This window comes from Salvelinus namaycush, chromosome 34 (genome assembly GCF_016432855.1).
Source record: "Salvelinus namaycush isolate Seneca chromosome 34, SaNama_1.0, whole genome shotgun sequence".
NCBI classification, from domain to species: domain Eukaryota; kingdom Metazoa; phylum Chordata; class Actinopteri; order Salmoniformes; family Salmonidae; genus Salvelinus; species Salvelinus namaycush.
The window spans coordinates 9,176,469-9,296,774 of record NC_052340.1 but is presented as its reverse complement, the minus strand read 5'-3'; the positions used below and the strand labels follow the sequence as shown (position 1 = coordinate 9,296,774).

Here is a 120,306-nt window from a genome sequence, read left to right as displayed (position 1 = left end):
GCTTGTCGTGTGTCATATTTCACAGGGAAGAACAATACACATACAGTGAGGAGATAAAATCAGTAGGCTTGACTTAAAACTCCACTTTTTCTCAGAACTCAAATATGGAGCATCTCTGTTAGAAGTCTATGGATGGAGTGTTTTCAAAATGAAAAGCTGGGAAAGTAATTAGTAGGGTTGTTACAAGCATAACTCAAGTCCAAGGTTCTGACAGCCAAATACTTTCCAGGGCTTTTGTCTTAAAGTACCAGGCCCTTCTAGTAAGTGCCAAGCCTTAATTAAATCCAACGTGAGGATACAAGTTTGCAAACATGCTGCAGCACTGCAGATGTAGTCTTGTTGAAAGCCCTTTGCTCTTGCAGATGGAGGAAATGTCTCCATTGTGGCATGTTCTTTGTTCCCTCTTTCTCTTTGTCTTTGTCTGTCAACAACAGAATTCCCACATCAGTCAGGGCCAGTGGCACTCAGAGACACCCTGCTCTGTGGCCATTTGATAAAAACCACCCATAACTCCCCTCTGCTTCCCCCGAAACCCTAATGACGCCCTCTCACCGCGGAGGGCAGCCACGAAACAAGCCTCGTCTCCGAGGGAGGAGAGAGCGAATGGAGGGCTGCGCTTTCACTCCGAACTTTTCCCCCCGGTCATATGAAGGCGAACTCCGGGTGTTTACAGAGCGCCTCTCTGTTTTCCTTCGGAAGAGGGGGGATCCCGGGAGACTGGCCAGTCCGGCGGCCCTGGGCCTCTCAGAGATGCAGGGAAGTTGGGCTTCGCTAATGAACTGAGTGCGGCTGGGCTGCTCATCACGTCGTGTAACCTCAGATACGGGCTGATGGGACCGCAGCGAACGACACCCTCAGTTTCAGCTCGCTGTCCAGGAATGTGAGGCTAGTTGTCCCTTTTGAGATGTCCCAGTAACCACTAGAGACGGCCATTACATTAGCTACATCAACCTCCATCCTCTCCTAATCGGAGTCAGAAGTCAAACCGCCATCACTATCCCCACTCCCTCAAATCTCCCCTCCTCACGACTATTCCTTACCTTTTCCACACTCTCCCGCCAAGAAAATCTTTCACCGATAATTTTGATTAATTCAGATACTGAAAAGAGAGACCCTCCGCTCTCTCCCTCCGCTGACGTTCACGAAGTAGGATGTTAATCAAAAGTTACCGGGTCCTGGAGTCGAGGTTGCGTATGTGTTTCATAAGACGTCTGTCCATGGTGATGAAGAGGCTAGGGTGAGCTCGTGGCACGGGACCAAAGGTGAAACGGGTGTACGTGGTTATTTGACCCCTGAAAGCAAACGCCCACCCACTCTCCCCTGTTAAAGGCAGTCTGATTCAGGTCTGTGTTTGTAAGGTGCGGGTGTTGCGGAGGGGTGGGGAGGGGGGCGGGTAGTGGGACAGCTGGAAGGGGGTTCTGGTTGGGGTTGGCTGATGTAGAGCCAAGGCTAGATGTGTCCCATCTGCATGCATTTAGGAGATCGTTTGGAAGGATCGGAAAGGGAGACATAAATGAATCCTTTGTGGAAATGGAGTTGGGATTTGGGATCCATCCCTGCCAGGATCGTCTTCAACACCAGCTCCAAGAGCCTCGGTGGAGACGGAATAACAGTCTCCAAACAAATGGGGCTGCTCAGTTCTCATGAACTGTCCTAGACCTTGACAAACTCACATGCACTCATAAGCACTGCACAGTGTCTACCAAGCAATATCTGTGCTGTCCATTTTACAAAGCAGTTTATGTGCTCATCATTATGTGTTATGAGTAGTTGTTACATGGATGTTACGGTATTTGACAGTGATATATTTTATCATGACTGAGAGCTGGTGTACTGACTCGTAGAGCATGAGTCCCAGGAATGTAGACAAGTTCCATGACCTCTGGTGGTGTTCTCATGGCCCATAACTGACCTCTGTCTGTCTGCCTGCCTGTCTGTCTGCCTGTCTGTCTGTCTGCCTGTCTGTCTGTCTGTCTGTCTGTCTGTCTGTCTGTCTGTCTGTCTGTCTGTCTGTCTGTCTGTCTGTCTGTCTGTCTGTCTGTCTGTCTGTCTGTCTGTCTGTCTGTCTGTCTGTCTGTCTGTCTGTCTGTCTGTCTGTCTGTCTGTCCCACAGCGAGCTTCTGGAGGACCTGGAGAGGAGTCCTCATGCAGCAGCCATCGCTGAGTGCTTTGTTGAGAGGGTGAGTCACCACATTGCTATGATAAAGCACAAACAACCAGTAAATTCACATTGCACATTTTTGGTGGGTATTCCGATGACCTCAACCAGTGTTTCCCGAATGGTTGGTCACAGCCAGCCCCTGTTGGGTCATGGCTTAAGACTGGCTCGCTGTGTAGGCTAATATGGTGCTTGTATACAGTAGCTATTTTGTTCTTTGGATGCAGAGCGCTGTTAAAATATCAAGCAAGCAGATTGTGTGAAACAAACTTTTGTTTTCGGCCAAATAGAGAACCACAGCTGTTTGAAGTGGGCCGCTGACATTGGGCAGTGTGTCAGAGGAAATGTTTGTACTTGGGCTATGTGAGTGTGTGCAGGCCCGTGACCAGAGAGATGTCTGGATTGGTTCTGGTTCTGAAGCGGTGGTGGCGGTGACCATTCAACTCATGTGCTCACTACAGTTGAGTGGGTCTGCACACCCTCATGGTGCTATAATCTAGTCGTCTGAGTAATGACACTGAACCACCGCTGACTAAACAGGAACAGTGAAGGGTCCAACCAACCTGGGGAAACAGGCTCTCCTTTGTGTTGGCTGGGAGAATGGCCAGCGTCTATGTCCCTGACTCCCAGGGTATGCCTCCATATGTGGGGCTGCAGACGGACACGTATGGCCCTGCCAAAGCCGGACCAAGACACAAGAACCAGAATCCCATTTGCGGTCCAGGATCCAAGGGTGCCTATTCTTAGTCCAGTCTCCAGCCTGTACTTTCCTCTTTGGCGCCCAAACCCCCTTATCCAGCAGGTCGCTATAGTTCTCTGCTATTGATTGGGCTACTGTTGTGGCCAATTATAGATGGCTGCGGAAATGCAGAGTACATTTGATTAATCCATTACCGGCAAGGTTATTCTGGGTTTTGCGATGCTTCTCTGAGCTAGACTAACCTCTCTAAACAGTGTGAGGACAACGGCCCCTCGCTACCGCGGAGTGGAACGTGGGAAACGCAGTTCAAACGTGACCGTTTCTGCTTGGAATGAGGCCGTACGTGCTCTTAGTTTAGGTGCAGTAAGACACTGGGTATGCATGGAGTCAGCTGTAGCCTGTAACAATTCACCATCTGCTAAGCTATGAATCTCAAACCCTATACCTGCTGGCCATATGTACGACTGAGTGGTAAAGACAAGTATACATACATACACAACTGTTTTGGAATGTAACATTCAGTTGACCTCACGGAACCATTATCTAAACCTACTTAAATATAAAATGCAATTATTTTCTCATTCCTTTGCTTTCTTAGATGAAATGTTTAGATGAGATGTTTAGATGAGATGTTTCTTGGATGAGAATACATGTTTACATAAGTCAGGGAATGGGGTTTTGCTATGAGATAAAAACAAAGTGTTTATTTCTGAGTGAGACCTGGAGAATGACCCTCGTGTGAGGAGAGGTGTCACATGATCACAGGGGGTCTCTCAGATGGCAGTGATTTGTGGCAGAGGGAACATGGAGACCAACGCTCGGTGTGGCTGGTCTTTCTCACCTGTCTCTCTTCTCCCCACTAATGTAATCTTTTTTTGGTTTCTCTTCCTCTTGTTTAGAGCGAAGCCTTCGACATATATACCCTGTACTGTATGAACTACCCCAAGTAAGTCACACAAACACACATGCACGCGCACACATGCACAGACAGACAGACAGACAGACAGACAGACAGACAGACAGACAGACAGACAGACAGACAGACAGACAGACACACAAACACACACACACACACACACACACACACACACACACACACACACACACACACACACACACACACACACACACACACACACACACACACACACACAGCAATACTGATGTGCCCTCGGGGCTCTCATTTGACCTGGATCATTGAATGATAGCTATAGTGAAGTGACCTGGGGTGAGAATGGAATGAATTCAATACAGTGGACAAGTAAAGTTCAAAACACACATTTTCATGAGTTATTTCAATAAGTATACAATTGTATATGATGGTGGGGGGGAAAGAGTAAAGTTGTAATCACCATCCTTTGTGGAGAGACATTAGTGAAAGGAAAATGACTTTTATGGACATTGAGCACATTTACATGCACCAGTAATAATTCGATATTAAACTGATTGTGGCAGTAGGTCAAGTATGGCATTAGTCGTGTAAACACCTCACTCTGCTGATCTTAATCGGAGTGCGGTCAAAACCGAAGTAAGCATAAGCCGATTAAAACACCTGATTTTCTGAGCAATCTTTCAAATGATTAGAACATGTAAACACCTTAATCAGCGTTCTAGCGGTGTATTTGATCTGTCCATGTGCCAGCCCCGGGTAGCGGGGCCTCCCTCTTATGCGGCAGTGAAGTGAGTCCTGAAAAACTGAACGTATGCATCTTGTAAATAGTTTTGACATACAAAAGGTCTTTGCAAAAAATAACATGGCCACTGTGGTAGAACGTATTTTGATTAGCTATTTTGTGCATTAGCCTGATTTCAGATGTGTCATGTAAACAGGATTATTAGGGAAATCATTCTTCTTGAAATGCACGTCAACGTTTTAAACAAACTATTATATTAACCTGACTATCCACAATAATCACATTATTGTGTGCATGTAACCGTGCTCAGGGTCTTGATTAGCTTGAACTACTCAGTGGTCGGACAGACAAGTGAAACTAGGTGAATCCAATGAAAGACTATAGTGACTGATTTAATGATCGCGGTAAAGATGCGGTCACTGCTCAATCAGGATAACTTACAGTATATTGTGCGTGTAAAATACAAACACATCACGAGCCTTTTAGAAGCAGCATCTTTCACGGCACATCAGTTCTAATCCCACGGGCCACTACTATTTGACTGGCAGATGTTTGAAAAGCATTGGATCGCTGCCCGTCACCATGAAGATGTGGTGTTCTACATGTGCTCTGTATAAACAGCCTTTCATGTGTCTGTCACAGAGAACAGAAACAGAATTAGATTTGTTATGAGACTTCGACGGTGCCCTGACCCTGTACCTGAGCTGTGTGCATTCATCCACTGATGTCTTAAAAAGACCACGTTCGTAGCTCATCCGAAAAGATGCTGTTAACAGATATCAGAGCTTTTGCCTAAGAAAGACATCACAGTCGGACAGCAAGGCGAATGAAGCAGAATGTTCTAGTGGATGTAAAAAGTTGCGTTCAGACAAAAAGAGGCCCCTCTGAAGGGGGACCGGAGGCATACGCTGAACACATTACTGTACGCTTCACCATAAGATGAAGTGCTGTCTGGCATAGCGATGAGCCAACTGATGAGTCTTGCTGTGGACCCCCCCTCCTCTTCCACCCCCAACATCCACCTCCACCCCCACTCCTCCTGGATCTCTTTCCCCAGCTCGGTGGCTGTTCTGAGGGACTGCATGAAGAACAAGAGCCTGGTGGGCTTCTTCCACGAGAGGCAGACCACCCTGTGCCACTCCCTGCCCCTGGAGACCTACCTGCTGAAGCCAGTGCAGAGGATCCTCAAGTACCACCTCCTGTTGCAGGTCAGTATGGGTCATGGACTGGGTCAGAGAGACAATATGATGATACTGATCCAATACTATCAATGTCAAAGTTATTCAGAGAATATGTACAACTCCTCTATATTGTACACAGAGAAAAGGTACAGGTCCCATTGTAGACTGTTTCCCTTCAATCCAAATCATCAGAAATCATCCTGCTTCTTACTCTGCACTCCTTGCCTTTATTGGTGTGTGATACTCAGCAGACCAAGGGTTCAGCTAGCGAGTAAATGAAGCATAGAGATAAGGATTCTATGTTTAAACGCACACTCACAGCTCATGGCATTTAACTAGCTGTGTTTGGACACATGGGGTTAAACGACCTAGGGTTCTCTCTCCAGGCCCACCTCTGTGGTGGTTATTCTTAAGTATGGGTAGCTGCAGCCCAATATGGTATGGGCGAGTGGGTGTGTCGAAAGGAGTATGGAAAGAGAATCAGCTCATTTCAAAGTTGATAAACCAGTGCGAATGAGGGAGTTATATTAACCTGAGCAACGGTGCACTGGTCTGTGGCCCCATTGGCCAGTGACATGAACGGGCAAAATCGAACAATAATCTATGCCGTTCTATCATGTTGTCAACAAGACAGCATGGTGCATCGTCCAGAAACATACATCTCTTTTCCATAAAATATATGTTTGAATTTTCAAACTAGTTTTCATTTGGAAGGCAGATGAAGCGTTTTTATCAAAAGCAATCACTTTTGCATGTGAAAACACAAAATCCTACTCATTATCCACATGCTTAATCTAACCTAGGCTAGCCACTTTTGTTTTGAGAGAACTTTTCCGTGGGCTTTGAATGGAGCATCTTAATCACACCCGGGCCAGATAATCGAATCCCTTCATTGACTAGTGCACCGGTGTTGTGCGGAGCGGCTTGCCGACATGAGGTGCTTCCCACTGGGCAGCTGTACCACAGTGTTGCAGGCGGTAGCTAACGTGGCCATTTTGTTTTTACCTCCTATGATTTTATTTCAAGTAGGATAGCAGCCTACACAAGAAATAACTCCTATTGAAAACCATCTAGATGTCAGCTTGATACAAACACACAGTCGGCAAAAACACAGAGACACAATGCCCTTCGCTCTCGCTTGCCAAGCACTACTGTCCCACAACGGTGTGGGAAGTAGATGCCTAGTAGCCAATGTTAGGGTGACAGTCACAGTAAGAACACGCGTACAACGCCTACAAGCAACAACACACACATGATCAGTACTTTTAATAAAAAAATAAACAATCATCAGTCTTATAACTGAAAATGTTAAATTACTGGTGTAAAACTAACAGTGAAATACAACCCAGCCTCATCCTCTGGCTTCAAAACAGAAGTTCAAACTCTTGCGGTACAGTAGTTGCCTTGTTACTCCTTTCCTTTCGACACACCCACTCATACTCCGGCCGGTCGCCATATTGGGCTGCAGCTACCCCCTTCTCCTTATACTGATACTAACGCTTCGAACACACCGACAGCATCATTGCGCAAAATAGTACGCAGCATCATCTGGATGTGTATGTAACAAAAGTTTAACATTCCCCTCCTGCTACCATTTCTGTCAAGCCGTCTACGCATACAGTTTGACGTATACGTTTGATAGATCCAACGTATGCCCCACACCGAACGCACTGCAACTGCCTCTGCAACGCAATGCTGCAAGGCAAACGCAGCGTTTCATTGGAAATGAATGTAATTCTGGTGTACCAAAATGAAATGACGCTGTCAGTGTGATCGAAGCATAATAGAAGCCTAACCTCACTATCGCCCCCGTGTGGCAGGAGCTGGCCAAACACTTTGATAAAAGTGACCCTGGCTACGAGGTGGTGGAGGATGCCATCATCACCATGACAGCCGTGGCCTGGTACATCAACGACATGAAGAGGAAGCAGGAGCACGCCGTCAGGCTGCAGGTATGGACCACCAGTCAGGCTCTGCTCAGTCACTCACTACAGCAGTTCTCATTGAAAATGTAACAAAGAAGTTAGCTTTTGTTGCTGATCATAATCTATGACTCTGAACTGGCTGTAGAGGTCAGGGATTAAAAGTCAAAAGAGGTTAGAGGTCGCAGAGGTCTTTGGACACCTCAGTCTCCACTACATCTGGAGGTCTTTGGACACCTCCGTCTCGACTACTGTTTTTGAAGGTCAGAGGTCAAGCTTGGGTTAACACAAACACTGTTTTTCTTTTGGCTCTGGCAGGAGGTTGAGAGCTTGTTGACCAACTGGACAGGTCCAGACCTGAGTGGCTTTGGAGAGCTGGTGTTGGAGGGCGCCTTCAGGGTCCAACGGGTCAAGAAGGAGAGGGCATTCTTCCTCTTCGACAAGATGCTGCTTATCGCTAAAAAGAGGCTGGAGCATTTCATCTACAGCACCCACATATTTGTGAGTGACGTGCGGACACCGGAATGAATTGATCAGATTATTGTGTGTCTGTAAATGCTAGGAGCATGTATCATTAGAGATGACACCTACACCAATCAAAAAAGTATCATGTTTTCGTTTTTGATACTTGATTCTCTATCATGTACTGACACCCTTATTTCCCCCCCACTGTCTTTCCTCTCCTCTTTCACTCTCCCTTTTCCCTCATCTCTCTACCCTTCTCTCCTGTCAGTGCTGTAATCTTCTTCTCGTAGAAACCATGAAGGACCCCCTGTGTTTTAAGGTGTCCGATCAGACCATCCCCAAACAGCAGCACATTGTACAGGTACGAGTAAACCACTATCAAATTACAAGTGAACCACTATCAAAGAACAGGACATTGTATTGTGTCAGACCAGTGTACTTAAACTACCCTCCTACCCATGTTACAGACCAAGAACCAGGAGGAGAAACGCCTTTGGCTGCACTACCTCAAGAGACTGATAGTGGAGAACCATCTTGCCTCTCTACCCCAGAAGGTAAGGCTTATGGTACATTACTGTAAATGTTGCCGATATGAATGGCAATACATTTCAGCCAATGTAACACTGAAGGCTGTGGCTAAACTGAAACAGAGAATATTGTAATCACTCTGTTAGGGTGTGCTGCCACCTTGTGGTTGTTTATAGTTACCGCAAACACTGTCACAAGTTGAGCAATCGTTGAAATACCATACATGTATTTTTCAGGCAAGGCAGGTACTCGGTGACAACTTCTGTCAATGTGAGTTTCATGTCATTTCAAACCATCATACATTCATACACCTACACTTTTCACTTTCAATTTACACTGTATTTGACACCAATTGTGCACAGTTTACAATCATGCACAACTCAGTAACTCGCAATTTCTTTTTCACAGCTCCTCAGTTTGATCAGGATCATTTAAAAAAGTCATCTCCAAGATGCGATGAATACCATCGAGGGAGACGCCAATCAGGTCAGGACAAGCCATTCTTACCTGTAATGCACCTAGTATCTCATTTGTGTGTGAACGACTTTTTGTTTTCGTTCAAAACACTTTTATTTCTGTTGGATATCTTTACTGGTTTTAAGCACATTTTTTTACCCCAAAGTCGGATGAGGGTGATGGCTTCTTCTTTGTCATAAATCGAACAAATAACAAAGCCATTTTGCCATATGCCTGTCTGGTCTGTGTTTGCTGAGTTAAATTAATTCTGTGTGTGTGTGCGTGTATATGTGTGTATGTATGTGTGTGTGGTGTGTGTGTGTGTGTGTGTGTGTATGTGTGTGTATGTCCAGAGCCCCCAGAGTTCATCTACACCCCAGAGAAGGCCAAGAAGAGCCTTCCCCTGCTGCTGGAGGGGAATCTGTCCTATCGCCGCGGCAGGAGGCAGTCTGGTGAGACTTCATGTCTATAGTCCAGGACCTGTGTCCACAAAGCGTCTCAGAGTAGGAGTGCTGATCTAGGATCAGTTTAGCCTTTTAGATTAGAATGAATAAGATTATATGGACAGATCCTAGATCATCATTCCTACTCTGAGACACTTTGTGAATATAGGCCCAGGGCCCACATAAGGAGGACCTGATCCTAGATCAGCACGCCTACTCTAAGACGCTTTATGAACAAGGGCCCAGAGAGGAATCACCCACTGCACAGGACATGGAGTAAACATACGGAGCTTGAAAATATGAATTCATAAATGTAATAATTGGAAATGACTCATTATTGAATGCTTATGGCTGTTTCTCTCCAGCTCCAACTAAAGACTTCGAAACAGCATATCATGGTGAGAATTTTCTTAAAGGATTTTTGTTTATCTTGTTTCCTTGTAGTGCTTCAGTCTGTCAGGGCTGAAAGATTTGGTACGTTTTTAATGGAAAGTAAACACACCTTTGTTTGTTTCCCCCCAACCATTCCTATCCTCCTCTCATGGAATCCAGTCTCTTCAAAGGTAAGCTTGATTCAGACTGGTTTCGCCCCTATCCACCCACACAACTGTCATGCACATCAGATGGTATCTCATTTGCAAGAATGACTTGACAATAATTACTATAAGCAATGCCTTGTTGACAATGCTATCGAGTAGTACACCTTCCCTTCCTGACATTCTCCATCTCAGTGTTGATGTTCATGTCCATCTCCACAGGCTGGCAGCGAGGGGGAGCTGTGTCATGGGGCAGATAGCCTGGGATCCTCAGGCAGCACCAACACCCTGGCCTCCTCTGTGATGGAGGTGGAGGCTGAGGCAGAGCGGCCGGATCCCTTTCTGGGCCTGGAAGAAGAGGACCTACCCCCCCTGAGCGCCCCGCCCACACTCTCCATCACCGAGGAGATCATGCAGTTCATTAACCAGAGCCGCGTGCGAGAGGGCATGGCCGAACTCAAGTCTGACATAGTATGGGTGGGCTATACTGTCTTTCACAATTCACACACTATTAAACAGCTGCCATGGATTTGAAGCAACCTGTGTCACTTGTCTAGTCACTAGACGTTAGTGTCTAGTTTTATGAGCTATTGATTTAGTGCTGCATTACTTCCCCATGTACGTATAGTAGGAGCTGCGGGGATGACTGACTTTGTTTTGTGTCTGTTTCTGTCTCTCCACAGGATTCACCCCTGGATGAGTCTCTGGAGGACCAAGCAACTGAGCCACATCCATATCCACTTGCTCAGCAAGGAAATGACCTGCTGCTTGCTTCCCCTACGGAGGAGACTTACGAGTCGCAAGACCCCCATCCCAATAGTCCAGAGGAGATAACAGTGCAACTGGAGGAGCGCAGAACCGAAATGGAAGACCAAACTCTTCCACCGTGTCTGTCCAGGGAATCCTCAGAGGAGGGTGGTTGTGAAGAGGGAGAGTCAACACCTTTGCCAACTGATGTTTTAGAGGAGAGGCCTCAGGAGGAGAGCACATCAGCCAAAGAAACCGGGACAGTTGGGGAAAGAAATGCCTCAGAGGTGGAGGACGAGCAAATGTTCGAAACCTCGACGCCACTCTCTCCTGTAAACCTCCCAGACGAAAGAGAGAGGGAGAAGGAACTCTGCTCTGACCTCCCCAACGAGAACAAGCCCTCAGAAGCTCCTCTCTCTGGCCCAGAGCAGACTGTACAGAGCCCTCTGGCGCCCAAGAAAGAGACCCAGCTCACCAAGTCCGACAGGCAGATCATCGAGAAGATCCGCAGCTACTACGAGGCGGCTGAGGCCGAGGCAGGAGAAGGTGATAGCAGCCCGACCCCCAGGAGAAACAGCTTCTCCCTCATTATCCCCACCGGCTTGGTCAAAGACTCCGTGTCCCGATTTGCTGTCTTTGGCCACCAGGACAGCCTGTGTGACTCGGAGAGCGGGCGCTCCGATGGGGGGGCAGAACCAGAGCCTGAGTCAGAGCTGACCTCCCCTCTTCCGTCAGTGCCTGACCAGGGAGAGGGAGCCCTCAGCTCAGACTGTTCCTCCACTTCTGCTGCTGGTTCCCAGGAAGAGCACAGCCAGGCACCAGGTCAGGGTGAGCCTGCTCTGGAGAAATGTAGCAGGTTTGAGCCAGGGAGTGAGCTGCCCTGCACAGAGCTGACGAAGGATTGGAAAGAGAAGGAGAAAGTAGGAGCCCCTGTTAGCACAGAGAGGGAAATCATACCAAACCTGTCAACAGACATCACCAAAGAGCCCTCATTCAGCGACGAAGCAGCCAAAGCGATCACAAAAGACCAGCAGGTAATCAATGGCCACGGACCAAGTCCAAGTGATCTAGACGCAGAACCTAAAGAGGCCCAGAAAAACTCCACTGTCCCTCCACCTACAGGTCTTCATGACAGTAAGACCGCCCCAGTGTCCCAGGCTGGGTGGGGTAGAATCAGAGACAGGAGCTCCCTCACTGGGAACCTAGAGGGCCTACCCAGCCAGATCAAGGTGGGCCGCTGGTCCCGCCACTGTAAGATGGTGTCCTCCAGCCGGACCCTGTACGAGGGAGCAGCGGTCGCAGACGTGGCGGGGATAGGCCTGTTCGAGGCCAGCCCCGGTGATCCATGTCTGGTGGAGAACTCAGAGAGAATCCTCAGTAAAGTTCAAATGCTGGCTCGAATGTACAGCGCCAAGGCCAGCATCATGAAGGTGCCACTTCACCACAAGAGGGTGTGTGAGGGTCGTGCACCGTGGACCGTCACCACCAGGCACAGTGTCCCTCCTCAGGCCCAGCCGCCACAGCAGCATCAGGAGGAGAAGATTACAGTAAAAAGAGCTCAGAGCCATTCCACTGGTCAGTACCTTTAACATCCTGTATAAATGGCTATGATTTGATTAGATAGTGTAATAGTGAGGATATCTAAAGACTTGCTGGTCTTATTGGTCTTATTGTTGAATTGAGTTGTTTTAGTAAGCACTGCTAAATAATGGAAGAACACATATAAACTGTGATTTACCATGTTTGATAGTGAAAGTAAAGCCTTCATATGGTTGGTCAGGAAACACAACAAATAAAACGTGACATGCAAAGCCTCCATATTGTGTATCAGTGAATGACAGTGTTTGGGATGTTTTTTGGGGGGTTTTACAGGTTGCCAGGAGATGACTTCAGGTTCCTCAGAACCCCAGCTCTTTGGCCACGTCCTTGTCAGCGAACAGCTTTCCCCCACCTACCGCCAGCAAGAGAACAGCTGCGCCCTGTCCGGACTCAGGGACATTGTTTCCAACCTGGGATCCACATCCATTGCCTCTCCCACCTCCTCCCCTCTGACCACCCCACCAAAAACCACGCAGGTTGGGCCTGAGGAGGTAGTGACTACTGCTGTGGAGGGGAAGCTTATGGAGAACCAGTCTGAGGAAGTAATCTCAGCAGCTGAGATGCGAAGGCCTCACCCCAAGAGGGCCTCCCCAGTCCAGGAAGGCCCCATCCAAGGGGTAGGGGTGGAGGTTCCAGCTGATGGTTATCCAGGGACCCCAGAGAGGTCTGTGAATCTCAGCAGGACTTGGGTTGAGCAGAAAGGACATAATCTGTACTCCATTAGGGAAGATCCTGCTCTGGGGGCAGCAGCAGCCTCTTTAGCAGACCCATGTGGGAACCAAGACAGGTCTCCAGGGTTTGGAGCTGCAGAGGAGCTGCTGAAGACCATTCAACAGCAGGCTCCAACTGAACCAGAGACAAGCCAGGTGGTGAACCCAGACGAAGCCAGTTTAAACACCAAGATAATGTCGCCTTATGTGGCCAGTGGGGCTGAGAGGGGGAGTTCACCCCAGATGGCCCCTGGTCATCAAAGCAAAGCTGAATCCACCAAAGCCAAGTCACAAGATGGCACTCTAGATGATCGGGATGTTTCACCTGCAGCACCAAAGATTTCCACTCACATCTCCGACACATCTCCCACACAACAGAGGTCCATCTCTGGGCTAACTGAGGGGTCAAACCCCTTAGTGTGGCGTGCCACTCAGTCAGCTATGACTGAACCCATGCAAGCAACACATACATCTGGTCAGAGAGTCAAGGAGAGTCAAGTCCCAGAGGATTCCAAAGGAAAAGAGGGGGACATGGTTCCCCGTCCGTGGTCATCGCTCCAAAGCCTGATGCCTACACCTCCGCCAGGGGTGCAGTCCTCTGACTGTCTGCCTAAGTTCACCAGCCAAAGACCACCCAACCTGCACCTGCCCACTACCAAGGGCAGAAGGAGCCTTCCTATGAATTGGAATGGATCAAACAACGCCACACTCCCCAGCCAAAGGTACAGTATTTAATAGGAGTTAATACAGTAGTAACACAATTTCACCAGTCCATAGCTTCATTCTTCCACTAAGAGTTCTTGTAGATAATAGGCAGAATCTACTACATACCCTAAACCGATTTGTGAAGGTGATGAGGGCAAAATTTAAAACTGGAGAAAGATTAAAGGAATGTGCCTCTGACCGGAAGTGTGCAAATACTGTTTCCTGTTTCGCCACTAAGAGTTCTGAAAGAAATTCTATGAATCAGATAAAACAGTGTTATTCACAGAGTAGATGGAAAGAAAGCATTTTACAGTGCCTTCATAAAATATTCATACCTCTTGACTTATTCCACATTTAGTTGTGTTACAGCCCAAATTCAAAATGGATTAAATTCATTTTTTTCTCACCCATCTACACACAGTACCCCATAATCATAAAGTGAATACGTTTTTAGAAAGTTTAGCAAATTTATAAAAAATGATATACAGAAATATCCAATTTACATAAGTATTCATACCTCTGAGTCAATACATGTTAGAATCACCTTTGGCAGCAATTACAGCGGCGAGTCTTTCTGGGTAAGTCTCTAAGACCTTTGCACAACTGGATTGTAGAATACTTGCTAATTATTCTTTTAAAATTCTTCAAGTTGGTTGTTGATCATGGCTAGACAGCTATTTTCAAGTCTTGCCATTGATTTTCAAGCTGATTTAAGTCAGAACTGGAACTAGGCCACTCAGAAGCATTCAATGTTGGTAAGCAACACCAGTGTTTTAGGTTATTGTCCTGCTGAAAGGTGAATTTGTCTCAGCGTCTTTTGGAAATCAGACTGAATTAGGTTTTCCTCTAGGGTTTTGCTTGTGCTTAGCTCTATTCCGTTTATTTTTATTTTAAAAAAACTCCCTAGTGCTTGCCGATGACAAGTCTACCCATAACATGATGCAGCCACCATGCTTGAAAATATGAAGACTGGTACTCAGTGATGTGTTGTGTTGAATTTGCCCCAAACATAACGCTTTGTATAAAGGACATAAAGTTAATTTCTTACCCACATTTTTTGCAGTATGACTTTAGTGCCTTATTGCAAACAGGATGCATGTTTTGAAATACTTTTTATTCTGTACAGGCTTCCTTCTTTTCACTCTATTATTTAGGTTAGTATTGTGGAGTAACTACAATATTCTCTTATCACAGCCATTAGACTCTGTAAAATCACCAAATCCCTGAGCGGTTTCTTTCCTCTCCGGCAACTGAGTTAGGAAGGACGCCTGTATCTTTGTAGTGACTGGGTGTATTGATACACCATTCAAAGTGTAATTAATAACTTCACCATGCTCAGAGGGATAGTCAATGTCTGCTTTTTTTTATCCATCTACCAATAGGGGCTCTTTGCAAAGCATTGGAAAACCTTCCTAGTCTTTGTGGTTGAATCTGTGTTTGAAATTCACTGCTCGATTTAGGGACCTTACAGATCATTGAAATCATGTTGAACACTATTATTGCACACTATTAGTCCATGCAACTTATTATGTGACTTGTTAAGCACATTTTTACTCCTGAACTTATTTAAGGGGTTGAATACTTATTAACTCAAGACATTTCAGCTTTTCATTTTTTATTAATTTGTAAACATTTCTAAATTCATAATTCCACTTGTATATTATGGGGTATTGAGTGTAGGCCAGTTACAAAACATCTAAATTTGATCAATTTTAAATTCAGGCTGTAACACAACAAAATGTGGAAAAAGTCAAGGGGTGAGAATACTTTCTGAATGGACTGTAGATGCAAAGTATGTGAGAAGGCCCCTGACATGGAAATCACTGTGTTTTGTCATGAATGTCCATCGCTTTAGAGGTCGCATCGAGTGGGAAAATGTTCAAGAGTTCCTATTTGGCTGTATAATAAAAATAAAAATAAATTGATTTATTTTATTTTGTGTACATCGCAGCTAAGAGCTAAATTGCATATAGAAATGTACTAACGTACTATCAAAGTAGCTTATTTTCACAACACTGAGTAATCGCTGCTTGCACTCCTGTCCTCTCCTCTCAATTTTGCTTCTCCTCAAGCCAAGCCAAGTTTTGTGGCAGTGGCATTAATCAGTCCCTCCAGGGTTTCACAGGGATTTTCAGTGATAATATGCATGGCAATATGCGATGATTTAGTTGAATTTGTAGCGAAAATGCACTGACGAGGAAAAAAGTTTGTTAACGTGTGGCTTGATTTGAAACATATTATGTGGTAAAAGTGCAATGATTGGTTGAAATTCCGAGCCCTCTTTTTGTACTGCGTTGATGGGTCAGTTCTATGCGATAACATTGTGATGATTTGGATTTTCTATGCTGAAATAGTGCAGTGATTGGTCAAATTTGCAACCCCTCGCATATTGTGTGTGAAATTGTTGATTTTGCATAACAAATTGCCATCACAGAATCCTGGAGGGACTGATTAATCAAGTCTATTCATTTCCTCTTCTCTATGCTTTCCTTTGGTTATAGACTACCACCTTCTCCACTGAGGTCCAGAGAGCCAGTCCAGGATCCATTACTCCCATCCATCCATGCATCAGGGTTGTCCCCCGTCAGAAGGCCTTCCTCCCAGCCCTCACTGGAGAGATCAGCCACCATGCTTCCAGGCATTGGCCAACCCATGGATGCCAAGCCCCCCTCTGCCTTCAGCCCCAGTCTCCACCAGCACTCTCCCTCCCCCATCAGGGGACTCCCCTGCTCCTCTCCCACCCCTTCTGCCTTGACCAAGTCCCTGGCTGCCTCCTGCATCAGCCAGTCCATCAGCCAGAGTCTGGCCAGGAACAACGCTCGCTTCCAGGACCAGGCCACCCCTCCCCCAGACAGTCCAGCCCCTCTGGCTCCCGCTCCCACTGCATCCCCACTCAGGATGAGGTCTCCCTCCCCCAAACTCACCTCTGGCCCCAGCGGCCCCCCTCTGAGCCCTGGCTATGCCCATGCTTCTTACTCCAGAGATGGGAGCCAGCCACCTAAATGTCCCCCTTCCCCTCTCCGGTCTACTTCACTCCGCTCCAGCCCATGCGCATCCACAGCCCCAGCCCTGTCCCCCCCACCGTACCGCAGCCAGCGCTCAGTCTCCCCAGCCCCCCCAGTCAGCCTGCATCACACCGCCTCTTCCTCTGCCTCTCCCCGGCCCAGGCCTGCTGCCCTACACCAGCCACGTCATATTGGTTTGAATGGAAACAGCAACAACAATAATAACAATAACACCACTAACGGAGGATGGGTCGCGAATCACCCGAAGCCACCGTTAGCGAGTGCCAATAGTATACCCCATCCCCATGATCCTCTTTGGAGTGGTTCTACTCACACACTCAACAGGGTGGCAAGGCCCTTCTCTGCCTCGGAGCCCAGCTCACGAGTGCAGTCCCCGTCCCCCTCTCCCTCCCCATCTCCATTCAGCAGGATCTGCTCCCCTCCCCCAGTCCAGAATCACACAGGCCCCTTGATGAACAAGCCCCCCAACCCTAGAAGCACCCGGGCAGGAGGGGCTTGCCCCTTCAATCACCTGGGCCTCTCCCTGGAACTCCCCAGGGCCTCCTCAGCCTGCTCCTCAGGCATAACCTCCCCTCCGCCCATTGGGGTTCCTGCCAATGTCTGGGGAGTTGCCGCTCCTCAGCCGCGGAAGGCCAAATTAGCATTTCCTTTCTCCTCCATAGCCTCACCCACATGGATAGATGTTTTTCCCCCCTCCATTCAGAGAAGCTCCAACACCACCTCCCCTCCCCCATCTGGTTTCTCCCCATGCTCTCCAAGCCATTCTCAGAACCTGCGGAGGACCAAGGGAAGCAGCCTGCCCTTCCTTAGCCTGGCTGACCGACCACCCAGTCCAGTCAGGAATGGGAGGGGGTCTTGGGGAGAGAGCGGAGGGCGCAGGTCTGTGGGTGCGGAGCAGGAGTCTGGGTTGATAAGCCCCCGAGGGGGATCCTGCTCCTACAGCAGCTCCTACAGTGGCTCCCCATCCTGCCTCAGCCCCGGGGCCTTGTCCCCTGTCAGACTGGCCCCTGGGAAGAGCACCCACGGCGAGCAACACTTCACCAGCATTGCCTGGCCCGACGTACGAGAACTCCTGACCAACTATGACAGTGGGGACAGCCCTGACCAGAGTGCTCCGACCTCCCCTGTCTGGCCTCAGGATGAATGGGGTGACCCAGACCTTGGGGAGGACAGTTGCCGGAGCCGCCTGATCTGTGCCTATGTGCCTCGGGCCTCCCCAGCCCCAGACATGGGCGTGCCCATCCAGTACCCTCACAGGAGTGAGCCAAAGCCAGAGGACACCTCAATGCAGGCAGCCAAAATAACTCTAAAGACTAGCTATGCTACCACTGTGAACCTGCAGATTGCTGGCAGTGGACGTATCACTTCCTTCAGCAACACCCAGGTGAGCCTGAACCAGACCTTAGCCCCTGTGGTAGACAGCCAGGGCAGACGGAGGGTCAGCATCAATGCCTGCAACCTTACCCTTCCCGTTCCCCAGAACTGCAAGAGGCTGTGAGGAGCTACGACTGGGGAACTCCTCCAAGGTGCCTTATGCCTCACTGAAAGTCTAAATAGGCACTTTACCCTGAAACAGTGGTGTTCATCGGGATCCTATGAGATATAACTCCAGGTAATATGGTAATGAATTACATTAGACTTAATTGGACAGTAGACTGAATCACCTGTTCTTCCAGATGACAATCTGACAATGTCAGGGATTCTGCAACCAACCCCACATATCACCGTTCGGCCACCTATATCACTGTCCAACAGGACACCGACTGAACCCACAGACAAATTAGTTTGCCAGTGTCGTTTTTATTAGTCTTTTTGTTGTTTGTTCTTTCAAAATAAATTCTGTTTATTCTGTTCAACAAAAAAACGATGTCTTGTTTATCAAACTCCTATGTTTGTGCTTGTGGCTGGCATGGTAAAAATGGTCAATTCTTTTTATTTATGAACTAGTCTTATTTTGTCTGCATTTCTGGCACTTAATTTGATGTCTTTATTTTGCACAATGTCCTCAGCTGTGTGTGTAGTTAAGACGTGTCTGTGAAGGTAGCTTTTATTTCAGACCAAATCATGATGTTGATGTTTTTATGTGTTCTTTCCTATGTAGTTTTATCAGTGGTTCATGTGGAAAAAATACATGATTTATTTGGTTACACAAGAGCAGAAAATAAGGGAAAATAAGAGCAACAAATTTCAGGGAAAACAAAGTGCAAGAAAATGAATGGTGACAACCAACATGCATTTTTATTGCTACACAACACAGTGTCTTCAGGCTACATTGGCCCGTTTTGATAGGCCTATGCTAACTACTTTTTTAAGTACAGTATTTAAATATCAGATTTGAAATTATGTTAACTCCTGTGGTCAAAAGACTCAAAGAACAACCACTGTGTCTATTACTGATGTGCATTTCAGTTATTTGTACTCCAATAATAATAATAAAAATATTAAAGACCCTTTGATGTTGTCTGTCTCCTTTATAAATCCTCCAATTATACATTATGATATTGATTAGTCAATATCCTGGAAAACATAGCTATTGTTGTGGAAATGCACCACTAAGGACTCAAATTCAAAGTAAATTAAGAAATCTTCATTATCACGGCCCGGAGAGGTTCACGAACTCAATACAAGTCCAATGAGAACTCTGAAAAGGGGGTTCCCTTTCAATCCTTATATACTGCTACACATACAAGTTATATAACCATGATTTACATTATTCATCATTAATGTTGATTCCTGCATGTGACTGACTGATACCTGACGAGGCTTCTTCTCTCAAAGCTGAGACCTTGTATCGCATATTTAGTCCCAGATATTTAAAAGAATAATTATTTCACCTTTATTTAACCAGGTAGGCCAGTTGAGAACAAGTTCTCATTTACAACTGCGACCTGGCCATGATAAAGCAAAGCAGTGCGACAAAAACAACACAGAGTTACACATGGGATAAACAATTGTACAGTCAATAACACAATAGAAAAATCTGTATACAGTGTGTGCAAATGAAGTAAGGAGGTAAGGCAATAAATAGGCCAATAGTGGCGAAGTAATTACAATTTAGCAATTTACACTGGAGTGATATGTGCAGATAAGGATGTGCAGGCAGAACTACTGGTGTGCAAAAGAGCAGAAAAACAAAAACAAATATGGGGATGAAGGTAGGTACTTGGTTGGATGGGCTATTTACAGATGGGCTGTGTACAGCTGCAGCAATCGGTAACCTGCTCTGACAGCTGACGCTTAAAGTTAGTGAGGGAGATATAAGTCTCCAACTTCAGTGATTTTTGCAATTCATTAAAATCATTGGCAGCAGAGACCTGGAAGGAAAGGCGGCCAAAGGAGGTGTTGGTTTTGGGGATGACCAGTGAAATATACCTGCTGGAGCGTGTGCTACAGGTGGGTGTTGCTATGGTGACCAGTGAGCTGAGATAAGGCGGGGCTTTACCTAGCAAAGACTTATAGATGACCTGAAGCCAGTGGGTCTGGCGACGAATATGTAGCGAAGACCAGCCAACGAGAGCATGCAGGTCACAGTGGTGGGTGGTATATGGGGCTTCGGTGACAAAACGGATGGCACTGTGATAGACTGCATCCAATTTGCTGAGTAAAGTGTTGTAGGCTATTTTGTAAATGACATCGCCGAAATCAAGGATTGGTAGGATAGTCAGTTTTACGAGGGTATGTTTGGCAGCATGCGTGAAGGAGGCTATTTTGTAAATGACATCGCCGAAATCAAGGAATGGTAGGATAGTCGGTTTTACGAGGGTATGTTTGGCAGCATGCGTGAAGGACGCTTTGTTGCGGAATAGGAAGCCGATTCTAGATTTAACTTTGGATTGGAGATGCTTAATGTGAGTCTGGAAGGAGAGCTTACAGTCTAGCCAGACACCAAGGTATTTATAATTGTCCACATATTCTAAGTCAAAACCGTCCAGAGTAGTGATGCTAGTCAGGCGGGCGGGTGAGGGCAGCGATCGATTGAAGAGTATGCATTTCATTTTACTAGCATTTAAGAGCAGTTGGAAGCCACGGAAGGAGTGATGTATGGTGTTGAAGCTCGTTTGGAGGTTTGTTTAAACAGTGTCCAAAGAAGTGCCAGAAGTATACAGAATGGTGTCGTCTGCGTAGAGGTGGATCAAAGAATTACCCGCAGCAAGAGCGACATCATTGATATATACAGAGAAAATAGTCAGCCCAAGAATTTAACCCTGTGGCACCACCATAGAGACACCAAGGATGTTGAGTCTGCCGATAAGAATACGGTGATTGACAGAGTCGAAAGACTTGGCCTGGTCGATGAAGACAGCTGCACAGTACTGTCTTTTATCGATGACGGTTATGATATCGTTTAGGACCTTGAGCGTGGCTGAGGTCCAACAGTGACCAGCTCGGAAACCAGATTGTATAGCGGAGAATGTACGGTGGGATTCGAAATGGTCGGTGATCTGTTTGTTCACTTGGCTTTTGAAGACTTTGGAGAGGCAGGGTAGGATGGATATAGGTCATATATAATCAAGATGGCGCCGATAGATAGGGTAGCCGTGCTTCTAGCTCCTAAGCAACTTTGCAGTATTTTGTTTTTATGTGTTATTTCTTACATTATTAGCCTAGAAAATCTTTTGTGTTACATACAACCGGAAAGAACTTTTGGATATCAAAGCATCGGTAAATTCCCAGCATTACCAGCATTACGACCAGGAATACGACATTCCCAAATTGGATCCTTTGTTCGTACCCCCCAGAACAATTGAACTGATCCAAAACACTACCTGGCGGAGAAGAGGTAGTTCGACTCAGGAGGCATGCACACCACCCACCGCTTCCGAGTATATTACTCGCTAAAGTTCAGTCTCTGGATAATAAAGTTGACGAGCTCAGGGTGAGGATCTCCTTCCAGAGACACATCAGGGATTGTAACATACTCTGTTTCACGGAAACATGGCTCTCTTGGGATATACTGTCTGAGTACGTACAGCCAGTTGGGTTCTCAGTTCATCGCACAGAATGGAATAAAGATTTATTCGGGAAGAAGAAGGGCGGGGGTGTATGTTTCATGATTAACTACTCATAGTGTGATTGTGATAACATACAGAAACTCATGTCCTTTTGTAAACCCAACCTAGAATACCTCACAATCAAATGCTGACCGTATTACCTCCCAAGAGAATTCTCTTCCGTTATAGTCACAACCGTGTATATTCCCCCTCAAGCCGATACTACGACAGCCCTCAAAGAACTACACTGGACTCTATGCAAACTGAAAACCACATATCCTGAAGCAGCATTTATTGTTGCCGAGGATTTTAACTAGCTAAGCTAATCTGAGGAAAATGCTACCGAAGTTCTACCAACACATTGACTGTAGCACTCGCTCTGAGAAAACATTGGACCACTGCTACTCAACTTTTCGAAATGCTTACAAGGCCCTCCCCCGCCGTCACCTTCGGCAAATCTGATCATGACTCCATTTTTCTCCCCCCTTCCTATAGGCATAAACTCAAACAGGAAGGACCCGTGCTACGCACTATTCAATGCTGGTCTGACCAATCGGAATCCATGCTTCAAGATTGTTTTGATCACGCGGACTGGGATATGTTCCAGGTAGCCTCTGAGAATAATATAGGTGAATACATGGATACGGTGACTGAGTTTATCAGGAAATGTATAGGAGATGTTGTACCCACTGTGACTATTTAAACCTACCCAAACCAGAAACCGTGGCTAGATAGCAGCAATCGCACAAAACTGAACGCGCGAACAATCGCATTTAACCATGGCAAGGTGACTGGGAATATGGCAGAATATAAACAATGTAGCTATTCTCTCCGTAAAGGCAATCAAAAAGGGAAAACCTCAGTACAGAGACAAAGTGGAGTCGGAATTCAATGGCTCAGACACGAGACATATGTGGCAGGGTCTACAGACAATCACGGATTACAAAAAGAAAACCAGCCCCGTCGCGGACCAGGATGTCTTGCTCCCAGACAGACTAAATCACTTTTTTGCTCGCTCTGAGGACAATACAGTGCCACTGACACGGCCCGCTACCAAAACCTGCGGGCTCTCCTTCACTGCAGCCGAGGTGAGAGAAAACATTTAAACGTGTTAACCCTCGCAAGGCTGCAGGCCCAGACGGCATTCCCAGCCGCGTCCTCAGAGCATGCGTAGACCAGCTGGCTGGTGTGTTTACGGACATATTCAATCAATCCTTATCCCAGTCTGCTGTTCCCACATGCTTCAAGAGGGCCACCATTGTTCCTGTTCCCAAGAAAGCTAAGGTAACTGAGCTAAACGACTACCGCCCCGTAGCACTCACTTCCGTCATCATGAAGTGCTTTGAGAGACTAGTCAAGGACCATATCACCTCCACCCTACCTGACACCCTAGACCCACTCCAATTTGCTTACCGACCCAATAGGTCCACAGACGACGCAATCGCAACCACACTGCACACTGCCCTAACCCATCTGGACAAGAGGAATACCTATATGAGAATGCTGTTCATCGACTACAGCTCAGCATTTAACACCATAGTACCATCCAAACTCATCATCAAGCTCGAGACCCTGGGTCTCGACCCCGCCCTGTGCAACTGGGTACTGGACTTCCTGACAGGCCGCCCCCAGGTGGTGAGGGTAGGTAACAACATCTCCACCCCGCTGATCCTCAACACTGGGGCCCCACAAGGGTGCGTTCTGAGCCCTCTCCTGTACTCCCTGTTCACCCACGACTGCGTGGCCATGCACGCCTCCAACTCAGTCATCAAGTTTGCGGACGACACTACAGTGGTAGGCTTGATTACCAACAACGACGAGACGGCCTACAGGGAGGAGGTGAGGGCCCTCGGAGTGTGGTGTCAGGAAAATAACCTCACACTCCACGTCAACAAAACAAAGGAGATGATTGTGGACTTCAGGAAACAGCAGAGGGAGCACCCCCCTATCCACATCGACGGGACAGTAGTGGAGAGGGTAGTACGTTTTAAGTTCCTCGGTGTACACATCACGGACAAACTGAATTGGTCCACCCACACAGACAGCGTTGTGAAGAAGGCGCAGCAGCGCCTCTTCAACCTCAGGAGGCTGAAGAAATTCGGCTTGTCACCAAAAGCACTCACAAACTTCTACAGATGCACAATCGAGAGCATCCTGTTGGGCTGTATCACTGCCTGGTACGGCAACTGCTCCGCCCACAACCGGAAGGCTCTCCAGAGGGTAGTGAGGTCTGCACAACGCATCACCGGGGGCAAACTACCTGCCCTCCAGGACACCTACACCACCCAATGTCACAGGAAGGCCATAAAGATCATCAAGGACAAGGACAACAACCACCCGAGCCACTGCCTGTTCACCCCGCTATCATCCAGAAGGCGAGGTCAGTACAGGTGCATCAAAGCAGGGACCGAGAGACTGAAAAACAGCTTCTATCTCAAGGCCATCAGACTGTTAAACAGCCACCACTAACATTTAGTGGCCGCTGCCAACATACTGACTCAACTCCAGCCACTTTAATAATGGGAATTGATGGAAATGTATGTAAAAATGTATCACTAGCCACTTTAAACAATGCCACTTAATATAATGTTTACATACCCTACATTACTCATCTCATATGTATATGTATATACTGTACTCTATATCATCTACTGCATCTTGCCATCTTTATGTAATACATGTATCACTAGCCACTTTAAACTATGCCACTTTATGTTTATATACCCTACATTACTCATCTCACATGTATACACTGTACTCTATACCATCTACTGCATCTTGCCTATGCCGTTCTGTACTATCACTCATTCATATATCTTTATGTACATATTCTTTATCCCTTTACACGTGTGTGTATAAGGTAGTAGTTGTGGAATTGTTAGGTTAGATTACTTGTTGGTTATTACTGCATTGTCGGAACTAGAAGCACAAGCATTTCGCTACACTCGCATTAACATCTGCTAACCATGTGTATGTGACAAATAAAATTTGATTTGATTTGATTTGAGAAGGTGGAAAGTTTCATGTTCCTCGGCGCACACATCACTGACAAACTGAAATGGTCCACCCACACAGACAGTGTGGTGAAGAAGGTGCAACAGCGCCTCTTCAACCTCAGGAGGCTGAAGAAATGTGGCTTGGCACCTAAAACCCTCACAAAAGTTTTACAGATGCACAATTGAGAGCATCCTGTCGGGCTGTATCACCGCCTGGTACCGCAACTGCACTGCCCGTAACCGCAGGGGTCTCCAGAGGGTAGTGCGGTCTGCCCAACCCATCACCGGGGGCAAACTACCTGCCCTCCAGGACACCTACAGCACCCGATGTCACAGGAAGGCCAAAAAAAGATAATCAAGGACAACAACCACCCGAGCCACTGCCTGTTCACCCCGCTATCATCCAGAAAGCGAGGTCAGTACATGTGCATCAAAGCTTGGAACAAGAGACTGAAAAACAGCTTCTATCTCTAGTCCATCAGACTGTTAAATAGCACCTTAGAGGCTGCTGCCCTATATATATAGACTTGAAATCACTGGCCAATTTAAAAATGGAACACTTGTCACTTTAATACTGTTTACATATTTTGTATTACTCGCCTCATATGTATATACTGTATTCTATTCTATTCTACTGTATTTAGTCTATGCCGCTCCGAAATTGCTCGTCCAAATATTTATATATTCTTAATTCCATTCTTTTACTTAGATTTGTGTGTATTGTGTGTATTGTTGTAAAATTGTTTGATATTACTTGTTAGATATTACTGCACTGTTGGAGCTAGAAACACAAGCATTTCGCTAAACCCGCAATAACATCTGCTAAACATGTGTATGTGATCAATACGCCAGAACAACAACTGCTCCCTCAGTGTGATCAAGACAAAGCAGATGATTGTGGACTACAGGAAAAAGAGGACCGAGCACGCTCCCATTCTCATCGACGGGGCTGTATTGGAGCAGGTTGAGAGCTTCAAGTTCCGTGGTGTCCACATCACTAACAAACTAACATGGTCCAAGCACACCAAGACAGTCGTGAAGAGGGCACAACAAAACATATTCCCTCCAAGGGGACTGAAAAGATTTGGCATGGGTTCTCAGATCCTCAAAAGGTTCTACAGCTGCACCATCGAGAGCATCCTAACTGGTTGCATCACTGCCTGGTATGACAACTGCTCGGCCTCCGAGCGCAAGGCACTTCAGAGGGTAGTGCGAACGGCCCAGTACATCACTGGGGCCAAGCTTCCTACCATCCAGGACCTCTATACCAGGCGGAGTCAGAGGAAGGCCCTAAGACTCCAGCCACACTAGTCATAGACTGTTTTCTCTGCTACCGCAAGGCAAGTGGTACTGGAATGCCAAGTCTAGGTCCAAGAGGCTTCTAAACAGCTTCTATCCCCAAGCCATAAGACTCCTGAGCACCTAATCAAATGGCAACCCAGACTATTTGCATTGCCCCCCCCCCTCCCCCTCTTTTACACCGCTGCTACACGCTGCATAGTCACTTGAATAACTCTACCTTCATGTACATATTACCTCAACTAACCGGCTCTGTACAGGTACCCCCCACTGTATGTAGTTGTGCTATTGTTATTTTACTTACTTGTTACTTTTATTTCTTATTCTTATCCAGTTTTTTTTTTTACTGCATTGTTTGATTAGGGGCTCGTAAGTAAGCATTTCACTGTCAGGTCTACTACACCTGTTGTATTCGGTGCATGTGACTAATAAAATGTGTTTTGATTTGAATACAATTTGATTTGTTTTGTTTATAACATTATTCTTGGCGTACTGCCAATTGCTTGCGAGTGATAGTGTGGATTCCTCCTCAATCAGTCACTCGCATGAACTCAGCCAAGTTGGTTATTTGAAGATCAGCATTGTGCTAAACATACGTTCATACACACAAAGAAATCACACTATGCCCATATTTCCATACTTGCATACATTGAAAAATGAAAATAGTTCCCTGCTCCTGGTTGATGTGCTTGTGTCAAGATCGATCAGAAGTGGGTGAATGATTATGAAGAACAATTGTGGAAAAAGTACCCACTTGTCCTACTTGAGTAAAAGTAAAGATACCTTAATAGAAGTAAAAGCAAAAGTAACCCAGTAAAATACAACTTGAGTAAAAATCTAAGTGTTTGGTTTTAAATATACTTAAGTATGAAAAGTGATTGTAATTGCTAAAATATACTTAAGTATCAAAAGTAAAAGTAAAAGTGTGAATCATTTCAAATTCCTTACCAGACGGCACAATTTTGTTTTCATATGTATTTTTTTTTACGGATAGCCAGGGGCGCACTCCAACGCTCAGACATTATTTACATACAAAGCATTTGTGTTTAGTGAGTCCACCAGATCAGAGGCAGTAGAGATTACCAGGGATGTTCAATTGATAAGTGCGTGAATTTGACCATTTTCCTTTGCTGCTAAGCATAAAAAAATGTAACAAGTACTTTTGGGTGTGAGGGAAAAAGTATGGAGTAGAAAGTACATTGTTTTCTTTAGGAATGTAAGTACTTTACACCACTGATGAAGAATAGTGATGGAAGTTAGGCTGTTTTTACTGAGTCGGATCGTTTCGACTCGTTCAGTCAAAAGAACGAATCTTTCGACTAATTTCGTTCATTTGAGTCACCGGAAATGCCTGTATTAATCCTGATGTAGAGTCAATCAGAAAAATGAATCATGACTCTCGATTCAGTAAGATTTTTTCAAAAATAGAGGTGGACTCAAGTGCTCTGAGCATGTGACATTTCAGGATTTTGTTGCGGCAGCAACACATATTATACATTTTTGCTAAACAAATTAAACTTCAACTGTGGATTTTAAAAAGTGTTCTAGGTCTGCTTCTTGACGGAATAACTTTTGTTTTCACTTTGTACCTACCTATGATGCAAACTTCAAAAATCGCTCAAGCTGATTTACCATGCCAGGGTAAGTTTTTGCTATGTGTATTAACCAACAGCCTACTGTAACAGAGAATAATTTGTATTTCTTGAGAGTACCTATCCCAAATGCCACTGAAAAAAATGAACTATCTTCTTTGCATAAATCGCTCTGTGACTCAGTTTTACAGTAGGCTAGGCTGTATGAGATTCTTATAATTTCCCATACAGTAGCATTCATGAATCCTGTGGTGTTTAGGATCAGCTACCAGTTGCGCACTGCTTTCAATTGAATGTTTGAAGTTCAATAATAACCAATAAATTGCACCAATGGCAATTGCTTACAGATCTATCCTATCGGATTATAAAATGCGGGATGATCACTCGTAAATTCATAACCGTTGTCAGATTGTCCATTCATAAATGTTCGCTTTCGGAGCGTTCAGAGCGCACAATGGAAGCTCTGGCCGCGAAGTAGAGTTGATCCGAGCGCTCTGACCTCACAAGCTAACTGGCTAAAGATGGCTTGCTTGCTAGCTACTTTTAACACAAATGAGAGAGAACCTCACACTGACCATTTTACTCGCCCTAGCAAAGCTGGTAAGGCTGTTTTCATGTTATCTAGAGAGTTGGTGACTGTGCTGCTGGCAACAATTGAATTAGGCTACGTTTTTTGGCGACGTTTTTACTGACACCGGTCAACGGGGGTTGTGCGTTCGTAAATTCATCAGTTATTCTGCGCTCTGGCACACGCAGACGAAAGTGCACTGAACTCGGAGTAGATACCCAGAGTGAATTTACGAACGCACCCTAGATAAAAGCACGGGTCCAGCAATGGCCAGGCACTTCTCTCCCAGTCCGCAGAAGGAAAAGAGCCACTCAGACGGTGAGGTACAACAGGAGGAGACCATAAGTCCTTTACTAACCATCAGCTAACCACCCTCACTAACCATCATTTGGGCTGCAAAGCTCACTGGGCAAAAGTGTTATAAATAAAAATGAGGGTTTTTTAACTAACTTTGACGACTAGATGGGTATTTGTTTATTTTCTAAGCTGACATATGGAGTTGTTTTAAGATGGTCATACTATGGATCATTAAGCTATTAGATTTAGAAATGTAGGACCCTTTTAGGTATAAAAAAATAAAAAAAAATACATATTTGATAAAATATTGAATTTGGTCTTTACTACTATAGCCCAGAGAAACGCATTGAATAACACTGAATAACATTGAATAACAATAATTCATAAATGGCAAAAGAAAGACAGTCAAAAAATTATTCATAAGAAACAAGGATTTTAAGTGCTTGTTCTATATCTAGGAGATATAAGAAAAGCTCAGGCACAGGTTTTCATCAAAGATCTCTCTGTCCTTTGCTCAGTTCATCTTTCCCTAGATCCTGACTAGTCTCCCTGTCCCTGCCGCTGAAAATCATCCACACTGTAATGACCGACGCTGGAGATGTGAAGCAGGTACGAGGAGTCAAACATTTAATCAGGAACAGACAGGTAACAAAACAGGAACAGCGTAAGCACACGGATAAACAACAACAAACAACAATTAATGTTGAAGCAGGGAACAGAGCGGGGAACCAGACATATATAGGGAAGGTGAAGACAGAGGTGATTGAGTCCAGGTGAGTCCAATAATCACTGATGCGCGTGACGGGGGGAAGGCAGGTGTGTGTAATGATGATGGCAGGAGTGCGTAATGCTGGGGAGCCTGGCGCCTTTGAGCGCCAGGGAGGGGGAGCAGGAGCAGGCGTGACACCCACAGCACGGTGCTGCCACCACCACGCTTCACCGTATGGATGGTGCCAGGTTTCCTCCAGACATGATGCTTGGCATTCTGGCCAAAGAATTCAAACTTTGTTTCATCAGACCAGAGAATCTTGTTTCTCATGTTCTGAGAGTCTTTAGGTGCCTTTTGGCAAAATCCAAGCGGGCTGTCATGTGCCTTTTACTGAGGAGTGGCTTCCGTCTGGCCACTCTACCACAAAGGTCTGATTGGTGGAGTGCTGCAGAGATGTTTGTCCTTCTGGAAAGTTCTCCGATCGCCACAGAGAAGCTCTGTCAGAGTGACCATCGGGTTCTTGGTCACCTCCCTGACCAATGCCCTTCTCCCCCGATTGCTCAGTTAAGTCGGGCGGCCAGCTGTAGGAAGAGTCTTGGTAGTTCCAAACTTCTTCCATTTTAGAATGATGTGTTCTTGGGGACCTTCAATGATGAAGACATTTTTTGGTACCCTTCCCCAAATCTGTGCCTTGACACAATTCTGTCTCGGAGCTCTCGGAGCTCTACGGTTTTTGCTCTGACATGCACTGTCAACTGTGGGACCTTATATAGAGAGGTGTGTGCCTTTCCAAATCATGTCCAATCAATTGGATTTACCACAGGTGGACTCTAAGTTGCAGAAACATCTCAAGGATGATCAATGGAAACAGGATAAACCTGAGCTCAATTTCGAGTCTCATAGCAAAGGGTCTGAATACTTATGTAAATAAGATATTTCTGTTTTCTATTTTTAATAAAAAATGCAAACATTTCTAAAAACCTGTTTTCGCTTTGTCATTATGGGCTATATATATTTTTTTCTTCTTTACATATTTAACCCCTTTTTGGGTGGTAGGCACAAAACTACCTTCATACTTCCATAAAAAAATTCCCCCGGTACCGGTTAACTTCAGATGAGCCCCCTGACACTTGTGGGGGTCGTAGAGCCGTGTTCGGTAGAGTCTCCCCTATCCATAGAGTGGTCATAGTTTGTAGGCTAGACGTTTTCGTGAGAAGATTGATTTTCGGGATGTGTCATGGTCTGACAAACACTGTTGTAGCTCGGTCACCTTTCACAGCAGATGCGGAAGTCCGACATCGGCAGATGCAGTGGATTGAGGAAGCCTATATAATGAGTCAAATAAGCACTAGGACCTTAACATAGGCAACAAACGTGAGTTGGTAGACACACTGGAGAGGTGGAAATTACTACACTTCCACACTTGGATGTGGTCGCATCCGTGCGAGATACAAATTCTAGCTGGTCGCTTCACTCAACTTTCTAGTTTTGGGGGCAGCTAAAACCATAATTTGGTCAGTGGAGTCTTGATTCCTGCATTAAAGTGTTTGCCCTGCCCCTGTTTCTCCCTGTGCACTCCGAGTATATGGAGAGAACATTTCACAATGCAATCACACAACAAAAACAGTAGGCTACAGTTGTCGTTTTGGTTTCAAAGTTTCCCTTTCCTCAGTGATTAGCCACAAGTGAATTAGCCTATGTGACAGCCTATTGGTACACAAAATATGTAAGTATATTAATCTCTGTTGAACAAAATAAATGTGCAATTCTGGAGCCCTATTTTGACAGCAACAAATTCATGCCAATCACTGGTTTCGGTATTGCACAACAAAATATCTGTATCGTGCATTCCTGCTTGGACATGTTAGATTAAACCATTTATTTATTGAATAAATCTTAAGTCTGTAGCCCTCCTATACTGTTTTTTAAATATATGGATAACATGGGTTGATGGTAGGCCGACACTGAATTGTATAGTCCTATTCCAGTCTCCTTTTCACCTAATTTAAGACCTGATTTACTTAACCAAAGTGATATCTCAATAGGTGGTCCAGGTCAGACGTCATGGCACAAGTGGGGGGATGGATGGGCCTTTCCTCTATTCTTCCTCAAGCAAGGGGGAGGCTGATGACATCACATTTGACCATCAGGCCAAATCCTTGAATGCTCTACTCCTTGAAGCTTGCAGTTGTGTCTAAAAAACACACATATTTCTTTACACTTTAGTGTATGTACTTTATAGTATTTATACTTGGGACATTGCTTTCAACAGGAAAAGTTTTTTTTTAAATCAGGAGTATGTGCCATGATCCCAAGGGAAATAGGCCAATGGGAGTTTTTGAAATTCTCCTGAATTGAGAATATTGGTATATCCAACAAGCAGCAAATAATCTCCAGACCTGCATAGATGAAATCGAGAAATGGTACAACAAGTGGAGAACACAACTAAACCCCATAAAAACCCAATTTGTACTCTCAATATGTTGAACTAACAACAAAATTAAAACGTGTATGGACAAAACCAAAAGACAGAAAAAATTGCAAAATTCCTGGGGGTGACATTCCAGCAAGATATGAAATATACAACATACATTCAAAACCTTGAAACAGAAGGAAAAAAGAGAATTACCCCCCCCCAAAAAGCACTGTGTGGGAGGAGTACTGGAGCAGCGCCAACTAGGCTACAGTCCTGAAAGTGTACCAGATCTACATCAAATCAAATCCCATTTTATTTGTCACATGCGCCGAATACAACAGGTGTAGACCTTACAGTGAAATGCTTACTTACAAGCCATTAACCAACAATGCAGTTTTAAGAAAAAATTGAAATAAAAATTGAAATATTACAAATAATTACGGAGCAACAATAAATTAACAGTAGCGAGGCTATATACAGGGGGTTCCGGTACAGAGTCAGTGTGCGGGGGAACCGGTTAGTCAAGGTAATATTTATTTAGTTATTTATTTATTTTTTCCCACCTTTATTTAACCAGGTAGGCTAGTTGAGAACAAGTTCTCATTTGCAACTGCGACCTGGCCAAGATAAAGCATAGCAGTGTGAACAGACAACAACACAGAGTTACACATGGAGTAAACAATAAACAAGTCAATAACATGGTTGAAAAAAGAGAATCTATATACAATGTGTGCAAAAGGCATGAGGAGGTAGGCAATAAATCGAATAATTAGAATTTAGCAGATTAACACTGGAGTGATAAATCATCAGATGATCATGTGCAAGTAGAGATACTGGTGTGCAAAAGAGCAGAAAAGTAAATAAATAAAAGCAGTATGGGGGTGAGGTAGGTAAATTGGGTGGGCTATATACCGATGGACTATGTACAGCTGCAGCGATCGGTTAGCTGCTCAGATAGCAGATGTTTAAAGTTGTTGAGGGAGATAAAAGTCTCCAACTTCAGAGATTTTTGCAATTCGTTCCATTCGCAGGCAGCAGAGAACTGGAAGGAAAGGCGGCCAAATGAGGTTTTAGCTTTAGGGATGATCAGTGAGATACACCTGCTGGAGCGCGTGCTACGGGTGGGTGTAGCCATCGTGACCAGTGAACTGAGATAAGGCGGCACTTTACCTAGCATAGCCTTGTAGATGACCTGGAGCCAGTGGGTCTGACGACGAACATGTAGCGAGGGCCAGCCGACTAGGGCATACAGGTCGCAGTGGTGGGTCGTATAAGGTGCTTTAGTGACAAAACGGATGGCACTGTGATAAACTGCATCCAGTTTGCTGAGTAGAGTATTGGAAGCTATTTTGTAGATGACATCGCCGAAGTCGAGGATCGGTAGGATAGTCAGTTTTACTGGGGTAAGTTTGGCGGCGTGAGTGAAGAAGGCTTTGTTGCGAAATAGAAAGCCGACTGTAGATTTGATTTTGGATTGGAGATGTTTGATATGAGTCTGGAAGGAGAGTTTGCAGTCTAGCCAGACACCTAGGTACTTATAGATGTCCACATATTCTAGGTCGGAACCGTCCAGGGTGGTGATGCTAGTCGGGCGTGCGGGTGCAGGCAGCGAACGGTTGAAAAGCATGCATTTGGTTTTACTAGCGTTTAAGAGCAGTTGGAGGCCACGGAAGGAGTGTTGTATGGCATTGAAGCTCGTTTGGAGGTTAGATAGCACAGTGTCCAAGGAAGGGCCAGAAGTATACAGAATGGTGTCGTCTGCGTAGAGGTGGATCAGGGAATCGCCCGCAGCAAGAGCAACATCATTGATATATACAGAGTGCTAGGGTTCGTTTCTTACGTCCTTCTTTGTCAATCATTGGTTCATTGGTGAAATTAGCATTATGACAATATCTTTAATTAAATCATTCAAAAACCTTTATTAATGCAATTGCAGACAGAAGTTGACAAACAGGAACATAGCACGCATGTTTCTGAGTAAGTTCTGCATCAAACAAAAGGTCTCCAGTGGTTTTATTAAACCCAAAGTCGCGCCCTGGTGACGTCACTGCCTAAATCATCATCCTCTACCCCTGGGACCAAAACCATGCCTACAAAGCTGTATAAACAGGGCCCTTATTGTTAGCTAAACACTTAGCAGTAAATGTCCCCTTCCCCCAAAGTTGACCCATTGTGGAATGTTTACCTAGTCTTATCTCCTTCACTCCCCTGCAGAGTTCTGTCTAAGGGCCTCTTTATAATGAGGCAGAGAGAGAGAGAACTAAAATACAAATGTAGAACAATACTAAACTTCTACAATGACTATATCTATTGTTAATCAGTAGTCTAAAATCCTATAAATGTAAGGAGGGAGGGGTCTTTTAACCCCTCCCCTTCTATTAATATAACATAAGCATAATCAATTATTCTAATACACCAAACATTTGTACAGCCCCAATCATGACCCCTAGGTAAATCCTAACATTTCCCCCTTTGAGACTAATTAGTCTCACAGCTTAAATCATAACATTCTCCTCTGAAATCAAATAGATTAGGCAAATCCCCCGATCCATTTGATCCCAGGGATGACCTTCTAAAGGGTGAAACAATTCCTGAGGTTCCTGGAATGCTGGTGGAGGTGGGTGAATCTGGCTATACTCCCATTCCTCTTTGGTCCTGGGAAGAACCACAGAGTTAAATAAACAATGGGATTAAGAGAAATTAGAAATGCATCAGTATCACCTTCAGCACGATTTGTATCAGATCACCAAACCACCAGTATAGGAATAAACAAAGAAAACATATCTTTTCCCACCACATTTCCAAATTTAGCATTAAACCAGTCACCAATTTTGTCAAAACCTGTAAACCTGTATCCTTATCACTGCATACTCACATTCATTTAAAAAGTGCTCCCATGCCTTCCTCTATCCTGGAAATATTTACACCGGTCATCTGTTGCTGTAAATCTAACATACTAAAATCCCCTTTATCATAGTTTCTCCTATCACTATAATCTTTCAGTTGACCCACATATTTATGACAAGCTCTAGTATCTCTCATATCTTCCCTCTACCACATTAGGTAAGTAAGTTTGCTCCCTTCTTGTGACTACCCCAACATACATGTGTCCCATAATCCCCAAATGTTCAACAGTCTTTCTAGCCAAGCATTTTATTATACATAAATCAAAAGCAAAACACAGTAGTCCTACCAGGAGCGAAACAATCATGGCAAACAGGAACATCATTACCCTACCCATCACGTTTCCAAATACACCATTAAACCAGTGTCCAATTTGGTTAAAGATGGTATTTTCAGTTTTTCACAGAGTACCTTCTAATTTAGCCAGGTCATTAATAATAACTGTCATGTCAGAGGAGTCAGGAAGCAACATGACACAGTAATCCTCATCGTTTATTCCAAGGGACCTGTAGGCCCCTCTGTCTTTAGCCAATTTGTGCCATTTCGTCTCTGGTCACTACTGCCTTCAAATTCTGCACATTTAGTGACAACTGAGTAAAACCCTGTTTTATCAAATTAGTAAGGACCTGCATGGAGTATGTCAAATTATTAATCCATTTACTTATTACTACAACTTCTCATGCTGCTTCCTTCCCCCTTTGACCAACATCAGAATAGTATAATTGCTTTTTCTTTGTCAAGCCCTTGTATTGTTCCTTTTCATAAAATGGAGTAATCTACACCCAAAATCATTCTTTCCAATTGGTACTGCCTGGGTTCCACATAGAAATGCTGTGGAGGTGGGTTTATGGAAAATCATTACCTGTGTGCCAGATGTATTCCCCCTCCCCTGTAATCCTATGTACATCACTATTTTCACCCATTTATTATTCTCCACATCCCCGTCCACAAAGGGAACGGGTAGATTTGGAGAGCAACAAATACCCTGCATGTGTATTTCCATGGTTGAGATTTTCTTGTTTCACAACCATAATGTGTGTGTATATAATGATTTCCTCGACATCTAATGATTCTTCAGGTTCTGTTGCTAAACCCTCTGTCGGTTCTTCTGGCCTTTTGTCTCGGCTTTCTGCTCCTGTCCTTTGGCTCGGACCTTCTTCCTCCTTCAGATGTTCTTGGGGCCCTGGCTCTCCCTCCCTGCAGTCGCTCATCCATGGCTCCCACTCTGGGAGATGCTTGCAGTGGGAGAGATGATGCCAGCCGGACCTCTCCTCTACCCGCAGGGCTGGAACAGACCCATCTGTCGTGGTTGGTTCCATTTTCGCTTTTGGACCCTGAGTTTCACCCATTCTCCAACGTTTATGGGTAGCTCGTCAGGGTCTTCACCTGGGATTGGTTCTGCTGCTTTCCTAGTGTGAAAGTGGAGAAAACTTACAACAGAAGTTAGTTCCTTCATGTACTCAAGATGGTCACACTATATCTCAGTTATGTCTATCTGTCGGTCAGTCATAGGTCTCACCCCTGGGGTGTTCATTGGTCGTCTTGTTAACATTTCATAATGTGTACTTTCATGAGGACAAGAGGTAATCCCTCTACCCATGTCATTCCTGTGGAATAGCATAGTTTGACAAGGGAACATTTAATTTTCTTATTAGCCCTCAGTAACTCTCGTTACTCCACGGTTGATAGATGGACACAAACTTCTGGTCAACACCCATCATTTTGGCCATTTGGGTAACCACATCTCCTATGAGATGGATCCCATTGTCTGCAGACAAACCTCAGGCACTCCGAACCTGAGTATAATTTCCCTAACTAGCAATTTTGCAACTGTTCGCGCAATACAGTTGGATGGTTCCACCCACCTGGTAAACCTGTCAATTATCACCAGGCAGTATCTCTTTCTTTTCGCTCTATCATGTCTATAAAATCCATAGCTATGTGGACAAAGGATCATTTTGGAGTGGGGAACTTCCCTGGTTGCAGTGGAGTTCCCTAGTCTATATTATATAACAAACATGTTGCGCAACGATAAATGAACTGTTTTACGTGCTGATTCAAATTTTGGGTCAAATTTAAATTTTCAAACATTCTCCTCCTCCTCCATTCTCCTCTCATATCCCCCTTTTGACGAATGGCTCACTCCGTGAGCCAATCGGAAAATAATAAAACCATGGTTGATGGTAAACAGGGCATACCAGACAAAATATGTAGCCATAAGCCAGACCTAGGACAGAGAGCACACCCTCTCACCCTCCACACCTGGTTATTTAGAATATCAGCCTGCTGCTGTTTCTTAAGATCAGTAGTTTCAAATGATACAACCAACTAAAAAAATTAAATGCATGACAAAAGGAAACAGCAATTAGGCGGCCTCATCAGCTATGCTGTTACTTAACCTAGCATTATCACACCAACCCGTGTATGCCTCAACCTTAACAATAGTCAATGTGTTAGGTTTTCACATAGCTTCAAACAATTTTTCTACAAAAGGTCTGTTTTTAATAGGTATGTCTGTGGTATTAGTAAACTGTCTTGCTCTCCAAATCCTACACCATGACAAATAAACCCCAATAACATATGCTGAGTCAGAGTAGCCAGTAAAGGCTTCCCTTCCCCCAATTCACAAGCTGTGGTCAGAGATAATAAATCTGCCTGTTGCGCTGATCAATGGTCTGGTAGGGGCCGTATAACCTCAATATCACCTCCCACATCTACTACAACCTATCCTACATGTTTCTACCCTGTGCTTTGATCTATATAGGCAGATCCATCAACGAACAGCATCATGTCAGAGTCAAGCAGAGTTTCTTCAAATAAGTCTTAGTCCAGTACACATTCCTGGGCTGTCCAGATGTCCCTGTTATTGTTACTGATGATTTGCTCAGGGATGCTCCAACAACTTGTCCAGGTTTGCCTAAACAGGAACAGTGAGCTTTAGTGTCTATTATAAATGATAGGTCATGTCCATAACATTAAGAGTAACCATTGGCTCTTCTCTTCCATCATTGAATTCGTACTGGAGCAGGGGAGTCGGGCATCTTCATTGTTGATTCTGAGGGAAATTAAAACTGTTGGTGTTCTGATTTCCCATTGGCCATGGCTGTCCTGTCATTGTCAGTGTCCTCTTCCAGGCTTAAATTGTCCTTTGCCCCTGCTATAACATCTTCCTCTTCCATTTCCCCCACACTGTGAACTTAAATGCCCCAAATGCCCACAGGTCCAGCATTGAGTGTTGTTCCATTCACGAAGAGCTCTGGCGGGCCCACATCCTCTCCCAGTCCATGGTTGTGGTCACCATAATGTTGAGTGGTGAAAAGCACATACCCTTCAGGCACCAGGTTCACAGGTGTGACATATATGACCGTGGGGGAGCTGCAGGCTGTGGTTGTGGTGAGCCTGTAGAAACAACTTGAGCAGATGCTTTTTGTCTTCCAGTCTGTCCGTTTTGTAGAGTGAGTTTGGGTGGCTAGGGAAAACTCCCTCCAGGAACTGTGCCTCTTTTTTTTCTTCCAGCACCATCATCCCCATCACAGTTTCTGATACAAGGGAACTTCTTCTTCATCCCCTTCTCCTTATCCATTCTTCCTGTCTGAATTATCTCCTTGACTAAATCCAACCTAGTCTTGTTGAATGAACCAGCCATTGGATATCTATTTTCTCCTGCCATCTCTGTCCAGACATGCCATTTCTTAAAAGTGTCTGTAAATTCCACAGCAGGAAACTTCTTTTGCATATATTCAACAGGTGTGACAGGCTTCACTGCTCCCATCTCCTCATTCTGATTTGACTGTGCCATGATGCTCCGGCTTTTTATTTAGATAGTCTGTGTGTAATGTGTTTTTCTAGCCTCTATAGGGTTATCCTAAAGTGGGTGTAGTATGTAGGAATATGCCTATATAACTTCTTGTCTATCTTCATTCAGTGTGTTGTAAATAACAGTGGGTGATACTGTAATCCTAATTGTACTCTCACTTGATCCTGGCTATAATAAATGGCTCTATTTATACTCAAATATATTTCCCACACGGCCTCAGAGACAACCGCATGGTAAAATCCAATTTCTAATGTTTTATCTCAAGAGTGTAGAGTAATAGTTAGATGTTTTACACCAGTGCTCCCTGGTGTAGGATCACAAAATAACTTTTATAAAAATGTTCCCAATACTGTTCCATGGTAGAAAAGTGTCATTATCAAATAACCTTTATCCAAATAATTTCTATCCTAATCCTAACTTTTTATTCCACCAGTTGGCCATTGCCCAATAACTCCCGCCATATTCCACAGACAAACAAACAATGAAACATATAACGGACTATACATAAACAACTCAATTCACTCACTTGGTAAATTTCACACAAAATTACCACTATTCATAACCAACTCAACTCATTCGCTGGGTACCTCTACAAAAATAAAATAACTAGTCTTTACTACTCAAAATAAAATAGATGATTAACACTGAATCACCTCTGCAAAACCAAAAGTAATGATCGCTGCATTACTACTCAATATATAATAGATGATTATCACGGAATCACCTCTTCAAAACCAAAAGTAATGATCACTGCATTACCTCCCAATATATAATAAATGATTATCACGGAATCACCTCTTCAAAACCAAAAGTAATGATCGCTGCATTACCTCCCAATATACAATGGATGATTATCACTGAATCACCTCTTCAAACATTCAATTCATTCATCATATATTGACATCATGCATTTAACCAATAGTCCGTTACGTAATTTCTCCAAACTAAAATCCGACTGTGTCATATTCAAAGTGTATGTCTATAATTTAGATTGAGTGAGGTGCCACTTACTTGTTAGAGAGAAACCACACCAGTAAATGCCATTTAATTACAGACTTAGATTAAACGGGTGTCTGCTTACCTTATTTAATTTTGAGCTCTGGCAACGTGGTGTGGAATCTCTACCAACCGCGGTGACACTCACTCCTGGCAAGCTCGCCAAATGCTAGGGTTCGTTTCTTACGTCCTTCTTTGTCAATCATTGGTTCATTGGTGAAATTAGCATTATGACAATATCTTTAATTAAATCATTCAAAAACCTTTATTAATGCAATTGCAGACAGAAGTTGACAAACAGGAACATAGCACGCATGTTTCTGAGTAAGTTCTGCATCAAACAAAAGGTCTCCAGTGGTTTTATTAAACCCAAAGTCGCGCCCTGGTGACGTCACTGCCTAAATCATCATCCTCTACCCCTGGGACCAAAACCATGCCTACAAAGCTGTATAAACAGGGCCCTTATTGTTAGCTAAACACTTAGCAGTAAATGTCCCCTTCCCCCAAAGTTGACCCATTGTGGAATGTTTACCTAGTCTTATCTCCTTCACTCCCCTGCAGAGTTCTGTCTAAGGGCCTCTTTATAATGAGGCAGAGAGAGAGAGAACTAAAATACAAATGTATTACAATACTAAACTTCTACAATGACTATATCTATTGTTAATCAGTAGTCTAAAACCCTATAAATGTAAGGAGGGAGGGGTCTTTTAACCCCTCCCCTTCTATTAATATAACATAAGCATAATCAATTATTCTAATACACCAAACATTTGTACAGCCCCAATCATGACCCCTAGGTAAATCCTAACAAGAGAAAAGAGTCGGCCCGAGAATTGAACCCTGTGGTACCCCCATAGAGACTGCCAGAGGACCGGACAACATGCCCTCCGATTTGACACACTGAACTCTGTCTGCAAAGTAGTTGGTGAACCAGGCAAGACAGTCATTACAAAAACCGAGGCTACTGAGTCTGCCGATAAGAATATGGTGATTGACAGAGTCGAAAGCCTTGGCCAGGTCGATGAAGACGGCTGCACAGTACTGTCTTTTATCGATGGCGGTTATGATATCGTTTAGTACCTTGAGCGTGGCTGAGGTGCATCCGTGACCGGCTCGGAAACCGGATTGCACAGCGGAGAAGGTACGGTGGGATTCAAGATGGTCAGTGATCTGTTTGTTGACTTGGCTTTCGAAGACCTTAGATAGGCAGGGCAGGATGGATATAGGTCTGTAACAGTTTGGGTCCAGGGTGTCTCCCCCTTTGAAGAGGGGGATGACCGCGGCAGCTTTCCAATCCTTGGGGATCTCAGATGATACGAAGGAGAGGTTGAACAGGCTGGTAATAGGGGGTGCGACAATGGCGGCGGACAGTTTCAGAAATAGGGGGTCCAGATTGTCAAGCCCAGCTGATTTGTATGGGTCCAGGTTTTGCAGCTCTTTCAGAACATCTGCTATCTGGATTTGGGTAAAGGAGAAGCTGGGGAGGCTTGGGCGAGTAGCAGCGGGGGGGGGCAGAGCTGTTGGCCAAGGTTGGAGTTGCCAGGAGGAAGGCATGGCCAGCCATTGAGAAATGTTGTTGAAGTTTTCGATTATCACGGATTTATCGGTGGTGACCGTGTTACCTAGCCTCAGTGCAGTGGGCAGCTGGGAGGAGGTGCTCTTGTTCTCCATGGACTTTACAGTATCCCAGAACTTTTTGGAGTTAGAGCTACATGATGCAAATTTCTGCTTGAAAAAGCTGGCCTTTGCTTTCCTGACTGACTGCGTGTATTGGTTCCTGACTTCCCTGAACAGTTGCATATCGCGGGGACTCTTCGATGCTATTGCAGTTCGCCACAGGATGTTTTTGTGCTGGTCGAGGGCAGTCAGGTCTGGAGTGAACCAAGGGCTATATCTGTTCTTAGTTCTGCATTTTTTGAACGGAGCATGCTTGTCTAATATGGTGAGGAAGTAACTTTTAAAGAATGACCAGGCATCCTCAACTGACGGGATGAGGTCAATATCCTTCCAGGGTACCCGGGCCAGGTCGATTAGAAAGGCCTGCTCGCAGAAGTGTTTTAGGGAGCGTTTGACAGTGATGAGGGGTGGTCGTTTGACCGCGGACCCGTAGCGGATACAGGCAATGAGGCAGTGATCGCTGAGATCTTGATTGAAGACAGCAGAGGTGTATTTGGAGGGCAAGTTGGTCAGGATAATGTCTATTAGGGTGCCCATGTTTACGGATTTAGGGTTGTACCTGGTGGGTTCCTTGATGATTTGTGTGAGATTGAGGGCGTCTAGCTTAGATTGTAGGACTGCCGGGGTGTTAAGCATATCCCAGTTTAGGTCACCTAACAGAACAAACTCTGAAGCTAGATGGGGGGCGATCAATTCACAGATGGTGTCCAGGGCACAGCTGGGAGCTGAGGGGGGTCGGTAGCAGGCGGCAACAGTGAGAGACTTATTTCTGGAGAGATTAATTTTTAAAATTAGAAGTTCGAACTGTTTGGGCATAGACCTGGAAAGTATGACAGAACTTTGCAGGCTATCTCTGCAGTATATTGCAACTCCTCCCCCTTTGGCGGTTCTATCTTGACGGAAAGTGTTATAGTCGGGTATGGAAATCTCCGAATTTTTGGTGGCCTTCCTAAGCCAGGATTCAGACATGGCAAGGACATCAGGGTTGGCAGAGTGTGCTAAAGCGGTGAGTAAGACAAACTTAGGGAGGAGGCTTCTGATGTTGACATGCATGTGACCAAGGCTTTTTCGATCACAGAAGTTAACAAATGAGGGTGCCTGGGGACATGCAGGGCCTGGGTTTACCTCCACATCACCCGAGGAACAGAGGAGTAGTAGGATGAGGGTGCGGCTAAAGGCTACCAAAACTGGTCGCCTAGAGCGTTGGGGACAAGGAATAAAAGGAGCAGATTTATGGGCGTGGTAGAATAGATTCTGGGCATAATGTGCAGACAGGGGTATGGTGGGGCACGGGTACAGCGGAGGCAAGCCCAGGCACTGGGTGATAAGAGAGGTTGTGTACATGTATGTACATGTAGGTAGAGGTAAAGTGACTATGCATAGATAATATACAGAGTAGCAGCAGTGTAGAAATGGGTGGTGGGGTGGGTACAATTCAAGTAGTCCGGGTAGCCATTTGATTAACTGTTCAAGGGTCTAATGGCTTGGGGGTAGAAGCTGTTAAGAAGCCTTTTGACCTAGACTTGGCGCTTCGGTACCGCTTGCCGTGCAGTAGCAGAGAAAACAGTCTATGACTAGGGTGGCTGGAGTCCTTGGCAATTTTTTGGGCCTTCCTTTGACACCCCCTGGTATAGAGATCCGGGATGGCAGGAAGCTTGGCCCCAGTGATGTACTGGGCCGTATGCACTACCCTCTGAAGTGCCTTGCGGTCGGAGGCCGAGCAATTGCCGTACCAGGCAGTGATGCAACAAGTCAGGATGCTCTCAATATAATTTTTTGAGGATCTGAGGACCCATGCCAAATCTTTTCAGTCTCCTGAGGGGGAATAGGCATTGTCGTGCCCTCTTCACGACTGCCTTGGTGTGTTTGGACCATGATAGTTTGTTGGTGATGTGGACACCAAGGAACTTGAAGCTCTCAACCTGCTCCACTACAGCCTCGTCTCCTTTATCTCCTTTATCTTGATCACATTGAGGGAGAGGTTGTTATCTTGGCACAACACTGCCAGGATTACCACAACACTGCCATGGCTCTGACCTCCTCCCTATAGACTGTCTCATCATTGTCGGTGATCAGGCCTACCACTGTTGTGTCGTCGGCAAACTTAATGATGGTGTTTGAGTCGTGCTTGGCCATGCAGTCATGTGTGAACAGGGATCACAGGAGGGGACTGAGCACGCACCCCTGAGGGGCCCCTGTGTTGAGGATCAGCGTGGCAGATATGTTGTTACCTACCCTTACCACCTGGGGGCGGGTTGTCAGGATTTCCAGGATCCAGTTGCAGAGTGAGGTGTTTAGTCCCAGGGTCCTTAGCTCAGTGATGAGCTTTGAGGGCACTATGGTGTTGAACGCTGAGCTGTAGTCAATGAATAGCATTCTCACGTAGGTGTTCCTTTTGTCCAGGTGGGAAAGGGCAGTGTGGAGTGCAATAGAGATTGCATCATCTGTGAATTTGTTGGGGTGGTATGCAAATTGGAGTGGGTCTAGGGTTTCTGGGATAATGGTGTTGATGTGAGCCATGACCAGCCTTCATGGCTACAGACATGAATGCATTTAGGCAGGTTACCTTGGTGTTCTTGGGCAGAGGGACTATGGTGGTCTGCTTGAAACATGTTGGTATTACAGACTCGGTCAGGGACAGGTTGAAAATGTTAGTCAAGACACTTCTCAGTTGGTCAACCATTGCTCGGTGTACACATCCTGGTAATCCGTCTGGCCTTGCGGCCTTGTGAATGTTGACCTGTTTAACGCACATTGGCTTACTTACATCGACTATCGGCTCGTGTGTCTTCAGGTACTCCTCGCTTGGACTCAAAAACAAACTACCAGTCATACAGAACACAACAATAGGAGCAGCCTAGATTCTCCCAAGCTACCCGTCACCTACATCCATGATACACTATATATACACTATATATACAAAAGTACGTGAACACCCCTTCAAATTAGTTGATTCTAACATTTCAGCCACACCCGTTGTTGACAGGTATATAAAATCGAGCACACAGCCAAGCAATCTCCATAGACAAACATTGGCAATAGATTGGCCTTACTGAAGAGCTCAGTGACTTTCACCAAAACCGTCATAGGATGCCACCTTTCCAACTAGTTATTTAGTAATATTTCTGCCCTGATAGAGCTGCCCCGGTCAACTGTAAGTGCTGTTATTGTGAAGTGGAAACATCTAGGAGCAACAACGGCTCAGCCATGAAGTGGTAGGCCACACAAGCTCACAGAACTGGACCACCGAGTTCTGAAGCGTGTAGCACGTAAAAATTGTCTGTCCTCGGTTGCAACACTCACTCCAAACTGTCTCTGGAAGCAAAGTCAGCACAAGAACTGTTCGTCGGGAGCTTCATGAAATGGATTTCGGCTGGAGTGGTGTAAAGCTCACCGCCATTGAACTCTGGAGCAGTGGAAACTCGTTCTCTGGAGTGATGAATCACACTTCACCACCTGGCAGTCCGACGGACAAATCTGGGTTTGGTGGATGCCAGGAGAACGCTACCTGCCGCAATGCACAGGGACAACTGTACAGTTTGGTCTGGCTAGGCCACTTAGTTCCAGTGAAGGGAAATCTTAACACTACAGCATACAATGACGCTCTAGACGATTCTGTGCTTTCAACTGTAAGGTTCAGAACAAACAGAGTAAAACTCAGGACAACTAGTAAAGCTCCAACCAAGTTCACCCAATGGGTCAAACAGCTGAAAAGATAACGACATGTTTCCACCAGCACAAGTATTTATACCCTCAATTTTGGTGGAGACAACTCCTTGCACATCTTGATAGCCAATACATCTCTGTTGCTAGGCAGGAACTTAAGTGGTGTGTGTAATAAAACTGTATCTGACCTGACCTCAGCCCAAATTCCTCACTCCTCCCTAATCCACGGCTATTCAACTTTATCAGTGACCGCAACCGCAACCGCAACCGCAAACCGCAAAAAGTGTTTGCAGTTTTCCTCACTCAGTAACTTTCCATATCCCTAGTGCTTTTTCACTCTCCATTGATCCCGCCATATACATTCCTTGTACATGTAATCATTAACTTCTAGTATAGCAAGTATTTCAAGCTAGAATCAAACACAACTTTGTGGCAACAGTTTGGGGATGGCCCTTTCCTGTTTCAGCATGACAATGCCCCTGTGCACAAAGCGATGTCCATACACAAATGGTTCGTTGAGATCGCTGTGGAAGAACTTGACTGGCCTGCACAGAGCCCTGACCTCAACCCCATCGAACATCTTTGAAATGGATGAAATGGAACGCAGACCGTGAGCCAGGCCTTATCGCCAAACATCAGTGCCCGACCTCACTAATGCTCTTTTGGCTGAATGGAAGCAATGCCCCGCAGCAATGTTCCAACATCTAAAGGAAAGCCTTCCCAGAACAGTGGAGGCTGTTATAGCAGCGAAGGCGGAACCAACTCCATATTCATGTCCATGATTTTGGAATGAGATGTTCGACAAGCGAGTGTCCACATACTTTTAGACATGTAGTGTAGTTTCCAATGTTGCAAAAGTAGTGAATCTTAGGAGTCGAGGAGTCGATTCCTAACAGAATCGAAGCTTCACACCCAGAAATGGGACTCCACACCACTTATGCACAAGTTTGAAAATTCTGTTAGAATGCCCTGTTTGTGTTTCGTCACACACACAACTGCAAGCTATTTTCTGTAATTAGCTCACCATTAACTTGTAAATAATGATCTTGTTGTAAGTTTATTTTCCTGTAATAATAAATACAAAGCTGTTGTCAGCTATGATGTGGTCATTATTTGAACTGGCTAGCTAGCTAACAAGCTAGAAAATAACCAAAACATTGTTTAGACAGTTGCTTTTAGCTGCCTGGTTTGCTATTGACATAAACTTAATTTATTTTTAAAAGGATGGGTTTATTGGTGTTAAAATACAGCAATTATGCTATTTTGGACCACCAGGCTGCTGATGTCATGCAGCCGGTCATTTTTGTGTTTATTTTCATAACGACAACGATAAGTATGATGACGGATGACAATAGAATGTTTATGATGTCACTGCATGTCGACAGACATGTCGATAGACAAACTGAAAACCTGCCTTAAGCTGTATGGCAGGACAGTAACTTTTGCAACCAAATAGTTTTACTGTGCATGGTCGCGCACAGACTTTTATGGTCACATAAGTTGCCAACGGTGGATTCAAAATATATTAGGCCTATTCCTCATTATGTCATTTATATGCTCATTTGAGTCATGTCTTTGTCCAGTGTCCAATGTGTCATGTCTCCATTCCATACCTCTAAATAGGCTACGGGGCTCCCGAGTGGTGCAGTGGTCTAAGGCACTGCATCTCAGTGCAAGAGGCGTCACTACAGTCCCTGGTTTGAATCCAGGCTGTATCACATCCGGCCGTGATTGGGAGTCCCATAGGGCGGCGCACAATTGGCCCAGCGTCGTCCGGGTTTTTTCATTGTAAATAAGAATTTTCTTTTTAATTGACTTGCCTAGTTAAATAATATATATAAAATATATATATATATTATAGCCTTATTATTAGAAAAGTATTACACATAGTGATTCATGTTCATGTTATTCATATAAAACAAATGTCATTTCTCAAGAACATTCAAATTTCCATGGCAGCCTTGTTCTCCTTTGAAATGTGATTTATTTTTTCAAGTAGATAACATAGATAACAATGTAAATGTTGTACCTTTTATAATCAGTGATAAATTATGTATGACATCTTTCATAAATGTCAGCAATATTCTCTTCATAAGCATTGTTCACTTAAACAGTTACTCTTTCTCTCTCTCAACAGTGAGGAGCCTAGCCAAGAAAAAGGAGGCAGATGCTGAAGACCTGACTCATTTCTTCTGCTGCGTTCCAGTACACACAAGAAAGATGCTGCATAATAAGTCACCAGGAAGATAGAAGATAGGACGTTTTACCCTTCTTCCAAAAGTGGGGAGCCTACTGGCTAAGGAGGAGGCATATAGCTGGAGTCTTGACTCATCTCTACTACTGCTACTACTACACACAGGGGATATACTGTGTCACAAAGAAGGCTGCAGATGACATGGACAAGAGGCTGAACCCCAAAACAATGGAGGATTTTAAACTAATTCTACTAATTTAAGCGACTTTCCCACTGATCTGAAGCTCCTGTGACAGAGTGGACCCATGCCATGTTGAGGAGACAGAGGACTGACTCTCTTCTAAACGTTTTGCTGTGGTTTCTCTTCTTCATTGGCATGACAATGACACAGGCTTATGGACAATCCATTAGCACTCCAGAAATTCACCAAATTGTGCAAACATTTATTAAGGAGGAAGTTCACAAGATGGTATCAAGATGTTTTCAGTATTTAAAAAAATCATATTACCTCATGAAATATACACTGTGTGTACGAAATATGAGGAACACCTTCCTAATCTTGACTGGGGCCATTTTTTGCTCTCAGAACAGCCTCAATTTGTCTGTGCATGGACTCTACAAGGTGTCGAAAGCGTTTCACAAGGATGCTGGCCCATGTTGACTCCAATGCTTCCCACAGTTGTGTCAAGTTGGCTGGGTGTCCTTTGGGGCGTGGACCATTCTTGATACACACGGGAAACTGTTGAGCGTGAAAAACCCGACAGCGTTGCAAGTTGACATACTCAAATCGGTGCGGCTGGAGCCTACTACCATGATTGAAGTGTATTTAACAAGTGATATTAATAAGAGATCATAGCTTTCACCTGGATTCACAGAGTCAGTCTATGTCATGGAAAGAGCAGGTGTTCCTAATGTTATGTACACTCAGTGTGTGATGGAATACATTGAAGTCACTGTACAATCAACATCCATCTGTTACAGCACTAATTTTCAATACTTTTTGACTGTTTGTTTTTATGTTTACATTATCTGTGTTGAAGCCTGTTATTTTCTGTTATACCAGGAATCATTTGATTGCAGACTGTACACCCCAACTTTAGCTGATTATAAGGTATGTGGTTTCTTTTTATGTGTTATTTCTGAATACCTAATACAGTCGCTAGTGAAAGCCTACACACCCCTTGCACAGTCTTCACATTTTGCTGTCTTAAAATTTTATCTAAAAAGGGATTCAACTGGATTTTTTCCTACAGATTTACACAACCTACTCCACATTTTCAAAGTGTAAGAAAAAAGTATAGAACATTTCCCAAATGAATTAATCATAAAAAAAAGAAAATGTATTGATTGCGTATGTCTTCACATCCCAGAGTTAATAATTGGTGGAAGCACCATTGGCAGCCATTACAGCATTGAATAATTTAGAATAAAATTCAACTAACCATGCACAACTCTTAGGGCAACATATATCCATTGTTTTTGTCCAAATTACTCAAGATAATATAAGTACATTTGGTTGGGAATTGTTGACGGACAGCTGTACTCAAACCTTTTCTCAGATTTTCAAGAAAATTTAAGCCAGGTCTGAGACTAAACCAGTCATAAACACTGGTTTAAAGCCATTCTGGTGTGTCTTTGGAATAAACAATCATACCCATACCACGATGCTGCCATCATAATACTTGAAAATACAGAGGATCAACAATATTGCATTCACTTAACATTACAGGCCTGTATGACAAACTGAAAAGAAGGAAGCCTGTGTTAAAACTTCTTATGGCTGCAATCCCGGTAACGGGATGATATGACAACAGCCAGTGAAAGTGCAGGGCGCCAAATTCAAAACAACAGAAATCTCATAATTACAATTCCTCAGACATACATGGTTCTTATACCATTTTAAAGGTCATCTTGTTGTTAATCCCACCAAAGTGTCTGATTTCAAATATGCTTTTCAGCGAAAGCACTACAAACGATTATGTTAGGTCAAAATCATCCATTCTGTTTGCAACAAGGTCGTTAGGTAATACTGCAAGACAACTGTCATGGAAATTCCGTACTGAGAGAGACTTGGTCATTTCTTCAAACAATCATCTTTATTTAATATCGATAAATTATTGCAGTATTGAGGCCGTCAATCCAACAGTCTTGACTGTCAGACTGAGTGCTTAACTTTTACAGAAATGCAAAGTTGTGTATATAGTAGACCTAAAAATGCATTCATGGCTCCACCCTTCCCATGCAGATTAAGGGCCATCAGACTAAGGGCCACTCTGGGTTCATCTCCTGGTCATCTGCCTCTGGTGTTATTATTAACCTCACCTTGTCTTAGTTTCCCAGATGCCAGGATAATTAGGAATACTGAGGCCTTTGTTCTGCTCCTCCAGGATATCTCTATCTCGGCTAAACATACACCATATCTTGTCTATGGAATGCAGGCTTAATCAGACCGGAGACATATGTCTCACACGCACCACTAATCCTAGAATGAAATGTGGCTGTTTGGTTTTTTATCACAGAGACATCAATCAATTGTCAGCTTCAAGCTATCTCTAGTAAAACCCATGTACTCGACACCCAGACTAGCTGCAGGAAGCTAGAGTGGACACCATAAAACTCAGCCTTAGCAGGCCAGTCTTTACTCTTAGTTAAATATATAATCGTTAACTATTAATTTCAAACAAAATCAGGTAATTATTAAATTTTTCTATCCCACAACACAGAAAATAACTTTTTGGCCTGAGTTAAAAATTATAGTTTTGGGTCAAATCCAATACAACAAAGAGTGAACCCTATGTATTGTAAAGTATTGTGGTGGCAGCATCATGTTATTGGTATGCTTATCACCAGCAAGGACTGGGGAGTTTGTCAGGATCAAAATAAATATGAAAGAAACAAAGCCCAGGTAAAAAGTTAAAGGAAAGCCCGCCTCAGACGTCTGAATACCTAACCCTGGGATAGTTTAATTTTGCAGTGGGTCAATTACTCAAATTGTCGGCATCAAGTAATTGTCTCTGGCCCCCTTAGGGGGAGTGATGAGCTCTACAGCAGAGTCTTACAATTCAATCGCTGGTTGAAAACTGTTTTCTGCCCCTCCCGAAAGATAGAATTTGTAGATAATTGGCCCTCTTCCTGGTCTGCTGAGGAGTGACGGACTCCATCCTAGCTGGAGGGGTGCTCTCATCTTATCTATCAACATAGACAGGGCTCTAACTCCTCTAGCTCCACAATGAGAGAGGGTATAGGCCATGCAGCAGGCTGTCAGCTTAGTGGAGTCTGCCACTAGCACAGTCAGTGTAGTCAGCTCAGCTATCCCCATTGAGACTGCATCTGTGCCTCGATCTAGGTTGAGCAAAATTAAACATGGCGGTGTTCGTCTTAGCAAACTCACTGGAATAAAGACCTCCTCCATTCCTGTCATTATTAAAAGAGATTGTTTTTATTTAATTTATTTATTTCACCTTTATTTAACCAGGTAGGCTAGTTGAGAACAAGTTCTCATTTACAACCGAGACCTGGTCAAGATAAAGCAAAGCAGTTCCACACATACAACAACAGAGTTAAACATGGAATAAACAAACATACAGTCACTAATACAGTAGAAAAAGTCTATGTACAGAGTGTGCAAATGAGGTGGGATAAGGGAGGTAAGGCAATAAATAGGCCATGGTGGCGAAGTAATTACAATATAGCAATTAAACACTGGAATGGTAGATGTGCAGAAGATGAATGTGCAAGTAGAGATACTGGGGTGCAAAGGAGCAGGATAAATAAATAAATAAATACAGTATGAGGATGAGGTAGTTGGATGGGCTATTTACAGAGGGGCTATGTACAGGTGCAGTGATCTGTGAGCTGCTCTGACAGCTGGTGCTTAACCTCTCTAGGGTATGTGGGACGGTAGCGTCTCACCTCGTCAGCAGCCAGTGAAACTGCAGGGCGCCAAATTCAAAACAACAGAAATCCCATAATTAAAATCCCTCAAACATACATGTATTTTACACCTTTTTCAAGATACACTTGTTGTAAATCCAGCCACAGTGTCCGATTTCAAAAAGGCTTTACGACGAAAGCAAACCAAACGATTATGTTAGGTCAGAGCCAAGTCACAGAAAAACACAGGCATTTTTCCAGCCAAAGAGAGGAGTCACAAAAAGCACAAATATAGATAAAATGAATCACTAACCTTTGATGATTTTCATCAGATGACACTCATAGGACTTCATGTTACACAATACATGTATGTTTTGTTCGGTAAAGTTCATATTTATATCCAAAAATCTGAGTTTACATTGGCGCGTTATGTTCAATAGTTCCAAAACATCCGGTGATTTTGCAGAGAGCCACATCAATTCACAGAAATACTCATAATAAACATTGATAAAAGATACAAGTGTTATTCACAGATTTAAGATATACTTCTCCTTAATGCAACCGCTGTCAGATTTTAAAAAAATAATCTGAGTACGGCGCTCAGACGACAAATCAACCCAAAGAGATATCCGCCATGTTGGAGTCAACAGACATCAGAAATAGCATTATAAATATTCACTTACCTTTGATGATCTTCATCAGAATGCACTCCCAGGAATCCCAGTTCCACAATAAATGTTTGTTTTGTTCGATAATGTCCATCATTTATGTCCAAATTCCTCCTTGTTGTTCGCGCGTTCAGTACACAATCTAAACTCGTGATGCACGTGCAAGTCCAGCGGAAGTATGGACGAAAAGTCCAAAAAGTTATATTACAGTCTGTAGAAACATGTCAAACGAAGTATAGAATACATCTTTAGGATGTTTTTAACATAAATCTTCAATAATGTTCCAAGAATTCCTTTGTCTTCAGAAATGCAATGGAACTCAAGCTAACTCTCACATGAACGCACATGGTCAGCTCGTGGCACTCTGGGAGAGACCTTACTCAATCCCCTCTCATTCGCCCCCACTTCACAGTAGAAGCATCAAACAAGGTTCTAAAGACTGTTGACATCTAGTGGAAGTCTTAGGCAATGCAACATGACCCCATTTCCACTGTATCTTGGATAAGCAGAGTTGAAAAACTAAAACCTCAGATTTCCCACTTCCTGGTTGGAATGTTTCTCAGGTTTTTGCCTGACATATGAGTTCTGTTATACTCACAGACATCATTCAAACAGTTTTAGAAACCTCTGAGTGTTTTCTATCCAAATCTACTAATAATATGCATATCCTAGCATCTGGGCCTGAGTAGCAGGCAGTTTACTCTGGGCACGCTTTTCATCCGGATGTGAAAATACTGCCCCCTACCCCAAAGAAGTTAAAGCTAGTGAGAGAGATATGTCTCCAGCTTCAGTGATTTTTGCAGTTAATTCCAGTCATTGGCAGCAGAGAACTGGAAGGAAAGGCGGTCAAAGGAAGAATTGGCTTTGGGGGTGACCAGTGAGATATACCTTCTGGAGCGCGTGCTACGGGTGGGGGCTGCTATGTGACCAGTGAGCTGAGATAAGGTTGGGCTTTACCTAGCAGAGACTTGTAGATAGATGACCTGGAGCCAGTGGGTTTGGCGATGAGTATGAAGCGAGGGCCAGCCAACGAGAGCGTACAGGTCGCAGTGGTGGGTGGTATATGGGGCTTTAGTGACAAAACAGATGGCACTGTGATAGACTGCATCCAATTTGTTGAGTAGAGTGTTGGGGGTTATTTTGTAAATGACATCGTCGAAGTCGAGGATCGGTAGGATGGTCAGTTTTACGAGGGTATGTTTGGCAGCATGAGTGAAGGATGCTTTGTTGTGAAGTAGGAAGCCGATTCTAGATTTAATTTTGGATTGGAGATGTTTAATGTGAGTCTGGAAGGAGACCTTACAGTCTAGCCAGACACCAAGGTATTTATAGTTGTCCACGTATTCTAAGTCAAAACCGTCCAGAGTAGTGATGCTGGACGGGCGGGCAGGTGCGGGCAGCGATCGGTTGAAGAGCATGCATTTAGTTTTACTTGCATTTAAGAGCAGTTGGAGGCCACGGAAGGAGAGTTGTATGGCATTGAAGCTCGTCTGGAGGTTAGTTAATAACACTGTTCAAAGAAGGGCCAGAAGTATACAGAATGGTGTCATCTGCGTAGAGGTGGTTCAGAGATTCAACAGCAGCGAGAGCGACATCATTGATGTATACAGAGAAGAGAGTCGGCCCGAGAATTTAACCATGTGGCACCCCCATAGAGACTGCCGGAGGTCTGGATAACAGGCCCTCCGATTTGACACACTGAACTTTATCAGAGAAGTAGTTGGTGAACCAGGTGAAGCAATCGTTTGAGAAACCAAGGCTGTTGAGTCTGCCGATAAGAATGTGGTAATTGACAGAGTCGAAAGCCTTGGCCAGGTCGATGAATACGGCTGCACAGTAATGTCTCTTATTGATGGCGGTTATGATATCGTTTAGGACCTTGAGCGTGGCTGAGGTGCACCCATGACTAGCTCTGAAACCAGATTGCATAGGTACGGTGGGATTCAAAATGGTCGGTAATCTGTTTGTTAACTTGGCTTTCGAAGACCTTTGAAAGGCAGGGTAGGATAGATATAGGTCTGTAGCAGTTTGGGTCTAGAGTGTCACCCCCTTTGAAGAGGGGGATGACCGCGGCAGCTTTCCAATCTTTGGGAATCTCAGATGATACGAAAGAGAGGTTGAACAGGCTAGTAATAGGGGTTGCAACAATTTCGGCAGATAATTTTAGAAAGAGAGGGTCCAGATTGTCTAGCCCGGCTGATTTGTAGGGGTCCAGATTTTGCAGCTCTTTCAGAACATCAGTTATCTGGATTTGGGTGAAGGAGACATGGGGGAGGCTTGGACGAGTTGCTGTGGGGGGTGCAGGGCTGTTGATCGGGGTAGGGGTAGCCAGGTGGAAAGCATGGCCAGCCGTAGAAACACGCTTATTGAAATTCTCAATTATAGTGGATTTTTCAGTGGTGACAGTGTTTCCTAGCCTCAGTGCAGTAGGCAGCTGGGAGGAGGTCCTCTTACTCTCCATGGACTTTAGTGTCCCAAAACTTTTTTGAGTTTGTGCTACAGGATACAAATTTCTGCTTGAAAAAGCTAGCTTTAGCTTCCTAACTGCCTGTGTATATTGGTTCCTAACGTCCCTGAAAAGTTGCATATCACAGGGGCTAATCGATGCTAATGCAGAATGCCACAGTGTTCTTTTGTGCTGGTCAAGGGCAGTCAGGTCTGGAGAGAACCAAGGGCTATATCTGTTCCTGGTTCTACATTTTTTGAATGGTGCATGCTCATTTAAGATGGTGAGGAAGGCACTTTTAAAGAATAACCAGGCATCCTTTACTGACGGGATGAGGTCAATATCCTTCCAGGATACCCAGGCCAGGTCGATTAGAAAGGCCTGCTCGCTGAAGTTTTTTAGGGAGCGTTTGACAGTGATGAGGGGTGGTCGTTTGACCGCAGACCCATTACGGATTCAGGCAATGAGGCAGTGATCGCTGAGATCTTGGTTGAAAACAGCAGAGTTGTATTTGGAGGGCAAGTTGGTTAGGATGATATCTATGAGGGTGCCTGTGTTTACAGATTTGGGGTTGTACCTGGTGGGTTCATTGATAATTTGTGTGAGATTGAGGGCATCAAGCTTAGATTGTAGGATGGCCAGGGTGTTAAGCATGTCCCAGTTTAGGTCACCTAGCAGCACAAGCACAAGAAGATAGGGGGGGCAATCAATTCACATATGGTGCCCAGGGCACAATTGGGGGCAGAGGGTGGTCTATAGCAAGCGGCAACGGTGAGAGACTTGTTTCTGGAAAGGTGGATTTTTCAAAGTAGAAGCTCAAATTGTTTGGGTATAGACCTGGATAGTAAGACAGAACTCTGCAGGTTATCTCTGCAGTAGATTGCAACACCGCAATCTATCTTGTCGGAAAATCTTATAGTTAGGGATGGAAATTTCAGGGTTTTTGGTGGTCTTCCTAAACCAGGATTCAGATACAGCAAGGACATCCGGGTAGCAGAGTGTGCTAAAGCAGTGAATAAAACAAACTTAGGGAGGAGGCTTCTAATGTTAACATGCATGAAACCATTGTGATATCTCACATCTCAAAATAGGGCTACTTAATGTTAGATCCCTCACTTCCAAGGCAGTCTTAGTCAATTAACTAATCACTGACCATAATCTTGATGTGATTGGCCTGACTGAAACATGGCTCAAGCCTGATTAATTTACTGTGTTAAATGAGGCCTCTCCTGGTTACACTAGTGACCATATCCACCGCGCATCCCGCAAAGGCAGAGGTGTTGCTAACATTTACGACAGCAAATTTCAATAATAAAAAAAGACTGCGTTTTCATCTTTTGAGCTTCTATGCACCCTACTCAATCATTTTTTATAGCTACTGTTTACAGGCCCCCTGGGCCTTATACAGTGTTCCTCACTGAGTTCCCTGAATTCCTATCGGACCTTGTAGTCATGGCAGATAATATTCACATTTTTGATGACTTTAATATTCACATGGAAAAGTCCACAGACCCACTTCAAAAGGCTTTCAGAGCCATCATCGACTTCGTGGGTCTCCGGACCTACTCATTGCCACGGTCATACCCTGGATCTAGTTTTGTCCCGTGAAATAAATATTTTAGATATTCATGTTTTTCCTCATAATCCTGGACTATCAGACCACCATCTTATTACGTTTGCAATCGCAGCAAATAATCTGCTTAAACCCCAACTAAGTATCATCAAAAGCCGTGCTATAAATTCTTGGACAACTCAAAGATTCCCTTCCAGACTCCCTCCACTTACCCAAGGACATCGGAGTACAACAATTGGTTAACCACCTAACTGAGGATCTAAATCTAACCTTGCGTGATACCTCAAATGCAGTCGCACCCCTAAAAACAAAAAACATTTGTCACAAGAAATGTTCTCCCTGGTATACAGAAAATATCCGAGCCCTGAAGCAAGCTTCCAGAAAATTGGAACGGAAATGGCGCTCCACCAAACTGGAAGTCTTCCGATTAGCTTGGAAAAACAGTACCGTGGAATATCGAAGAGCCCTCACTTGTGCTTGATCATCCTATTTTTCCAACCTAATTGAGCAGAATAAGAACAATCCAACATTTCTTTTTGATACTGTCGCAAAGCTAACTAAAAAGCAGCATTCCCCAAGAGAGGATGGCTTTCACTTCAGCAGTGATGAATTAATGAACTTATTCGAAGAAAAGATTATGATCATTAGAAAGCAAATTACGGACTCCTTTTTCAATCTGCGTATTTCTCCAAAACTCACTAAAAGTGGCAGTCATAAAGCCTCTCTTGAAAAAGCCAAACCTTGACCCGGAAAATGTAAGAAAACGATCGGCCTATATCGAATCTCCTATTCCTCTCAAACATTTTAGAAAAAACTGTTGCGTAGCAACTCACTGACTTCCTGAAGACAAATAATGTGTACAAGACGCTTCAGTCTGGTTTTAGACCCCATCATAGCACTGAGACTGCACTCGTGAAGGTGATAAATTACCTTTTTAATGGCGTCAGACCAAGGCTCTGCATCTGTCCTCGTGCTCCTGGACCTTAGTGCTTCTTTTGACACCATCGATCACAGCATTCTTTTGGATAGATTGGAAACCCTAATTGGACTACACGGACAAGTTCTTGCCTGGTTTAGATCTTATCTGTCGGAAAGATATCAGTTTGTCTCTGTAGATGGTTTGTCCTCTGACAAATCAATTGCATGTTTCGACATACCTCAAGATTCTGTTTTAGGACCACTATTGTTTTCACAATATATTCTACCTCTTGGTGATGTCACTTGGAAACACAATGTCAACTTTCACTGTTATGCGGACGACACACAGCTGTACATTTAGATGAAACATGGTGAAGCTCCAAAATTGCCTACCCTGGAAGCCTATGTTTCAGACATAAAGAAGTGGATGGCGGCAAATGCTTTACTTTTAAACTTGGGACAAAACAGCGATGCTAGTTCTAGGTCCCAAGAAGCAAAGAGATCTGCTGTTGGATCTGAAAATTAATCTTGATGGTTGTAGAGTCGTCTCAAATAAAACTGTGAAGGACCTCAGCGTTACTCTGGACCCTGATCTCTCTTTTGACAAACATATCAAGAATATTTCAAGGACAGCTTTTTTCCATAACATTGCAAAAATCAGAAACTTTTTCCAAAAACGATGCAGAAAAGCTAATCCATGCTTTTGTCACTTCAAGATTAGACTATGGCAATGCTCTACTCTCCGGCTACCTGGATAAGGCACTAAATAAACTTCAGTTAGTGCTAAACATGGCTGCTAGAATCTTGAATAGAACCCAAAAAATTGGATCATATTACTCCAGTGCTAGCCTGGCTTCCTGTTAAGGCTAGGGTTGATTTCAAGGTTTTACTGCTAACCTACAAATAATTACATTGGCTTGCTCCTACCTATCCCTCCGATTTGGTCCTGTCGTGCATACAGTTGAAGTCGGAAGTTTACATACACCTTAGCCAAATAATTTAAACTCAGTTTTTCACATTTCCTGACAATTAATCCTAGTAAAAATTCTGCAGACTTGGTCTTGAACTTTAAGTCTTTACTGAAGACTCATCTCTTCAGTAGGTCCTACGATTGAGTGTAGTCTGGCCCAGGGGTGCGAATGTGAACGGCAAGGCACTGGAGCCATGCTCCTCCACCCTTGCCGTCTCTGCCTGGCCAACTCCCATCTCTCCACTGGGATTCTCTGCCTCTGACCCTGTTGCGGAGGCTGTGTCATTGGCTTACTAGTGCTCTTCCATGCCATACCTCTGAGGGGTGCGTGACTTGAGTGGGTTGAGTCACAGACGTGATCTTTCTGTCCGGTTTTATGTCCCCTCGGGCGGTGGAGGAGTTCTTCGTGGGCTATACTCAGCCTTGTCTCAGGGTAGTAAGTTGGTGGTCTGTTGATGTCCCTCTAGTGGTGTGGGGACTGTGCTTTGGCAAAGTGGGTGGGGTTATATCCTGCCTGGTTGGCCCTGTCCGGGGGTATCGTCGGACGGGGCCACAGTGTCCGACCCCCCTCCCGCTGTCCCAGCCTTGTCGTGGAAATTCAGTACTGAGAGAGACTTTGTCATTTCTTCAAACAATCATCTTTATTTAATATTGATTAATTATTGCTATAATTGAGACTAGTCAGCCCAGCAGCCTACCCTTTACAGACCATGCTGTTTTTTATATAGCTGATACCAAGAATGCTCAGTCATGGCTGGTTCAAACCCTACCATATAAATTGGAGGGCACCATAAGCCACTTTGGGTTCATCCTGTGGTGTTTTCTCCCAGATGCCAGGATAATTAGGAATACTGAGGCATTTGTTCTGCTCCTCCAGGTTCTCTCTATCTCGGTTAAACATACACCACATCTTGTCTATAGGCAGAAACTCAAACAGGATGTACCCTTGTTAAGAACTATTCAACGCTGGTCTGACCATTCGGAATCCACACTTCAAGATTGTTTTGATCTCGCAGACTGGGACATGTTCTGGGTAGCCTCAGAGAATAATATTGACGTATATGCTGATTCGGTGAGTGAGTTTATAAGGAAGTGCATAGGAGAAGACTATTAAAACCTACCCTAACCAGAAACCGTGGATAGATGGCGGCATTCGAGCAAAACTGAAAGCACGAGTCACCGCATTTAACCATGAAAAGGTGACTGGGAATATGGCGGAATAGAAACAGTGTAGTTATTCCCTCCGCAAGGCAATTAAACAAGCAAAATGTCAGCATAGAGACAAAGTGGAGTCGCAATTCAACGGCTCAGACACGTGGCAGGGTCTACAGACAATCACGGACTACAAAAAAGAAAACCAGCCACGTCACGGACACCGACATCTTGCTTACAGATAATCTAAATACCTTCTTTGCCTGCTTTGAGGATAATACAGTGCCACCGACGCAGCCCGCTACCAAGGACTGTGGGCTCTCCTTCTCCATGGCCAACGTAAGTAAGACATTTAAACGTGTTAACCCTCGCAAGGCTGCTGGCCCAGACGGCATCCCTAGCCTCAGAGCATGCGCAGACCAGCTGGCTGGAGTGTTCACAGACATATTCAGTCTCTCCCTATCCCATTCTGTTTTCCCCACATGCTTCAAGGTTTCCACCATTGTTCTTGTACCCAAGAAGGCAAAGGCAACTGAACTAAATGACTATCTCCCAGTAGCACTCACTTCTGTCCTCATGAAGTGCTTTGATAGGCTAGTCAAGGATCATATCACTCCACCTTACCTGTCACCATAGACCCACTTCAATTTGCTTACCGACCCAATAGGTCCTCAGACAATGCAATCACCATAACACTGCACACTGCCCTATCCCTTCTGGACAAGAGGAATACCTATGTAAGAATGCTGTTCATTGACTATAGCTTAGCATTCAACACCATAGTACCCTCCAAGCTCAACATTAAGCTTGAGGCCCTGGGTCTTAACCCTGCCCTGTGCAATTGGGTCCTGGACTTCCTGACGGGCCGCACCCAGGTGGTGAAGGTAGGATACAACATCTCCACTTTGCTGATCCTCAACACTGGGGCCCCACAAGGGTGCATGCTCAGCCCCCTCCTGTACTCCCTGTTCACCAATGACTGCATAGCCATGCACACCTCCAACTCAATCATCAAGTTTGCAGATGACACAGTAGTAGTAGGCTTGATTACCAACAATGACGAAACAGCCTACAGGGAGGAGGTGAGGGCACTCAGTCAGCAAAACAACCTCTCACGCGGCATCAACAAAACAAAGGAGATGATCGTGGACTTCAGGAAACAGCAGAGGGAGCACCACCCTATCCACATCGAAGGGACAGCAGTGGAGAAGGTGGAAAGTTTTATGTTCCTCGGCATACACATCATGGACAAACTGAAATGGTCCACCCACAAAGACAGTGTGTTGAAGGCTCAACAGCACCTCTTCATCCTCAGGAGGCTGAAGAAATGTGTCTTGTCACCTAAAACCCTCACAAACTTTTACAGATGCACATTTGAAAGAATCCTGTCGGGCTGTATCACAGCCTGGTAAGGCAACTGCACCACCCACAACCGCAAGGCTCTCCAGGGGGTGGTGCGGTCTGCCTATGCATCACCGGGGGCAAACTACCTGCCCTCCAGGACACCTACAGCACCTGATGTCACAGGAAGGCCAAAAAGATCATCAAGAACAACAACCACCCAAGCCACTGCCTGTTAACCCCACTACCATCCAGAAGGTGAGGTCAGTACAGGTGCATCAAAGCTGGGGCCAAGAGACTGAAAAACAGCTTCTATTTCAAGGCCATCAGACTGTTAAACAGCCATCACTAACAGAGAGGCTGCTGCCTACAAACAGACTCGAAATCATCCGCCACTTTAAAAAAGGATTATTAGTAACTTTAATAATGTTTACATATCTTGCATTACTCATCTCATATGTGTGTACTGTATTTTATGCAATCTATTGCATCTTGCCTGTGCCGCTCTGTCATTGCCCATCCATATATTTATTTGTATATATTCTTATTCCATTCCTTTATTAGATTTGTGTGTATTAGGTAGTTGTCGTGGAATTGTTAGATTACATGTTAGATATTGCTGCACTGTCGGAACTAGAAGCATTTCGCTACACTCGCAACAACATCTGCTAACTATGTGTATGTGACCAATAAAATGTGATATGCAGGCTTTATCAGACCTGAGACATACAGTTGAAGTTGGAAGACATTTAATCCTTGTAAAAATTCCCTGTCTTAGGTCAGTTAGGATGTCAGAATAATAGTAGAGAGAATGATTTATTTCAGCTTTTATTTCTTTCATCACATTCCCAGTGGGTCAGAAGTTTACATACACTCAATTAGTATTTGGTAGCATTGCCTTTAAATTGTTTAACTTGGGTCAAACGTTTCAGGTAGCCTTCCACAAGCTTCCCACAATAAGTTGTGTGAATTTTGGCCATTCCTCCTGACAGAGCTGGTGTAACTGAGTCAGGTTTCTAGGCCTCCTTGCTCGATAAAGCTTTTTCAGTTCCGCCCACAAATTTTCTATATGATTGAGGTCAGGGCTTTGTGATGGCCACTCCAATACCTTGACTTTGTTGTCCTTAAGCCATTTTGCCACAACGTTGGAAGTATGCTTGGGGTCATTGTCCATTTGGAAGACCCATTTGCGACCAAGCTTTAACTTCCTGTCTGATGTCTTGAGATTTTGCTTCAATATATCCACAAATTTTCCTGCCTCATGAAGCCATCTATTTTGTGAAGTGCACCAGTCCCTCCTGTAGCAAAGCACCCCCACAACATGATGCTGCCACCCCCGTGCTTCACGGTTGGTATGGTGTTCTTCGACTTGCAAGCCTTCCCCTTTTTCTTCCAAACATAACAATGGTCATTATGGCCAAATAGTTCTGTTTTTGTTTCATCAGACCAGAGGACATTTCTCCAAAAAGTACAATCTTTGTCCCCATGTGCAGTTGCAAGCAATAGTCTGGCATTTTTATGGAAGTTTTGGAGCAGTGGCTTCTTCCTTGCTGAGCGGCCTTTCCGGTTATGTCGATATAGGACTTGTTTTACTGTGGATAAAGATACTTTTGTACCTGTTTCCTCCAGCATCTTCACAAGGTCCTTTGCTGTTGTTCTGGGATTGATTTGCACTTTTCACACTAAAGTACATTCATCTCTAGGAGACAGAACGTGTCTCCATCCTGAGCGGTATGACGGCTGCGTGGTCCCATGGTGTTTATACTTGCGTACTATTATTTGTACAGATGAACGTGGTACCTTCAGGCATTTGGAAATTGCTCCCAAGGATTAACCAGACTTGTGGAGGTCTACAATTGGCTGATTTCTTCTTGGCTGATTTCTTTTAATTTTCCCATGAGGTCAAGCAAAGAGGCACTGAGTTTTAAGGTAGGCCTTGAAATACATCCACAGGTAAACCTCCAATTGACTCAAATGATGTCAATTAGCATGACATGATTTTCTGGAATTTTCCAAGCTGTTAAAAGGCACAGTCAACTTGGTGTATGTAAACTTCTAACCTACTAGAATTGTGATACAGTGAATTAAGTGAAATAATCTGTATATAAGTGACTATCAATGATTCCGAATGATTCAACCAAATTTAGAAAGCTTGAGCAATTTTGACAAAGTATTCACAGCCATTTACTTTTTCCACAGTGGAATTATGTTTTTGGAATTTTTTTACAAATTAATAAAAAATGAAAAGCTGCTTTCCACTATCACTACAGACCCAGGTTCGATCCCAGGCTGTGTCGCAGACGGCCGCGACTGGGAGACCCATCAGGCGGCACACAATTGGCCCAGCATCGGTCGGGTTAGGGGAGGGTTTAGCTTGCCAGGGTGGTACTTGTCCAATTGCGCTCTAACGACTACTTGTGGCGGGCCGGGCGCATGCACACTGATTTCGGTCACCAGCTGTACAGTGTTTCCTCCGACACATTTGTGCGGCTGGCTTCCAGGTTAAGCGAGCAGTGTGGCTTGGCAGGGTGTTACGCGGAGCGGAGCAGGTGAACCCAAGAGCAGACGCAGACGAGGAGATTGGGATAAGGTATCCAAGGTTATTTATTGAAAAGATGGAGTGCAGGCCAGGGGAAGCTTGGGCGGGTTGCAAGAAGCCAGGTTCTGAGGCTGGAGCGAGGGGAGTTGGGGCTGGTTAAGTAGTTCCGTAGCGGAATCCAAAGAAGCAGTGGAGTGGGTGTTCTCGGCAGGGTGGCAGGACTGACGAGACGTGGGGCTGGAGACAGGGACCACTCAGAGCGGACGGAACTGTAGTGGAGAGAAAACGGCGTCATGCAAGGGAAAACGGGCACAACATGGAAACAGGCTCTATGCATGAGCCAATGGCTAAAACGCAGACTGCATGAGCCAATGGCTCAAATGCAGACTGAATGAGCAGAGGCTACAATCTGGCAGCGTGGAAGTGGCAGGGCTGAGTATTTGTAGAGGTCTTGATTATGGAACAGGTTGCAGCTGGTGGGGGTCTGATCTGACTCCAGCAGACCTGTCTCCGCCCACAGAATCACACACACAGAGAGAGAGAGAGAGAGAGCGCATTGGGAGAGTGGTGGTAGGTCAAGAAGACACAGGATGAGCAGTATGGTAATACAGGGTCATGTTTCGGAGGACGCATGGCTCTCGACCATCGCCTCTCCCTAGACCGTACAGGAGTTGCAGTGATGGGACAACACTAACTACCAATTGGATATCACAAAATTGGGTGGCAAAAAGTACAAAAAATATAAAAAATTCAAACCTGAAATGTCTTCGTGTCAATAAATATTCAACCACTTTGTTAGGGCAAGCCTAAATAAGTTCAGAAATAATAATTTGCTTAACAAGTCACATAAATTGCATAGTTGATTTTTGGATGACTATTTCATCTCTGTACCCCACATATACAATTAACTGTAAGGTGAATTTCAAACACAGATTCAACCACAAAGACCAGGGAGGTTTTTCAATGCCTCGCAAAGAAGGGCACCTATTGGTAGGTGGGTAAAAAAAACAAAAAAAAAACAGACATTGAATATCCCTTTGAGCATGGTTATTAAAAACACTTTGGATTTCCTTCCTAACTCAGATTCATAACTCATAACTCATTTCACCATAAGGCCAATGGTGACTTTAAAACAGTCACAGATTTTAATGGCTGTGATAGAAAACTGAGGATGGATCAACAACATTGTAGTTACTCAATACTAACCTAATTGACAGAGCGAAAAGGAAGCCTGTACAGAATAGAAAATATTCCAAAACATGCACCCTGTTTGCACCAAGGCACTAAAGTAATACTGCAAAAAAATGTGGCAAAGAAATGCACTTTTTGTCCTGATTACATTTAATGGTTGGGGCAAATCGAATAAAACACATTACTGAGTACCACTCTCCATATTTTCAAGCATAGTGGTGGCTGCATCATGTTATGGGTATGCTTGGAATCGTTAAGAACTGGGGAGTTTTTTAGGATGAAAATTAAACGGAATTGAGCTAAACACAGGCAAAATCCTAGAGGATAACCTGGTTCAGTCTGCTTTCCACCAGACACTGGGAGACAAATTCACCTTTCAGCAGGACAACAACCTAATACACAAGGCCAAATCTACACTGGAGTTGCTTATCAAGACGACAGTGAATGTTCCAGAGTGGCTGAGCTTGAAAATGGTTGTCTAGCAATGATCAGCAACCAATTTGACAGATCTTGAAGGATTTTGAAAATAATAAATCAGCAAATTTTGCACAATCCAGGTGTGGAAAGCTCATAGAAACTTACCCAGAAAGACTCACAGCTGTAATCGTTGCCAAAGGTGATTCTAACATGTATTGACAGGGTGTTGAATACTTATCTAATCAAGTGATATGTTTTATTTTTCATATATTTCTTTACAAATGTTGCAATTTCTCTTCCACTTTGACATTAGAGTATTTTGTGTAGAACATTGACAAAAAAAAGACAATTAATTCCATTTTAATCCCACTTTGTAACACAACAAAATGCGGAGAAGGTCAAGGGGTGTGTCACATTGGTATAAAGGGATCGGGAGACAGGCGCAGGGTTTTATTTCCCTAAGTTACAGCGTGCCATGTAAAGGCACGGGGATAAACACCAAACAAACATGTATACAAAACACAGGGTTGAGCCCCAAACAAAAGAGCAAGGAGTACCTCGAATAAATACACAAGCGCAAAATGATACCACACGGGATGAGACCTGCAATCATCTGCGCAATACAAGTGGCACGAAAGCCAAAACACAGCACAGGTACTCACATTACCAATGGACATTGGACCAATAATCAACAGCCCAATGCAGAAACAAAGGGCACATTTATACAAACACAATCAGTGAGGAATTGAAACCAGGTGTGCTTAATGACACAGTTCAGTGCAGCCTAGAAGGCCAGTGATGTCGACCACCGGAAATGGTGAACAGAATGAGCAGCAGTGCCGGTCCATGACAGGGTGCGAATACTTTCTGAAGGCACTGTATGTTGCCCCAAGAGCTGTACAAAGTTGGTAGAATCTTATTCAGAATTATTTACGGCTGTAGTGGCTGCCAAAGTTGCTTCCACCAAGTATTAACTCTGGGGTGTAAAGACATACGCAATCAAGACATCTTCATTTAAAAAAAAATATGAATGAATTTGGGAAATGTTCTATAATTGTCTTTCACTTTGAAAATGTGGAGTAGGTTGTGTAAATCTGTAGGAAAAAATCCAGTTAAATTTTAAGGCAGCAAAATGTGAAGACTGTGCAAGGGGTGTGTCGGCTTTCACTAGGCATTGTATAGGACAAAATTATGGAGACGTAGTAAATGACACTCACTGCGCTGAAGGTTAGACAGTTAGACACAATATTTAATTATAATTGTTGGAATTTATCATCCTGGGTTAGTTAACTGAACTGTTTTGTCCATGCACAAATCGGATTATTTATTTTCATTTATATAATGGGCTTATAACTCAAAGCATTTTACATTACATGAAGGTAACGCTCGTCTCTCACCACCAAAGAAAGATACATATTTGGATCTGTTAAATATTGTCTGGATTTTTAGATGTTTTACATCCATTGTTTGAGTTTCATATTATTCCCTCATCTCCTCAGCAGAAATGCCCCAGGTCCACACTCACATGCTTTACGGCAGAAGTGAAAGTCCTGATGTTAGAATATGGGAAACGTTCCTCATCCTTACACCAGAAAAGACTAACCAAACGACTGACTAAATTGACGTCCTTAATAAAACAGGTAAGCCAATCAGTGTGAGGGAGACACAGGCCAGCTGCATTTGAGGTGCAATGGGATGTTTTTGATTCTACCTTGTCCTTTGGCTGTCTGAGTATAGTTTAATTCCAGCTATAGAGCATATTGTTGTCTAGGTGAAAATGATGGAGAGAGTCTGAATAGCTGATTTGTTACTGTTTCCTTATGCTATTGTTATTCTCAGACAGTTCTCACACATTTGTTTAACATTTTAAATCTGTGTTTATAAGAGAAACATAAGCCTCATGTCACCATTGACTGATAGCATGGTTATTTTAAGATAAAAACAATCTCAATGGAATAGTTTAGAAATTCTAGCGCTACTAAGGCTGCGTTTACACAGGCAGCCCATTTCTGATCTTTTGCCCATTATTGGCAAAATAGCTGGTCGGATTGTTCAAAAGACCAATTAGCACTGGGATTCGAACCGACAAGCCTCCGGTTGTTGGCCCCTTTCTCTAATAAATATACTAATCAACTGAAATTCCAAACTTTGAACAAGCATACAGTGCATTCGGAAAGTATTCAGACCCATTGACTTTTTCCATATTTTTGTTACGTTACAGCCAAATTCTAAAATGGATTAAATAAAGGTTTTTCAATCTACACACAATGCCCCATAATGACAAAGCGAAAACAGATTTTTTTTAAGTGTATGCCAATTTATTAAAAGTAAAAAACTGAAATACCTTATTTACATAAGTATTCAGACCCTTTGCTATGAGACTTGAAATTGAGCTCAGATGCATCCTGTTTCCATTGATCATCATTGATCATGTTTCTACAACTTCATTGGTGTCCACCTGTGGTAAATTCAATTGATTTGACAGTGCATGGCAGGGCAAAAACTAAGCCATGAGGTCAAAGGAATTGTCTGTAGAGCTTCGAGATAGGAGTGTGTCGAGGCACAGATCTGGGGAAGGATACCAAAACATTTCTGCAGCATTGAAGGTCCCCAAGAACACAGTGGCCTCCATCATTCTTAAATGGAAGAAGTTTGGAACCTCCAAGACTCTTCCTACAGCCGGCCGCCCGGCCAAACTGAGCAATTGGGGGAATGGCCTTGGTCAGGAAGGTGACCAAGAACCCGATGCTCACTCTGAAAGAGCTCCACAGTTCCTCTGTGGAGATGGGAGAACCTTCCAGAAGGACAACCATCTCTGCAGCACTCCACCAATCAGGCCTTTATGGTAGAGTGGCCAGACGGAAGCCACTCCTCAGTAAAAGGCTTATGACAGCCTGCTTGGAGTTTGCCAAAAGGCACCTAAAGGCTCACAGACCATGAGAAACAAGAAGAATCGAGGCTTTAGTCGCTGCCAAAGGTTCTTCAACAAAGTACTGAGTAAAGGGTCTGAATACATGTCAATTTGATTATTCAGTTTTGTATTTTTTATAAATGTGCACATACATTTCTAAAAAGCTGTTTTTGCTTTGTCATTACGTATTGTGTTTAGATTGATGAGGAGAAACAACACAATTTAATCAATTTTGTAATAAGGCTGTAACGTAACAAAATGTGGAAAAAGTCAGTGGTCTGAACACTTTCCGAATGCACTGTATATCCTGTCCCGTTTGATCTACAGTCATGGCATTTTAATTTTGTACACATATGCAGCCCCTCATGAGCAACAAGTTTCCCATGAGGACCTATGCCTATGAAAATTTCTGCAAATTATACTTTTTGTCCCACATCAAGCTTTGAACGAGCATATCTCCTGCCCGTTTGATCTGCAGCCCATGTCATTTTGTATATACAGTACCAGTCAAGAGTTTGGACGCACCTAGTCATTCCAGGGTTTTTATTTATTTGTACTATTTTTTACATTGTAGAATAATAGTGGAGACATCAAAACTATGAAATAACACATATGGAATCATATAGTAACCAAAAAAGTGTTAAACAGATTTCTCAAAGTAGCAAAGTTTGCCTTGATGACAGCTTTGCACACTCTTGGCATTCTCTCAACCAGCTTCACCTGGAATGCTTTTCCAACAGTCTTGAAGGAGTTCCCACATATGCTGAGCATTTGTTGGCTGCTTTTGTTTCACCATCTCAATTGGGTTGAGGCCGGTCATCGGGTGCAGCACTCCATCACTCTCCTTCTTGGTCAAATAGCCCTTACAGGGCCTGGAGGTGTGTTGGGTCATTGTCCTATTGAAAGACAAATGATAGTCCCACTAAGTTCAAACCAGATGGGATGGCCACAGGAAAGGAAGACCCAGAGTTACATCTGCTGCAGAGGATAAATTAATTAAAGTTACCATCCTCAGAAATTAAGCTCAAATAAATGCTTCACAGAGTTCAAGTAACAGACACATCTCAACATCAACTTTTCAGAGGAGGCAGGCCTTCAATCAGGCCTTCATGGTCGAATTGCTGCAAAGAAACCACTACTAAAGGACATCAATAATAAGAAGAGACTTGCTTGGGCCAAAAACCACGAGCAATGCACATTAAACCGGTGGAAATCTGTCCTTTGGTCTGATGAGTCCAAATTTGAGATTTTTGGCTCCAATTGATGTGTCTTTGTGAGACGCAGAGTAGGTGAACGGATGATCTCCGCATGTGTGATTCCCACAGTGAAGCATGGAGGAGGAGGTGTGATGGTGTGGGGGTGCTTTGTTGTTGACACTGTCTTTGATTTATTTAGAATTCAAGGCACACTTAACCAGCATGGCTACCACAGCATTCTGCAGCGATACGCCATCCCATCTGGTTTGCGCTTAGTGGGACTATCACTTGTTTTTCAACAGAACAATGACCCAACACACCTCCAGGCCCTGTAAGGGCTATTTGACCAAAAAGGAGAGTGATGGAGTGCTGCATCAGATGACCGGCCTCCACAATCACACAACCTCAACCCAATTGAGATGGTGAAGCAAAAGCTGCCAACAACAAGTACTCAGCATATGTGGGAACTCCTTCAAGACTGTTGGAAAGCATTTCAAGTGAAGCTGGTTGAGAGAATGCCAAGAGTGTGCAAAGCTGTCATCAAGGCAAAAAAATATATATATTTTAATATTTAATATATTTGTTTAACACTTTTTTGGTTACTACAGGATTCCATATGTGTTATTTCATAGTTCTGATGTCTTCACTATTATTCTACAATGTATAAAGTTTAACAAATAAAGAAAAACCCTTGAATGAGTAGGTGTGTCCAAACTTTTGACTGGTAGTTAACTTGAATGTTTGTTTCCCATATTTGTTACCAAAAAAGGCCCATTAAACTCTGCCTATTAGATTTTCCGCAAATTATACTTTTTTTTCAATACAATACATTTTTGTAATAAAATGCTGCTGCTCTTTCTTCCAATATTATTTGATGACACTACATGACCGCCTGGTCTTTTGTCACCAAACTTTGCGTAATGATTGACCAGATGGTGACTTAAATGTGGCCATGGTGTTCTTGGCCCCCTGGAATTGCTGCTTGTAGCTATATTTTTTCATAACTGATATTCAGATTTAGACCAAAAAAGTTATGCATAACACCACTTCGCAAAAGCTTTGATGACATGCCTGTTCAATAAACTCATTTCAAATCGCACTTCTTTTCATTGTTGACTCAAGTATGAAGTTGGCAACCTTAGTTAATGGTTAAAAAGACCAACAAAAAATGTCATGGCTGGCGTTAAGCAAATTAACATAAATGTGCCTGCATTAGATATTCTCAACATAGTATTTTTTTGTGAGTACTTGATAATCATTTAAGATAAGTATTCAAACAGTGAAATAATTTAAACTGCCCTAGCAGCGTCTCACATGCCTAATGTAGAGACCATTTGCATAAGTGTAAATGATAGACACTGGTGGATTGTTGTGAATATTTAACTGTCAGTTCATTGACATCGACCATTATGTTACTATCAGTATAGTCTGATCTCACTGGCTCTCTCTCTTTCTGTGTATTCCAACTAGTACTTAAAATATTAGCATTATTATTTTACTATGAATACCTATGTTGTGAGTGTTTTCCTCTTTGTATTGCAGATGGATGGTGCCAACTGTCCACACTGTGAGGTCCACAGAGAACAGGCAGCAAATGATTTCTTAACAACATTACTAGGAATTCTGGAGTGGATGAACAATCAGGGGTCTCAGTAGCCAGCCAGCCACTGAGATGTACACACCCATAGCCAGGGACATCCAAGGACTCACATAAGAGCAGAAAGCTACATGAACAATTGCTAGATGTAGCAAAATACTATATACACTACCGTTCAAAAGTTTGGGGTCACTTAGAAATGTCCTTGTTTTTTAAAGAAAAGTAAATGTTTTGTCCATTAAAATAACATCAAATTGATCAGAAATACAGTGTAGACATTGTTAATGTTGTAAATGACTATTGTAGCTGGAAACGGCATATTTTTTTATGGAATATCTACATAGGCGTACAGAGGCCCATTATCAGCAACCATCACTCCTGTGTTCCAACCCGCAAAACACCAGTCTCAACGTCAACAGTGAAGAGGCGACTCCGGGATGTTCTTCTTCTAGGCAGAGTTCCTCGGTCCAGTGTCTGTGTTCTTTTGCCCATCTTAATATTTTCTTTCTATTGGCCAGTCTGAGATATGACTTTTTCTTTGCAACTCTGCCTAGAAGGCCAGCATTCCAGAGTCACCTCTTCACTGTTGACGTTGAGACTGGTATTTTGTGGGTACTATTTAATGAAGCTGCCAGTTGAGGACTTGTGAGGTGTCTGTTTCTCAAACTAGACACTCTAATGAACTTGTCCTCTTGCTCAGTTGTGCACTGGGGCCTCCCACTCCTCTTTCTACTCTGGTTAGAGCCGGAAGAAATGGCAGCAGTTTTACGGGTGCCCAACCAATGTGCTATTACGTGGTTTTTCGCGTTATTTGTAACTTATTTTGTACATAATGTTTCTGCCACCATATCTTAGGGCAAAAAAGAGCTTCTGGATATCAGGTCAGTGATCACTTACCTCGGATTAGACTAAGATTTTTTCTTCAACAAGCCGGACGCACAGGACATACTCCGAATACCTGACAAGGCCAACAGCCCCGGTATTGGCAAGCGGAAGAGACGCAGGTACAGAGGACACAGGGCGGGGGGCCTCGTAAGGATCCGCAGAAGGCGAGCGGGAAAGCTGCCGTTACCGTCAATATTACTCGCCAATGTGCAATCATTGGACAAGAAATTAGACGAGGTACGATCACAAATATCCTACCAACGGGACATCAAAAACTGTAACATCTTATGTTTCACGGAATTGTGGCTGAATGATGACATGGATATTCAGCGAGCGGGATATACGCTGCATCGGCTAGATAGAACAGCTCTGGTAAGACAAGGGGGTGGGGGCGGTCTGTGCATATTTGTAAACAACAGCTGGTGCACGAAATCTAAGGAAGTCTCTAGATTTTGCTCACCTGAAGTAGAGTATCTTATGATAAACTGCAGACCACACTATTTGCCAAGAGAGTTTTCATCTTTACTTTTCGTGGCTGTTTATTTACCACCACAGACGGATGCTGGCACGAAGACCGCACTCAGTCAGCTGTATAAGGAAATAAGCAAACAGGAAACCGCTCACCCAGAGGTGGCACTCCTAGTGGCCGGAAACTTTATTGCAGGGAAACTTAAATCAGTTCTACCTAATTTCTGTCAGCATGTTAAATGTGCAACCAGAGGGAAAGAAATTCTAGTTCACCTGTACTCCACACACAGAGTCGCGTACAAAGCTCTCCCTCGCCCTCCATTTGGTCAATCTGACCACAATTCTATCCTCCTGATTCCTGCTTACAAGCAAAAATTAAACTAGGAAATACCAGTGACTCGATCTATAAAAAAGTGGTCAGATGAAGCAGATGCTAAACTACAGGACTGTTTTGCTATCACAGACTGGAACATGTTCTTGGGATTCTTCCGATGGCATTGACGAGTACACCACATCAGTCACTGGCTTTGTCAATAAGTGCATTGAGGACGTCGTCCCCACAGTGACTGTATGTACATACCCCAACCAGAAGCCATGGATTACAGGCAACATTCGCACTGAGCTAAAGGGTAGAGCTGCCACTTTCAAGGTGTGGGACTCTAACCAGGAAGCTTATAAGAAATCTTGCTATGCCCTCCGAAGAACCATCAAACAGGCAAAGCATCAATACAGGGTTAAGATTGAATCGTACTACACTGGATCCGACGCTCGTCTTATGTGGCAGGGCTTGCAAACTATTACAGGCTACAAAAGGAAGCACAGCCGCGAGCTGCCCAGTGACACGAGCCTACCAGACGAGTTAAATCACTTCTATGCTCGCTTCGAGGCAAGAAACACTGAGGCATGCATGATGAGAGCATCAGCTGTTCTGGACGACTGTGTGTTCACGCTCTCCGTAACTGACGTGAGTAAGACTATTTAACAGGTCAACATTCACAAGGCCGCGGGGCCAGACGGATTACCAGAACGTGTGCTCTGGGCATGTGCTGACCAACTGGCAGGTGCCTTCACTCACAATTTCAACATGTCCCTGATTGAGTCTGTAATACCAACATGTTTCAAGCAGACCACCGTAGTCCCTGTGCCCAAGTTAAGGCAACCTGCCTAAATGACTACAGACCCGTAGCACTCACGTACGTAGCCATGAAGTACTTTTAAAGGCTGGTAATGGCTCACATCAACACCATTATCCCAGAAACCCTAGACCCACTCCAATTTGCATATTGCCCCAACAGATCCACAGATGATGCCATCTCTATTGCCCTCCACACTGCCCTTTCCCACCTGGACAAAAGGAACATCCACGTGAGAATGCTATTCATTGACTACAGCTCAGCGTTCAACACCATAGTACCCTCAAAGCTCATCACTGAGCTAAGGATCCTGGGACTAAACACCTCCCTCTGCAACTGGATCCTGGACTTCCTGACAGGCCGCCCCCAGGTGGTGAGGGTAGGTAGCAACACATCTGCCACGCTGATCCCCAACACAGAAGCCCCTTAGGGGTGTTTCCTCAGTCCCCTCCTGCACTCCCTGTTCACCCGTGACCGCATGGCCAGGCACGACTCCAACACCATCATGAAGTTTGCAGACGACACAACAGTGGTAGGCCCGATCACCGACAATGACGAGACAGCCTATAGGGAGGAGGTCAGAGACCTGACCGGGTGGTGCCAGAATAACTACCTATCCCTCAACGTCACCAAGACTAAGGAGATGATTGTGGACTACAGGAAAAGGAGGACTGAGCACATCCCCATTCTCATCGACGGGGCTGTAGTGGAGTAGGTTGAGAGCTTCAAGTTCCTTGGTGTCCACATCACCAACAAACTAGAATGGTCCAAACACACCAAGACAGTCGTGAAGAGGGCACGACAAAGCCTATTCCCCCTCAGAAAACTAAAAAGATTTGTCATGGGTCCTCAGATCCTTAAAATGTTCTACAGCTGCAACATTGAGAGCATCCTGACTGGTTGCATCACTGCCTGGTACGGGAACTGCTCGGCCTCCGACCGCAAAGCACTACAGAGGGTAGTGCGTATGGCCCAGTACATCACTGGGGCTAAGCTGCCTGCCATCCAGGACCTCTATACCAGGTGGTGTCAGAGGAAGGCCCTAAAAATTGTCAAAGACCCCAGCCACCCCAGTCATAGACTGGTCTCTCTGCTACCGCATGGCAAGTGGTACCGGAGAACCAAGTCTAGGACCAAAAGGCTTCTCAACAGTTTTTATCCCCAAGCCATAAGACTCCTGAACAGGTAATCAAATGGCTACTCGGACCATTTGCTTTGTGTGCCCCACCCCCCAAACCCGTCTTTTATGCTTCTGCTACTCTCTGTTTATCATATATGCATACTCACTTTAACCATACCTACATGTACATACTACCTCAATCAGCCCAACTAACCGGTGCCTGTATATAGCCTCGCTACTGTATAAAGCCTCGCTACTGTTATTTTTCACTGTCTTTTTACTGTTGTTTTTATTTCTTTACTTATCTTTGGCTCACCTAATACCTTTTTTTACATAAAAATTGCACTGTTGGTTAGAGCCTGTAAGTAAGCATTTCCCTCTAAAGTCTACACCTGTTGCATTCGGCGCACGTGACAAATAAACTTTGATTTGATTTGATTTGATTTTGCGCTGTTCTATAACCGGAGTAGTACACAGCGTTGTACGAGATCTTCAGTTTCTTTGCAATTTCTCGCATGGAATAGCCTTCATTTCTCAGAAGAAGAATAGACTGACGAGTTTCAGAAGAAAGTTATTTGTTTCTAGCCATTTTGAACCTGTAATCGAAGCAACAAATGCTTATTCTCTAGATACTCAACTAGTCTAAAGAAGGCCAGTTTTATTGCTTCTTTAATCAGATACAACAGTTTTCAGCTGTGCTAACATAATTGCAAAATGGTTTTAGAATGACCAATTAGCCTTTTAAAATTATAAACTTGGATTAGCTAACACAACGTGCCATTGGAACACAGGAGTGATGGTTGCTGATAATGGGCCTCTGTACACCTATGTAGATATTCCATTTAAAGAATCAGCCGTTTCCAGCTACAATGGTCATTTACAACATTAACAATGTCTACACTGTATTTCTGATCAATTTGATGTTATTTTAATGTACGAAAAATGTGCTTTTCCTTAAAAAACAAGGACATTTCTAAGTGACCCCAAACTTTTGAACGGTAGTGTATGTATTGTAATGTACCAGACCACCTTTATCTTTCTTTCGGGGTAGCTGTTGATCTGCAGGGGACAGAAGTTGTAGGACGTCCTTGGATTTGGTAGAGGATGGCATCATCTCCTTCACTTAATAGTCGGTCTGATACATTTTGTACATTGATGCACAAGGTACACACCAGTGTTTAAATACAGTTTATCATATGTTGTGTATATTGCTCGAGAGTAAGGTCTTTATTTGTATATTTTTTCTTTGATTTGACATTTTAGAACCTTTTTAGGTATAATAAAAACCCAGCATTGAATAACACGTTCATAAATGGCAAAAGAAATACAGGTTTTGAAGTGTTTGTCTTATATCTAGGAGATATACAGACTCTCAGGAAATATTTTTGTTTTTTTTACACATATTTAAGCCCTTACTCTTGTTGGCACAGAACTATCTCCATACTTCCATTAATTTGTATGGGTTACCTTCAGACGAGCCCTGTGAGACGTGTGAGGGAGGTAGAGCAAAACGGAGCGCACCATCGTGTTTGTGAGAGTCTCCCCTTTTCATAGAGTGGTCATAGTTGGTAGGCAAAACTGTTCAGACGCTACAGACATTTTCCTGAGAAGACCAATTTTTGGGATGTCTCATGGTCTGACAAACACTGTTGTAGCTCGGCCACCTTCCACCACTGATGTGGAAGGCTGACATAGGCGGATACAGTGCTGCTGCATAAATTATGTAATATGCCAGGGAGATATGTATACTGTAGCTAAGAAAGTAATACTAAGTGTATGTTGTGTAGTAAGCTATTAGTAGCCCTTGTGCCTCACCCTAATAATTTGGCTCCTTTCTCCCTCATAACTTAGCCTACTGTTCTGACTTGGTGGTGCACATGTAGCCTATAGCCTGTTTTAGAGAAATGTAATCATAGATTATTGTAAGTGCTTTTATTGTCTGCTTATATACCCCCTTTATTTATCCTATGGTTCTGACTTGGTGTACAGGGAAAATACTGGCCCATATTCTGAATTCTGTCACTGTACTTTTCAAAACTGCTGAACAAATGGTTATATTGACTACGTCCATCCTAGCTCGCTCATTAATATCTTAATCAAAATGACGGATTGCCTCTTATCTGCTCGTCGTCCCCGAATGCCATAGTTTGTACATCTTAATTGTGAGTAGAAACCACATTTGTTTAAGCAAGTCAGCCATATCAGCTAAGTTTTTTTGAAGGCAGTAAATGAGGCTGAATGAACTGTGTCGCTGCCAGACAAGGTTCCGCTGATAGCCAGGTGTAGCAGTGGTAAGGATTCACTCCATTGTGCTGAAAAGAAAGCTATGCTGTTGGAACAGCTTTATGTAGTGCCAAACAGTTTGTGGGCACCGTTTGTCACCGTTATAGTTCAATTAATGTATTGTTTAGTGTTGTGTTGTGTTCTGTAGTGGCTTTGCTGACATGCATCAACCCCCAAAAATTGGGAGTTTGCCCCACCAATATTTACATGCAAAAATCGCCACTGATGATATGTATTGCGATTCTCACGATGCTATATGTATTGCGATTTAATACTGAGATTGTATTGTAATTTGATGTTCCAAACATTTTGCTAACTATATGTTTGCTGTGTTATTCGAAAAATGTCAATAGAACCCGGAAAAGCCTTTATGCACAATATTGCTATAATAACCCTCATATTGAAGTAAACTTGGGAGTCGCATATGATATGTTGTGTGGTCCTTTCGCTATGACTTGTGAAAGCATGCAGTTAGGATACAGATTAGGATACAGATGAAAGAGGCCCTATGTTATGATGAACTTCACAGGGTCTTATTCTGGTGATATGATGATCGATGCTTGACTGCCATTTGACAAATAAAAACGACCTCGCTCACTAACCACGTTTCCATCCACAGTTTTTATGCTTGAGTAAAAATTCATTCATACTGTATGAAAATAAAATATTGACACCTGTGATGGAAACAGGGATTTAAGGGACAATTTTATAAATGCCTTTGTTCGTTTGACATGGAGGGATCTTTTTGTTTATTAGGCTATAATAGGTTATACATGATGATATACTTCACAGGGTGGTGAATATCGAGGGTCTCATTCTGGTGACATGATGATCGATGCTTTACTACTGTTTGACAAATACAAATATTTTTGCTCTTCTCTATAATAATCTCATCATGTTGACAATTATAATTTTTTTTTTCGCTCTTATCCATAATAATCTCATCATGTAGATTTATATAGCCTACCAGCAGAGCCTAACCACACTGTATCTGTGAGTTGTTGCTATGGTTTATGTCCCAAGACCAGAGTAGGCACATTTGCTATTTAATGCAACTGTCTTTTAAACAAAACTGTCAGTGGAGTTGAAAATGTGATGGAAACACATTGAAGCGAAAAAGTAAATTTTGTGTGCACAATATCATCACTCAATGATTTATCTACAGATGTTTCTCTGCAACAAGTGTTGGTGGAAACACCACTGGTGTGGAAAATGCATATATTTTCTTTATGCAGATTTTTGAATACTTGCATGAAAATCTGTCAACAATTGGAAGGAAACTAGCTAGTCATGGAAATAAAAGTGCTGAAATCATGTTGGTTCACTATTTAAAAAGAAGATGGAGAACAAGCTATAGGACAAAAAATACCAGAGTTTGGGTGCAGGTACAGCCGACTGGTGCTAGCTAAAGCTACCTAGCAAGAATTTAAAATAAATAAAACATTGTAATATCGATTTTTCCCCCATCACTAGTAGTAGGCCTAGACTACCTAATGTTTGGTGTACCTATTTTTATATAGTATCACTAGGCTATGTGGAAAAAAGAAAACAACAACATGATACCACAAAAACGTTTTTTTAAACAGTTGGTAAGCATAGAGTCAAATACTAGTATCTCAAGTCGCTATGGTGCATAAAGATGGAGGAATTCCGATATGATTTATTCCTTTGAGCACTATCTATACACATACTTAAACTATGGTTCAATTTGCCTATAAATCAGCACAATCTACTTTTTATGTTTTTTCAAATTGATGCAATATTGGAGCTAGAATTGGGATCAGGTGAATTATAATGACAATACAAAAAAAGTTCAGGAGAGCACTGTACAAATGGCGAATTTAGCAAATGAGGCGTTTGTGGTAAGTATATGGGGGCCGGTTTGGGATATGAGACCACAGATATAAACATATTTAATGAGACTGCACCACTTTAACAATTATTTCAAATCATCGCGAGAACGTGGTTCTTTGCTTTCGTTATTCTGTGTATCGAAGGAAGTGGAAGTGACAAAACAAATATCTAGCATATATTTTTTTTTAACTTTTAGTTAAGTCTAAACCAAGACACGTGTTTTAGAAAGGTAAGATATACCGTTAGCTATGCTTGGAATGTATTTATCAAAATATTATTGTAAATTCGGGTTGTTTGCTAGCTTAACGTTAGCTTCCTAGCTGGCTCGCGTGATCCTGAGGCTACTAACTTACTAGGCATTGCCTTCGCTTTTAGCTATCAACATTGTACATTCTCTGCATGGTTTCGGTGGTTACATTATCGTAATAAGCCAACTAACTAATGTACATTGTTAGAGAATAACGTAGCTCAGCGTATTATGCTGAAACATATTCTCTCCAGCTTTTTGGGTAGCTACTGTAGTTAGTAATACAGTCAGTGTTAGATAGCATTTAGTTTTCAGTCTCACCCAAGCAAGGAATGTCTGAACTAAGTTAACATTTAACGTTAGTTAGAAAACTAAAGTCATTGTGCTTTTCAACTCAGTCTCTTTGGAGGAGACCTCGGCTCCAAGAATGTCGGACAGTGAGGACAGCGACTTCTCTGACAACCAGAGTGAACAAAGCAGCGAAGCCGAGGAGGTGGATAAAAATGAGGCAGAGGTAAGCTACCTAACAAGGCTCTGGCTAATGTCTGCATGCTAACTAACAACATAAAGCCTTGCACTGTGTGAATGGGTAGGTGGTGGAACAGATGCACCTGTGCATGCATGGCCCTCAATTTGCTACTGTATCAGAATTGATGCTAACAAACCTAGACTGGCTCCAAATTGACATTGCACGTTTTACTGCATTGACATAACTTGTGAGTGGTTTGAATGTTTTCCCCTATATAGGAAGATGGGCAGGCAAGTTTATCTGGCAGTGATAAGGCAGCAGAAGAGGAAGGGGAAGACTTGGCAGATGAGGAGTATGATGAAGAGGAGGAAGAGGATGATGATGACCGTCCCAGAAAGAAACCAAGGCATGGAGGTTTCATCTTAGATGAAGCTGGTAAGACAAATCTAGACTCTAATAATACCATTGCAGTGTAGAATAGTTGTCAACATGTTCTTGCTCACCAAAACGTTTTAGTTTTAATGTATCTGAAAGAAACTTTACTCATCCCTCTGGTTTTGTTTAGATGTGGATGATGAGTATGAAGACGAAGACCCGTGGGAGGAAGGCGCTGAGGATATTTTGGAGAAAGGTAAGGTCACACATGGGGCCATGTTTGAGGATATCTAATACCTGAGAGGGAGTTCTATATGAACAATGTTGGGGCAGTTGTCTGTTGATGAGGACTGAGTTCATGAACTTTGTTGAATTTTTAATTATTAGAAAATGACTTACCTATGGGTGGTGTGCAGATGCTTAGGCATGATGGATTTGTCTGAGGTATTGTTTGGATTCAGGAAGGGACGGGAAGCATTACAAATACAATCAACAAATCTAAGCCAAAATGAGTATATGTGAGTGTTGACTGTGTTCTTCCTGTGCTAATAACTCCTTTTCTTGTGCATGCCTCCTTCAGTTAACGGTAAATCAATTCCAGATTTTCTGCTGTCTGTTTTCCTTGCATCTAATTAAATGGATTGGTTATCTCTCATTCAATAAGTCACATTCTGTTATAACTCCACCCACATTTTCATACTGCTCCACTTCTATCTAAAGGAGCACTGATGGCAAATACATTATTGGGATCTCCTATAATAACTGAGGCTACCTGTATGAGGTAATATATTAGTATATTGTATTTGACAGCTGTGACCTATTTACTAGTCAGGAAAATATTGTAGAAATGTTGTTGAATGGTATGTTAACCTGACACCGCCAGAGTTATGACTTAGCAGTAGGGATGCAAAGGGTCGGAAATTTTCCATGGGAAGTTTTGCTTAAATGGCCCTAGCCCTCACACTCCGATCCAACAGGGCCCAACAACAGGGCCCAATCTTTTTACTAATTTGTTTTCTAATCTTTACAGGAAAATGCCACGGGCACTATCTGTGTGATGACATTTCACTGCAGCCAATGTAGAAGTAAAAGCTGTGTACAATTGCAAATACTGTGCCAAATCAAATGTGAAGAATGCAACAAAGATGCAGAATCATCTGGCCAAATGCCTAAAGTTCCCTCAGTGCTCACAACAAGCAACCTCTGACAAAAGTCCCTCTACTTCTATTCGAGGTGAAAATGATGAATCAGACACCATATCGATAGCAACAGCTCATGGTCCTCCTGGAATCAAATGTTTTTTTGACTCAATGGAGGAACGTAGTCAGAGAAATGCTGATGAATGTCTTGCTCGAGCTGTGTATGCAACTGGTTCACCTCTGCTCACAGGCAATGTGTATTGCAAGACATTTCTGAATGTTCTTCACCCAGCATACACCCCTTCAACTAGACATGCTTTATCTACTCTTTTGCTGGATACAGAGTTCAACAGAGGTCAAGTGAAGGTCAAGCAAATCATAGTGAACGCAGACTGTATTGCAATCATCTCTGGTTGGTGGTCGAATGTTCATGGGCAAGCAATAATTAACTACATCTCCACCCCTCAACCAGTATTTTATAAGAGCACAGACACAATGGACAACAGACACACCGGTCTCTACATTGCAGATGAGCTGAAGGCAGTCATCAATGACCTTGGACCACAGAAGGTATTTGCACTGGTGACAGACATGCATTGAATCTGCTCCTCAAGGACATCATGGCACTGAAAACAATGGATACACTCTACAAGAGAGCCAAGGAAATGGTTGGGTATGTGAAGGGTCAACAAGTTATAGCAGCAATCTACCTCACCAAGCAAAGTGAGAAGAATAAGAGCATCACATTGAAGCTGCCCAGCAACACCCGTTGGGGTGGTGTTGTCATGTTTGACAGTCTTCTGGAGGGGAAAAAGTCTCCAAGAAATGGCCATATCATAGTCTGCCGATTATGGACTGCCCCATCAAGAGGATCCTCCTGGATGATGTATTTTGGGAGAGAGTGGTAAGCAGCCTGAAACTCCTGAAACCTATAGCAGTAGCCATTGCACGGATTGAGGGAGACAATGACATCCTGTCTGATGTTAAGACTCCGCTTGCAGATGTAAGAGAAGAAATTCGTACTGCCCTGCCCACTTCACTGATGCTCCAAGCAGAGGAAACTGCAGTTCTGAAATGCATCAAAAAGCATGAAGACTTCTGCCTGAAGCCCATACATGCTGTAGCGTATATGTTGGACCCCAAGTATGCTGGCAAGAGCATCCTGTCTGACGCAGAGATCAACAAGGCCTATGGTCTCATCACTACCGTGTCTCGCCACCTTGGCCTAGATGAGGGCAAGGTTCTTGGCAGTCTGGCGAAGTACACGTCCAAGCAAGGGCTTTGGGATGGAGATGCAATATGGCCGTTGTGCCAACATATCTCATCAGCACCTGGTGGAAGGGACTTTGTAGATCTGAGGCTCTTTCCCCTGTTGCCTCCATCATCTTCCAAATCCCACCAACATCAGCCGCCTCAGCGCAACTGGTTCTTGTTTGGGAACACACAACAGGTTGACCAATGCAAGGGTTGAAAAATTGGTGCCCACCTGGGCAAATTTGAGGCTTTTTGAGCCTGACAACGAGCCATCCTCAACACGGTTGGAAAGTGACAGTGAAGATGCGGCTTCAAGAGGTGGACTTTGAGGAGGTCCGGGGAGAAGACATGGAAGCCTGAGAGGAAGACAACCAAAGCTTTAGTCTAGAAACTATAATTTTACAGAGATCCGATGATTCATTCAATATTCTCTTTTGTTCTTCAGTAAAATCATCTCATGTGATGAGTCAACTCATTTAATTAAAGTTCAATTCATAACTAAATAGTTTTTATTTCTATTGGAAGGATTTCATTATTTGCAATTTGTCTACTTATGATAAGGTAAAATGTTTGTTTCTGTCTCCATATGGTAAATATATCCAATGCAAAAAACATCTACATTTAAATTGAATTAATATTAATTTTCATATATTCCTGTTAATTCCCATGGAAAGTTTCCACCTCTGAGTATTCCCCGAAATATACAACCTTATCTGTAGTAAATAATCAGACCATGGGATTCTAGGCACTTACGTGAACCAAGTGTGACCATTTGCCTGAAATGCTACCTGCTAGAAGAAAGCTAATATGTGTGATTTAGCTAACTGATATTGTTTAAGCTTTTTTTGGCACATCAATCAGCCATATCACAAAGACTCATAAGCATCCACATTACGATTACCCACATTACAATCATCCATGGTCTCATGAGCCATTGTTTTTTTTACCATCATCAATGTTACTTTTTTCCCTTTCATTTGTCCCTGTCTGTGCCCCTGCCACTCTTTGCTGTGTGTGTATGACAATCTCATTTGGCTCTTAATGTGTCTTCCTCCCTCTACCTTAACCTGCCTGGCCCGGAGCAGAGGAAGCTGAGGGTAAGTGTTTTACTTCTTCCAATATGAAAAAGACCTACCTACCACTTGGGGCTAGACATAGGTGTACACAGATAGGTTCTTTAAAGGACCACTTGTTTGAACTGATAACTTTTACATTCAATCTTATACATTAAATAGTTTTTTGTGTGACTGTAATGTGCTTACTGAGTCTGCTTTACTCTTCAGTGTCCAACATTGACCATGTGGTCCTGGATGAGGACAACTCTGGCTCCCGCAGGCTGCAGAACCTCTGGAGGTAATGTGTTCTTATGGGCTAAGAGTGGCTAGGCTTCTTTCCATTAGTATTCCTGTTGTTACTATGCAAAGCTGTGTTCTTGAAGTCTGACATTTGAATGTTTGGATATTTCAGAGATTCCAGAGAAGAGGCCTTGGGTGAATATTACATGAGGAAATATGCCAAGCAATCAGGAAATGAGTGAGTATTTTCACAGTAGTAATCTGTTAATTTTAGTTTCAACATTGATTTTACCGGTTATCCCTTTGACTGAAGTTATGGTTTTTGATTCCCTCTAGTTTTCCTGGGGGTTCTGAGGAACTGTCTGATGACATCACCCAGCAGCAGCTACTCCCTGGCGTCAAGTATGTATCACCTTCACCAAGATGGGGAATGGATTTTTAGTGCACTACAACAATCCAATAATATATATATTATTGGATTGTATTCTCAATATATATTATTGGAACATATTCTCAATGTTCTTGGTATTGTATTTTCTTTTTCAAAGGGATCCTAATCTATGGACGGTCAAGTGTAAGGTATGGAGCTTATATTTTTGTGTAGACATCCTAAAGTTCAGCACACAATAAAAACAGTTCAAAAAAGTAATTTTGCCTATGTCATGCATTTTGTCATTACAGATTGGAGAAGAGAGAGCAACTGCCATTGCGTTAATGAGGAAATTCATTGCCTATCAATTCACAGACACGGTAGGTCCCCGCCCTCATTTTCTGCATTCACAGCTTCTACCCCCAAGCCATAAGACTCCTGAACATCTAGTCAAATTGCTACCCAGACCTACATGTACATGCTACCTCAACTAACCGGTGCCCCCGCACATTAACTCTGTACAGGCACCCCCCTGTGTATATATATTGTTATTTTTAATTACTTGTTACTTTTATCTCTTATTCTTATCTGTATTTTTTGAAACTGCACTGTTGGTTAGGGGCTCGTAAGTATGTAAGGTCTACACCTGTTGTATTTGGTGCATGTGACCTCATAAGATTTGATTTGAAATGTTCTATGTAATAAGATGCTAATGTTTGCATTTAGTGTTTTATATGATGGATCTCTTGCTAGCCTGTATATCTCTTGGCGATTTATATATGTTAAAAAAAATTTTTTACGGTGCTTTGACAACCTGTGAAACATTTTCCTATACACCATTTCTACACAGCCCCTCCAAATCAAGTCGGTAGTGGCTCCCGAACATGTCAAAGGTTACATCTATGTGGAGTCGTACAAGCAGACTCACGTCAAGGCTGCAATTGACGGAATAGGCAACCTGAGGATGGGCTTCTGGAACCAGCAGATGGTTCCCATCAAGGAGATGACAGACGTCCTCAAGGTGGTCAAAGAGGTGACCAACCTCAAGCCCAAGTCCTGGGTCCGACTCAAGAGAGGCCTCTACAAAGATGACATTGCCCAGGTATGCTTGAAACACATTATGGAAATCAACACTTGTGAAGACTGATTAAAATGTATTTTGAAGACAAAGGTAAATATCCTTACCATATTCTTGGAACGTACATGTATTCTCCTCCTTTAGGTGGACTATGTGGAGCCCAGTCAGAACACGATATCACTGAAGATGATTCCCAGGATAGATTTGGACAGAATTAAGGCCCGCATGAGCATGGTAAGCAACGGCAGCACTCTGTTGTCATGGGCTACTCACCACCCTCAACTTTGATATCCCCTGACACTCTTCCTGTTGTCTGTCTCCCAGAAAGACTGGTTTGCAAAGCGGAAGAAGTTCAAGAGACCAGCCCAGAGACTCTTCGATGCAGAAAAGATCAGGTACACTGAAACATGTCCTGAAGACTATCATTATTGGGGATTCGATTACACTGTCCTAAATAGATAAGATCGCAGCCTCAATTACTTCCTGATGGTGTTTTCTTCCAGGTCACTTGGTGGGGATGTCAGCCACGATGGAGACTTCATGATATTTGAAGCTAACCGCTACAGCCGTAAAGGGTTCCTCTTCAAGAGCTTTGCCATGTCGGCTGTGGTAAGACGACCACGTTGCCTCAATACCACTGTTTTTATTAACCATTTGTTGAAAGCCCTATCGTGAAAAACGGGGCTGAAAAGTGTTCTTAGTTATCTGTACTCATGGCTCAGTCTCTTTATTGTGATCTATAGATCACTGAAGGCGTGAAACCCACTCTGTCAGAGCTGGAGAAGTTTGAGGACCAGCCAGAAGGCATTGATCTGGAGGTGGTGACTGAAACCGCAGGTAACAGCCACTTCTAAAGCATACTCAGGATATATGAGATTTGGTATTTACTTTATGGTTTTCATTTACGTGTATCTGCTTTTGTAAGAGGCATGTCTTGTTGTGTGACCACAGGTAAGGAGCGTGAGCACAACCTCCAGGCCGGGGACAATGTGGAGGTGTGTGAAGGGGAGCTGATCAACTTGCAGGGCAAGATCCTGAGTGTGGATGGCAACAAGATCACCATCATGCCCAAGCATGAGGACCTGAAGGTAATTACAAGCGCGAAGCAGACAAAGACATTTGGGAGGACATTTCAGATTTGTCCAACTAGAGTTGGGCCTAAAGTCAAATTGTGTGGAAACGGGTTCACACAGGTTAGAATTGTCAAAACGGTACATAATGTTCTGCTGGTTTTCGGTAGAATTTTGTTCAGATATTCTCAGGCCCTAAAGTAAGATATTCAGTCTACTTGTTGTTAAAAACAAGCCAAAGACATTGACCCTGGGTCAAGCCGTTACGAACCAGATTCTTGTTTGCATTGGAATGACGTGTTGTTATTTATTTGTCTAGCCAAACAAATTGGAATTTCAATGAGAACTACCAGTAAACCAGGGGTGGGCAATCAACATAGGGATGATTTTATTTTGTGTGTGTTTTTGGACTGATATTTATCAAAATCGGTGCATCGATTTGCGGGCCAGAAAAAGGGCAGTTATTTCCATTGTTTCTGTTATTTCTGCATACTTTCGATCTGGTTTTAGGCGTTCGATCTGGTTTTAGACGTTCAAGTGTAGCCTGGATTTGGTTTTCAATCCAAAATGATCATTTATAGAGATGTACCAATGTGGATCATTTTTTTAATTTTCCATTTTATGGCCTTTATAGCCGTTCTAGCACTGATTACAAACTGCAGCCACGTTTCTGTTTATACAGATAATAAGAACATTATGTGAAATGACTTTAATATTGGAAAGGTGTACGTTTTTATTTGCATCTGAAAGTGACTGAAAAGCATCAAAGATTTAGCAAATTTCAGCAAAACATTATGGAAGCTCATCAGGTAATAACTGTGTGTATAAAAAGGTAATCTGCATTGCTTTCAATTGCAGTTTTGTCACAGTCCCTTCTAAAGTGTCCTGCGCGGCTTGTGTCGTAGAGGAAAACCAAACGCATGTCTTCCCGAGTTCCTCCAACCTTTCAAAAGCTAGAGCCAAAATCTGCTAATAGCGGACATCGGATGTTACTTGTGTAACTGCAGTTCTATGTGCTAAGCGGTGCATTCAGTTGACTATAGACAAGCTCTTATTTTTTACTAAATCCACCGCAGGCTGAATTTAATTGGCTGTCAAGCCAGATTCTGGCTCAGCCAAGTCAAATAGCCTGCAAATGGAACACGATTCATCACAGCATGAAGAAAGCATCAGGCTGTGTGTAGTCATGAATAGACTACTTAATCATGCTTCCCAAAAATGTGGGATTGTCCCTTTCAATACTTCCCAAAAAATATGGGAGTGGTAGAATACAACCCATAGACACTGAATGACCCGGGGTCAAGTGATCACAAACCAGATTCTTGTTTGCGTAGGAATAATGTGGTTAGTTATTAGTCAAGCCACAAAAACTGGAATTTATAGAACTAACTCCCATTACAGCATGATGAAGAAATTGAGCTTCCCATAAATGTGGGACGGATAGAATTACGGGATCAAAACGTTCACATGAGGCGGCCAGACATTCCCACTGTGTTTGTTCTTTCTCATTGGCACTGATACAAAATAATGGTTTGCTATTGATGTCTGGTCTGTGTGCAGGATCCACTGGAGTTCCCGGCCCATGAATTGAGGAAGTACTTCCGTATGGGTGACCACGTCAAGGTGATAGCAGGCCGCTACGAGGGCGACACAGGCCTCATCGTACGCGTGGAGGATAACTTTGTCATCCTCTTCTCTGACCTCACCATGCACGAGGTAAGCAACGTCACATTATTCAACTGGGACATCAATAAAAAATAAAAAATGATGATATTTTGCATAATTCCTACCTAACTTCAGTGAACCATTATCGATGTTACGGGGTGTGTGTGTGTGTGTGTGTGTGTGTGTGTGTGTGTGTGTGCTCTGCAGTTGAAGGTCCTGCCCCGGGACTTGCAGCTGTGCTCTGAGACGGCGTCAGGGGTAGATGCCGGGGGCCAGCACGAATGGGGGGAGCTGGTCCAACTGGACCCCCAGACCGTGGGAGTTATTGTCAGGCTGGAGAGAGAGACATTCCAGGTTGGTACTCGTATTACTCTTCCGCAAAATACATTTCCACTTAAATGATCAGGTTCAGATCAGGACAAAATAAATGTTATTTTATAAGATATTGGGTGTGGGCTTGGAGTCGTGGTTGTGTTCCTGCTGGAGAGATGTTTTGTCTGCCATCTGTTCTTGAAATGGGAACTTGAGTGATTTTGCTAAATTTTAAAATTGGCGCATAGTGTAATGTCTATTAAATTGTGGCAGTAAATCCCTGAGCATTCCTATAGTGCTCACGTGTATTCCTCTTCTTCTCCCCAGGTCCTCAACATGCACGGCAAGGTGCTGACGGTGCGTCACCAGGCAGTGAATCGGCGGAAAGACAACCGCTTTGCTGTGGCGCTGGACTCTGAGCAGAACAACATTCACGTCAAAGACATCGTCAAGGTCATCGACGGGCAACACTCGGTAAGATTCACCACAGTTCTGCTTTCTATAGGTCTAAACTCATAAATGTTTTTCTCAACTCCAGCTTTAGTAGGGCCCTATAAAATCTGCTATGTGGACAGGAATCACGGAATTAAACAATATTCAAAAATGTATTACATTTAATCGGAAATCAACTAAATGTATTGAACTTATTAGATAATTTATTCATTTGCCTAAGATGATCATAATCAAGAACAAAATGCATAAGTGATTCTTAGTTTCCTTCAACTTTCTGAAGAGACAACGTGGAATTGCCTCGGGCTTTGTGCGCATTTGTCTACCACTTCGTGTAGCCGTTAGATATCATTAGCATCATCGCTATCTTCTGGTAGATGGAAAGGCTTTCCAAAAAACCTTCTCAATTTAAATGTTAACTACAAAGTAGCCTACCGTACCTAGCAGAATAATCATTTGCATCAATCCAGTGGCGATTTGTTTAGCAAACTCTGCAATCACATTTGCGCTATTGAAACACTGCTAACCGAACAAGTCTCTTGCTGGTGTACACTTACATTTTAAGGGGATCTACACCCAAAAATGAAAATTCCTTAGATTTTTCCCAGACCTCAAACGTGGTCTCCTGATTTCGTTTAAGCCTTGTTGTGGACTTAGAACATTACAATGTTGTTTTTAAAGGGATTTTGAGACAAAAATGGCATCTGAAACCAGGAAAAACAAAACGTTGAAGGAAAAGTAAATGGAATTAGGCAACAAACAAAACAATTGTCTAGGGCTCTACTATAGGCCTCCATCTAGGTTTGGTGACTACTTTCAAAGCCAGTGTCTGGACTCGAGTCCTCATTGACAAAATTGGTAAGTCGGCTTGAAGAGCTTTGACGTACAGTACCAGTCAAAAGTTTGGGCACACCTACTCATTCTAGGTTTTTTTGGTGGGGGTCCGAGAATGCCAAGAGTGTGCAAAGCTGTCATCAAGGCAAAGGGTGGCTACTTTGAAGAATCTCAAATATACACTGCTCAAAAAAATAAAGGGAACACTTAAACATCACAATGTAACGCCAAGTCAATCACACTTCTGTGAAATCAAACTGTCCACTTAGGAAGCAACACTGATTGACAATAAATTTCACATGCTGTTGTGCAAATGGAATAGACAACAGGTGGAAATTATAGGCAATTAGCAAGACACCCCCAATAAAGGAGTGGTTCTGCAGGTGGTGACCACAGACCACTTCTCAGTTCCTATGCTTCCTGGCTGATGTTTTGGTCACTTTTGAATGCTGGCGGTGCTTTCACTCTAGTGGTAGCATGAGACGGAGTCTACAACCCACACAAGTGGCTCAGGTAGTGCAGCTCATCCAGGATGGAACATCAATGCGAGCTGTGGCAAGAAGGTTTGCTGTGTCTGTCAGCGTAGTGTCCAGAGCATGGAGGCGCTACCAGGAGACAGGCCAGTACATCAGGAGACGTGGAGGAGGCCGTAGGAGGGCAACAACCCAGCAGCAGGACCGCTACCTCCGCCTTTGTGCAAGAAGGAGCAGGAGGTGCACTGCCAGAGCCCTGCAAAATGACCTCCAGCAGGCCACAAATGTACATGTGTCTGCTCAAACGGTCAGAAACAGACTCCATGAGGGTGGTATGAGGGCCCGATGTCCACAGGTGGGGGTTGTGCTTACAGCCCAACACCGTGCAGGACGTTTGGCATTTGCCAGAGAACACCAAGATTGGCAAATTCGCCACTGGCGCCCTGTGCCTCTCACAGATGAAAGCAGGTTCACACTGAGCACATGTGACAGTCTGGAGACGCCATGGAGAACGTTCTGCTGCCTGCAACATCCTCCAGCATGACCGGTTTGGCGGTGGGTCAGTCATGGTGTGGGGTGGCATTTCTTTGGGGGGCCGCACAGCCCAAGGTAGCCTGACTGCCATTAGGTACCGAGATGAGATCCTCAGACCCCTTGTGAGACCATATGCTGGTGCGGTTGGCCCTGGGTTCCTCCTAATGCAAGACAATGCTAGACCTCATGTGGCTGGAGTGTGTCAGCAGTTCCTGCAAGAGGAAGGCATTGATGCTATGGACTGGCCCGCCCGTTCCCCAGACCTGAATCCAATTGAGCACATCTGGGACATCATGTCTCGCTCCATCCACCAACGCCACGTTGCACCACAGACTGTCCAGGAGTTGGCATCAGGAGCATGCCCAGGCGTTGTAGGGAGGTCATACAGGCACGTGGAGGCCACACACACTACTGAGCCTCATTTTGACTTGTTTTAAGGACATTACATCAAAGTTGGAACAGCCTGTAGTGTGGTTTTCCACTTTAATTTTGAGTGTGACTCCAAATCCAGACCTCCATGGGTTGATAAATTTGATTTCCATTGATCATTTTTGTGTGATTTTTGTTGTCAGCACATTCAACTATGTAAAGAAAAAAGTATTTAATAAGAATAGTTCATTCATTCAGATCTAGGATGTGTTATTTTAGTGTTCCCTTTATTTTTTTGAGGGATACATGATATATCGGTGAACATATCGGAATCGGCTGACATTAGCTAAAAATGCCAACATCGGTATCGGCCCGATGTCTAGTTTAACGCCGGTGCATCGCTAAAATATATTTTAATTTAACACTTTTGGTTACTACATGATTCCGTATGTGTTCATAGTTTTGATGTCTTCACTATTATTCTACAATGTAAAAAATAAAGAAAAACCCTTGAATGTGTAAGTGTGTCCAAACTTTGGACTGTTACTTTATTTTCATGCACAAAATGGGACTGTGTTGAGTTTTAGGCCATGTTGCTTATCTCTAGCTGTTTTTCTGTTTGCCAAAGGTGCGATAAGCATGTATAGGTTGTTAGCATATGTGTGGTTTGTTTGCCAGGGGCGTGAGGGAGAGATCCACCACATTTTCCGCGGCTTTGCCTTCCTGCACTGTAAAAAGCTGGTGGAGAACGGGGGCATGTTCGTCTGCAAGACACGCCACGTGGTGCTAGCCGGGGGCTCCAAGGTCAGTCTCCCATTTAGCTCTCATCACATCACTTTCAAGTCTTCCATCTATGCCATCACCTCTTAACCTTCTCCAGTGGGAACCATCAGAGCTGTTGTTGACATTTTTATTCTTCCATTCTTTGGCTATAGCCTCGAGACGTCACCAACTTCACCGTGGGAGGCTTCGCTCCTAGGAGTCCAAGTATCAGCAGCCCCATGCATCCAGGTTGTGGTGGTGAGTGGAGTACAGCTCACAGAGAGCATGTGGTCATAATCCCACTCGCACTATAAACTGTGTATTACACTGCCTTTTGATTTTTAGACATTAGCGAACAGTTGCTTAGTGCAGGATGCAACACTAAATAACAATTATCAGACCACAGGCATTACACAACTCCTGTCCTCTCCTTCAGGCCAGCAGCAGAGGGGTGGTGGAGGAGGTGGACAGATGGGGCGTGGCCGGGGCAGGAGGGACAACGACCTGATTGGACAGACCGTCCGCATCTCCCAGGGACCATACAAGGGTAATGCTGCGTTCATAACATCTCAGAAATGTGTAAATATCAGCATACGACTGGGAGAAATCTACTTGAATGCTCCTCCAGCTGGTAATTACTAGTGGGAAACTCATCTATCATCTCCAAGCTCTTACTTCTCTCACATGCTAAAATATGATGTCGTATACTATTGAAATGATCTCAATAACACCATTTTTGACACTTAAATGCAACAGCAAAACATTATTTACAAAGAAACATCTGTTTTTGAACACTATCATTTTTTTGCAACTTTAATAGCTGTAGTTTTAGTTTATTGTTAACCCAGCTTGTTTGCCATTAGCCAATCTGCGTTCTCAATGAGTTCAAGGCATGCGAATGCACACAAGTAGGATTTTCTGAGTTTCCCCACTTGCTATGAACGCAGAAAAAGGACCAAACCAGGTCACATGTGAACCAGATAGGGTTGTCCTCTGCCATAGAATGGACAATAAACACATTTAGCAGAAGATGCTGTTGCACCATGGGTGTTGGACTTTCAACACTTGGATCATTCTCAATAGGGAATCTTTTGTTCTTGCCATTATTTCCCAGGGTACATTGGAGTGGTGAAGGATGCCACCGAGTCGACAGCCAGAATGGAGCTGCACTCGACAGGCCAGATCATCTCTGTGGACCGACAGCGTCTCACCACAATGTTCGTTCACATCATCAGGGATCTATTACAATGATATATTGTGAACACAGTGATATTAATGCAATAGTTCACCTTTTTAGAGTGTTAATTACTGTTGACTTGTTTTTGTTACATTCAGGGGAGCCAAGAGGCATGGAGGAATGACTTCCACCCACGGACGCACTCCCATGTACGGTTCCCAGACCCCCATGTACGGGACAGGCTCCCGTACCCCCATGTATGGCTCTCAGACCCCCTTACATGATGGTGAGCGAGACACCCCACCAAGGAAATACCTCTATGGCCCTCAATCAGAATATATATCTTTGACCTGCAATATAACTATTCTTATTGTGGTGATCCTTGTTCCCCACAGGGAGCCGTACACCTCACTACGGCTCGCAGACTCCGCTGCATGATGGGAGCAGGACGCCGGGGCAGAGCGGAGCATGGGACCCCAGCAACCCCAACACACCGTCCAGGTAGGCTACATGTGGGGAAAAAACGAAATGTGGGAAAGTGCCTCAGCATTCTATGGTTGATAAGGGTTTGTTCGTCTTTGCCTGGTCAAGAGTTGTCAAAGTTAATACAGCTATTTTTCTGTACTTTCTACAGATCCTGAAAATAGGTTTCCCTAATAGGATAACTTTTTGGAAACGGCCTTTAACCTGTTCCTCTTGTTTCAGGGCGGACGATGACTTTGAGTTTGGTTATGATGACGAGCCCTCGCCGTCCCCTCAGGGCTACGGGGGCACGCCTAACCCCCAGACCCCTGGCTACCCAGAGGTGCCCTCACCCCAGGTCAATCCCCAGTACAACCCCCAGACCCCAGGCACCCCAGCCATGTGAGTCTCACACACACACACACACGGTTTTCCATTGTCTGTTTGCTGTCTTTTTCAATGTCTCTAGGCCCCTTTTACAGTGACGACCAACTGCTCAAGGTGGGTTTGATTCCCTCCGTCCTAGCCAAGTCCACTGACTGTGTGTGTTCCTCAGGTACAACACTGAACAGTACTCGCCGTACACTGCCCCCTCCCCACAGGGCTCGTACCAGCCCAGCCCCAGTCCCCAGAGCTACCATCAGGTGGCCCCCAGCCCAGTGGGCTACCAGAACACACACTCACCAGCCAGCTACCACCCCACCCCCTCACCCATGGCATACCAGGTAAGACCCGCCATGCTTGACATACATTTTTTGCCACTTAGTAGGACTAATGTTGATTTTAAAATTTTACTTGTCTGAAAGCTCAAGTCACTTGTCCCAAAAAAAAGAAAAATGGTCTGTAACACCATTTCTACATCATTGTATGATGCCCGGAACTACTTTAAAAAAGAAAATCCATTACTATCTTTTTACCATAGAGAAAAGATAGAAAAATGTAGGCTACACTCTGCCCATAGGCTTGAAAATGCAAAGAAGCCAGTCTCAAAATACCACACTGCCCCCTTTAAGGGTCTCCTGGAGGATGGTGGGCCACCCTTGGTAGCCTATAAAAATATTGAAACAATTACAACCAAATACTTTGTCTATATAAAATTCATACAACCGCTGAACATTAACAAAAAAAGTTAAAGCAATGAGGCTGACGCAACTGATCAGACAAGCTTAAAATGTTGATAGAAATGTTGATGTACACACGAATGTTCCAAAACGCAATTAGTGTGAAAACACCGCTCTCAAAAGCACACCGCACTCCGAAGCACTTTCATGTGACAGTGGAAAATATCTGTTAGAAATGAAGAGGGGAGATCTAAAGATGCATCAACTAGCATGGGTTACTAATATCACCAGGATTGTGCCTTTGGCTGCTAGACAATAAAATAAGTTAAATTGGAAACGGGTATTCCCAAACTGGGGTACGCAATGCCGTCATGGGTACGCCAAATACAAATGTGATTCACATTTAAATAATACTAATATATATATTATTTTCAAACAGTCCATTTATATTTTCCAACGGGAATATACATTTGCGTGAGTTTTTTTTCTCGCTTGCGTAGCCTCATTTCACTGCCAAAAATAAAATGAAACCATCTAGTGTTCAGCGAAATAACAACACCATGTCAAATAATTAACATCCAATCACATTACCGTTACTCTCTTGCGGGAATTCCACTGATGGTCCATATGTAGCCAAACGTAGCTGCTGCTCATTCCGTTTGCTGGAAAATTGATAAATGGTCAAAAACAGTAAGCGACACATACCAGCTCTACTGGTAGTACTACTACTACCAGCAGTAGTAGCACTACCCTTTGTAACCACGTACCTATGTGAGAGTGGATTCTCGGCCCTCACTAGCATGAAAACTAAATACAGGCACAGACTGTGTGTGGAAAATGATATAAGACAGACTCTCCAATACATCCCAACATTGCAAAGTTATGTGCATCCTTTCAAGCACACCCTTCTCATTAACCTGTGGTGAGTTAATCACAATTTTCAATGAACAAATAAGGTTTTATATGTAAGATGGTTAAATAAAGAGCAAAATGATTGATTATTATATTATTTGTACTCTGGTCCTATAAGAGCTCTTTGTTTCTTCCCTCGAGCCAGGACAAACTCACTCATTCTTATGTTTAATAAATGTATCGTATAGTGTGTGTGGCAGGCTTACAATGAGTGCAAAAAACAACATTTAAGATTTAAGATGAGTACGTTGCTGGAGGTTGAATGTTTGAAAGGGTACGGGACTATAAAAAGTTGTGGAACCACCAATAGAACCATAAGAGATGCTGGTTTCAATGACACATGAATAGTTTCTAAAATAATTCCCTCAACATTTCTATGGTCGTGTTTTGGTTAGGCTAAGCTTCTTTGAAACAAGACATGCGTCATAAAATGACACAACAGGTTTTTAAAAATTCAGTTTGTGGTTAAATAGTTTGTAAATGCTGACTGCATCTGCTCAGATTAAAGGTGGGGGTGCGCAACTCAATATTAGGAAGGTGTTCCTAATGTTGGGTATACTTAGTGTATATTCTTGTCCATTTTATTTATAAAATAAATAAAAAAGTACTTGTTCTGGACAAGCGTTAATGTCGAGCCCTGCCACACACTTCATATTATTTCCCAGACATATGTCTTTCTCTTTAAGGGTGCTGCAATACGCTGTTGTAGCTTTCAGTGTGATGACAAGTGTTGCCTTGTCATTCTTTCCTACTAGTAAGACTTAGTGCTGTTGGTTTATACAATGGGCATGTCTTGCCAGAGGGAAAAAAAGTTTTACAATGAAACACGTTTGGAGGCTAATCTGCTAAATTCATCAGAACCTCCGTAGGCGCAAAGTTAATCTCCGAGCTGCTTCTCATAACCATTGTTATTGAAGTTGCTCTTAAAAATGCTTGTTATTTACTGACTGCCTCAGCTATTGTAGTGGTCCAGATGCTTTGTTGCCCTTTGGCACTGTTCGGTTCTTATTTTTCAGAGTAAATAACCCACGGACACTAGAGAAGCTTTAACCAAGTTTATTCTTCCCAAGGGTTCTGTACAGCTGAAAACAGACAGCTAAACATTTCAGACATCACAGTTTATATACATCCTACTTAAGACACTCCTCTTTACAGTTTATGGCTCCACAGGAAAGAAGGTAACCAAATACTAACCCTGATTACTCCCTTATCCTGTCTAGGACTGGGGTTCCTCGCCAACAGCCAATGAAATTGCAGGGCGCCAAATTCAATTAACAGAAATCAGAACATATCATTATGTTTGGTCAGCAACTAGTCACAGAAAGCATACATCGATTTTCCAACCAAAGAGAGGAGTCACAAAAAGCAGAAATATTGATAAAATTCATCACTAACCTTTGATATTCTTCATCAGATGACACTCCCGGGACAACATGTTACACAATACATGTATGTTTTGTTCGATCAAGTTCATATTTATATCCAAAAACCTCAGTTTACATTTGGCTTTGCCTCCAAAACATCCTGTGAATTTGCACAGAGCCACATCAAATCACAGAAATACTCATAATAAACATTGATAAAAGATACAAGTGTTATTCACAGATTTAAAGATATACTTCTCCTTAATGCAACCGCTGTGTCAGATTTCAAAAAAGCTTTACGGAAAAAGCAAACCATGCAATAATTGGAGTATGGCACTCAGAGCCCAATCAAGACAAAAAGATATCCGCCATATTGTGCAGTTAACAGAGGTCAGAAATAACATTATAAACATTCACTTACCTTTGATGATCTTCATCAGAATGCACTCCCAGGAATCCCAGTTCCACAATAAATGTTTGTTTTGTTCGATTATGTCCAAATAACTCAGTACACAATCGGGCAGGTCCAGGCAAAAGTTCAGACAAAGTCATATTACAGTCCGTAGAAACATGTCAAACGAAGTATAGAATCAATCTTTAGGATGTTTTTAACATAAATCGTCAGTAATGTTCCAACCAGAGAATTCCTTTGTCTTCAGAAAAGCAAATGGAACAGAGCTCGCTCTCACGTGAACGAGCGTCACGAGCTCAAAGCATTCTGCCAGACCTCTGACTCATTCCCCTCTCATTCGGCCCCACCTCACAGTAGAAGCATCAGACAAGGTTCTAAAGACTGTTGACATCTAGTGGAAGCCCTAGGAAGTGCAACATGACCCATATCCCACTATCTTCAATCGGGAATGAGTTGGAAAAACGACCAACCTCAGATTTCCCACTTCCTGGTTGGATTTTTTCTCAGGTTTTTGCCTGCCATATGAGTTCTGTTATACTCACAGACATCATTCAAACAGTTTTAGAAACTTCCGAGTGTTTTCTATCCAAATATACTAATAATATGCATATATTAGCAACTGGGACTGAGTAGCAGGACGTTTACTCTGTGCATGTTTTTCATCCAAACCTGAAAATGCTGCCCCCTATCCATAAGAAGTTTTAAGGTAAGGTGTCTAAAGTAAGATTTGAAAAGAGAGTGCTGATCAGAGAGCAGCGTTGCCTTTTTGTCCCATTGGTATAGACACATGCTTCAACAACTAAACGAACCTTCTCTCTGTGTGGTGTTTTGGCTGTTGTCGGAACGATGCATCGGTGAGACACTTTCAAATCTTAAGTTCCATCGCCCTGATTTTTGATTCCTCCTGTTGTCCCACCCCAGGCCAGTCCGAGCCCCAGCCCGGTAGGCTACAGCCCCATGACCCCCGGCGCCCCCTCCCCTGGCGGCTACAACCCCCACACCCCCGGCTCCAACATCGACCAGACCTCCTGCGACTGGGTCACCACCGACATCCTGGTGCGCGTTAAGGACACCTTCCTGGACAGCCAGGTGGTTAACCAGACGGGCGTCATCCGCAGTGTCACGGTGAGTAGCAAACACCACACCACTCCTCCACGTACCTAGATGCTACAGGGGTGAAGAAAGGCTCTCACGGATTAGATTCTACTTTGTTACCCAAGTTTCCTGTCTGGATTGAAATGGAGGGAACATTACTTTGGTTTTTAGGGAAAAAGAGTTGTATAGAAATGTTAATTTCTATGAGTCATTTGAGTAGAAATGAACTCTGGATTCCTGACAGTAACAGCTCCATTTTGGCTTGTTGATGGAAGAAAGGAGACACTGCCAAGATGGAGCAACACATTTGTCATTTGTTGTATCTTGGGTAGATTGAGGGGAACAAAAACAATTGAATCAATTTTAGAATAAGGCTGTAACATAACAATGTGGAAAAAGTCAAGCGGTCTGAATACTTTCTGAATGCACTGCATATGTGTAACGTCCGTGACCAGTGATATACCAAATATGGGGTATATGCTGTATCATCCCTCATGGGGCGGCAGGTAGCCTAGTGGTTAGATCGTTGGACTAGTAACCGAAAGGATGCAAGTTCGAATCCCCGAGCTGACAAGGTACAAATCTGTCGTTCTGCCCCTGAACAAGGCAGTAAACCCGCTGTTCCTAGGCTGTCATTGAAAATAAGAATTTGTTCTTAACTGACTTGCCTAGTTAAATAAAGGTTAAATTAAAAACATATTTGATGTAACCGATACAAACCATACAGAATGGGGGGGGATTTTTTTATGCCTTATGGGCCTAATGGTAATGACATGTATTTTACCGGTAAAAATGTATTACATTTTTTTAATGTGACGTGAACACAACCTGTCATGTTTTCATCTGACTGTCAAACAAATCACTTCAAAAAGTAGGCTACCTGCACACGTTCGTCCATTCCAAAATAGTTCCAGTATCCAAACAGTGCACCTAACGTTTATTGAACAGAAAGAAAATATGTTACAAAACATCAGTGTAATGACACACTCTTGCATTAATTGATGCTGATAAATTTACTTTTTTTTTGTAAAAAGAAAAGTCGACACCTGAAAAGGGGCTGAAATACGGGACGGAAATACAGCCATCTGTGTCTCCTGAGTTTGCTAGCAAAAGCTCAAGACCATGAGAGAGGCAGAGTAAAGAGATTACTGCGACTGAAACAACCTGAAACTGTCACTGGTTTAAACCATGACGAGAGGTGGGGAAGTTCGCTTCATTCGGAATAAGCTTATATTTTCATATTTTTACCGCTGTAGCAGGACAAAATAGCATTTTATGGCTCAGTTGATAGAGCATGGCGCTTGCACCACCACAAGTTGTGGGTTCGATTCCCGGGGCCACCCATTCGTAAAATGTATGTATGCATTAAGTCGCTTTGGATAAAAAACTTTGCTAAATTGCTTATTATTTGTATTATGCTAGAAACCAATAGAATTGTTAAATTAGAGCCCCCCCCCCCCCTCACGTTGGAGTTTTGTTGCATTTAGGGGATCTTGTCTTATTCCCCCCTTTTACTATTCTTACCTATGTGTTATGTTGACAAGTTTGTTCTGTCAAACACAACATGAACGTGCTGAACCAAGTACTCCCAACATTGACCCGATGCGTCTTCTCCTTCTTCAGGGTGGCATGTGCTCCGTCTTCCTCCAGGACACAGAGAAGGTGGTGAGCATCTCCAGTGAACACCTGGAGCCTGTCACCCCAACTAAGAACAACAAGGTAAGGCTGCTTCTCACCACAGCACCTCTTCGCTGGACTCAGAGCTCTGTGGACAGATGCATTGTTTTTGGGTTCATAAGGCTCTGGCTGCTCTTGGTGTGTCATCTGTGGTGCCTCTCTCCAGGTGAAGGTGATTCTAGGGGAGGACCGCGAGGCCACGGGGATCCTACTGAGTATTGACGGGGACGACGGCATCGTCAGGATGGAGCTGGATGACCAGCTGAAGATTCTCAACCTCCGCTTCCTGGGCAAGCTGGAGCTCTGAGCCAACACACTTCAACCTCACGCCCTCACTGCAAGGCAGCGTCACTCAAAACAAGCAGAATAAGTGCCTCCATGTTCACTATCAAAGATTAAAATTGCCCGTTTAATTTTTTTCCAGTCAAACTTGTGCTGTTAGTGAACTCCCATTGGTTTTTAGTGCTCTATGTTTGTAATTTCTGTCTATGCTTTACTTTTTTGTTATAGAAGCTACCTTTTGGTTACATGTGTACAATGTCAATTAGATTTTAACTGTTGCACTGTTTGGTGTCTTAAATAAACATTTTATACATTTTATACATTGGTTTTTAGTGCTCTATGGTTGTAATTTCTGTCTATGCTTTACTTTTTTGTTATAGAAGCTACCTTTTGGTTACATGTGTACAATGTAAATTAAATTTGAACTGTTGCACTGTTTGGTGTCTTAAATAAACATTTTATATATACGCAACAATAAGGTGCTTTAAAATACTCATTTATTTTGCCAACAAAATGTATATTTGGACTCACCAAAAGCATGTTTGCAAAACCAAAATACTTAAAGGACATAAAGTGCCTGCATATTACGAGTGCCTTAAATGTAATCTGTGTCAAAGATGTGAGCCCTGCAATTGAAGAACTTGTTTATTATTAGGTTAAGCCAGCAGGCATGGCAGCCCCGTCTGTGTTGAGGGCAGACGTAACACTAGTCACATGGCTGGTGTGGGCGGTCGTGGTTTATAGGGAAGTAGAAGACAGGGGAGTCCTGTGGACAGGGGTGCCCAGGAAAGGTGTGCCAGAGCTGGGTAGGTTCTGGTTCAGCTCCCTGGTCCTCTTCGTGATGACATCCAAGGGTGAGGTTTTGAGACAGAGGGATCTTCACCTGGACCAATATTTCTCGTCCCTGAGGGAAGTGATGGGGGATTTCATTTACATACCCACAAATAAACAGTTTCTCTACATCTGCAAAATCTTGGAAGCATCAGTGCCACTGCCAAATTACACCAAAGGCAAACAACTCTCAAGTGGTGATAATGTGTGGTTTGGTACAATACTACAGTGACTCTAGCTTGGTCCCAGATTTGTTTTTGCACTTGCCTATTCCAAAAGGTTTGGCATGACACTTGAGTGACAAGGAGCTGGCATGATGGAGCAGACAGGCTATGGATTCTTACCGAGCTCTTAGCTTACCTTTTCATCATTTATACACTGAATCTGGACATCGGGGTCATCTCCAATGACTGGGGCCAGAGCATGGTTGACTTTATCGTACTGAACAGATGGCAGAACAATACCGTAACTGAATTCAAGTTTCATTCTACTTCCCCATGTAAACTTAAGTTCAATGTTAATTGCCTTTTTTGTCATAAATAGGAAATTATTTGTCATGTTCTCAGAGTTTCTGTTTCTGATCTCAACCAAACAAGTTCACTTAAGTGGTTCTATTTTATAAGATCCTACTGAAAACCATTCTGCAAAAACACAATAATAGATAATTGAATTATAGCCTTCATATCCTTATTTGGATGTAGTGTCTCAGTCTGTACATGAAAGCATTGTAATTTAGCTTCTGTAAACACCACAATGCATGCCTATAGCTGTCTCTTAACCATTCCCCAAGGTGATAGTGACTACCTACTGGATAAGACTGGTTACAGGAGGGCTTTATGCCTGCGTCCTCCAAGGCTCTGAATAACAGGTGGAGAACAGGTAGCTTAGCCAGGATAAAAGCCGTCAAGAGGTTCGACTATGTGTAATGGTGAAACAGGCAGGTTAGGTTTGTGAATGTGAACAGTGGGGCTGACCGGTCAATATCGAAGCGCCCGCGTAGTTTCAGACATATCTGGAAGTAACGCAAGGGAGAGTTCATGCCCTCCACACAAGCAGCACAAGAGCCATGTTTGATCCATTCATCTTTCCTGTTGGAGAAACACAGGGACATTCAGTGACACGCTCTGCTATGCAGCTGTAACACATTTTATTCTGCAAACCGGAATACAGTAATATCTTTTATTCTGTGGGGACCTCTGAACCTTTCCAGTCAATCTAACAGAGAAAATAATGTTGTACAGTGCATTCGGAAAGTATTCAGACCCCTTGACTTTTTCCACATTTTGTTATGTTACAGCCTCATTCTAAAATGTATCAAATTATTTTTCCCATCTTCAATCAACACACAATACCCGATAATGACAAAGCGTAAACATGATTTTAGCAATTTTTGTAAATGTATTTTTATTTATTTTTTTACCTTATTTACATAAGTATTCAGACCTTTTGCTATGAGACTTGAAATTGAGCTCAGGTGCATCTTGTTTCCAGTGATCATCCTTGAGATGTTTCAACAACTTGATTGGAGTCCACCTGTGGTAAATTCAATTGGTTGGACATGATTTGGAAAGACACACACCTGTCTATATAAGGTCCCACAGTTGACAGTGCATGTCAGGGCAAAAACCAAGCCATGAGGTCGAAGGAATTGTCCGTAGAGCTCCGAGACAGGATTGTATCAAGGCACAGATCTGGGGAAGGGCACCAAAACATTTCTGCAGCATTGAAGGTCCCCAAGAACACAGTGGCCTCCATCATTCTTAAATTGAAGAAGTTTGGAACCACCAAGACTCTTCCTAGAGCTAGCCGCCCAGCCAAACTGATCAATCGAGTGAAAAGGGCCTTGGTCAGGGAGGTGACCAAGAACCCGATGGTCACTTTGACAGAGCTCCAGAGTTCCTCTGTGGAGATGGGAGAACTTTCCAGATGGCCAACCATCTCTGCAGCACTCCACCAATCAGGGCTTTATGGTGGGTAGAGTGGTCAGACAAGCCACTAAAGGACTCAGACCATGAGAAACAAGATTCTCTGATGATGAAACCAAGATAGAATTCTTTGGCCTGAATGCCAAGTGTCACATCTGGAGGAAACCTGGCACCATCCCTACGGTGAAGCATGGTAATGGTAGCATCATGCTGGGAGGATGTTTATCAGGGACTGCGAGACTAGTCAGGATTGAGGGAAAGATGAACAGAGCAAAGTACAGAGATATCCTTGATGAAAACCTGCTCCAGAGTGCTCAGGACCTCAGACTGGGGTGAAGGTTCACCTTCCAACGGGACAATGACCCTGAGCACACAGCCAAGACAACGCAGGAGTGGCATCGGGACAAGTCTCTGAATGTCCTTGAGTGGACCAGCCAGTGCCTGGACCTGAACCGATTTAATATCTCTGGAGAGACCTGAAAATAGCTGTGCAGCGACACTCCCCATCCAACCTGACAGAGCTTGAGAAGATTTGCAGAGAAGAATGGGGGAAACTCCCCAAATACAGGTGTGCCAAGCTTGTAGCGTCATACCCAAGAAGACACGAGGCTGTAATCGCTGCCAAAGGTGCTTCAGCCAAGTACTGAGTAAAGCGTCTGAATACTTATGTAAATGTGATATTTTTTTTCTTTTTTTTAATACACTAACACACCTGTTAGTGGTTTATCATTATGGGGTATTGTGTGTAGATTGATGAGGGGGGGGGACAATTTAATCAATTTTAGAATAAGGGTGTAACGTAACAAAATGTGGAAAAAGTGAAGGGGTCTGAATCATTTCTGAATGCACTGTATATTAGAGATGGGGGAACAGGTAGTGTAAAGGTTGAAGAAACAAATTTGGTAAGTAGACCTTTTACCTGGGGTTGGGGTAAATTTGAATTAAAGCCAGTCATTTCAGGAAGGAAACTGACATTCCAATTCAATAATTTAAAAAAAGGCCATTTCTTTTTAATGACTTCTCGATAAACTGAAAAGGAGAAGCTTTTTATGTGAAAAATGTACTTCCATTGAAAATTGACCCCCATCCTGCCTCTTACCAGAAGAGAAAACTGGATTGGGTCTTGAGTAGGGATGGCCAAAGTTGAGAGAGTTCGGGGTCCAGCTCCTGAAAGAAAGAGGAATGTCTTCTGAACACACAGATTCTTCATTGTCCTTCGATGGTGACTGTAACCAGAGACATGTTTTACCTTGAGGTCAGAGTGGAATATTGGCCAGCAGGAACAACATGTATGAGCTTTCGAAGGCCTAGGTCAAAAATCGAAAAATGATCAGATATGAATTGTCATTCTCATTCAGTTTATTAAGGTCAGTCAAAAGGTTTTATTCTGATAGGGAATGACAAAAATGAATGGGTATATATAATTCATTTAAACTCCAAACGTTTGTATTTTTACCATAGTCCATGGATAGTCCACGTCTGGATGTTTGGAGGTATTCTGCATTGTGATGAATTCTTTAGACCCTGTGCAGAGTTAGATTGAGTTAGAATAACAAGAATGGGTGATTGACGACGATGAGGATGATGAAGTGCTATGGAGAAGTGGTTGAACTCACCAAACAGAAACTCCCAGGCCACTGCAGAGTAAACTTCAAACACTGCCATGTACAGAACCTGGGAGAGATAGAAGGATTCTGTATTCTCATGCCCAAGACTATTTAATATTTCAACATAACAGTACATCACACTCACGATAGAGGCACATTTAGGCTGGGTTTCTGTACAGCACTTTGTGACATCAGCTGATGTAAGAAGGGCTTTATAAATTGATTTGATTGACATGCAACTATGCTTGTCCCAAAAGACAGTATTATAGTCAAAAATTAACAATGTACTATAGAAGTTGAAAATAACTCAACTTAAATGGAGAAGTCCAACTTCTGCACTTGATCGATCTACATTTCACTGTTGGATTGAAGTATTTACAACGCAAGATCCCAATCTTACTTTTCCTGCTGGTCTGCTGTCCAGTGGTCAGACTCCATGGTGACGGTAAGGACAGTCAGCAAGGCCACCATGAGCAGCACTGGTGAAAGCATATTGATGCTAGTCTAGGAGTGTGTGACCTAAATATATTGGCTACAATTGCATGTGAAAAAAAGTGTGAAGTATGTTGTTCTCATAAACACTAAAGAAACTGCCTACCAAGTCAATTCACAGAAATGTCATAACAAATGATGTGCTAACATCTTGTGTTAGATGCCAGTTGAAGAGGTATCATACATTTCACAGGTGCATGCCTTACTGTTGAGTCAGGGGTTGTCTACACTTTGCTAAATCTTACTATCTTTGTTTACGTCTCTAACTACAAACAAGTACAGCTAGAGCCATACACGTATGCCTACAAACACCAACAACATGTGCACAAGCCCTATAGAACAACTATAACAAATGTGTTTTGAGACTTACCAGAGAGAGTGAATGATCATGTGTGACTGATCTATAACGACAGTTCCCTGCTAATGAAAAATGCTAAACCAAAACACTCTGTTTGCCTGATCTCATGATCACAGCTGGGGAGAGGTGAGACAACAGACTCGGTTCCTCTTTCTGAGGACCTCAACACAGAAATGAAACTAAGAGTGTCTAGTTTTGAGACTCTTCTAGAATATTATTCACACAACTGGAAGATGGACGGTGTGCACTGAAAGCAAGTGAATACATTAGAATGATGCAAATACAGGAATGAGATCACCTAAGTACAAACTGTCAATGAGCAGCATACATTTTGCCCATAAAGAATTTCATTTGAATTCAAATAAACATATGTATATTTAATGATGTGTGAGAGCAGAAATCAATGTGAACAACGGCTACCAAAGAAGCAATTGTAGACCATTGGTGGGAAGGCTTGAGCAGAGTTTGGTCTCTCCTGGTGACCATAGTTTGGCTGGCATTCAGAAATGCTGCAATATGTGACTGCGCCCTTGAACAGGCCACGGCTAGACAAGCAGCAAGAGGCTTCACACTGAGTACAACCTCCACCATGAATCACCTACTGGTAAAAAATAACAATTTTTCCAAATGTTTCTTTTCTCTCTGCTGCCAGTAGTAATCTGAATCATATAAAGAGTTAAAATATTATTAATAGATTCTTGGATCTTATTTGGAAAGAGAACAGTTGGACTGACCTTTGTACAGCCTTTTATTAATGTGGAGAGTAGAAGGCAAAATCTGTAGCGATATCTGTTTCCTGATTACTTGTTGCTAAGTATCAAATAAATAAAAACAGTTCAGTATGTGTGGGGGATAAGTTAGACAGACTATGGCCTCAAATAACCTGTTGCGGGCCTCGTCTCTGCCCCGGTGGTCGACTGAGAGTAAGGCCAGCATATAAACCACTTTAGATAGTTAAACAAGAAGGGTGGTCCCAGAAGATTCTGATGTCATTCTAGAGAAATGCAGTTACAGAGATATATTACTATCTGTCTAGATGATCTCTCTGTGAGGTCGTATTGGACTCATATTGTCATTCAGATGAAAATGTAATACAAACTGGGTCTTATTGATCTTTTAAAATATGTAGTTTACAGGCTCCTTCTGAGAGGTCATATCCCTCTCACTTCTCGGCGAGGTGGAAAAATGCGATGGTATATTAGTCTTGTATATTTTTATTGATTCACATTTCCTCTATCGGTCCTTTATGGTTTCTCTAAGCAAACTGTGCCGTGTCCACATATAGCTTCCACATACGTACGCACACACGTATACACACACACATGGAATTCAGTCCAAGGGGAAGGGTTTAATGTTCCTCTCTCCCTCCAAAATATGTACTCTAATTGGTTGATGTCACAGGTTGAGTGGCAGTCATTGGCTGGCAGCAATGCCAGTTCTCGCCCCGCTGGTTCAGGCCCCCAATTTGACCTTGGTAGATATTACACTGTGGCACAGTTTTCTTAAAGGGACAGAACCCAAGTCAATAGAAGTATACGAAATGGTCTTCAATGAAATGGAAAGGTTTTTGCCTGTGATAGTAAAAAGTAGTAAGAGATTGACCTTAACTCCTGTTCTGAACATTTGAGATTTACTATGCAATCTGATACACGTCAAATCAGTTTTCTTGATCTTCTGATCTTGTGTGAAAATAATGTTCTATACACTGATCTTTACAGGAAACCTACTGATCGTAACAGTTTGTTGAGGGCTGACAGTTGTCACCCACTTCCCTTGAAAAATAGTTTGCCCTACAGCCAATTCTGTCGAATCAAAAGAATTTGCAAAAAACAATCAGATTTCGACAGAAATATGGCTGAGATGCAAAGAAAGTTCAAGGAGAGGGGGTACAAAAATGATCAGATTAATAATGCCATTGACAAAATTCAAATTCAAAACAAAACGAGACATGACCTTTTTCAAGGGCAGTCTCGCAAAAAGACGCATTCTTGCATTTTAACTACCCGCTATTCAAAGCGCTCTGAACAAATTAAGGGAATCGTTCACAAACATTGGCATATTCTTAAATCCGATGATAGTCTCGGTAATGTGTTTTCTGACCTTCCCTTGGTCGTATTTTCGCGGGGCAGAAATCTCCGAGACCAATTGGTACACTCTGATTTAACCCCCCAAGATATTCATGAACAACGTCTATTTGCGCCCCTATTGGATGGTAATTATAAGTGTAATGGCTGTGCCCAATGCAATGGCACTTATAAATGCAGATCCTTCAAACATCCACAAACAGGGACATCGATCCCAATCAAAGGTGTTATTACGTGCTCCACTAAGGCAGTTATTTATCTCATAACTTGTCCTTGTGGTAAAAATTATGTGGGTAAAACAAAGCGTGAATTAAAAGTACGTATCTCAGAGCATCGTAGCACCATTAGGTGCAAAAACTTGACCTACCCAGTTGCGGCCCACTTCTTGGAGGCAGGCCACTCGATTTCATCTTTGCGTTATATTGGCATCGAACATGTCACCCTCCCTAGGAGAGGGGGTGACCTTGATAATTTATTGTTAAGACGAGAGGCTGCTTGGATATTTAATTTAAAGACCCTTGCTCCCTTTGGTCTTAATGTGGACTTTGATCTGAAGCCATTCTTGTGATTGTTGTGTTTGTTGTGACTTTGCCATTGTGGTTGTTTGTAGGCTTGTGTGGTCTTTAGTGAGTCTATGATCGTATGCTATCCATTTGTATTAATTGTATGTTGCTCATTCTATGCCGTTTTAATATGAGTAATTAACCAATGATATTAGGCCACTGTTGGCCATGATTACAGACACCTGTGTGTCTTGACACTATATATAAACGAGTCATCCCGCAGTGTCTGTGATTGTACCCTGATGAAGACAGCTTGCCTGTCGAAACGTTGGTAATTAAATATTTTTGCATCTGAGCTCCTAGAGTGTGCGGCTCTCCTTTATTTTTCAAGTTTTCTACTCCGCTAGCCAGCACCTCGCCTACATAGGTGTGCGTTTCTTTTTCTTCTAGACAGGTTGAGTGGCAGTCATTGGCTGGCAGCAATGCCAGTTCTCGCCCCGCTGGTTCAGGCCCCCAATTTGACCTTGGTAGATATTACACTGTGGCACAGTTTTCTTAAAGGGACAGAACCCAAGTCAATACAAGTATACGAAATGGTCTTCAATGAAATGGAAAGGTTTTTGCCTGTGATAGTAAAAAGTAGTAAGAGATTGACCTCACAGAGAATGTTTACGTGATACCAAGATCAATAGATTAAAAACTTGAAAAGAGATGACTTTCTTTCAGAACACATGTCCCCAGTGATGAAATAGTCCTGTTACAATGAATAAACATAATGGGTCGGAACAAATGGTATGGGTTGACCCCGATTTTCAACAGATTATCTATTTGACAATAATGGTTAAATACCGGTATGCACTTGACAGTGTCCTTTTACAGAATATCTAAAGAATTTCGGTCTGATTTCATATTTCATTAGGAGTGACAGATTATCTGTCAAAGGAAGTTGAATCTCTACCTTGTTTACAGAGAAGGCTTTTGGTTGGTTTTTGTATCTTGGAGGATGTTGATTTAATCAAGCATATTTGATGTCTAGCATCACTTTGGATGGAAAGCGTATCTAAGATGCCAAAATTGTATATTCACTCAGAATGTCTTAAACATAGTGAAGAAGGTGATACACACTTCAAAGTCTGTGTAATTTTCCCCCTGCATGCTGTTGAAAGAAAAGAAAAAGGAACGTTTGCGACTCTCATTTTTCAGTGTATGCAAACCACTCAAAATGTCTAAAACAGAAGGGGGTACTTCCTCTCATAACCAAGACTGTATACTATTTCAACGGAGAGGGAAGTAAGAGTAACCCAAAGATTATTCCATAGCTCTTTCCTCTTACAAGAAACAACAGGCTAGTATCACATCCCTCTTAAAGTGAAAGGAGAAAAACAGGTGTTGAATCGAAAAAGTAAATGCTATTATCAAATGATTTATTCTACTAGAAACACTATGAAAACAGCACCTAGCCTCAGCCGCTCAGTCAGCATGTCCCATCAAGAATCCAACCAATTTGTTTTGCACATTTGGCCGTAAGGGATGCAAAGGAATGTTTTGGTATAAACCCTGTATTTTTAATCTAGCTTTCACATCCTTTGCTGGCACGGGGTAACATGGGTGATTTTGTGACTGTGGGATCCTTTCAGAAGCTGCCCCGGCTGGCTACCAGAGCCTTCAGCACAACAACCAAACAGATGAAGAACAAGGTGCCAGATCATCAGAAGATATTCCAGGTGAGCATGACATCGTTAGGACACCTGGATGAGAAACAATCCCAAACTAAGAAAACCAGAGGCGTCTTAATAACAGTGAATTTAGATGTGATTTTGGCAGCACAACCTTCATCAGTGTCTGCAGAACATGTTTAATCAAGTACTTTAGAGCAACATTGACCTGATTGGGATCTACTGTATGTGTCATGTTGCAAGCTTGATGAATTGCCTGAGAACCACCGTTGTTGGTTGGCACCTCAGAGGGGATAGTTGTACAGTTCTTCAGATTAATGGTCTGGAATGCAATTCAGTCTGGTTTCATCATCACATATCACAAAGTTATTTTTGGCTTACAATAAAAGCCTCCAATGATTCATGATCATGAATAGGTATTTGAACCCTGACTTTGGTTGCAGGCGGACAACGGCTTGCCAGTCCACATCAAGGGAGGGACCACTGATGTCCTTCTCTACCGTCTAACAATGACCATCACCCTCGCAGGTACACGTTACATTCCTCCGTCAACGCACTCTGTACATTTGGAGTATTGTGGTGCTGGTTTTCTATGCCGTATCACATATGTTCTAATCATTGTGTCTTTCTGTTCTTTTTAGGCACTGGATACTCCTTATTCTGGATTCTATGTGCCTGTCAGCCTAAGGGCAAATGAGGAAGCCCTGCTAATGCATGTGTTTATTGTTTGAATCAATTCCACTTTCTGAACTTCTTCTAATGTCATGGTACAATTTCTGTACAGAATAAATCTCTCCGTTATGCCTCTGTCTCAAGGAAAGCCTGAATGTCAGTGTGTGTAAATGTCAACCACTTAAGAAATATTTCCCTCTATCGCCCATGTGTTAATTCCCTTAACCTCATTGAAAATATCTATTCCTGCCACTCTGTATTCAATCAGAGAAATTATAAGGAACATTTCACAGGGGACAAGCTTTGGAAATATCCCTGTGTTACATGGCCGTAGATAGCAACAAGAGGTGTGACTATTTCAATCAGTAACATCAAAAAGCTAAATGTACTGACGCTTGAAATGTGAAAATCAGTTACAAAACAACACTCCACCCACCAACAGGGTTATTTCATTAAGATTCCATGTTTCTGACAAAAAAATGCATAGATTTGAGAAATACATTTTGGCACACATTAGGTCAATGCTATCCAGTCAGTCACAATCAGACCCTTTCATAACTCAGGGTCAAAATGTAGACATTAGTTTTGTTGGACTGTCATTCTCTCAAAATCAAATCTATTGAATCACAATTATAGCCAAGCTTAAGTTTCATTGCATTTTCTCCTCATAAGCAACTCAGTAAATGAATGATATCATTTACAAAAATATTTATTTGTAGAAATATTGTATCACTTTCATAGACATATGTATAGTTCTCATGTTCAGGGTAATGGGACAACGACTGCTACATCTAGAGACGTATTACAGTCGAGTGACCTTCAAGTATCAGTTTCCCTTCATAAAAGCTTATGTTTGCCCTTGTAAAAACGAACCCAATTTAAAATGTAGGTTCTGCAACAACAACAAATTATTAAATTATATTTTACTGTATTATATAAAAGCCGTTACTATGTAATTATACATTAGACCTATAGTGCAGTTATACTTTGGAACATGATCCCCATACTCCAGTATACAGTAAACATATTAAGATACAGCATATTAGTCAGTCATTTAAGGTATTTAGTGTTAGTCATCCAGATAAAAGAATCAGTAATATAGTAATATTTCCCTGCAGATGCCTTGTTTTTACCATGGAGGGATGAGTAGACACAAAGTGGGCTACATCTCTGTGAACGGTCAGTTGACCCAATGCAACCACTCTAGCTAGCGCAGGAAGCGAATGCTCATCTTGTGGTCGATGTTTACCTTCTCCAGGGACTGTAGGGAAAAAGAAAAGCCAAAGATAGACCGACGAATGGTGGAATTGGTATATTACATCACAATCAAATACAGCATTATGCAGCCACTGAATATGAGAGGAGAGGCAAAATACTGTCATCGTACAACGTACGGTATGCCGTTTGACTACAGAAATGGCCAACATAATTTTCTATGTGTATGACTTAGTATTCTGGTTGCACTGTGCTGCAATGGCCCATGTTGATATCTCATTGTTAGAGCGCTTCCCGGTGGTACCTTGCGGAACTCCTCAAAGGAGATGGCATCATCCTTGTCCAGATCAGCCTCCTGGATGGTGCGGTCGGCAATGCTCTCTAGCTGCTCCTCCGTCACCTGCATCTCCAGCATGGACCGCAGCACCTGTACATCCCAAACCCATTGGCGAATGGGCTTCATTCTATAGGTTCCTCAAATTCAAATCCCGACCTTGAAGCCAGTTCCACTGCTTGTTTCATTGTTCCCCTCTAATCAGGGACTGATTTAGACCTGGGACAACCGGTGGGTGCAATTCATTATCAGGTAGAACAGAAAACCAGCAGGATCCGGACCTCGTAGTGTAAGATTTGAATACATTTGGTATAGGGTGTAGGCATTTTAGCCATCAATTGCAGGGACATACAAGACCTGGTTTACAACAGAGAAACAATTTGCATTACTAACCATTGGTGGTATATTGTGTTGCTCACCATACAGAGTATAATTGTCAGTAAAGCCAACAGTTATTACAGACCTGTAGAAGCTCTGCTCTGGAGATTTTGCCATCCTTGTCCTGGTCATATAGTTGGAAAGCAACTGAAAGGAAAGAGAAAAATCAGGGCAGAACTGACTGAGTTGAATTTGATTGCTAAAATCTATTTTGAGTCAACCACAACAACAAAAAATATCTGCCAGAGGACTCACACTTGATTTTACTGGTCCTACTGTTGACAGGTTCAGGCATACTGGGATCTTTGGGACGTTTTTTGTCCTCAGGCCGGAAGTGGGCCAGGATCCTCACAAAGGAGTGGAAGTCCACCGTTTCCTGTCTGAGAGAAATATTATTTTAAGACCAGAATCCGCTTACATTCCAAAAGTACAGGGTACATGGACATTTTATAAAAATATAAATAAATTGGTGCACAGAATCAACTGAAGTTGAATAAATATTTAGTCTTGTTGATTGTGCTCTCTGTTGTTTTAAGGAGACCTACAAAAAGAATGGACTTTTTTATTACAGCGAAAATTGACATTAACCTTCACCTTACCATTTCATTGGGGAGGTTATCAAGTCAGCAATGTTACTCAAACATGGAAGAAATGTTGTTCTATACCCTGGAGAGAAGAAAGCCCCAATGATCCGATCCCCAATGGGGTTCATCGCCAACCCATTAATGGCTCCAAAGTCCTGTGGGCTTCACAGTAATGGGGATAAAACAAAGACAAGACATTCAGACATAAGTTATTCTGAAATGCACTGTTTTAGTCAACTCTATAAAGCTGACATGGTCCCACCACTTACCGGAGAAGGCCGGTCTTCTCCTTGTCCAATGCTTCGAAACGGTCATAAAGTCGAACAATGTGTGCAGGGGTGACTATGATAAAGAGAAAACAAGAGAACCATAGATTCATGCTATTAGTAATGGGGCAGGACAGTGGCACACCAAATAATTTAATCAATATATGCAATAACCATATAGAGGCCAGTTCATTGCTCTGGATACCACTCAAGCAAACACTCCATGAATTATTCAAGCATTTATAAAAGTAGCCTAAAGGCCAAATTATGAATTTTCCTACAACTTATCAAAGCCATATGTATTTGTCAATATAACTCTCTGTTCAAAGCTTAGACATCCAATACTGTATTTGGTTGGGTAAGACGCATACGTATTTTGGTCAGCCAAAGTTGCGCGCGCAATTTGCGCACCTGTCAAGCATCAATCTTATGGTTGCAAAAGCGATTAATAATTTGCACACATTTCAACATGTCTGCGCTTTAAAACTTTGATGAAAAAATACAACAGAAGCAAAAGAAAAACTGAGCTCCATACAGCTGTCACAATAACATCTATAATGAAATCCGTTATACGCCCACTCAAAGATTTGTCTTCGAATTTGGCATAAACTATGAAATCATTGTATAATCATGACAATCTCAATACAATTTTTATAGTAGCCTAAATTACAGTCCTACCCATCGGAGAACTTACAACCCGTTTCTTGCATTCATTCTTCGACGTTTGGAATTTTTGACAGGGTGGAGTTTGTCGAGCCCATTTACACAGAAAACAAAATCTGTTTCACTCGATAAATAAACGTCAGGTCCCGGAACTTCAAATTTTCCTGCTAACTTCCCATTGCCTATTGTTGAGAAATGATAAACGAGTGTAGCTATGAAATAAACGTTAATATCCTCGACTAGAGCAAGGGTTTATTGAACGTCAAGTCAGGCAGTTCAGGGCTATTGACAGACATCATATCTACCCAACGGCAGTTAAACCAAGGGGTTCAAATGACCAATGGGGTCGTGATTTATATGTTTTCAAGAACACACATTCAAAGTCAAAGTCTGTTCCTACAACAGATCTCCAAGAATGATATAGAATTTTATCAATAGCCTGGATATACTATCCAACATGGATAGCATTATATATAGCAAAGTGGATCTTTGATTAATATATTTGCATTATAGCTATATATTTTAAACGTAACCTTTATTTAACTAGGCAAGTCAGTTAAGAACAAATTCTTTGTTCTTGGCCAATTGTGCGCCGCCCTATGAGACTCCCAATCACGACCGGTTGTGATACAGCCTGGAATCAAACCAGGGTCTGTAGTGACACCTCTTGCACTGAGATGCAGCACATTAGACCGCTGCGCCACTCGGGAGCCCTTATATCATCCCTAATAGCTTGCTACCAACACTAATCCATTACATAATGGAATCTTTAACCTAATGATTATAATAGGCTACTAGCCTGTATGCTCCTGAGTAGCCTGACCATCACTATACTGTCCAATACAATGTATTACATGCAAATCAAACATGCTTTGCAGACGTTGTTATAGTGGTCCTTTGACACTAGATGGCACCATCCCTTTCAGATAGCAAGGAAACAGATGCAACTCCTTAGTAGGACAACGTGTGCATTGTGAGTAGTCTAGTTATAGTATGGGTCAGCTCTGACCGTTATCAGCTATCAGTTGGAAAGCTGGTTTGTGTATCATGAGTCAGTGAACTGCTCTGCATTTCCTGCATACTACTTTTTCAAAACCGTTAGATAATAGTCCATGGGACTCAAAAACTGTTCCTTCTGAATGAACCTGGTGCTATAAAATCCCGATCTACAATGGTGTTCAAAATGATTCATATTTATATAACTTCTAGGCAACAGGTTTCTACATCAACAAAATTAAGGGTCTTTCTCTTCATCAACAAAAACATACAATTTGTGCATTCTGGATCCTTGCTCCCGAGTGGTGCAGCGGTCTAAGGCACTGCATCTCAGTGCTAGAGGTGTCACTACAGACCCTGGTTTGATTCCAGGCTGTATCACAACCGGCCGTGATTGGGAGTCTCATAGGGCGGCGCACAATTGGCCCAGCGTCGTCTTGCCTAGTTCAATAAAGGATAAATAAAAATAGCTGATCATTTGTTAGCAACGGTTTGAATTTGTTTACATTACTGGCAGCTGTGATGCTTGCCTTGCTCATGTATTTAAATAGCACAAGACTTGAATCATTCTCTTTGCTGACCTTTACTTTTGAACCATTTGTGGGCTAGAAAGATTGCTGCCAACAACAAGAACATTTTAGTAGGCCTACTCACACCAAATGTCAACACTAATAACAAAACAAATCAATGCCTTTTTTCTGTCCACAAACATCTATCATAAATAAATATGTGTCCTTTGTAGCTGAATCATGTTTTTCTGGAAAAGAAAGGCATTTATAGGGCTGGATATGCAATGTGTTGTGTCTCACATAAAATAGACGTCAAATCCATCCACTCCGCTGCTGCTGTCATGTCCCAAACATAGTTTGGTATAATAATTCAGGTCACCTTCATTCAACCAAATAGTAGAGTAATAACACAAGTAAATATGAGAGATGTAACCAGGACGACTGACAAGATGTGAATGTCAAGCCCAGGGCTCCATGCCAAGGCAGCCAGACAGAAAATACCTCAGCCCTCATGATCACACACCCAAGTGCCAAAGAGAGACATTAGCAAGCTGCTCCCCATGTCTTGTTCTATCGTTAGTTGTTAACATACACCATATGTGGCGAGTCACTCACTCAGGAGCCACAGCACAAAGACACACTGGATGGAGCTGGACATTCCTTCCATATTGGAATTTACAGAGAGTTAGGAAGTACGAGTGACAGAGTGGTCCAATCAGTGCTCTCCGCTCAACGAGAGTGAGAAAGCTGGTGTTTTTCCTCTCCTTTGTTCAATTCCTCATTGGTGGCAGAGGTGAACATGCAGGGTGGTTCACTAGATGTTAACACGTCTGTCTCCTCCAGACTAGACACGCACGCACGCACGCACGCACACACACACACACAAGCACGCACAAAGAAGAAGTCAGACTCAAATTTAGCACAGTGTGCTGCTGTATAACATGCCCCAGATTGAGTCCTGGGCTTATAAAAATGTTTTTATTATTGTTACACAAGTAAGCAGCCTCTACATATGGCAGGCTCTTCGTTTTTAAGAGCTGGAATTTTTCCCAGATAACATCTCCCTTTTCACCATTTACAGTTTGTTTATCTTAATGGAGACCAGTAACTCAGAGCCCCCATTACTTTTTTCTCTCCCTATCAGATGTTGAACTATGTACAGTAATAAATCAAGAGTATTTCAAACGGTCAAAGGAGTGAGTTGCCTTCAGTATAACTTTGCAGAATCAAGAAAAGTTTTGTTGACCTAGCTGTAGTACAGTAAACTGAGCAGTCTGGACTCTTGACAGGCATGCATTGTTCTGTGCTGATAGTCGTTCACCACCGTATGTATAGATTCTTTCACAATGTTTATTCTATGATAGGAGATGATTCCATGTTTGTCTTTCATTTCTGTTCTATATTTCTTCTTTCCTATAATCCACACCTTTTGAATCTCACTTTCTGATACCAGCCAGCGAAGTGAAACTATCTAGACTCTTAGGTTCCGTTTCATGACATGTGCCACGGGTCACTGACAAGGTGACACAACACAAAGATTCAAATTTATTCCAGCCGTCTAGAAGTCACCCATGGGGAACTTTGTTTGGCCATTTGTTGCGTTTAACCTTCAAATGAATTAAGACGAATGGCTCTTTAATGGGCAAGGAATAACCAACAAGACAGGCTTTGATTGGAACCTGTCTGTCCAAAGCAACTTCTAACTGCAGAGAACAGATTAACAGAACAAGAGAGCATGACCGTGAAAAAAATAAAAAGATAAAAGCGGACTGAGGAAAGCCCACCTCTCTCGTTTTGAGTAATTTCCACAAACTTTCTATCGGGGCGGTTTTGTCCTTGGTGCCACAAGCAATGAAAGTGAAAGCATGTCAGAGGCTGGGTTGGGCAGTGCGCCAATTGGGTGAGAATGAAGCTTTGCTGGCTATTTGAACTTTGACCCCGCTCTGCCATGGATGATAAAAGACTTGTAAACACCATCCCCAGTCTGAGTGAATGGGAAGGTCAACCGTGTTCCATTCATCTCAAACTAAAGGCACCACAGGCAGAGAGCCCTCTCAGTCTGCCTGAACTGGAAAACTAGAACATTTTCAATTGTCCTGTATGTCATGGCAGGTTAAGCATAGAAATGATGCAGGACAAACAGGAAGCGCAGTTCAACGTTTAGTGTCATACCAGGTTGTCTGCCAGTTGTCTTCTTTACACCCCCTGCATTTCCTGAGAATTGAATAACAATGAGAGAAAAAATCAATATGTCTAAATTACAGGCTACCCTTTGATTAACCAAAATCAATAGCCAATATTAATATGGGTAAATAATAATGCATTATGCAAGAGGATGGCGCTCCACCAGGGTGCTCCACATCCTTTCCCTCTGTTGGTGGTCCTTGCTGGTGCCCTCACACATCTAGGCGCCATCCTTGGCCAACTCCCGCCATGCAACTTGAGCAGGGGACACCCGCTACGTCTCAAGTATGCTCAGCCGCAAACTGGGTCAATTAACCGTGGCTGGAGAGGGAGTCTGTTGACCTGTCTGTCTCCCCCCTCGTCTGTGCGGCTTGGACTGGGGCTGGGGCTGGGTGGGGGAGTGACTTGGAGCTGAGGAAGGGGTGTCCTGCTGGGCTGGGGCAGGCTGATAACGAAGGGAGAACATTCCGGGCCAGCGGGGTGCAGGAGAGACCAGACTCAATGCGACAGACACAGGAAATAACAGTGAGCGGGTGACGCTCTGCTACAACTACCTATCTCCAAAACCTCACCTCAGACACATCAGGGCCTTGTCTAAACAAGATTCCCTTTTACTTTCTTTACTTGAGGCCACACTCCAAGGTCACCAGGATACAGAGGACACTCCAAGGCCACCAGGATGCAGACCACACTCCAGGGCCACCAGGATACGGAGCACACTCCAAAACCACAACCATAACACACCATAACGATCCACCAGCTTGTCTTGGGACAGCATATCTAAACTACAATTTACAACAAACTAAATCCAAAACCCCATCCACCATCCTGAGGTCCATCAGACACCACCCTGTCCCCACAATGCACTGAGCAGTTCTGGCTAATTAATATTGCCATCCAGATGAAAAGGCAGCCATGGGAGGCACGAGTTGAGGCCGGGGGGTTCCTGGGGCTTTTAAGGAGACAACCCCCCGCCTCAACCTCCCTCAGCTAATGATTAAGGTTTAATCTAACAGAAGGGAGCTAAATGGAATGGTAGAGGGGCGCTGGGGCCACCAGGTGGGCAGGGAGGTGGCTCTCCAAGACCCAGGACTGGGACCCTGGGTGTTGAACACTGTGGAAGCCCTTTTAATCAAGACATGCCCTGGAGCATGGCCCATCTGTGACAGACAGGGCCCTCACTGAGGGGAGAGAGGAAGAGAGGAGAGGGAAGGAGAGGAGGAGAGAAGAGAGGAGAAAAACAAAATCAGTTTAACAAAATCCAAGATGGCAGCATGTCAAGTCGTTTGTTTGTGACTAGTACATTTTAACCTACTAATAATCTATTTATTTATGGTTGCGTAACTTCGTTGTTGCGTAGTGCAAACTATTTTATTTTTGCTGGTGTAAAGATCACGGGTCCTCCTCAACTCGGAACTTCATTACTTGAAGTTTACCAAAGTAACCCTATCTCTGGCTGGCCTGAGTTTCTCCTTCGTCCGCGGAGTGTCTTGTCCAAGCTGCTCCTTTTTGCTCTTCGCCTGGCTGTCAGTGGCAGCTCAACCCGTTCTCTCTATCGCCCTCAACACCCAATCTACTCACACGCGCAAACACTCACATTGACTACACGCTGTCCCTCTCTCCACTTACCTTCGTTGGCCTCTTGTTTTTTGGTCAGAGAAAATGACAATTTACGTGGTATTGCTTTGCGCACTGACTTTACTGAACTCTGGAGAAAACGAACATTGTCGCAGGGTGAGTACATCTGACAATGTACTCTCGCGTCCATTAGACATTTTGTCTGCAGGAACTCGCTCTTTTTCACTCGGTCCACTCGTCCAAGTGCCGATGCATTTGTGGCATGATGTGAACAGTACGAATTTGTGTCACTACCAAAGTCTAATGGTTTTAAATGACTGTTTTGTATTGTCTGGAAACTCACTTGTAGAATTCGCTTGCAGTAGGTCTCTTAAAAAAGAGAAGCCGTGCAAGGTTATTAAACAGAGGTGCTTAGTTATTCTTCTGTTGTTGATATCAGGTAACGTGCAACCTAACCCTGGCCCTGATATGCAATGTCTCCAAACCCCCTCTGATTTTAAATCAAGATCTGGTTTTGGTATTTTTCATTTAAATGTACGCAGCCTGTTGTCAAAAATTGATGGGGTTAGGATTTGGGCTAAATCAACTGATGCTGATGTAATTGTGTTTTCTGAAACCTGGCTCAGCAAGTCTATTTTTGATAAGGATATTTGTATAAGTGGTTACAATGTTTATCGCACAGATCGGGTTAAGAAAGGTGGGGGTGTGGCTATATATGTAAAATCTAAATTCCATGTAAGTGTGGCAAAGTCTGAAACTATTTGTAAACAGTTGGAATTTCTTGCTTTAAATATTGAGGTTTCAAAGGGCCTCTCTATAACTGTGATTGGCTGTTATAGACCCCCCTCTGCTCTTGGTGATGCATTTTCTTCTTTGACGCACCTTATGTCTAAACTTCTTTACAGTGAAATGATCTTGATTGGTGATCTCAACTGGTGTTGGTTAAAGCCGGTGTCTGATGATTTAAAAATGTTTTGTAATTCTATGAATCTTACCCAGTTGATTAATTCACCCACTCGCCCAAATCTTAAATGCCCAGATAAATCTACCCTGATTGATTTGATATTGACAAATGTTCCACATAAATATTCTGCGGTTGGTGTTTTTTGTAATGATTTAAGTGACCATTGTGCTGTTGTTGCTGTTAGAAATACTAAGGTTCCAAAGACAAATCCACGTTTTATTCGTAAGAGAAATTTGAAGTGTTTTAATGAGCAGGCTTTCTTTCATGATTTGTTTTATTTTGACTGGAGCAAGATTGAGCTTATCCCTGATGTGGAAACTGCCTGGAAATTCTTTCATGATGGGTTTTTCCAAATAGTAAACAAACATGCACCATTCCGCAGGTTCAGGGTTAAAGGGCGGGATAATCCATGGTTTTCTTCTGAGCTGTCTTGTATTATTCACGACCGTAATCTAGCCTGGGCTAAAGCAAGGAAATCTTGTTCTGATGCTGATTGGCTTATTTTTAGGCAGTTAAGAAACAAGTGTTCTTTTCTTCTCAGGAAGGCCAAGTCTGAATATTTTATGTCTGTTACCACTGATAACCTGAATGACCCTAGAAAGTTTTGGAATGCTATTAAGTCTATGTCTGGTAACAGTAATGTTAATGAATTACCGTCATGTGTTTTGAAGGACTCTGTTGCTATATATGACAAAACTGAAATGCTGAATTGTTTCAATGAGCACTTTGTATCATCTGGTAGGCTGTTTGATTTAGTGCCCTCTGTCTCTGTACAGCCCTGTGTGGATGAACCAGTGTCCTCTGTCTCTGTACAACCCTGTGTGGATGAACCAGTGAGAGCTGGTCAAACTTTTAGCTTTCTGCCATTCTCAGTGCAGGTGGTACATAAAGCCCTGAAATCCTTAGATCAAAGAAAGCCTGCAGGTCCTGATGTTTTGGATCCCTGCTTTTTAAATCTGGCAGCTGATTTCATAGCTGAACCACTTACATATCTGTTCAATCTAACCCTGGAATGTAATGAAATTCCAAAGATCTGGAAATCAGCATTTGTCCTACCACTTTTAAAAGGGGGAGATCCAACTCTTTTAAATAATTATAGGCCAATCTCAAAGCTGTCACCCCTGGTGAAAATACTTGAAACCCTTGTAAGTGAACAGCTAAAAGAGTTTTTATTTACTAACTCTATTTTATCAATGTACCAATCGGGCTTCAGGAAGAAGCATAGCACAATTACAGCAGCCATGAAGGTTTTAAATGATATCACTGAAGCCCTTGACAAAAAACAGCACTGTGTCTCACTTTTTATTGATCTCTCTAAGGCTTTTGATACAGTTGATCATGCTATACTGAGGCAGAGATTGTTGAGTGTAGGTCTTTCGGAGCATGCAGTTGCATGGTTTGCTAACTATCTGTCTGATAGAACTCAGTGCACTCAATTTGATGGGCTTATGTCTGTTAAATTGTCTGTCCTGAATGGTGTGCCCCAGGGCTCTGTACTTGGTCCTCTCTTATTCACTATTTATATAAATGATTTAGACAGAAATGTCCAAAATGCACAACTTCATTTTTATGCTGATGATACTGTTATTTACTGTTGTGCCTCATCTCTTACAAAAGCTTTCCAGAACTTGCAAACTGCTTTTTATACTGTTCAACATACCTTGTGTCAATTGAAGCTTATCCTCAATACTGACAAAACTAAACTAATGGTGTTTTCTAATGCAAGAAATAGACCTCTGAACCTTTCACCTGTTACTACCTGTCAGGGCAAGGAGATTGAGGTTGTAACCTCATACAAATATCTTGGAATTCTAATTGATGACGGCCTCTCTTTTAAATTGCATATTCAACAACTTACAAAAAAATTGAAGCTGAAATTGGG

General features: G+C 43.2%; 7 protein-coding genes across 9 annotated transcripts in view; 5 read left to right on the top strand and 2 right to left on the bottom strand.

The window, feature by feature from the left end:
• Positions 1 to 9,528, top strand: part of LOC120029159 (pleckstrin homology domain-containing family G member 3-like) — a 28,570-nt gene extending 19,042 nt beyond the window's left edge. Inside the window, exons 4-13 of the mRNA XM_038974463.1 lie at positions 2,114 to 2,180; positions 3,758 to 3,804; positions 5,550 to 5,700; positions 7,494 to 7,625; positions 7,914 to 8,096; positions 8,329 to 8,421; positions 8,528 to 8,614; positions 8,825 to 8,858; positions 8,997 to 9,074; positions 9,398 to 9,528. Of these exons, the coding sequence (XP_038830391.1) occupies positions 2,114 to 2,180; positions 3,758 to 3,804; positions 5,550 to 5,700; positions 7,494 to 7,625; positions 7,914 to 8,096; positions 8,329 to 8,421; positions 8,528 to 8,614; positions 8,825 to 8,858; positions 8,997 to 9,074; positions 9,398 to 9,516 (991 nt within the window). The 3' untranslated portion in view covers positions 9,517 to 9,528. The remainder of the gene's footprint in view (positions 1 to 2,113; positions 2,181 to 3,757; positions 3,805 to 5,549; positions 5,701 to 7,493; positions 7,626 to 7,913; positions 8,097 to 8,328; positions 8,422 to 8,527; positions 8,615 to 8,824; positions 8,859 to 8,996; positions 9,075 to 9,397) is intronic.
• Positions 9,529 to 9,947: 419 nt separating this feature from the next.
• Positions 9,948 to 19,253, top strand: LOC120029075 (serine/arginine repetitive matrix protein 2-like). Its single transcript, XM_038974380.1, has 5 exons — positions 9,948 to 10,050; positions 10,246 to 10,500; positions 10,707 to 12,345; positions 12,643 to 13,801; positions 16,286 to 19,253. The coding sequence occupies exons 1-5, from the start codon at positions 9,973 to 9,975 to the stop codon at positions 18,306 to 18,308; spliced, it is 5,154 nt and encodes a 1,717-aa protein (XP_038830308.1). The 5' UTR covers positions 9,948 to 9,972; the 3' UTR covers positions 18,309 to 19,253.
• Positions 19,254 to 47,242: 27,989 nt separating this feature from the next.
• il15l (interleukin 15, like) lies at positions 47,243 to 69,783 on the top strand. Its single transcript, XM_038973854.1, has 4 exons — positions 47,243 to 47,401; positions 47,996 to 48,043; positions 65,520 to 65,660; positions 69,670 to 69,783. Exons 1-4 carry the CDS (start codon positions 47,243 to 47,245, stop codon positions 69,781 to 69,783), a joined length of 462 nt encoding a protein of 153 aa, XP_038829782.1.
• A 7,819-nt stretch (positions 69,784 to 77,602) lies between these two features.
• On the top strand, positions 77,603 to 98,923 carry LOC120028545 (transcription elongation factor SPT5-like). Of its 2 annotated transcripts, XM_038973735.1 has the most exons (30): positions 77,603 to 77,696; positions 78,113 to 78,228; positions 78,462 to 78,618; positions 78,749 to 78,814; positions 82,037 to 82,048; positions 82,235 to 82,304; positions 82,419 to 82,484; positions 82,583 to 82,648; positions 82,795 to 82,825; positions 82,928 to 82,996; positions 83,467 to 83,718; positions 83,839 to 83,928; positions 84,019 to 84,089; positions 84,198 to 84,303; positions 84,438 to 84,531; positions 84,646 to 84,782; positions 86,325 to 86,480; positions 86,637 to 86,783; positions 87,069 to 87,215; positions 90,080 to 90,205; positions 90,337 to 90,421; positions 90,600 to 90,710; positions 91,278 to 91,380; positions 91,499 to 91,626; positions 91,736 to 91,841; positions 92,046 to 92,204; positions 92,359 to 92,527; positions 96,473 to 96,676; positions 98,270 to 98,365; positions 98,490 to 98,923. In XM_038973735.1, the coding sequence occupies exons 2-30, from the start codon at positions 78,142 to 78,144 to the stop codon at positions 98,628 to 98,630; spliced, it is 3,252 nt and encodes a 1,083-aa protein (XP_038829663.1). In that variant the 5' UTR covers positions 77,603 to 77,696; positions 78,113 to 78,141; the 3' UTR covers positions 98,631 to 98,923. The 2 variants fall into 2 exon arrangements, with proteins under 2 accessions (XP_038829663.1, XP_038829664.1); XM_038973736.1 differs by lacking the exon at positions 77,603 to 77,696 and having other exon boundaries at positions 77,869 to 78,228.
• Positions 98,924 to 99,091: 168 nt separating this feature from the next.
• Positions 99,092 to 104,008, bottom strand: rnaset2l (ribonuclease T2, like). 2 transcript variants are annotated; one of them, XM_038973733.1, is made up of 10 exons: positions 103,831 to 104,008; positions 103,369 to 103,500; positions 102,978 to 103,035; positions 102,818 to 102,885; positions 102,611 to 102,668; positions 102,461 to 102,528; positions 100,411 to 100,524; positions 100,245 to 100,293; positions 99,797 to 99,877; positions 99,092 to 99,509 (listed from the first exon to the last, which is right to left on the bottom strand). In XM_038973733.1, the coding sequence occupies exons 2-10, from the start codon at positions 103,458 to 103,460 to the stop codon at positions 99,312 to 99,314; spliced, it is 786 nt and encodes a 261-aa protein (XP_038829661.1). In that variant the 5' UTR covers positions 103,461 to 103,500; positions 103,831 to 104,008; the 3' UTR covers positions 99,092 to 99,311. The 2 variants fall into 2 exon arrangements, with proteins under 2 accessions (XP_038829661.1, XP_038829662.1); XM_038973734.1 differs by having other exon boundaries at positions 103,369 to 103,447; positions 103,831 to 104,007.
• A 285-nt stretch (positions 104,009 to 104,293) lies between these two features.
• Positions 104,294 to 108,896, top strand: LOC120028962 (cytochrome c oxidase subunit 7A2, mitochondrial). Its single transcript, XM_038974242.1, has 4 exons — positions 104,294 to 104,422; positions 108,043 to 108,129; positions 108,525 to 108,609; positions 108,723 to 108,896. Exons 1-4 carry the CDS (start codon positions 104,408 to 104,410, stop codon positions 108,776 to 108,778), a joined length of 243 nt encoding a protein of 80 aa, XP_038830170.1. The 5' UTR covers positions 104,294 to 104,407; the 3' UTR covers positions 108,779 to 108,896.
• A 296-nt stretch (positions 108,897 to 109,192) lies between these two features.
• Positions 109,193 to 112,468, bottom strand: LOC120028961 (calcineurin B homologous protein 2-like). Its single transcript, XM_038974241.1, has 7 exons — positions 112,225 to 112,468; positions 111,534 to 111,606; positions 111,346 to 111,426; positions 110,936 to 111,060; positions 110,766 to 110,827; positions 110,273 to 110,395; positions 109,193 to 110,014 (listed from the first exon to the last, which is right to left on the bottom strand). The coding sequence occupies exons 1-7, from the start codon at positions 112,238 to 112,240 to the stop codon at positions 109,961 to 109,963; spliced, it is 534 nt and encodes a 177-aa protein (XP_038830169.1). The 5' UTR covers positions 112,241 to 112,468; the 3' UTR covers positions 109,193 to 109,960.
• Between the last annotated feature and the right edge of the window lie 7,838 nt (positions 112,469 to 120,306).

What these genes read in the sequence shown, in the direction of transcription:
- LOC120029075 (XM_038974380.1), top strand. Translation starts at nt 9,973, where the DNA reads ATGGAAAGTAAACACACCTTTGTTTGTTTCCCCCCAACCATTCCTATC. An exon ending in TCAAGTCTGACATAGTATGG is followed by an intron (nt 10,501 to 10,706) that starts GTGGGCTATACT and finishes GTCTCTCCACAG; the next exon opens with GATTCACCCCTGGATGAGTC. An exon ending in AGCTCAGAGCCATTCCACTG is followed by an intron (nt 12,346 to 12,642) that starts GTCAGTACCTTT and finishes GGGGTTTTACAG; the next exon opens with GTTGCCAGGAGATGACTTCA.
- il15l (XM_038973854.1), top strand. Translation starts at nt 47,243, where the DNA reads ATGTTGAGGAGACAGAGGACTGACTCTCTTCTAAACGTTTTGCTGTGG. An exon ending in AGGAGGAAGTTCACAAGATG is followed by an intron (nt 47,402 to 47,995) that starts GTATCAAGATGT and finishes CTGTTATACCAG; the next exon opens with GAATCATTTGATTGCAGACT. An exon ending in CAACTTTAGCTGATTATAAG is followed by an intron (nt 48,044 to 65,519) that starts GTATGTGGTTTC and finishes TCATCTCCTCAG; the next exon opens with CAGAAATGCCCCAGGTCCAC.
- LOC120028545 (XM_038973735.1), top strand. Translation starts at nt 78,142, where the DNA reads ATGTCGGACAGTGAGGACAGCGACTTCTCTGACAACCAGAGTGAACAA. An exon ending in ACAAAGATGACATTGCCCAG is followed by an intron (nt 83,719 to 83,838) that starts GTATGCTTGAAA and finishes CTCCTCCTTTAG; the next exon opens with GTGGACTATGTGGAGCCCAG. An exon ending in GCGTCATCCGCAGTGTCACG is followed by an intron (nt 96,677 to 98,269) that starts GTGAGTAGCAAA and finishes CTCCTTCTTCAG; the next exon opens with GGTGGCATGTGCTCCGTCTT.
- rnaset2l (XM_038973733.1), bottom strand. Translation starts at nt 103,460, where the DNA reads ATGCTTTCACCAGTGCTGCTCATGGTGGCCTTGCTGACTGTCCTTACC. An exon ending in ACAGCAGACCAGCAGGAAAA is followed by an intron (nt 103,036 to 103,368) that starts GTAAGATTGGGA and finishes TATCTCTCCCAG; the next exon opens with GTTCTGTACATGGCAGTGTT. An exon ending in CCTGTAACCAGTCTTATCCA is followed by an intron (nt 99,878 to 100,244) that starts GTAGGTAGTCAC and finishes CCATCTGTTCAG; the next exon opens with TACGATAAAGTCAACCATGC.
- LOC120028962 (XM_038974242.1), top strand. An exon ending in ATCATCAGAAGATATTCCAG is followed by an intron (nt 108,130 to 108,524) that starts GTGAGCATGACA and finishes CTTTGGTTGCAG; the next exon opens with GCGGACAACGGCTTGCCAGT. An exon ending in AATGACCATCACCCTCGCAG is followed by an intron (nt 108,610 to 108,722) that starts GTACACGTTACA and finishes TGTTCTTTTTAG; the next exon opens with GCACTGGATACTCCTTATTC.
- LOC120028961 (XM_038974241.1), bottom strand. An exon ending in GAGAAGACCGGCCTTCTCCG is followed by an intron (nt 111,427 to 111,533) that starts GTAAGTGGTGGG and finishes ATTACTGTGAAG; the next exon opens with CCCACAGGACTTTGGAGCCA. An exon ending in CCAGAGCAGAGCTTCTACAG is followed by an intron (nt 110,396 to 110,765) that starts GTCTGTAATAAC and finishes TGGGATGTACAG; the next exon opens with GTGCTGCGGTCCATGCTGGA.